The sequence below is a fragment of the Neopelma chrysocephalum genome, unplaced genomic scaffold, assembly GCF_003984885.1.
Source record: "Neopelma chrysocephalum unplaced genomic scaffold, ASM398488v2 Primary Assembly neopelma1_92, whole genome shotgun sequence".
NCBI lineage: Eukaryota > Metazoa > Chordata > Aves > Passeriformes > Pipridae > Neopelma > Neopelma chrysocephalum.
The window spans coordinates 1,226,647-1,339,488 of record NW_020897754.1 but is presented as its reverse complement, the minus strand read 5'-3'; the positions used below and the strand labels follow the sequence as shown (position 1 = coordinate 1,339,488).

The following is a 112,842-nucleotide window of genomic DNA, read 5'->3' as shown; positions in this document are numbered from 1 at the left end:
TCAGGCAAGAACTGCACTTCTGAAGTTCATGCCACTTTCTGATGCAGGTATGGAAAAATCCCTGCCCCTGTCAGACAGAGACTCAGCTTCAGCTGCATAACCTACATCATGGAGCTTCTTAACACAGAATTTATAGCCTGTTTTAAGATAGAAAGCCATAAAAAGCTACACAAAGCCATCCTAAGAGCAGATTTAGTTTTTATTTATGAGGGCCTAGTCTTTCAGACCCTCAGGTGGGTCTAAGCCCATGGATCCTCTGTTGACACCAAATGCAAACAGTACCACGTCCTGGCTGGCCTGGAGCTGTGAGTCAAGGGGTTTGTGTATCTATGCAGGCTGTGCTCGTGAAAGGCAGTGGACACGGGTAGGTGTTGTTTGCACAGCTGCAGGCTCACTGTGCATCTGGTCCAGCTCTCAGCCACCTTCTGCATCTCAGCTGCTTCTTCCTCCAGCAGACACAGAGCAGTCAGACCAGCACCTCCTCACCTATTTGCATGACAAGGGATCCTTTTCTGCCTAATTTTTTTTTTTTTTGGCTAGTTACCTGCCCTCAGAGCCTTCTGAGAGACACCCAGCAAGGATTACTGTTTTTTCCAACCACTGAAATGGCTCTCTCGTGTTTAGGTGTAACAGGACACTCACTACTGCAGCAGGAACTAGAAAAAAACACCACACCCTGTTTTTTCTAGCTAGGACTGAAAGAAGCCTCCTTAATCCTCAGGCACAGGAGTAAAACCACAGAACACTCAGGGTAATGAGGCATCTCCCCTTCACAGTTTTGCAGTGAAAATGCTACAGCTCTCAGAGCACCACAGATATGTGAGTGAGTGACTGACTGAAGTCTGAGTTCTTCTAAACCCTTGTGGTGCTGCAGGAGGTTTCCAGCTGTCCCTGGCTTCAGAAGGCCAGGCAGGCACTCCCAGAAGCACAAAACTGTGGGTTCACCTCTACTCTCCGTTTGCCTCACTTCCTATTTTTCCCTAAGCACCCGGACTACGAGCACCCCAAAACTGGAGCACCTACAAAAGAACTGAAATTATTGCTAAAAAACCAAGCAAACCACACTGCAATTCAACATTTTTTAGTATTGTTTCCCATGGTAGGATAGATATAAAATATCAGTCTGATTACTGCAGCTCTGGCTGGGTTTATTGCAAGGGCAATTACTGAAGAATTGTTTTCTTCTCCTGTGAGTTTACACTGACAGAAAAAATCCCACAATATTGCTTTACAGAGTCATTTTCTTTACATTTGTTTTGTTTCAACTTTGCTAGGATTTCTTTTTCAGAGCAGTTAAGAAGGAAGAAAAGAGTTGAACTACATAGAACTCTCTCTGGCCTATGAAAATTTAAAAAAAATACCTCTACTTTTCAATGCTGAGGAGAAAATTTTCATCTGGAGTGTAAGAATACCTGCAATATGGATTTTGTTGGATATGGTATATTCATTCAGTCTTTGATCCACTGAACCTTCATGGGGACTTCTGCAGTTGAAAGTAGAACAGGAGCCAGATGATTTATTATTACCAATAAAAATATAAGAAAGAAGTCAAACTATTGACCCCGACAGGAATTCCTGGGGCACACCACTGGTGACTGGGCACCAGGATGTTGTGGGGGACACTGTTGAATTCTTTCTTGAAGTAAAGCTAAAGAGTAGCCACTGATTTTCCCATGTCTACCAAGCTGGTCATCTCAACACATGAGGTTTCCCCTTTGTAAATCTGTGTCTGACTGTTCCTAATCACCTTCTTTTCCTTTATATGTCTGGAAATAATTTTCAGGATTAGTTGCTCCCTCACCTTCTCAGGGATTAAGGTGAGGCTGGCTGGCCTGTAGTTCCCCAGAAGGTCCTTTTTGCCCTTCCTGAAAATAGAGGTGACATTTGCTTCTTCCAGTCCTCAGGAACCTCCAGTCATTGCCACAGCTTTTAAAAAATAATTCAGGGTGGCCTCACAATGACATTGGCCAGCTCTTGTGGGAGCAACTCATCAGGATCTATGGACTTGTGTGTGTCCAATTTATTTCTTTGTTTGTTTTTATATTTACTCATTTGTTTTAATAATTTTTTGACTCATTTATGTTCTAGAAATAGTGGTACTGAACTTGTCATCTCACAGTCTGCAAATTTTTATATCCACACATCATGCCTTTAACAGAATTAGAAGTTAAGGACTTCTTCCACACTGCAATCTTCACTCTCTGCTTCATCCCTCGAGGTATTCTAGTTTATAAAACAGAAAGAACAGAACATTAAGTAATTTTAATGTTGTTCTTTGCAATGAGAGCCCAGACTTGGTCTGGTTTTGTGCATTATTTACTCTTGCTCCCCTTGAAACAACCACCAGTATTTCCAAACTAGCACTCATGTTTTGATGCAAACCTCTCTGGTTCTCACAGAGACTATCCTATGTGGAATTAGAAACACTGATTCATCCCAATCAGCCTGTGCTCAGAGCTGTTCCTCATCTTCCCATGTGAGATTCTGAGTAACCCACAAAGGGAAAAATACTATCACAATGCAACCTTTCTTTCCAAACCCTCTGCTGTCCCTGGATACCACAGGAGCCCGTTTCAACCACAGTAGGGACAAGGATATTTATGTTGATTTATGCTTTCCTATCTGCTCTCCCTCAGCCACAAGCAACTGATCTCCAAGCAGACGCATCATCTCTGCGTATCTCTGCTCCCCAACCAGACAGTGACCTATTTCAGGAGTCAAACTGAGATCAAATGTTACTCTCTGGTTCATGGGTAAAAAAAAAAAAAACAACAAAAACCAACTTTGAATCACAAGAGGAACTAGAGGAAAAAGAAGTCCATCCTGCACACTGCTATGTTCACAGTGAGTACGGTTGGTTCCTTTCCCACACATCTTTGCTGTTTATTTGTTTTTTGATTAAGCTAACATGCGTTTCAACAGCTGGATCCCTGAGAGTTTTAAAACTTATCTAGGAGCAGGCTAACCCATTAACAACAAAATAGGGCTGGGAGAAAGAAAAATCCTAACCTGGCGGCTGCTGAATCTTGTTTTTCTCGTAGCCTGGTGAGATAAATGGGTGTGCAAAGATTTCACAAAGCCCACTATGACAACACAGTGTGTGTCTGCCCAGACAAGCTGTGGTTGTCCCATCCTGGAAGTGTTCAAGGCCAGGTTGGATGGGGCTCTGAGCAACCTGGGATAGTGGAAGGTGTCCCTGCCCATGGCAGGGGGTTAGAACGAGGTGAGCTTTAAGGTCACTTCCAACCCAAACCAGTCTGAGATTCTATGATTCTATGAAGTGCTGATCTGGTTAAAAAAAATGTTACATCTAAAAGAAAAAGTAAAAGAAGAAAGCAAAGGAGACAGAAGAAGAAGGAGATAGACAAGAAGAAGGAGAAGGAAAAGGAAAAAGGAAAAGGAAACATGAAGGGAAGCAGAAAGAGAAAGGGGAGAGGAAAGGCAAGACAAAAGAGATAAAGGCCCCAGCCAACAGCCCTTATTTCAGCAAATTAAAGCTGGAGCCACTGACCATAAACAAGCCAGTTATAAGGTTGGGTCAGAGTCCCAGAGCTCATATTCATGGTAGCTCATGGTCAGACTGAGGCTTTTAAATCAAGGTACAGAAATACCACAGCAACAGAGCCTCCCTGTATTTAGGGGTATTTAGACTTGAACTCTATAACCTCAGATTCTTGCCACATCTGCCTCTCTGTTGCACCACTAAAGCTTCAAGTTTTTGATGGGTTTTGCTGTGTAAAACATCTCTGAACAAAAATGATTGTCTGCACTCCAAAGCCACTGGCTGAAGTGAATAAGCCAAAATTTGCCTTTGTTCAGTGTGCCATCGAAATATCAATGAAATAAATATTCTGATTCTTTTTATGTTCTTTATTGAAATAATGCAGAACTTTGCCTTATAGGAGCAGATTAAATGCAGCACATCTCTAGCCTGTTGTTTGGATGACTTGTCTTTCTACACCAGGTCTGCTGGTCATTTGTCTTAGATGGAAAACAGTGAGTCTTTAAAAACAGGTAATGAAGGGAAGAATCTGGCTGAGAATTAAGCAGCTTCCTAGTACCTGCCCTAAGACTGATCAACCCAAATCTGTGTTATTTTCCAGGGCTACTCATATCCCTTGTGCTGGAGGTATTAAGTCAGTTGGTAACAGCGGCTCAATCTGATTCCAACAGAAATAAAAGGAAAGGATTTTTCACGTGAGTTGTTCTAGAAGTAGCCAACAGCACGTGGAAGAATCACAGAATCATTTAGGTTGGAAAAGACCTCCAAGGTCACCAAGTTCAACCCTGTGACTGATCCCCACGTTGTCACCCAGCCCAGAGCACTGAGTGCCACGTCCAGTTTTTTCTTGGACACCTCCAGGGAATTGTGACTCCACCACCTCCCTGGGCAGCCCCTTCCAATGCTTGACAAAGGAAAGAAAGGCTCTACTTTGCTATCAAACCTGCACTGGCACAGTCATTTGGCCACAGTTTGTTTAGGGAGCAGTGGAGACAGGGAAAACATAAAAGAAATTATGGCTTTACATGTATTCAGGACGGAGGTACCACAGTTATTTCCAAAAAACAAAGAGATAATGTTGCCAAATGTAGATTCAGAGGTGACTTGGCTGTTAAACTTATCAAGGAAGGAAGGTGGGAAGAATTAAAATTTTAAAAGCAAAGATAATCACCAGCTATATTCCAACAACAATTAATGAGCCAACTGTAACTAATTCATAATGCACACACAAATAATTTCTTCCAGGATCTACCATGCCAGAGGACTCACTGTGTAAATGGGAAGCATGATGGATAGGGCTGAGGGAGGGGTCTCTCAGGAACTGTCATGGCCAGTCCTGAGGGACCAGTTCTTGTATGTCCCCTAACCCCAGGACAACAGAGATTGGAGGGGGTAAACCACTAGATCAAAATGAATGACACTTCCTGAACAGAAACTGGTGAGCAGTTTACAGCGGAACACCCCAGGGAAGGAGAGAGACTCATTAAAAAAATTATCTTTTAACCTGATACAGAGAATTTTTGTGGTATATTTCAACTGACCCATTAAACTTAAAAGGGTTAAAACTGCACAGCTTTGTCCAATTCTTTGATCTTGTAGGGGCAGATTTCCCTTATTAAAAAAAGGACCCTCAGTTTGGTCTAAACTATGCATGGGCTTGGTGGTTGACCTTCTCCTGCTTCAACTGGCAAACCATACATGCTAGTAAGAGTCTGCTCCTCTTGTCTCCTGCACCAAATAAAATCAAGTGTTCTAGGGATTTTAGGACACTTTTGCATTGCTTGAGTCCTTTGCCACAAGCAGAGGGGACTAGAAAGCCTGTTCTTCTGGCCGTGAAGCAGAAAACATTGCAGAAGTTCTAGTGAACAAATCTTCTTAATGCAGGGAGTTCAGAATAAAGTATGAAGAGCTATTTTTATATATGCAACAAATATGAATGAATGAGTAGAAAAAGACTCCTTGACATGATCAGTGATTGCAATAATAGTTCAGGCTATTGCCATTTTTGAGATACAGGCTTTTGAAGAGAAACAAGCCGTTGCCTCAGCAGCCAAAACAATGGCACATCCTTTCACAGGGATTTTATGGTTTTAGTTACTTGACTTTGGTGTCCAAGTATGTAAAATTTCCAGGTGATATTCGGTCTAATTGGGTGTTTATTTACAAAGGCAGCCTCTTGTGCAGGTTCTGTACTGACTGGAAAGATGTAGGCTTACACTGCAACTCTTTCCTCAGTAAAAACACTAATAAATTCTCTCTCTTCTACTTGGATACTTGTTTTCACGAAACCTGTAGTGCCTTAACCACCCTCAAACCCTTTACTCTTCGTGGCTGATGGCATTCAAGGATTCCAAGATTACCACAGAAAGAGAAAGAAGAAAGAGATGTGCAGGCATCATCATGGTGGTTGCATTCACCTTGTTTTCGTCTGCAAAAGCTCTGCAACACAGTTCCAGGGCATGGAAAACTATATGATTTGCTTGTTGGGTTGGTTTTTCTTTTTGTTTCATCTGGGGCAGAAAGTGAGAGGAAATAATCAGCTTCATCTTTGTGAAGATCCGGATATCTTGGACTAAGATAATACCAACAAAAATGTGAATTACAAGTAACAGAAGAAGGGGAATATGTCAGACCACAGTAAGGCTGAAGATGCAGGTGGTGCCCTCTCCTCCAGCTGAGGGAGTGTTTCCCGATGTTCAGATGGAACTTCTCTGGTTCAGTTTGGGCCCATTGCCCCATGTCCTGTCATTGGCACCACTGAAAAGATACTGGCTCGGTCCTCTTTGCATGAGTAAAAGTTTATGTTTATTTACAGTATTTATATACATAGATAAGTTTCCACCTCCACAGTCTCTCTTCTCTTGGCTGAAGGGTATCAGGTCTCTCAGCCTTTCTCACATCTGTTTGTTTGTTCTGAACTCCTCTGACAGTCTGAGGTGACACTCATTAGTTTGCATTAAAGAAACAATAAGAAGTGGGTTTTTTTACCCAGACAACACACATCACAGAGTCATAGAACCATAGAATCTGCTGAGTTGGAATGGACTCACAAGGATCATCAAAGTCCAACTCCTGGTCTTGCACAGGACACCCCAACAATCCCACCATGTACCTCAGAGTGTTGTCCAAACACTTCTTGAACTCTGGTAGGCTTGGGACCACTTCCCTGTCTTCTAAGCATCTGTCATATGCTCCTTTGGGCACCACTTTCCCAGGCTCAGGCTTCCAACCTCATTTAATCCTTCCACTTTAGTGGCAATTTTTGTTTTGTTTCTGATCCTTTCAGTTCTACCATGTCTTTTCTGAACTGAGAGAGCCATAACCCAGCGTTCAAGGTACATTACGGACTCTCACAGGGACATCATAATGCTCTCTGTTTCCTTTAGTTTTCCTTTCTTAATGATTCCCAGCATCACATGCCAGGGAGTATTTGAAGCAGAGGTCTCCAGAAAGGATGCTGCAATCTGTGTTCCTGAAATGCAAGAAACAAGGGGAGAGCATTTTGCAAGCAATAACTTACTACCCTTTTCCATCAGCAGTTTGCGTGGCATCTGTGCGAACAGATTAACAGGAAATTCAAACTCTCTCTCTTCTACCTTTGGAAACCTGAGTTCAGGTTTAGGTTCCCTTCTAAAGCACTGAGACAGACTTAGAGGTTTTCAAACCCTCACTACTTGCCTACCAACATCATTAGGTGCTCAAAAGGTTAGAGCCTGGATCTGATGGTTTTGAATAAAAACTAAGGAGACGAGGTAATTAAACTCATGATTTCCACTTCCTATGTTAGAGTTGGAGTCAGGGCAAAGAGTCACATGATGGTTTGAGCTGAATAAATTGCTTTCTACATCAGATCCTCCTTACAGTGTGGTGAGCTAAAAGAGAAAGGGCTTTCTCTATAAGGGCAGGAGAGAGGGGGATTTCTGCCCAGTTTATCAACCTGAGAAGCTCCAGGATGGGCACAACAGAGCAGGATGGGCACCAGCCTGGCTGTGCCACCCACCTTCATCCCCAGAGGAGTGCAGGGATGCTGCTAAGGGGTCCCACACTGCCCACCCACACCCAGGTGTTGTGCCCCCACAGCCTCTTATCTCCCATGGACTCACAGCATGGGGATGGCTCTCCGTGGCTATTGAACCAGCAAACTCAGCTCGTGGAGCTGCTGTTGTTGAGCAAATTTACCTGCCAAATGCAATGACAAATGATAAAGCTTCAGTGTACTCTGGCTTGTTTGTTATTAGCCATGGTGTAAATGTTCTGGGAGAACAATGTTTAATAGCCCCATCAGCTGACAAAACGCCTCTTTCAGTGCTATTTACAGGAAGGGCTCGTTTCCCTTGAGCAAGTTTGCTTTGACGTTGTTGGGAGGCCTTTTGTGGCAGATATTTACGCTCACACAAATTGCTGTGGCATCCTCCGAGCACATCTGACACAGGCTGGGGGTCCAGGCTGCCCGACTACGAAAGAGCCCTTTCCATAGCTCCTTATCAATTTGTTGTGCTGACTGAGTGCCGTGATTACTTTTCCATGGCCGGGAAGGCTGACTAACCCTCCCTGAACCATTAATCTCGGGACAGTTTGAACCAAGAGAGGTTTCTGTAAAAATAGACCACAAGGAATGCATCAGAGACGGGAGGCCTTGCGTCTTTTACAGCTTCTTGACCTCTTCTGGCTGGATTTTTTTGCTAATGGGAAGGATTAAAGGGAATATCCTGGAGCCTCAGAGCAACGCAGTGACCAATTTGCGCAGCTGTTCTCAGTCATGTCTCTAAAGAACATGGCTGCTTGGGCTTCACTGTCTGACTCATTGCTGCTTCCACTCAGTTTCTGTCCAATAGCTCAGATTTTTTGGGTCTCTCATTGATTTACGCTCAGTTTTTAGGAGCTTGGTTTCACTGGAACCAGGCTGGATAAAAAAATGGGAAGGGAACACCTGAGAAGGCAACTGTTTTCCTAGGGCATAACTTTTTGTCTAGGTGGTGATCAGTTGTGGTGGCTGCCTTGGGTCCAATAAATCACAATATTGAGAAATGATTGCACACACAGCAGTGTGAGATTCATGACAATAAACCAATTGAATGCTAATGTAACATATCCTGCTATTCCAAAAATATGGAGCACGTGGAACAATTTGCCTCAAACCCTGAAAAAGCCTCCTACTTTTCAAAACTGTATTTGCTATATAAGGTTATTTTTTTGTCGGATATTTTGTCTGATACCATTAAATAGAATTTTATATTTTATATAAAATAGCTTTTATATTGTGGGAGAAATGCACTCACTTTCCCAACTGAGTCTCAGAAACCCTCATAGGTTTATGAACTGGAGTAGTAAGGATTGCAGAATATGGAAGTGGTTCTTTAATCAGGATGAGTGCAATAATCAAGTAAATCTTCATTTCAGATTACACTGATAATGACATATCAGTGTCACTCCCTTTACTTTTAGCTACAACATCAAATTCACTGTTAAGTGGAATGAACATGTGAGTAGCTACACCAGCTAAAGTGCTTAAACCAGCAGGTATATTTTCTAATTTAGACACAGAGGGAGTTCAGATTTTATGTCCCAGTATGATTTTTTGTGTGTGTAAACCTTGGTTGTTCCTGTGCTGCCTGTGCAAGGATGTGGCTGCAAAGGTGAAGAAAACACTCGAGCAGAACATGTTTGGACATTGGTCTAATAAACACAGATTAATTTTTGTGATTTTGTGAGTTTTCTGTTTGAAAAGGCATAACTATTAGGGAATGCAAGAAGGGGGTATTAGTCAAGACACTTTTGAACATTCATTAGCTTAAATTTTGATCTACTAGAACTGAACCAGCAGCTTTATGGCCCAAAGCTGCAGATGAAGAAATACTCAAGCAACAGTAAGAAAGATCCTTACCTTATCCTCTACGTTATTTTTTTATTTAATTTAATTTTAAAAAGAAAATAAGGATTTTGGTTGGGCTTAATTTTTAAATGTTTCACCATTTAATTGTTAATTTTTAAATTTTTAGATGTTACACCAACCAAAGCTGCTGCAGGATGAATCTTGCAACACCTGGGTGCTGATGCAAAAGTGGGTGCTAGTGCAAAAGTGGGAATTGAACCACGAATCTAAATCTTCCAGCCTTTAAATACAGAAGGTATTTAAAAAACAAATTTGTAGTGAACAAGGAAAACAACCCCTTCTCTTTGCATCCAGCTGCTCTGAAATTAGCACTGTGTATCTCCAGGTTCTGTAACTGAGACCTTTGTGGCTGTTTCTGGGGGAGCCACGAAATTTCCCACTGCTGGGCTACGAAACTGTGGTTTCCTTTTCACATCTGAAGCCTCACAGGTGGCTCATTGTCATCTAACAAACTGCTCACGTGGTGTCATGAGTGCATAATATTGTCAATCCTTTCCTCAAGCGAACAAAAAAAAAAAAAGAAAAAAACCAACTAATAAATTGTGTTGTTACCACCATCTGCTGGTGGCCTCGGTAAGCTTTCAGCGAGCACTTTTACTACACAAAAACAACTTCAGAAACAGGCTTTGTGCACGTGATTTACCATGACCTCTCTTTAGAATCACAGCTCTTCGGTGTAGGTACAAAAAGCTCACTCATTTTTCCACTTGCACTGCTTTGAACTTGTTCTTAACGATTCAGGATGCTGACAAGTTCTCAGTAAATCACTTAAAGGCATCTTTTGAACAATTTCAAGCTGAAGTTGTTAAGAAGTCGACTGACAATGCACGAACTGCCACAGTCATTGCCACATCCTTTAATCCTGTGCCTTCATGGTGGCTTTTCAGTACAACCTTGACGAAAATCGATCAAGTCCCTGAGCGCCAGCTCATTTTGTAAACCCCAGCAAACAGAAACCACTTTCTCCATGTGGACAAAGCCAGCCACAGTCCATTACTCCTAGAAACTGTCCTGTTCTCACTTGTTATCAGCATCCTTCTAGCACTCCCAGTCACTTCTAGGACAGCAAGCACAGCACAGCCTGCCCACCATGATGGGATACAGTGGGATTCCAGAAAAAGAGCTAGGTTCTAGGTGTGTTCCAGCTACGCTGTCCAAATGTTCCAGGTGCTTTCCAAGTGTGTTCTAGGAATGTTCTAGGTGTGTTTCAGGTGTGTTGCAGGTGTTCTCAAAATACCTTTTGAGATCTGTTCCATTTTTGTGCTAGGTGTGTTCTAGGTGTCTTTGAACATGCCTGGAAGCACGTTCCAGGTGTGTTCTGGGCATTTGGAAGAAAATACGGCACAGCATGGATTATAATGCATTATATATATATATAATTCATAAAAACCCTCTTCCAAGCAACTTTCACTTGAAGTCAAGGCTCTATGCAGAAGAGAGGGGGAGAGCAATGTGAAGGGTGGGTGGATTGTATCAGCTTTCATCAAAGGCACTGTTGATCTTGAGGTTCTCCCTAAACTCCTGGTCCTTGCACCTTCTGAAACAATCAGGACATTGAAAAAAAAGGGAGAAGTTTTACCATTGGCTTCAGTAAGAAATACCTGTGGCTGTGATCTCTGAACAGTAAACAAAAGACTTTTCTGGGTATGAGATGATGTTATTGATGAAAATTGAGAGTCTGCCTTCATGGAAATGAAATTCTTTCTGTTGGTATTAGTAAGATCAGGGGAGCAAAGGGAAATTTTCCCCTCATGTTTGCAAAATGAAATGAAAATCAAAGCAAATATTTGGATAGATTTTTCAAGGGAATGGCGTTCTGGATATCCACCGCTTCTCCATGCAAAACTTGAAGACCTGATCCAGTCTGAGTTTTCCCCATTCCAGATCCCAGACCTGATCCAGTCTGGCTTTTCCCCCATTCCTGATTCTGGCCAGATCCAGTCCAGACCAATTGTAGGCTCTGTTCAAACATTATAATAGTCACCACTGTAATCACTATCTATTCTAACTTTCTCCATGGTCCAGGTTTCCCATGTGAAAATCTAGAAGAATCAATGGTGAAGGCAGCTTCATATTTAATATGAAAAGTAGCAAGGTTTACTCAACTCACTGGGTGAGACTCAGAAGAAATATCTTCCCTTTTAAACAAAGCTGTGTGATTAAGTGAAATTTCTGCATCAGAAAATGTTTTATATATATAGGTATGTGTGTGTGTGTGTGTAGAGAATTAAGAATTAGTGTTTAGGTTTGCTTGGCTTCTGATTAACAGAGAATATGTGATGACAAATGGATTCATTTGACATACTTAAAGTAAAATTGCACACAAGACTGTGAGAAATAGCATAATTTATTTGGGTGCTCATGCCTGAAGTAATTGGGCATTCTTGCATAAATTAATTGGGAATTTATTGTGCAGCAAAGGAGAGATATTGTCTTACTTTTGAGACAAAAGTCTGGCAGAATCAGTCACAGAAAGAGGTTTTCAGGGTCTGAAAGTTCTCAGCCTTGAAAGAAAGGCAACTTGGGTATTTCTAAGAATTGTTTTACCTTTTATAGGCACATCTTTCTTCAGAGAAATTCTGAGAGCACCTCACAGGGGTAGGGGAAGAACCTGGATGCACCTGGAGATGAAGCATTGCCCAAGGAAGGTGCCAAGGGACAAGCCGTGTGCCAAGGGACAGCGGAGGAGAGGGGGATCCCTGTTCTCCTGCAATTTTAAGCATATCAGTTGAAGGAAAATCTGCCTTTTCCATGATTTTAGGGGCATCAGTTAACAGGGAATTGTTATTTTCCAGTTTAAATGGAAGGGGGAAACCCATTTTATGGGTTTGAATTGAGGGCAAACCCACATTTTCGCCATCTTAAGGTTTAAATTGAGGAGGAATCACCATTTTTCCATCATTTGAGGTATTTAAATCGAGGGGGAAAGGGCGGAAAACGTGAGGGGGGAAAGGACGAGAAAAGGGAGAGAAAGAAGTGCGGGAAAGGTGAGGGAAAAAAGAGTGGGAAATGTGAGGGGGAGAGAGTGGGAAATGTGAGGAGGAAAGGGGGGAAACATGAGGGGAAAAGGGCAGGAAACGTGAGGGGAAGAGGGTAGGGAAAGAAGGAGGGAAAGGGCAGGAAAAGAGAGGGGAAAGAGTGGGAAATGTGATGGGAAAAGTGTGGGAAAAGGAAGGGGGGAAGGGCAGGAAAAGAGTGGGGGGAAAGGGTGGGAAAAGTGAGAGGAAAAGGGCAGGAAATATGAAGTGAAAAAGGGCAGCAAAAGGTGGAGAAAAAGGCAGGAAAGGGGAGGGGAATAGGGAAGGAAAGGTGAGGTAAAAAAGGGCAGGAAAAGGGAGAGGAGAAAGGCAGTCTGACAGTGTAGCAGGAAATATTCTTTGTCATGAATTTGTTCACTTTAAAATAACTTTACAGGCACAGAGTCTCTGTGCTATTACATGGAGAACGTCTGCCTTAATTCAGGAAACTCAGGGCCCAAGGTCCTGATATTGGACACCTGTAGGAACTTTCACAACTTCTAGAGAGGCTTTAAAAGAGAAATCTTACACATTTGTGCTTCAGAACAGGTTTGGAGTCAGAGTCAGTGATCAAGAGGAAGCTCCAAATTTTGCTCTTACCATTAAAATAATTATAGAGCTGAAGCAGTTCCCACCTGCTCTGCTAAGGCTGTGGTTTCCAGCTCGGTCAGCAGGTGTCAGTGACACACACGCAAAAACACACACGGACAAATTCGGAAACCAGAAGCTTCAAGAAAAAACGACAGCACCCCTCTTTTCTCCCTCCTGTCAAGATGCAGCGGGTGGAAAAGGGGAGAAGTGAATGTGTTTCAGAGGAAGAACGTTCCTGAGAAACATTCAAAATTCCCGTGTCCTACTTATGATGAAACAGCAAAATTGGGTAATGACAGATTCAGGGCTGACATACACAGTTTTAGTCTGAGTTCTGGAAAGCTTTCATTCATTCTTTCTGAAAACATGCATTCTCACCTTCCCTTTTCATACCAGTGCCCCCTCCACAGCTAGAGAGTTAAAAAGTATATGATATTTAAATTGATAGGCTAATCCTAGATCTTCCTCTACTGAAAACTAATTAAGGACTGACTTATTGCATTTCAGTTTATAGTACAGTTTACTAATACCATGGCTTATTTTGCAGCACTGTACATTTTCTAGTGTGGTCAATGCAAAGGAAGTTTGTGAGCTAATCACTATTTAAACTGTCTTTGACCTAAAACTCAATCTAAGTCCCACCCCAAGTTTAGTGGGGTACATGAATGCTACACCTCTAACCACAGTTTCCTCATGCAATATTCATAGCTGCAGCACAGATTAAAACCAGTTTAGATCCTGTGAATGCCCTGGTGTGACCATACAGGTTTAGCAGGGCCAGCCGAGTACAGCACCTGTAACACCTCAAATGAGGGCACTTGAAACATTTGCAGGAAGGTTAATTCTCTCTTGGCTGCAAAGCTTCATACACCTGCTCTGAATGATCCAGACCTGTGGCCAGGTTTGCACTCCTTTCACAAACATTTGGGGAATGGCTGTTTTTCAAAAACCACTGGCAATCACATATGGCTATAGCTGAATAAAGTAGGGAAACCTAGTATTCCCAGCTTTTAGGAATTGTTCACATCTTTACAATATGACTACTTGTCTACCTGTGTTTCAGGTCAGTTAATTATTTAAAGCACACAAACCCCACAAAGAGAGTTCTTAACATGTGTTTAACCCAGCAAATGTTGTTGAAGCCCTGATGTCTGAAAACTTTCCTTTTTTTCCCCAAGTAATTTAATAAAAGAGAGCAGCAGTCTCTGCAAGTCTAGCCTGCAACGTAGAAAAGTGAAGACTTTTGGGTGACCTAATTGTGGCTTTCCAGCACCTGAAGGGACCCCACAAGAAAGATGGAGAGAGATTATTCACAAGGGCCTGGAGGGACAGGACAAGGGGAAATGGCTTCAAACTGACAGAGAGTAGGTTTAGATTGGATATTGGTAAGAAACTCTTCCCTGCGAGGGTGGTGAGGCCCTGGCACAGGTTGCCCAGAGAAGCTGTGGCTGCCCCATCCCTGGAAATGTTTAAGGCCAGGTTGGATGAGGCTCTGAACAACCTGGGACAGTGGAAGATGTTCTGTCCATGGCAGGGGAGTTGGAACTGCATGATCTTTAAGGTCCCTTCCAACCCAAACTGGTCTGTGATTCTATGATATTGTTACACAGAGTAGTTCTGCTGTCAGCTTTAAAATATACACAAGGCTTTCCATGATGTGCAGGGGATCACTATTGATTCCTTTGCACAACTGTTGTGTTGAATACTTCCAAGCTCTCAACACACTAAGGAAAGGAAAAAGTCGAAGCATACTTGCTCTGTAAATGCAATACTTGATTTTTGTTTCATCTTTGTCTTTCACACATCACTCACTCTCTTCTCGGAATTCCTCAACAGCCTGAGGAAGTGTGTGTGCTCATGGATTGGCACCATGGAACAAACTGGCATCAGAGGAAAAACATGATTATGAATTGGCACAACACAGACCTCAGATGCCTGGCTGGGAACAAAAGGTACTTTAAAACCCTGGAGCTCAGCACTGGAAATCCAAAGGGCAGAACGTGAAGCCACTATGCTGGCAGTGTACATCTCCATTAGCTCTTCCTGCCCTGGCTTTATTCCTAGGGGACCATTCTGCAAATGAATTGTCTTTTCAATTATTTTTTTATAAAACCATGGCCCACCTGGGAACACTAAAGGAAGCTCAGATTGGATCAGAGCTCTTGCAACTTCCAAACTTTTTCGATATGGAAACCAGTATAAAGAGTCAGTGAAAGTATTGACCCTTTTCTGTGAATTAGCCAACAAAACAGCCTTCCTGGGCTTGCTTTGCTTAGTTGGTGATACACCCATATACCCATGTGCTCATCCACATGCAGAGCCACAGATCCCACTTTGAAAACAGGCTTTCCTGATGGCTTTCTCTGAAGGCAGCCATTGCCAAACATTTCAGAAGTGTAAAAAGAGGTGACTTTGATGACACATATCAATCGAGGAAGCTTCTTACTAATCTGAGGCAGTTAGAAAATGACTCATTCTTACAAATATGAACATATATTTCTCATATCCCTCTATCTGTTATAGTAAATGTAGATATCAGCCAGGTATACAAAATCTTTTTCAACCTCCTCCTGCATCCTGACCTCGTTTAAACATTGCAGTGTCAAAAAGCAGCACCCCCCAGGCTGACTGTGCACAAACCCAACACTAGTCCTTGCTGTGAATTTTCATTTGTCTGCTTCTTCATTTGTGCACCTGATTTGGAAAGCCCTTGGAAATGCTTTTTTTAGAAGAGAGAAAACAAACCTGTTAGGCTGTGAAAGGAATATGCAGGGATGGGGAATAAGGGCGATGGAAGTGCACTTGCAACACTCATGCTGCAAGCTCTCTGCAGAGCTCTGCTGTCGGTGTTCAAGCCTACTCTCCTGCCTATTTTTAGGAACTGCCCTCCCTAAAACCTCCTTGCTAACAATAGCACAGACCAAAAAGGTGGAGCACTAATGAGTCAAAATTTTATACCCTTGCCTTTTTCTCTAAGCAATTGTTTTATGGGAATTTTTCCTTTTTAAGAGGATTTTTTATCGTGGCACACATATTTAAGCAGCAGCCTTGCAGAACTGCAGGCAGCTGAGTCATCCTGGAGGCTGCACAGGTTTGGTATAAAAAGAAGGGTTTTTTTTAAGAAAATAGGGATACAGAGTGTTTTCAGTAGGGTTATGGAACAACCAGTATCTGAGCAGTGACGGTGCTGTAAGTCAGGCTATAACAACCAAGCAGGACTTTATATTTTTCAATATTCTCAGCAGCATGATCAGCTCCTCGTGTTTGAAGTCGTTAAGCAGTCCTTAGTTCTAGAAATAGTGCAATTTTATTAAGACTGTTCTCAGTTTTCTCCCTTAGTTTGACTCTTGATAAGATTTATCTGGGCATTTGTCAGTTTTGATACCTTTCCCTTGCAGAGGGATCATGATCACTTGAAGTATTTGGAGAGTGTTTTGTTGTTCCTGTGTTACTTACATAACTCAGGGTGAAGAAAAGAGAACAAAACAGAAAAGAAGAAAAAAGAACTAGAAATCCTTTTTTTTTAGAAACTCCTTATTATACTATGGTTTATTTTCTATCTCTCTTGATTATTTTTTGCAGATGTTCCATTTCAATTGTATACTGCTAAACAGAAGATGCATAAAGGAGCAGGATCATTGCTGTTAAGTAAAACAGACCCATCAAATTGAAAGACATAGTTTTTTTTCCCCCCTAAAACCTATTTGATTCCTGCAGTGTTTTACCTTTATGATTAATTTGCCTTATTCAGCTAATTACAGAGCAGTTTATTCAAAGCTTTTGTCATTAACTGTATAAGCTAACTAAGTTTGGAAGCATTTTCTATGCTGATATACTACCATACCAATAGTATATATATTTCAGAAGCAGTTTATAAATATTATGTTATCTTCTCTACTTCCGTGGTATTGTTTTGTTTTTTGGTATTTGGTTTTCTTTTTGTTTGGTTTTTTTTTGTTTGTTTTGTTTGTTTATTTTTTCCCACAAAAAAAAGGCAGAATGGGCACTGAGAGGAAAAAAGTAATCTGCAGCTTATCTCTTTCTTTAGTAGGCTTATCTTGCCATCTGGGAGATGGATAGATTGTGCAAGGGAGAAGAACGACCCTTTGCTGAATTCTCATCTGAATATTGTCTTGCAAAGCCTTATGCCATCTTCCAAAACTACCACCATTACCTTTCTCATCTGAGTTTCCCTTCCTCATCTGTTGCTGTCACCTGAAATCTTAACAAAAAAAATTCCTGTAAAAGAATGTAAGTTATATGAGTCTTATTGTCTTTCGACAGTCATCCTAAAAGCTTAAAAGAGGTGTTTTTTTTCTTTTCTCTTGTTTGCTGGAAATTGCCCTGGCTTTGTTGCCACAAAAATAAATTGTACCAGATGTCTCAGCACCCACATGGAGCTGTGAGAACATCCCATCCAGGCACAGTCCAGAGGCTGGGTGGAGGCTGGGAGCTGAGCAAGGGTAAAACAGGCAAAATAAGGTTACTTCAGGTAACACGACGTGAGACCCCAGATCTTACAGAAACAGCAGCTCATTTGTGGTACCTCTGTTTTGGGACACCACAGATGTGGTGAGAAGCCCCAGCCGAAATTCAGCACAGCAGTGAAAACCAGGCTTTTCCTACTCCGGGTAGGGCAGCAAACAGCACCAGCTAGGTTTTTTCCTTCCTGTTTGTGTCATTGCTTGTCTGGCAAACAGTAACACGAAATGGCTCAGGAGGCGCTGTGAGGCACAAGCAATGTCTATTTGTAAAGCACTCCAAGGCACTTGAGTGTCAGGAAAGCATCACCCCTGACTACCAGAGCTGGGATCTGCACAACAGCCTGGCTCTGGAAGTAGGAATTTCTGTATAATGACATGCCAATAGTCACTTATTACACATCAGGGCAACTCTCTCTTCAAAAAAAAAAAAAAAAAAAAGAAAAGAAAGAAGAGGGAAAAAAAGCCCATAAACAACTTTTCTGATTTCTCTTTGTCTGAGCTCAGGCATTTTTGGAAGCAGATGCAAAAATTGAGTTTGTCTAAATTTTGAGCGAAAACATGTCTTTGTGTCCTGTTCTCAAGGGACCTTTTTTAAAGTACCACAGATTGCACCAGAAATACTCATCAGAAAGAGCTCTTCAGTTTATCCCAGCACTCAGTGCCTCCTCCTTCTATATTTTTCTCCTCTACAAAGGATATCTCCAAGTGGGCACAAAGCCCACCCACATCCACATTAAGACTCTTTCAAGAAAGCAAACTCACTGCCCTGGCCTTTCTGTGAGTGCAATTTAGCATGTCTTTTTTGTAAGTAGATGGCATAGAGAAAATTAGAATTAGTCTTTGTATGATAAAATTATGATAAAGCTCAGTAGGACTGAAATGAGTTTCTGCATTTCTTCAAGTCAGGACTCTGGAAGAAAACTAAAGTGCTTTGGGAAATTCCAACTCTTGAAAGCTAAGATCAAGATCACAGTTTAAGAAAATGGAATTCACGTATTCTAATGTTTAATTTCAGTATTTCCCAAGAGTATCCGCATTAAAAATTAGACAAAAAAATTACTACAATTAAAGGAAAATAAAATAACAGCTCTTTTCATATATCTTATGCTGTTTGGCTTTTCTTTTTAAATATTAAAAAAGCCCCTGAACCTCAAATTTCTCGTACAGCAGAATCATTATAGCAGAGTTTTATTATAAGGGGATTACAATATTTTTTTTGTGAAGTTGTGGGAGTTCTCTTTTATGAAACCCTTGTCATTTATTTTAGAGGACAGAACTTTGTGTAAGTTGGACATTTAGTCCATCTGCATTGGACTAAAACACCACATCTATGAGTCAATGTGCCACATTTCTGTGCATACACAGTTTTCTATGCTCTTTAAATCTGTTGTATGTGTGTAAACACTTAATACTTTACATACACACACACATATATGTGGGTGGATGGGAAAATAAACTCTTAACATTTCACAAAATTGTCTTTTTGGGTAATTAAGCCATTCACTGTTTAGTAGGTTGGTTTCATAACACACCAGTTTGTAGTGGGTTAGAAAATGCCAATTAAAGAGACAAAGAAACATAATTCTGCCTCATAAATTGACTAATTACTATGAAAACTTTGCAACTTGGGAAGTCTGAACTGTTCTGCCACAGACAGTACGTAAGAAAAGCAATGTTCCCATTTGAATTGAAGCCTCCCATGCCCCAGGCAGGAAAATGTCTATATGAACCCCAGCTCTGCTTTGAGTTTGGGGCAAATGCCAGCTACATATTTACCAAAATACTTAAAGTAGTGAGCACACATGTTATGTTCTGAGAGTTTGAATGTAATTTGAGTCATGCTGTGTCTCCAGTATTTTAGAGGAAGAGAGGGGAGAGGGGAAAAGGTCAGTCCCCAGGACTGCTGATAAGGACACCTGCTGGATATAGGAATGAGAAATCAAGATTAGAGAGCTTGCTCCGAAACACATCCTAGTATTTTATAAGTTCAGCAAAAAAATGTTTGGCGTCTTCACATTCCACAGCTTACTGAGGAATTTGAACTCTTGCATAAAGACCAAAATTTGCATTGAGGCCGAGAGCCCTGGGTGAAAGCACAGTGTCCCCTGGGCAAGCAGGAACAGCCCCAAGGGGTAGCGAGACTTGGCACATCCCAGAGTTAGTCCCATCTACTTCCCATCCTGATTGCTGCCACTCAAGGATCCACTTAACTCTTCCTGCAAGTCTTCCAGGCAGTCCCAGAGCCGAGCTTAACGTCGGGTCCAAAACCCACAGGCCCTGTCACACTGAGCCTGCCAGCGGTCAGATGACACGCTTCTGAAAATGTCACCTGCTTGTCTTTATCCACAGGCTGATCTCTCTGCCTGTCTTTGGCTTGTCACCCTGCCCCTGCAGCTTCCTTCTCTGCTCCTGCATTTTGGAACAGGCTCTCCATGGAAGCGGTGGAGTCACCATCCCTGGAAGGGTTCAAAAAATGTGGCACTTCACAATATGGCTTAGCGGGCTGGCTGGTATTTGTTCAAAGATTGGACTTGATGATCTTGGAGGTCTTTTCCAACCTGAATGTTTCTATGATCTCCTGCCCCTTAATTCCCGCCTTATCCACAAATCCAGGCAGGCAGAGCTCGATTCACTCCACAAACTGATGACACTCAAATTTCCTGGAGGCACTGCTGAAAATCCCCTCCTATGTACACCTGAGCTCCTTGAGGACCCAGAACAAACTTCTGAAGCATTTCTTTTGTCTTAAATCCTGTCTGCACATGAGGAAGATGGAAGTGCCAGCTTGATAAGTGGGGAAGAACCACTGCAAGGTGCAAGGTGCCTCTGCCACCCTGGGGGTACCTGGGGCAATAGCAAAGAGCAACAGAAAAATCAGTCACTCTCTTACAGCAATAGCAGCTATTTCCACCACTGTGACCCAGGGTGAAAGTCTGGGTGGGTTTCTCCACTCTCACTCTGCTGAGAAAAAAAATCAGTAAGTCTTTGTCTCTTAATTTTAAATGTTGAGCCACTATTTGCCTTCCAGCTTGGCTTCTTTAGAGGACAGTGGGATCATTTGTTTTCCCTAAACTTTAAGTTAGGTTATTTTCCCATATAGTCACACAATCCCAGATTCCATGGACTTTAAGAAAAATTATATATATATATATATAAATTCCATATATATATATGTATGTATGTATATAAATTTCTATTTATATCCTGAAACTTGTGTCGGCATCACTGGCCCTTGGAATACCTGGACTCTTTCACGTGAGGACAAAGCTTTATGGACCACAACTTGGATTTCACTCCAAACACAACTCCTCCTTTGTTGAATAAACACAGCTCCATAGAATTTACCATGTCCGCTTTTTTCACTGAAGGAAGCTGAGTCTGTTCACAAATGAGATCTTGGTCCTTCCAATCATTTCACTAAAAGCTTAAATGCAATCTGTGCCATGGGGAAAATACTGGGAAAGATTGGAGACCTCTGCTCTGGTTATATCTGGACACCAGCTGTCAGACCTCATCATCCTTGGGATAGCAACATAACAGGAAGACTAAGCACACATTTTCCATCACAAATGCCATTGGGAGCATCAGAACAGAGCCTTTGATAACAAACTAAATAGCAATAGCCCCACACGAGTCACAAAACAGCTAAAGAGAAAAGACTATGAGAGAGAGATATCCAGAGAAGAACTTGATTAAGAGCTAGAAGTGGCTACTGGTCCCTTAGGAGAATCAAAAAGTTGTTATGTGAGAGGTTTAAACTCTCTGTGCATCTTCCAAATTCAGCTGATCAGCAACATCTGCTCTCCATTTTGAGAAGCACCAATGGAATTATGTGTGTCTATAAGGAAATCATTCCAGAGCAATGTATGATGTATTAGATGGTGATATAAGGAGACAAAAATCAGCATAAACTGACTGGTTAAAATAAGTGTTCCTCTTTTCAATCCTTATAATTCTTACCGCTTGCTCCATTCTGCTTTTACTGGTGTGGGTAAACCTGAGCTGATAGTTTGATAATGATTCCTGGTGCAAATCTTTTCTGGAGCTGATTTCAGAATTTCCAGCCCATGGCTGGAGCTAAAGCAGTTTATGGAGGGAATAATGCCTTGCTAAGCACTGCTAAAACTCCTGCAGACCTGAGGATGATCACATCCAAAATCTTATTGAGCCAGAAAGGCCAGGCTTGCACCTGCCCTGCTCCAACGCTCCCAGGAGGAGAGGAAGGCATCCTTACAGGAGCCAGCAGCAGCCCACAGCTCATAAATCTCCTGAATCCACTTCCAAAGCACCAATAAGGAGTCATTTTTTGCTGGGATAGAGTGAGTTTTCTTCCTAGTAGCTGGTACAGTGCCATGTTTTGGATTTAGGATGAGAATAGTGTTGCCAACACACTGATGTTCTAGTTTGTTGCCGAGCACTAAATCAAGGACTTTTCAGCTTCCCATGCTCTGTCAGAAGTCAGGTGGACAAAAAGCTGGGAGGGAGCATAGCCAGAACAGCTGCCCCGAGCTGGCCAAAGGGATATTCCACACCACAGAACATCATGCTCAGTGTATAAACTGGGGGGAGCTGGCTGGGAGCTGCTGATTGCTGCCTGGGACAGGCTGGGCATCGCTCAGTGGGTGCTGAGCGACTGTGCTGTGCATCACTTGTTTTCCTTGGGCTTTATTTCTCTCTCCCTTTGTACCACCTCCCTTTCCATCACTGTTATTGTTGTTATTGCTATTAATATTGGGATTATATTTCACTTTATTCTGATTATTAAACTGCTCTTGTCTCAACGTGCTGGTTTTACCTCTTTTTTTCCCCAATTCTCCTCCCCATCCCACTGGCAGGGAGGAGTGAATGAGCATCTGTGTGCTACTGAGTTGCTGGCTGGGGTTAAAACCACGACATAAGGAAACACACAGTGCCCTGGCAGAAAGCCCAGGCTGGGCTGGCTTCTCCAGGCCACTGGAATTACTTCCTTGGGATTTATACCATCAACACCAACACGTCACAGAGGAGGAAATGCACAGAGAAGTTTCCAAGGACAAGGTCACCCTACTTGCCAGTAGCAAAGGCAGAAATAGGAACAACACTCTTATCCCAACACCATAGTTATTTCAAATAACTTTATTTTATGAGTGTCATTAGGACACTGCTGGGGGAAAAAAATTATGACAGCTAAAAGAAAACAACTGCTGAAATATAAAGAGAAGATACGGAACAAAGTTTTCAGAAAGTTACAAATAAATGACACCTTGGGTGAAATGACTTCCTTGGGCAGGAAGTGATCACACCTCTGAGACCAGCATCAGTGTGAAAGAAATATCTGTACGAAAGGAGATTGTAGACGGACGACTCGTGTGGTGCTCATTTCAGGCAGGGGAAATGACAGGCTGCACTGAGAACCTGTCAGGCATTTTTCATGGCACGGCTGCAGCTCAGCAGGAGAGCCCAGGCCTCTGGAGAGCTGAGGGGGTTCTGAATGAAGGATTTCCTGCTTTTCCCATTCACAACAGAGCCCAAAAACCCTCATCATAACCTCTGATGTCTGTTTGAGTATTGTGAAGTGAATGTCAAGAGTGATTATTAAGCGCGGCCACGAATGCACAGTTGAAATCACCCAACCAGGGGCAGTAAATCTGCAGTAAATAAAAGAAGCAGAGCCAAGAGACAGGCAAAGGGGCACCCCTTTCCTCCCCTGACCTCAGGAGGAGGTCAAAGGCTGGTGCAATTCTCTTTGAAGTTATGAGGAACAGCTGTGTGTTGTTAGTGAGCCCTCCTGACTCCTTTATTTCTAACTCAGCCCTCAATTTCAGAATAAAGACATATTAGAAAACAGAAAAGGACTTTTCAGTGGCTTTTTGGGCTTTTTTTTTTTAGGTTATCCAGGATGCTTCAAATGCTGTTCATATGAGTGCAGGAAGTAGCAGAAAGGCAGCCACTCATGGAGAATGAAAAAGTTAACAGCAGGAGAAAATTAATTATAATGAATGCAAAGTTTTAACGAATGCAAAGCATCCACATGACTGGAAAGCCCTTAAGTGTAAAGGATTAATAATTACCAACAAATAAGTAGTAAGGGGGAAAATCTCCTCTGGAGTGATCTGGAGTGTTCAGTCCTCCCCTTCCATCCCTCCTCCACATGTTTACAGCTGAATTGACTGATTACTGTCTTCTCTGTTAAGAAACTGGGAGTAAGGGAAGAGGAAGGGTAGAGCTTAAGAGTTTGGATCAAGGACTGCTGGTCTAGACAGTCGCCCTTTCTTATCTGTAGTTTGCTTAATATTCAACCAGTGAGTAAACAAAGCCATGCGCCTGGTAGGAATCTTTATTTGGTGAGGGAATCATTATCAAGTGTCTGCCTTTCCAAGGCCTCTCTTACCTGCAAAGCCACTTTTGGATTGTGACAAGGATGCGTTTGTGTATCTTGCTTAACAAAATGCCTCCTGCACCCACCTCTTGGGTGGTCAAAGGTACTAAACAGCCCCCAGGTTGGTGATACTTTAAATATCTGTTTCTGAAGGACAGAGCAATCTGCCACAGGAGAGGTTCTGACAAACAGCCCATTGCCCTTTCTTCCAACCTTCGAAGGAGAACAGGCAGAAGGATGCTGGGATTCTATTTGGTGCATTGATTGAAGAACACAGTCTGGTTTTGTAAAGGTTTCACTGGCTGATGTGCTCTATATTGCTTTGCTAATTCACTTTTCACTTCGAAAGGCAGGAAAGGGAACTTCACTACCAGTGTTTTACAAAAGAGCTGGGGCTAACAGGCATTAGTGACCAACTATTGAACTGCTTTGTTTGTGTGGCATCAGACAGCGCATATGAGATAGAGCTGCATTTTCTTTAAAATCCACATAGTTTCACATGTGCCTAAAATACGATCTAAATTCAAGTTTATAATTAACATACAAACCCCTTCCTAAACAAGAAAAAAAACATAAAACATTGTCCCAGCGAGTAAATGACTCCTGGGGTTCTTTATCCACACAGTTCTTATTGATGTCCTTTCTTATTGCTTATACTTCCAAAATAAGTCAAGACTTTTATATGTTTTGTGGTTTCATGAGCCTTCTTCCCCACCCCAGAATCTGATTTTTGGGTTTTTTTTAGCAGCTTTGTAAATGGAAATTTCCTTTCTCCAGCTTTCTTGTCTTTGGACGTGGAAGCCAGCACCTAAACACATTATGTCTTAACTAAGGGACAAAAATTCCCTGTAACGGGATGTTTTGCAAGTTCCAAAGGCTTCCAGGAACAGTCTGTTAAATGTGAGGATGTGTTTATTGCTCTCTAATAACATATAAACTGCTTAAAGTGACATAATTCTTTACAGAAGCCAGTTCATATAGGGAGTATCAGGATGTCCCATGGATTTTCTCCCAATTCAGAGTTTCTTTTAGTTCCACCCAACAAATATCAAGCACTAAAACCACCAAGGCAACAGCTTAGTCTATATTTCATTGCCTGCATTAGAGCAAATGTTCAGTTTAGTCTATAACCAAAGCAAACTTCATCCTCTGTCCAGTAATTATCATGACAAGGAAAATCTTCAGGAGGATTTTCTAAGATGTGTTAAAGACATTTTAAATGAAGGCTATAGAAATGCAAGACTTCATTAAGGCTAAAGAAAAAAAAACAGATAAGACAAAATAGGATCTTTGCTTTTGGAACCTGAAAGTTAAAAAAGACTCCAAAAAGCTTTAAAAAAACATGGAAAAAAAATCCTAGCACTTTACATCATGCTCTAACATGCATTTTTTTTCCTGAAATAGCAAAGTAAATTGAGTGTTTTCAATCAAGAGTAAGAACCATTCATGATCTCCTTCAATTCCTTTTTGTACACCTGTGATTCCATTCTTTATAATGCACGAGTAGGAGATTGAAGTGCTAAACTAATTCTCCCCAGAGAAAAAAAGAAGCACGTTAGCCTAAACAAGGCTCTTTTCCTAGTTAACATTTACATCCCTATTATCTGCAAAATAGGACTTTCACTCTGTTAATTACATGTGCAATGACAAGTCAGGTTATTGACAGGAAAGAGCGTGTAATAATTGCACAGTAAACTCAAATAGGTGCTTTCCAACCTTCTCCCTAAAAAAGTCACAGATTTCTAAACAGATTGTGAAGATGATACACTTCCATTATAAAAACTGGAGTTTTTATCCAGTTTACACACCTTGTGTGTGTGTCTTAGTATGGAAATGTTACATTTCTTGAGGAAGTTTGCAAAACACAAGCTCCAATTTTGCCTGTTTTGTTCCCAAATAACAGTACCGCTCTTTTTTAGCTCAGATACTTGATACCAGCTGGTGAGAAAGGAAATCCTCGGACATCCTACCGAAGATTCTGATGTACTTGGATTCTGCACAGCACCAGAGCACAAAACCATGCAGTAGCTCCAGTGCTTGGGGCGAAACCTTTTTTTAAAAGCCAGGAGTACGACGTGTGGAGCTCTCACTTCAGCTCCTGCCCTACCACTGCACAGCACCACAAAGCAGAATTAAAAGGTGAGGTTCGTTTCCCAAGGTTCAGCCCAGAGTTAGGTGTGTAATTTGAAATAGGCGCGACTCACGCAGTGACAAAGCTGAAGTGGGAGCTGCCAAAGGTTAATCTTTCCTGCGGGATTTCTACCCCAGCTCTGCTTGGCCGGTAGTTGCCCTTTGGCTGAGTAGGACAATGAGACTATTAAGCAGTTTGGCTTTGTTTTGCAGGCTATGGAAACCCTAAATCCCTCCAGGGAGAGGACCTCTGTAAGAGGAGAAGCTCCTATTAGCATCTGCAATAATCAAGCAGTGTAGCCAGAAAGAGCACCCGCCTCTCCAAGGATAAGAAGCCTTGCATCCTGTGTTTCACACTGCTCTGGTAACGCTGGAGAAGCTGGAGTCCTTAAATTAAGTTTGGTTGTGTTAAAGTGAGCAAAGATTACTTCATCCGTGTGCACGGAAAATACTTCTCTTCCCCTCCCCCTGTCCTGTATTAAATCTAACAAAAGTTGTCCTGAAATACATTTTAAGTGAAAAGTGAATCAAAATGGCTAGAATATGAAATATTTCATGCCTGCCATAAAATCAAAGCACATTACTTGCAGAGTGTATAACAAATGTTTTGAAAAGAGCTAAGTCAGGCTTAGTGGCCAAATGCAAACAAGGTCTGGGCAATACATCCAGCATTGCTCCATCTGGCATTCAAATCCCAGCTGTCCCCAGCCCAGCTGTGACTGCAGGCTGAGAACCAACCCACTGCCTAGCAGGAACTAACAAAAAATATTCCTTTCCAGAATGTATACCCTCAATAATATTGGATATTAAGTGATTTCTTTTGTGATTTTTTTGTTTTTACATTTTCTACTACTGAATGCTGAACAATAGCCTGACTGGAATAACGTGATTTAGAGGATCATATCCTTCTGCAGTCTCAGAGGAGAAGGATTCCTGCACTTTTGCATGAGCGTGTGAAAGCCCACAGGGAAATAGAGGCTGTGGAGAGGGACAGCCCTGACAGATAATACACAGGCAGCTCAAACCACATCAACAGGTCACCAGTAATCACCTCCTGATTACAGGACTTTTCATTCATCACCACATATAATTGCATCTCTGGGGCTTGTGTTGTATCATCTTGTTTACAGTCCCCTTTTTTGGACAAAATCTGGCTCCCAACCCCATACTCCTGTATTGAAGGAGGGTGTCACATGGGTGATGGCAGGATGGTTCATACTGGGAGGTTTTCTGGCCCTGACTCACCAGCTGTTCTGCATGTGGGTCAGATCAGAGGTGTAGGCTGTCCCCCAGGGCAGGCTTAGTAATTTATGGGAAGGTTTGCAGAGCCAAGTGGTTGCAAGGGCTTTGCTGAGTTCATCCTCATTAGCCCCAGGCCCTGTCAGGTGCACAGCCTTTGTCATTCACCTTAGTCCACATCTGCCTCTGAAACAGGTTCTCACTCATTCCTCCTGCCACAGGCACTGGTAGTTTGTGTAAAATCCCCTCCCCTAGTGGAAGGACTACTCCTAATGGTGTTAAATGGGTCACTCAAAAGGAATCCTCTCTTGCTGCTGTGATGCAAACCGGGTTGCCACAGCACTGATCCTCCCAATTATTTTTGTACACTTGGCAGGTTTAGCCATCTACCCGGAATTGGCACAGCAGCATCAAAATCAAAAGGAATAAAGAAGTACCAATAAGCTTTTTGCAATGCCAGCAGGCGCCAGCCAGACATATTAAATCAAAAGCCCAAGTTGCTTCTGCTTCTTCCTCCCCTGTGCCACTTAGGTGTTTATCCCAGCCACAGGCAATCCTGGAGCTGATTTCACCTCACTAAACCTCACTATGCCCAAGGGCAAAGGCTGTATTTTTCTAATTTACTTCTGGAGGCCAATCCACCTTAGAGCTGAATGAGGGACAGTAAATCTGCTCATCCACTTCATGCAGACAGGGTACATCAGCGTGAAAACTTGAGTCAAGGATGTTGGTCAGAATTCACCTTGCTAAATGTGTGTTCATGCTGGAGGCCATCACATTCAGGCTTAGGTCCATCAGGCAGTCCAGATGTTCTGGCATCTTCACCTCCTAAATGGGTTTGGGAGGTTTAAATGTTAGAAAGCTCCAAGGGCTGTCTCATCCATGCAGGAAACCACAGGGCACAGGAGCACTTGTTCTCCATATCCCTCACAGGCCAGTGCCACAGCCCAGATACCACTATGTGATCACCTGTCTCCATCCATATGTACACATACACAGCCTGCATGGAAAAGAGCAGCTGTTCTTCCACAGGGAGCCACAAGCTGGGAGAAAACTGCCATTGCCGCTGGCACTGGGGCTGTGCTGCAAAGAACTTGGTCCTGGCTCCCTTAGACAACTCCAGGATTGTCACCTCAGCAGGTCCAGCACAGCCCTCACGTGCTCACAAAGATGCTTCAGAGAGCTCAGTGAAATGCAAATGCAGCTGGTTCAAAAAGAAAATGAAATTCAGAGGGTTTGCACAGGAAACAGTCTGGGGGTGGGGAAAGGAGACTGAATGCCTTTCATTGAAATGCAAAAGAGGAAATTTTCTTTCCCAGGGAGAGCAAAAACTCCCGTCGGGGGCGATAATTTTGTTAAGGTAGCAGGAGAGGAGCCGGTAGCAAAACCGATACTAACTTGGTCCTGAGAAACTGCGTGAGTTAAATCATCCCCCGTGTTTTCCACTGCGCAACACTTTCTGCTTTTGTCGTCACTGCTGGTTTTGAATACAAGGGGGAAGAAAAAGTCTATCAGTGAGAGTAGAAATGATGCAAACAGGAATCCATCCAGACTGATACCAGTGTGTCCCAAGCACCCTTTGGCTGGGGTCATTCATCTCTTCAGCTGCCTCTGCTGTGCTGCTTCTTGGTGGCTGAACCTCTTGCATACAAAACTGACAAATGCAGAGGCCCCGGCTGCAGAGCACATGGGTGGATGCTTCATAACAACCCTCTTGCCTTCCTTAGAAGCTTTTTTAGCTTTGTCAGGCTGTGCTCGAGTGGATTCATCATATCCAGCTGTATTGGGTTACGGTTAGGATGAGAATAAAGTAGGAACGGGTTTGACAGGCAGAAACAAAAGATTTGGCTTAGTCTGAAAAGGAGAGATGCTGGTTCAACCAGCAGAGTGTTTGCTGGCAGAGGGAGCAGCTCAGAGGAATGTGCCTTGGAGAGGCTCTGAATTCAGCAGGAACCAATGCTCTGCACTGGCACGTGTGCCAGCGATGGAGGCACAACCTGTCGCCGGCTCTTTCGGGGTTATTTCTCACCGAGCGCTTGTGCTTCTCTTTCAGACTCACTTGGCCTCCAACCACTGCTGCTGGAGAACTAATTGGCAACAGGGCCTAACAAATCATCCTTTCCTCCTGGTTCTCATCCCCGAGGGTTTGTTTTACCCCTGCCCCGACCACTCTTCTGTGCAGCACTGACATGGCACAATCGCCTGTCCTGATTCAGCCTGCCCCAGCTAAAGAACAAAGGCACAAGCTGTGTGGGCAATGGGTTTTTTTTACTAATTAACAAACTAGTAAATTTTTTTTTCAAGGTCTTCTTTGTTCTTCCCAGTCACTCAGTTTCTGTTTCCACCACATGCTTCTGCCTCTGGGTGTGTTTGTGCCAGCCCAAACCTTCTCTGTCCCATTCCTGTAGTGGCACCATTGCTGTCCTGTGGTGACAGGAGGGACAAAGTCTGCCCATTCCTTCATTCCAGCTTGTTCTGATGACCATGCATACTAAGCAATAGCTACAGGCTGCAGAAGGATTGAAGTCTGTTTTCCAAAATGTCTCTATTGTATGGATTCTTTAATAGCTATGAAGAAAGCAAGCTCATCAATTTTCCATGTAGGAAGGAAGCATGAAAAATTCTCTTCTCTTCTGGTGCTTATTCACTGAATGTGCAGAAAGTCAGTGGCTTTGAGAACCCAACTCCTCTCTGACGTGCTTCTGAAACTGCCTGAGAGTTACTCAGTAGTTCTCAAGAGGTAACAGAGCCACAGTCACACACAGGTAGAGCCTGTAAAAAAGATCAGATTGGGAGCTTTTAGGAGACAGGGTGGAAAATAAACCAAGTATCCTTGGAGAGGAGGATGAAAGATTTTTGTCTTCCCAGCTCCAGTCCAGAGGGCCGATGGGAGGAGGTTGGTACCCTGCTCTGTTTGAGGAGGTTTGAGGAGGCCAAACAGCTTGAGCTCTGGTTTTCTGTTGACTCCAAAAAGCATAGCAATTACAGCCATCCTATAAGGTGCTGGAGATAAAGGTTATCTCCAGTATAAAGAGTGCTGATGTTTCTGGGTAGCCCTTGTTCACAAAGCACAGAGGAATAGCTAAGCAAACTCCCTACAAGACTTTGGGGAAACACAAATGCACCTCAGATTTAGTGTGCTGAGATAAGGCTCCTGGTAAAATTTTAACCTAACCTTTCTTCAGCTGTTCGCTTTCATACAAAAATATATAAGCATCTATGTGAAAAAAATTCAAGAAGTAAATTTTATATGCTTTTTTTTTTTACCCAACTTTCACTTTCTACAGGGGAAGAAACCAATCCAACTGCAGCAGATTTAACTTATGTAAGATGCTTTGATTGGAGAAATTAAAATATGAGGACATTCCATTCTCTATCTTTTCACTGCTACTGTCTTTCATGTATATTTTAGGCTCTCATTCTGCCCTGAAAAAGATGCAGTTACAAAAGCCTGAGTCTACATATGGTTTCTGTGTGTCCATGTATGTGGAACAACCCCTCGAAAAGAAATGTCAATTGTAAGAAATTCATAATTGGGGTTACATATTTCTGGGTTACTAATACTTTTGGGTACTCTATTTTAAGAACACACTACATGAATAGACAGCGCTGTCTTCTAAACACTTGATAATTTCTATTCCTTTTTGAAATCCTTTCACTGGATTAACTGAATCCAGGCTCTGGAGAGGAAAAGCACTGCTCTCTGCAGTTAATTTTTTTCTCTTGAATTTCCTTGTTTAAATTCCTCAGAGCACACCTGTGCCTGACTGGCAGAACATCTAAATGAATGGCCCCTGGCAAAATGCAAATATCTGACATATTAGGGGACAAAGTTATTTTAACTGAAAACAAGCAAATACCTGTCTAAACAATACTGCAACTGCTTTAAAGAAGTAAATATAAGAGTGACTAGATCTGAAATCAGAATCACAGAATATTTTGAGTTGGAAGGAACACACAAGGATCATTGAATCCAACTCTTAAGTGAATGGCCCATACAGGGATCGAACCCGTGACCTTGGTGTTATTAGCACAATGTTGTAATATTTTTTATTTGTTAAAGAAATGCCTTTGTATTCAATTTTAAGGAAAAGCCATAATAAGCCTTGCCAGCATCAACATTTCCTCTCCACAGGGAAAAGTTTCAAAAAACTCTTGTTTTGGCTAGCTTGTGTAGCCCTTATCAGCTCTGATTACTTTGCAAGCCATCCCACTGAGGTAAATAGAACCAAATAAGGATAAGATGCTACTCAAGCTAAAGAAGTTTACAAGCCCCTGAGACAACAAGGTTTCAAAAATGGGACCTTTGCCCTTGTGAGCCGAGGAAGATGGATTTACCTTCCAGAGGGGTTAGGTTATGCAGGCACTGCTTGTTTGTGTTAGTGAGCAGTTCCCTTCCCTTCCCTTTTATTTGTCTGCTTTGCTATACCATGAAATGCAGTGGAAATAAATAATGACAGAGGCTGTCACTCACAATGCTAATCATGCATTAAACACTTCAGAGGTCCTGAGGTTTTGCTTCATGATTGCAATCTTGCTTTCTTTTGGCAGCAAATCCAGTCACACACAAATGATAAACCCCTGGGCCTTGGCACAACCTTTACAGCCCCCTTTATGTTGCTGCTTGGTCCTGCTGTCTCACAGATGGTTAACCCTAGCTGGGACCATTTATTTGCTGTTGGTTTACGTGTTTGCTGTAAAAAGCTCTCTTCCCTCCATAAGAGATCTCAAGTTCTAACTCTTAAGTTTGTGCTTTTGGACCACAGAGTTTACAAAATACTTTTTTTCCTGAGATTATGTTCTTCTGCACCCAGTGGATAGACACATTTAAAGACGACCCCCCAACACATATTTTCAAACAGTACCTGTATATGATATGAAAAATACTTGGAGACATGAGGAAAATGAAAGAGCAGTCAATGCTTAGGTAAGGTTTCCTGAGCAAATGGGGCAGCCAAGATAGGCAGGGTGGAGGGAGGTGCAACACATTGTGAGACACCATGATGTAATACTGCTTGTGGCTGGCTAGATAACATATTTATCCCTCCAGAACATAAAACAGAAAGTTCTCATCAAAGACAGATTCCAAGAAAGCCATCCAGCTGTATGGCTCTGATCTTCATCTTCCACCTGAAGGAAACAATAGATAAGAACAAGCTGGGCCATCTCCACTGAGGTTTTCAATCTTCAAACCAGTTGAGAAAGGGGTAAGAATGATCAGGAGGCTCTGCATGCTCTGAGTGGGAGTGGCAGCAATACAGGGCTTATATGACACTCAGTAGGAAAGCACCCTTTATTTCCTGACCCAGATACCAGGAATAGGCAAGGGCTATAGTAGGGCCAGTGAGGGCAGCACAATGCCAATGTCAGAGATACAGACATAATAAGTTAAATAATAATAATAATAATAATAATAATAATAATAATAAAACAACCTCAGTGGCTCCTGACACATGCACTTCACAACTGCTTTGTAAAGAGATGTTGTTACCTTTCTGCTTGAGAGAGAAACATCAATGACCTTTTCCAACACCAGATCCTACCTTATGACATTTTACCAGTGAAGAAGCACACTGGTCTAAATAGCATAAAATTCTCAGAAGTAGTACCTCTGAGGCCCTTAATGGCCAGGAGCATTTGGATTTTGTCTTTTTCTGTTTCTATGATAGCACTAGGGCCATTTTTCATCCTGAAGTGCCTTCGGTTCTCTAAGGACTGGCCAGCCCCGGGTGTACACAGCACTCTTTGCAGGGGGTCCACTGAGTTTTACTCATGTGGTAACCCAATCTGGTTTCATTTTTTTATGTCTGCTAATGAGACCATGACAGAATTCATCATAGCTGCAAACCAGGCTTCCAGCACATGAGCACCATAGGGAACCTGAGCTGGAGGTGGCGTTCCTAGACCTGCTCATTTCCCTTTGTTAGTCTGGGAACTCGCTGCTCTTTAATGGCACGGCCCTGCCGCTATAAATACCCAGGCAGTCACTTGACCTTGGCAGTGGCTTTGGTAAAATAATTCTCCTTTGAAGCTGCCAGGGGCTCAACAGGAGCACGTGTCCTGCCGTCCCTGCAGCCCAGAGCTCTGCTGGAATGAGTGACCTTCACCTGGCCCTGAAGGTGCAGCCTCGTGGCTGCCTTATGCTGAGCTAAGAAGGGCCAGTACCAAAACAGTGACCCCCACCTCCTCTTTTTCCCCTGCTACCTGTCCCTACTCATTTTTCTTGTGTCACTGAGCAGATTGAAAATCAACTGTTTGGGTTTTTTCCCCCTCCAAAAACTCAGCCCACTTTCAGAGTGAAGGGAAGGAATATGCACTTTTAGAATTCAATATATTTTTCTTCATGGCACACGTCTGGATTAGAACAGATGAATCAAATTAACTTCACTTTTTCCTTTTACTGCAATGTGACTAGACAACCATAAACCTATGCTTTGTAGATGAGGAAAACCCCATCATCAAAGTGTGTATCTATCTCTCCTATATTTCCCCACCAAGAGGTTTTCTAAGTCAACTGACCAGAACCCTTTAAAATCCCACCCCTACAGGCACTTCATCCTTTCATCCTGTATTTTAGGATTAGCCAAATTGCCCTCAGGAATGACATATCAGGTGCTTATATTTTGCCATTAATTTCTGTAAGTTTCTGTATTTTCTCCATTCCACAGATTAACAGTTCACTACTGAGCAAGCCCAGGATGGCCTCTGTCACATCAGTTTTCAAAATCATAGTGTCAGCCTCATGCCCAACAGATCTTTCAAGGAAGTGCTTTCCTTTGCCCATGAACCATCCATGGGAGCAGAGGTTGCCCAATCCCAGGGCTCACAGGCATTTTTTATGGCAAAAATAAGTAGAAGAGGGCTAGAATCTTTATTTTTGAATATTTTCTTTCTGAATTACTTTAATAGCTAACACCTTTAAAATGATATTTATGTAATATTACAGTTCACAAAGGGCACGTTAAAAGGCAACTGAGAAGCTGCCCAGAAGTCACAACTGTATTTTTTTGTCATTTACTACACCAAAAATAAAGCAGAGCCCTGGTCAATTTGATCCTGAGATCAGCCCAGTTTGTTGGAGCCTGGTGCTAATGAAGCCAAGGCTGTGGGTTCAACGCCTGTATGGGCCATTCACTTAAGAGTTGGATTTGAAGACCCTTGTGGGTCCCTTCCAAATCAGAATATTTTGTGATTTTTAGAAGTGCTGCTGCTACAGCTAAAATCAAATTGAAGTTTGTCAAAGTACTGCACTGTACCAGTACAACTTACTATTGGAATAACATAATTATGCTATAGTAGAACTGTTCTCTAACTACACATACCAAACACACACACACTAGATATCAAAGGTGCAAAGAGTAACAGCAATAAGCACTTGAGGAAGATAATCATCCATGCTCATACAGGTCCTTCAGCTGCTATTTGGAACTCAGGACAGCAATTACCTTGTACAAACAGAGACAGATGTCAAGCTCCTTCATTACACGAAGCAACAAAAAAGGATGAGGGGCTGCAAACATCATCTTAATGTGCTTCCTATCATAGGGCAAGGCAATTTAATTGTGTTTTGTACAATGATTAAACAAGAGCAAGTGGAATGTAATCACCTTTTTGTATTTACTTGATCTGAAAGGTAAGCACCACACCCCCAAGTAGACACAACAGCTGCAATGGTATTGAACATCACTTGTGAAATAACAGGTGCAGGCACAATGCAATTGGAAATGCATTAAGCAGCATCACGCAGCCAATAATTTCAATCAGGAATAGGTTTGCAGAAGTGAGTGACTACAAGGTGCATCAGCTGTATTGAGAAAAAGTAAACAATAAGTTTAGGACATCACGTCATTTTAAAGGGCTTTTAATTTACTTACAGATGTAGAAATAAATAGATATGACAGTCACTAGAGACAGCAATGAGTAGAGCACCAATTTGTAACTACAGGGACGATCTGGAAAAAAATGGGGGGTTGATACCTATAACATAATGTTCATTAATTTTTGTCTTCAGCTCTATGAACTTTTCAAAACAGCTCGGATAAGGGCCTCCATCTTTCAGGCATAGAACCAGCCGAGCCAGGCAGAGCAGTCATAGTTATAAAAGTGAAGTTATAAAAGGATAAGACAATCCATCATCACACAAAATATAGTTTTTAGGTGCTTTGAGGATAGCTTTCATATTTTTAAACTTTCAAAATGAACCACTTCTCATTGCACTTTTGAAGTCAAAATCCCCTGCCCTCTAACATGCACGTTTTTAAATTTATTAGTTTTAATTACTATTCCAAGTACTGATCAATAAAACTGAAATCCAGGCAGGGTAAATTTCTATCTGCTTTTCTTAAGGTGCTAGAAAGCAAATCAACAGACTTGCAGAGAGCCTCTCATATGTCTCAGCATTAGTTAGCAAGTTTATAATGACATAGAGGTTTCAGGAATACAAGCTAAATACACACAGTACATCTCTGGCATGAGGTAAAAAATTGTGGTGCTTATCTAGGCAGTGTTAGCTGATACCACTGCTGGGGCTGATTCAAGACAATTTACAACAATTTATGGGCGTGAGCTACTATTAATAAGAAGAGTTGGAATTACAACACCGGGCACAGAAAGAGGTATTCACAGAGACTAAATTTAGCTGATCCCCATTCCCAGCTTCTTCTGTAGTGTGGAAATGTAAGCTTCTCTAGAAAGCAGCTCAGAGCACGAGCTGAATTTAGGCTCGAGTTACAGGAGAGGCAGACAGCTCATTTAGTTTTCCCCAGCCACAACACAGTGTCCTTGTGCCTGCTCATGCTGCTTCCTGACCTGCCTCTGGTATTTGCTGGGCACTTCACTGAACCCAGTTGGTTGGCTGATGAACAGCAATCTACTTCAAGGAAATAAAAGTGATAGTCTTCCACTGCTTTAATGAGCTGAATTGTCTCAGGAAGAGACTGGCTCAAGGCTGACTTGCAAAACTGAGGAACAGTTCATGAGGAACAGTTTCCACGTCTTAATTTCTTTGCTTAGAAGAGAGGAGCATGAATAACAAAAGTGATGGTACTTAGATGGAGCCAGACAGTCAGAAAGCAAGATCTTCTGATCTGGTTTGACCCAGCTTTGGAACAATGAGTTTGCATTGTAATCCTCCAGGTCATACTACTGAATTTCAGCCAGGAAGCATTTCACTGGCTGTTTTTTCAGTATATAGTAATGGTGTGTGCTAAAGAAAACAACAGCTCCTAACAATAATTAAAAGGAATAAGAGAAATTATAAGTGGGCACCTGTTAGATCCAGATCAAAGTTATTTGTTACAGTCATCATGTAAAGTTCATGGCTCACTTTGCTTTGCCTACAGCATTACAAACCAAAGTGGAAGCTTGACTGGTTAAATAACTGGGAAATGTTTTATAGTCTGATGGAGAAGGCTCAAAATGTGTCCATGGATATCTCTCATCTACAAGTACCCAGTGGGTTCAGCACAAAGAGTCCTTCCTAGCCTTCACATGGGACTTGGCTGTAGCAATGGGGCCAAACATCCCTCAGTACTGAGAAACATGTTAAATAATGCTTACTGGAAGCTTGGCTGTGTCCACAGTGTTTTCCATAAAGCTTGCCCCTTGAAAGGCAGAGTGGAAAGGATCCAGAGTGCAATATGGCAAAGGTCAGCTCAGGTATCAATGGATGCTTCCCAAATAGGAGGGCAGTCAGTCAGCCTTGACCCTTAACATCAGCAATCTGCTTCAAAGGCAGTGCTGGAAGCCTGTGACTCTACCAGGGAGCACAGGCAGAGCTTTACGTAATACATGTAAAAATGTATTTGGTCTGTCTCCAGAATTACGATAATTTTTAACGAGGTAAATTGTAGGATGACTCAAGGGAATGTCTAGGTGGAAGGGAGTGGGTAGATGAATCTGCTCCTTAGCAAAATCAGTGTAAACAGTATCCAGACATGGAGATTCAAATAGCATAGTACCTTCTCCAAGTACAACACACGTAAGAGGAAACCGGGAATCAAATCCTAGAGAGGTAACGAGTCCTGCAGTTGTGGAACTACTTCAGAAGTCATTAAAGGGATTATATGTGTTCCTCCATGAAGCACTACTGAAAAACCTACTATAATACAAATATATTGTTGTATTACAGCAGGTAATTATTACCTATTACCTAACTACTACTAGAGTAATGCTACAGTACTATAGAAATTTTTGCACAAAGATTAATTGAGGTGCTACACACCACTCTTGAGGCAGATATGCTACACTATGTGATTACAGGGGGTGATTCCACTAATGTAAAAAGCCTCTTCAGCTCGAACATGGCCTTACATTTGTGTCTGGAGAGGTGTTAGGCTAACAAAGCCATTCTTCAGACATACAATGAACAAAATCCATACATAAAAGTCTTAGGACTACTAAGTTTTCTGAACAGTTAACCAGTTCAGAGAGAAGAAATCCTCCTTACTATATAGAAATTCATCTACTGATAAAAATCACTGTCTGTTATGTCATTTCAATTTTACATATTTTTGCTTGCTTTTGGAAGGCGTTGGCTGAATGTTCCTTGTGGATGATAAATTTCTATTTATCCATGGACGGTGCATAAACTAGATTCTTATGGAGTAGGAAATGCTTCAAAATATTTCTTTGATAACTTAAAGATGAATTAGAAAGAACTTCTGAGAAAAATGGTTTAGGATATTCAATTCTGTTCTCTTTTCCTTTAAGATTATATTTCAGCAAGGTGATGACAGATCCTACACGATCATTAAATGGGATCATCACATTTCACTCCTTTTGCATCATAATCCTCAAACTCGTGCTGTGTTTTTTTTTTTATTAACTGTGCTATAAAGCACTTAACTATTATGAGTGTGTTATCTATATGACACTGTCTAATCTATAAACAAAAATTAAACAGAAAGTAGGCTTGCTGCCAAAAATAAGGAACTGTTCCTTCAAACAAAACCAGGGTAAAAGAAGCAAAGCTGCCACTCCAAGATAATTTTTATTTATTGTGTGATGTATTTTCCTTCAAATGGCAACATATTTGCCTTCAGATGGCAAATCCAGATGAATAAGAAGAGAATTAAAATATAGGTGGACCAGAATTTTAATTCAGCATCTGTCAGCATTGTGTATGACAGCACCCAATGATTTCCAGCAGATTAATTCAGTTCTCTGTATTTTACAAAGCTGGACAACTAATTGTTTTCCCAACATTACAGCCATGTGAAATAATACTTTGGGCATATCCATCCTGAAGGCCAATGACCTGATCTACCAGGTCTAACACAGTGAGAGATCACCTTTTCCTTGTGTTCTCCTGCCACCAGGCTACATCTCGTGTTATTGTGGTGTAATGGGTTCCTTCCCATTCCTAGTTTATATTCTTCTTGATATTTGCTATCTCAGGAATATGGACACCATCAGACCATGGCCAACAATCCCATCAATGGAGTTTTTCAAGTGAGATCTCTGTTTTTAATCAGATTTAACTATAGTTTTGGAAAAAAGAAACAGCGGGGAAATCCTATCTGCTTTCAAGTGTTTTGGTAAGATGATGGGACAGAGGCAAGTATTGAAGTATCTCAGACTTATGTAATTACACACTTTGTATACAAACCAAAAGTTGAACGTGACTAAAATGTATACACAAAAGATATGTCGTAATTGTATGAAGGTTACCAGGCAAATTTATTTAGACTGTGTCCCTTAACACTAGGGTTTGTTTTTCTGGAAAACTGCACTTCATCAAAAAATGCCAACGTTGACAAACTACAGCTGAACTTTGAAACTGTGACCTGATGCCAGCAGACTTCCCGTGTGACCCTGGGGAGACCTTTTCACCTCTCTGTGCCTCAATCCTCCATCATCTGGAACAATAAGTAACTAAATAATTAAGAGCAGGAAGAGGGAATAATCTTTCTTCCACCCACCGTCCTGCTCCTGCCTTGTCTATTTAGATTAAAAGGACTTCACTGAGAGGAGAATAGATACCCAGTGCTTTTAACACAGCGTGTAAAATGAAGTCTGATCTAAGTGAGGGCCTAGGAGAGCTGTTGTAACACATGGCAAATGGTCCAGTCTGCCTTTAAAAAGCTTTAAGATTTTGCAAATAGGAACGTGGCATTTTCCTCCCTATTTAATTAAAAAGGCTACTATGATAATTGATTGTTGAGTGCTCATAAGAAGAGATGCTGTTCATATCCAAAGAAGACACAATGCAGCGGGGAACTTTGCAGGACAAGAACCTTTGCTCCTGGCTCAAGGATGAAAAATCCCTGCTCTGATCCTTCTCTAATGTCTCCAGAACCTTTTCATCTCCCTTCCTCCTTATTTTCTCAAAGTTCATCTGTCCATGCTCCCATTGTGATTATACAGGATAGATTTTCTTACCCTTACATTTTGCTGTGTAATTATTATTTACCTCCAGCTCCCATTTCAGCTGTAACTAAAAGTGTTGATTTGATTTTCTTATAGCAAGCTGCTACCTGAAGTGTCATGTGGATGGCTTAACTCACTTCTTTCCCTCCAGGGGACCCTTTGCAATGTCAAACAATGTAAAGAAGCAAAGTAGGTCATGGTTAGATAGCAATTTAAAGCCAGCATGGATCTGTGCTGCTGCCCAGAAAGGCAGTTTCCTCCTTTACTCACCACCATGCTCACCACCTCCCTCATCCTGGCACCAGTCTGGCTGCCTGGTGGGCCAGAGGGAATTAATCCAGTTATTACTAACCTGGCAAAATACCTGGCAAAATACAATTGATAAAACTTTAAACTAGCCACAGCAACAGAAAAAGAAAGGTAACCATGGCCGTAGGCAGGCAGGGCCAGGCTCTCTGCCTTGTCACATTTAACCCAGTGACTTATTTGGGAGGACTCTGGAATCTACTGTTCTGTTTTCCCTCTTGTGAGACAGTTGATCACGTGTGCTGAGGAATCTAAAGCTTTCTGATTTTTCCTCAGTGAAACTAAATGCGTATCATTTGGTGTTTTGCCTTTACTTTCCTCCTTTACAGTTAGAAAGAAGTAATATTACAGCATTAGAAGAAAACATTCTCGCTATTCTTCCCTACTTTGCTTGCGTTGGTCCTCCACAGATTTCAAGAAATCACTTCTCTGCTCAGCAGCAGTGGCACACCATATACCCAAAAATTTCAGTCTGTGTGTTCCATGGGTCCGAGGTAAAGAATCACAGAATTGCTAGGGTTGGAAGAGACCTCTGGAGATCATCCGGTCCAACCTCCAAAGGGTGTCATATCGTTTGATAATTGCCGCTCAGAGTGCCGCATGATGTGTTTATAATTTGTCGAGGCACAAAATTCCAGTCACGCTCCAGGGGCTCGTTCCGCAGGTCCCATACATTACCATTTTAAAGGGAAGCCCTACTGGGATAGGGTGAAATATGGGAGGGGTGCGACGTGGATGCGGCCGAAGCCAAGAGAAGGGGAGGAGGAGGAGCGGCGGCGGCTTTGCATCATCAGGTTACATTCCTTGTTGCCCTTGCCTCAGGTTACAATCCCTTATTCGTGCCAAGGCATCGCCGCGTGGCTCCAGGCGGGCTTCGTTCAACCAGCGAATACTCAACGCGGGAGCCAGGCTAAGGGCACAACATCAGAGAGGGCAGAAGAGACCACCCGCCTGAGCAACTGTGCCCCTGGAGAAGAGCAGGTGAAAAACGCTTTATTTTTGCTCAGTTTCGCCCTCGCTCGCACGTTCCTCGCGGCCGGACCTGTGACGGGCAGTTAACGAGCCCCCCCCGCCCGTTGCGGGTGCGAGCGCTGGTGGCACCGGCGAGACCCGCCCGGGGCAGCGCGGCCGCTCCTTCACCGGCAGCGCGGGGCACGACCGGCACTGCCAGCCCTGCACGGCTGCCGGGGCGGAGCGGAGGCACCCCTGGGGCTCCGTCCTTGGCGGGTATTGAGCGCGGCCACTGCCGCCGCCTCCCCCCGGCACCGCCGCGCCCGCCCCTTCCGCCGCAGAGCGCTCCTTGCCCGAGCCCCGCACGGTCCCGCAGCCCGCGCCGCTCCCGCGCCCCGGCCGACCGGTGGGTAACGGGAGGCCCCCGCAACACCATGGGGGCGCTGGCGTGTCGCCCAGCCTGCCCTCCCTGCCCTCCCTCCCTCCTCTCCCGGCGGCTCAGTTCCGCCTGGAGCGGGAGCCCGCGCCCCAGTCTACTATCCGTGCGTGGCGGCCGGGCAGGGGGGGACTGGGGTGGCCGGAGCCGGGCGGTGGATCCCGGGGATTTGGGGATGGCCGGGGTCGAGCTGTGGCTCCCGGGGATTTGAGGATGGCCGGGGTCGGGCTGTGGCTCTCGGGGATTTGGGGATGGCCGGGGTCAGGTTGTGCATCCCAGGGGTATGGGAATGGCCGGAGCCAGGCCGTGGATGCCAGGGGGTTGGAGGTGGCGGGAGTCGGGCTGTGGCTCCCGGGAATTTGGGGATGGCCGGGGTCGGGTTGTGGATCCCAGAGGTTTTGGGTTGGGATGGTCACGGTCAGGCTGCGGACCCCGTGGGTTCTCGGGTTTGGGGATGGCCGAGGTCGGGCTGTGGCTCCCGGGGGTTCTGGGGGGTAGGATGGCCGGGGTCAGGCTGTGGATCGCAGGGGTTCGGGGGGTTGGGAATGGCCGGGGTCAGGCTGTGGCTCCCCGCTCAGAGCCCCCCCGTGTGCCGCCCCGGCCCCTCGCTGCCCTGCGGCCCGGGAAGCTCGGAAGCTCGTGGTTTGAGCGCAGGGAACCTCGGGGACGCACGGAAACGGGTCGGGGCGATCCCAGCAGGATCCCAGGTCCCCGGCTGGTCCGCGGTGTCGGGGCCGGCCCCGGTGGGGGTTTTGCGGGGCCGTTGCTGCCCGGGGCCGGTAACGGCGCTGGAATTGGAGCCCCCGCGGGCGGCTCTCGGGGCCCCGCGGGGCCGGTCGGTTGTGCGCCCTGCAGCCCCTCGCTGGGCAGGGGGCACGGCCGGGATGTGCGGGTGGGTGTGTGGCTTGGAAGGAGCCCTGCGAGCCAAGGGCATCGTGCCCGAGGGCCACCTTGTATGAAAAGCGCCGTCAGCAGCCGCTCGCAACACCTCGGTCGGCGGGTTTAGGTGACGCCTGCGGTTCGGAACATGGCTTTCAGCACCCTCTGGCTTGCTTTGAGCCAGCTGTTCCCGTTATCCTTTCAGAACACCATGGCCACTCTCAAGGAGAAGCTGATGACCCCCATTGCCTCGGGAGACACGGCCCCCAGCAACAAGGTCTCAATTGTGGGCACTGGACAGGTCGGGATGGCCGCTGCCATCAGCATCCTTGGAAAGGTACGGCTCAAGGACAACGTGCCGCTCAAGCTCCCCCTGCCGCAGTGTTCTGTGCTGCCTGTTTGCCTTAGCCAATGGTGGGGAATTCGGTAGGTTGGTATAGGAATGAATCATGTGCAGTTCGGGTAAGCAATCAGTGACCTACAAGGCTGACTTCCCCATTCAGCTTCTCCTTGTTCTCTCACCTTTCCGTCCGTGCTTGGCAATAAATCTCTCATGAGGCAGAGTTATTTTGCAGGCTGCTGGGAAAATATAGTGAGCAATGGCTCTTAAGCCCCTGCCAAACTTTTCATTCTCTTCTTAATTTTCTTATTCTTCCACAACAAAGCTGGAGTTTGCTCAGTAAGGGAGCTCTGGTGGGAAAAGAATGCGGGCAGAGGAGAAATGGATGTGAAATATGGGGTAGCAATCAGAACAATAAATGTTTGCTTTTTACTGTTTTAAGGCATTTGTGCCATAATAGCTGAAAATAGTGCTGTCCCCTTAAGCAGACTTCTTGATTTCTCTTAAGCTTTTTTTTGCTTGATTACATGATTATTTTTTCCAGAGAGGTTTTAGCTAGTTTTTCAAAAACTAAAAATAGAGGTCTGGATTTAGAGGTTATCCTGACTTTTCCTATTCCTGGTTTATAGGATTTTTTTAATTTTTTTTTTCAAATCTTGTGTTACTCTCTTTGAGCAAAGGAAAGGCTCATTATGCAACAAGGATCTCTTGTTTTTAGAGAATATTGTGAATGAGTTAAATTTGATTCCTATTTGATTCCTGTTTTTAGAAAGACGATGGGAGCTGCAGATTTTTTTTTTAACAAAGGCATAAACAGATATGCCCTGCCCACTTGCAGAGGCTACCTTAAATCACAGGTAGCTCACAGTCAGATGAAAAATCTTGCATGTGCTACTAAACCAGCTGTGTTTTGTGTAGATGATCCTTCAACATATTACCCTGAGAATGTTTGCTTTAATATACTGGGGTTTTAAATATTAAAAAAAAATAAAAAAATTAAGGGCTTTTGCTTGCTGAAATTCATGAGCCCTGTGACTGAGGAAAAACCGACATTAAGAAAAGGCCACAGTGGAACTTGAGTACTGATGTGAAAGTAGCAAATAGTTTTTAAAAAAACTTATATAAAGGAGAAATTTAAGGGGAAAACAGTGATAGTTCATTGTGGTTTTCTATATTTTCTTAAGCAAATGTTTGCCTCTCATGGGCTGAACTAGTTTGTTTTTGAAGTCCTGTAACCTTGTACAGTGAGGGAGCCAGGTGATGTCACCACAAACTGCACTACAATCCATCATTCACCTGTGTTTAATACACTGCTTCAGGCAGGATTAAATTTTTGCTTTCAGATATCTAAGCACAAAGTTTTACTATTAATGAGCTGTATGCACCAAACCCAGAGTAAAAACTGGTTTAAAATTTTTCAAGCATGGATGATGACATGGATTTTATGTCAACCAGACTTCTGCTCTTATTCTCATACGTGTATAAGCTGCAGTATAAAATATTTTTATAACAAAACCATCTGGTTCTTGTAACTAAATTAGTCATTTAGGTTGGAAAATACCTCTGAGATCATTAAGGCCAACCATTAACCCAGCACTACCAAGTCCACCATGTCCCCTAGTGCCACATCTGCAGCTCTTTTAAACACTTCCAGGGATGTGACCCAACCACCTTCATGTTCCAGTGCCTGACCACCCTTTCAGTGAGAAATTTTTTCCTCCTATCTAATCTAAGCCTCCCTTGGCACAGCTTGAGGTTGTTTCCTCTTGTCCTGTCCCTTGTTTCCTGGGAGCAGAGCCTGACCCCCATGTGGCTACATCCTCCTGTCAGGGAGTTGTTGGAAGTGATAAGGTCCCCCCTGAGTCTCCTTTTCTCCAGGCTGAGCCCCCAGAGCTCCCCCAGCTGTTCCTCATAGGACTTGTGCTCCAGACCCTTCCCCAGCTCCATTCCTTTCTCTGGACATGCTCCAGCCCCTCAGTGCCTTTCTTGTAGTGAGGGGCCCAGAACTGGACACAGGATTTGAGGTGTGGCCTCACCAGTGCCCAGCACAGGGGAACAATTCAGGCCAGGATGCCCTTGGCCTTCTTGCCCACCTGGGCACACACTGGCTCACGTTCAGCCTCTGTCAACCAATTTATGGCTTTACTTGTGCGCAGTTTGGCTCTAATACTAATTTCAGTTTACTGGTGTAGTATTAAATTTGCATGACACCAAAACTTCCATGCTGGTTATTTTTAGCTCCCTCTCTGTTAGAGACAAGTCACTGATGTTGCCACACTGATTTAGAAATGGGAACATGTCCATAGTCACAAATCAGCTGCTTTAAATGAGAGTGTTTTGAGCTGCATTTGGTGATTGTGTAGGCTTCATTCCAGTGTGTGCTGATAATGAGCTGAGTTCTTCTCTAGACAAGTGATGCAAATTCATGAAATTAGTCATTGGAGCTATTCCAACTGCTCTTCTCTTTAAGTGAGAACCTGCTCTGGAACCTGCAGAATCTGAGGAATATTGGTTGCAAGTTCTAGACTGCAAGTCCCATCAGACTGTGTGTATAAATCTGTCCATAATTGCACATGTGCACACATTATTTTTTCAAACTCTGTTTGCACTAACTCCTTAGTTTAACACCAGTGACTTCAGCTAAGCATACTTTTTCATAGTGTTTAAACAACTGAGACATTCATTTTACCCTGCAGGCTATTTTGGGAACAGAGCAAGTACAGATACAGATTCTTATGATTTTTCTTCAACAGTTTTATCAAATCAGCTGCTTAGGGAAGCAATGCAGAAAAGCAATAAACTAACACTATTTCAGAGTATGAAATGAAAACTTTAAATATGCCTGCAGTTAAATATATTTTTCCACAGGAAAAACAGTATTTTAGTTGCTAAAAATGGCTTAACTGCTCTCAAATGGAGTGTAGATATCTAGGAAAATAGAGAAGTAGTAATTTGAATTTCAGTATAATTTACTGCCAGATCCGCCTTTAAGGATAATGGAATTTACAAGGATAATAAAAATTTCTGTCAAAAGGCAGGAAGGCTTTGCATAGAGCAAAATGCCTTTTCCCTCCTCTCCCATACTTCATTGTTTTCCTGTTCTGAGACTCCATGAGGTTATCTCCCAGCTTAACCTGGCTGGACAACAAGCATACGTGGCTAAATCTATTCTGCAAAGTAAATATAACATAGTAGCTCTAGTAGAGAAAAACAACTAAAGAATCTGTTTTCTCTTGATTTTTAGGATTGAGGAAAATGTCTGTTCCCGTTGTATAGTTTGGTGAAATTAATTGATTGAAGGCATGTTAAAAGAGAATACTTGTTTGATAATTATGTGGAGTGTTCTTTTAGGCATTTCAATATTTACAACAGGCCTATTTGCTGGATAGATTTAGAAGTTTTGTTACAACTCTGAAAGATATAACTTTTTCCCAAATATAATTACTAAATTATGAAGTGCTTTTCTAGCAAAGGGTTGACTGTGAACTCAAACTCCCCACAAATAATATATTTTTTGGAAAGTCTGAATGAGTTTTATGAACCTGTGCTGTAGCAGCCTCCGACTTTGTTCCTGTGAGGTACATCAGAACACCAAGATAGTGCTGTCCCACAGGTTTAACTTTGGAGAAGAGATGCTTTCAGATGGCTGTCGCATGTTACTTTGAAACAAAATACACCTCAGCTCAGGGTTAACTATGAAATGCAAGTGAACTGCTTCACTGACTCCAAATTTTGTTGTTTTCAGTCTCTTTGTGATGAACTTGCTCTGGTTGATGTTGTGGAAGACAGACTAAAAGGAGAAATGATGGACCTACAGCATGGGAGCTTGTTCCTTCACACTCACAAGATTGTGGCAGACAAAGGTGAACCTCAGTTTTTTATTTAATACTGACATTCTATGACTTTGCTTGATAGTGGAGAATTAGTTGTGTAATCCTAAAGAATTCAAAGGATTTGGCATTGAAAAAGTGTATGAATTGGGGTGAGAGTTTGGATGAACACCACAGCACTGGGAGTAGTTCTTAATCTGGGCTTTCTCTTACATCTCTAATGGCCACTTTACAGTTTGGGGCTTGTTTAGTAAAACTGATTTTAATGAAGCTATAGTACCTCTTTGTAGAAGAAATAATGTTGTTATTTGGAAGGTGGAAGTGAGATTTGGGTGGTTGAAGGTGCTCTCCAGACCCATATATGTTGTTACTAAATTGGACAATGTTAAAGAGGTGGTGCTGGCTTTAATACTGATGTTTCCTGGTTTTGGGTTTGAATGGAATGCACAGTGGAGAAGCTGCCTGTAACACTGTATGAACACAGTGCTGTTGAAATGAGTGACAAGTGTATTTAACACATTCTGTATCTTCCCCCCCGTGCTCTGGTGTAGATTATAAGGTGACAGCCAACTCCAAGATCGTCATCCTGACTGCGGGTGTTCGTCAGCAAGAGGGGGAGAGTCGCCTCAACCTGGTCCAGAGAAATGTGAATGTCTTCAAATTCATCGTTCCTCAGGTTGTGAAGTACAGCCCCAACTGCATCATCATCGTGGTTTCCAATCCAGGCAAGGCAGTCTTTCCTGAAACCCTTAAAAATTTGCTTTGATAAAACACAACATTCATTCTCTGACAGTCTTTTCAAATACAAATTGAAGGTTAATAGCTTTTTGTGGACATCTGCCAGGTAGTGGCCAACAGCAGAATACAAACAAATATCCTGTACATTCTGATGCTCTCTTTATTCAGAACTTTTCATGGTGTCCTTATCTTAAAAGAATGCTTTATGGTAAATACTTCAGTTCTTTACATACTTCGGCTTAAGCAGTTGGTAGTTTAAAACTTTTATTTCTAAAGGATAACTTTTGTGTCTGGATGTGATACAGCCATTTTTCAGGATGAAGAACTTACCTTCTATTCTATATTTTCAGGGAAAAGAATTTGATGCTGAAGCCTATGGTGGAACAAGGGCTAACTGTAGTACACAATTCAGTTGGATTAGAAAAGAGTTTGTTATAACTGATTACACATATTTGTGTGCTCACTTGCAAGTACCTCATTGCACTGAGGCTGTTTGGATATTTGGATGTCTAAAGCTGACTGTAAGCATTCTGATGTGCTTTGTGGGGTGTCCCCGTAGGGTTGTCTTTGCTTGACTCAACATCTGGACCAGTGCTAAAGGACCCTGGCGGTGAAGTAACGCTGCTTTTAGAGAGAACTTTGCAGAGTGGAAACAGTGCATGCAAAGCTGGCAGCTCAACTGGGGGTTGAGTAATTAGCTGGTGTACAATTACTCCTACTGAATACCAGTGTTCTGAGCAAGTGGCTGCTGTGCAAGTACACTAACTTAGGGCAGTTTTAAACACTTATCAAAAAATCAAACTGCGACAAAGGTCAACTTGTTCTTGTTTTAGCAGGGCCGGATTCAATCTATAGACTTCTCTCCAGTAGAGCAGCTGCAGGAGGAGAATTGCATGTTGCTTTTGCAGAATTATTTTTATAATTTGTTTTCTCAATGTATGGAGTTTTGTCCACTAGTCTTATATAGTGGAAGTTATTGTGAGCTCATTAGAAAGGACTTTAGTGACTTGGAAAGCCAGACTGCCTGGAGCTGATGGACAGGGAGATGCTCTGTAGTCTGTACAGGTTACTGTGATCCTGGCAGGAACAGCCCCAGCTGAAGCTATGGGAAGAAAGCTGTGCCTGATGAACATGTCAAGGAGGTGTGAACTGTGCTGAGATGATGTGCTTTTTGTGCCTGAGCAGAGCAAATGATGTATTTCAGATCTGTATACACAAATGTGTTCCTTCCTGAGAACTGGCTGGCTCCTGAGAGTTGGAGTCATAATTACTGCAGCCCGTTTATTATTGTTGCTTTGACCTGTTGATTAGAAGTGTTTTCTCTGCTCACATCCTTCTGTCTGCCCCACCTAGCTTTGTGTTTTTTCTAAAGCCTTGTTTTTGGAGACACATGCAGCTAAAGCATATTGGTAGTAAATGCAGAAACTGCTTAGTGCACAAATCAAGAAGTTGAACTGAAGTAGTTGCCAACTACAAAGCGTATGCAAATCTCAAACTTTTCACTGTAAATTTTTTTACCTGTTGTTGTGATGATGAACTAGAAGGTAATATTACTTCAGGAAATTACTTGAGTCTTTTAGCCACATGAGATCAGTCCTAGTTCTGAATGCCCTGGGGGTTTAACTGTGACAAAAAAATGTGTCCCAACTTTAGCTGGTAGGAATCTAATCTCCAAAGATCTTCCTCAAATTTTTTTAGGACCCATCAAGCTACTGTTCAAAAATCTCAAGCAGTGCATTAATTTTAAATCCCCCAAATAGTCAGACCCAAAATACTTCGACCAATGAGCACAGCTGTGTTTTGAGTCCTCCTGACTGCCCTGCTACTTGCAGTAAAGTAATTGCTGGAGCATTCTTGGTGTGAGTGGTTTAATTTACTGTGCATGTTTTTCCTTGCAGTGGATATCTTGACCTATGTCACATGGAAGCTGAGTGGCCTGCCAAAAAACCGTGTGATTGGAAGTGGCTGCAATCTCGACACGGCCAGATTTCGTTATCTGATGTCCGAGAGGCTTGGGATTCATCCAAGCAGCTGCCATGGCTGGATCTTGGGAGAGCACGGTGATTCCAGTGGTAAGGAGCAATTCTGACCTCTTTGGAAATAAGCAATACGGTGTTAGAGGTGTTGAGGTCTAAGGGGTGTTACAAAACTGAAGGAACAGATGCAGCTCCGCTCGAGTTACTGGCACTTAGCTGTAGTTTTATGAAGATTTGAGTTGAGACAAGTCCTGGAAATGAGAGAATTGGGATTGTTCAGCCTGGAGAAGAGAAAGCTTCAGGATCACCTGACTGTGGCCTTCCAGTACCTGAAGGGAGCCTACAGGATAGGTGGAGAGAGGCTACTTACGAGGGCCTGGATTGACAGGACAAGGGGGAATGGCTTCAAACTGACAGAGAGTAGGGTTAGATTGGATATTAGGGAGAAATTCTTCCCTGTGGAGGTGGGGAGACCCTGGCACAGGTTGCTCAGAGAAGCTGTGGCTGCCTCATGGCAGGGGGTTGGAGTGAGATGATCTTTAAGGTCCTTTCCAACCCAAACCATCCTGTGATCCTGTGAAATGTAGCTGCACATATTTAATAATTAAACCCTGAACTGAAAAGGCTCAAGTTGTGTCCTAAAGGCTACAGCTTAGTACTTTTCTTTATCCTCAGTTTTTGGAGTACCATAACAGCCTGTAGCACAGTTCTCTGAAAGCAGCATCAGGTCCTTTTAAGTCAAGGGCAGAGCTTTTTAGGGGTAACAGAAAACCCTGGCAATCCAGGCTCAGGCTAACAAAATTATCCCTTACCTTATTTCATAACTTTTCTCTGTGGTATTTAAAAGATGGTTTTAAAGCCATGTAAAATCAAAGAAGACCATCTGTCTTAATTCAGCTCATGTATTTAAAGTCTGAAATGATGCAGCAGAGTATCTGTGTGCATCGGTACTGCTTCATATTTTTGTGCTGTGTATTTCTAGGGGACATCTTCAATGTCCCATTGCATTTGATTACCCTAATGAAAGCAGAGTTTGGCTGAGCATACACAGAGCTCATCCTGCATCAGTTTTTGCTTTGAAGTAACTCAGAATTCCTAGTTACTTCACAGGAACAGAGAATGAGCCTGCCTGTAAACTTTCAGTATGAAGAGAGGTGCAAATTCCTCTCTTGATGTTTTAAGTTTGTATATTGCTACCCTCTTACTCATGTAAATAAGAACAGGTTTCTTGAAGGCTGAACCTAACACTGATTGGTGAAACAGCAAATACATCCTTGCTGCAGTTTTGAGCAGAATTAGTTTTAAAAGGCTGAACACCTAAGATGTGCCTTTTTGCTAGAATTTGAGGTTTCTGACTTCAGAAAGGGCTGTCTACACCTTCCAAGGTCTCAAAGTTCTGCTGTCATGTGTTAACAATCAACTTGTTAAAGTGCCAGTACTAAAATAGTCTCACAATTGACACCCAGAGTTGTCAGAATTAACTGCAGTTAAATGAAAACTGAAAATCTGCCTCAGACATTATTGTGGTTCTGGCTACTGCTACTTATGGTTCCAATTGTTTTAGATAGGAAAAAGTGGAGGGGGAGTTGCAAAGTGCTATTGAAACTCATGTCCTCCCTCTGTTCCAGTGGCTGTTTGGAGCGGAATTAACGTGGCAGGAGTTTGTCTCCAGCAGCTGAATCCTGCCATGGGAACTGACAAAGACCCTGAGAACTGGAAGGAGGTCCACAAGAAAGTGGTTGACAGGTACAATGACTTGAGGAATAACATGGATAAATGTGATGCTTGTCTGCACACTGTCTCTCCATTGTGCTGCAGCTTTCATGCCCTTTTATTTAGAGGGCTGCATGAATAAGTGGGACTGGTGATTTAAACACAAAAATGCAGGATTTCAGCTGGTTATTTCATTATCCTGCAGCCAGACAAGCTGTTGCATAACATGCCCACTTAAGTACTGCAGAGCTTAGAGCTGTGTGTACTTGTTTTCTCTCATGGAGCTTCTTGAGTGGTTCACTTTGTTCAAAGGGCACAAGACTAGGGAAGGGCAGTGTGTTTCTGTGAGCAGTGTTGGAACTGGGGGAAATTTTGTTCATTGATGCAGGAAGATTTGTTCACACGTTGCTAAATCACTTGTCTGACTTGTGATATGAGTGTACTCTCCTGCACTCTCTCCAGATGTTGGCTAAAAACACCAGGGGGTGTGTGTAGGTAGTGCATGGCTTCGACTCTAAATGTTTATCTGTTCCAAATTCACTCAGAATGATTGTGTCACTGACTGAAATTGAGAATTTATTAGGTGTAGGTGTGCTTTTCTACCTAACACTAAGAACTCTTCCTAGATGGAAGCTAATTTTCTTTCAGCTAATCCTGTGAGAACAACAGGGATTCTTTATTATACATATGGGAATATGTATACTTTATGCTTTATCTTCTAATGCTGAAACACATCACTCTCCTACTTTGATATTTTAATTCCAAAACTTAGGAAGTGTTGCAGGAGTTTAATTTTTTTTTTAAATGGGAAACTTTCACTCCTCTTAAGACTTGTAATTCACACAGTGTCTTGAAGACATCTTAGTGCAATTGTCTTTCCATGTTTCCTTAGTGCCTATGAGGTGATCAAACTGAAGGGATACACAAACTGGGCTATTGGCCTTAGTGTTGCCGACCTCTGTGAGACCATGCTGAAGAACTTGCACAGGATTCATTCCATCTCAACACTGGTAAAGGTAAGAAGTGGTGGCTGATTGGATGCTCTAGTTCATTTTGTTGTTATGACAAGGTAAGTAGTCTCGGTTAGCAAGGGGCTGAACAAAGGAAGCTTTGTAAAACACTACTTTGAATTTAAAATGGGAGCTTACTCTTGCCATTCCTTCTAGGCTGACCTCTTAGCCTACTCCTCTCACAACTATGGAGCTGAAAATAAGTTCTCTGTACTACCCTTGTGTAAAGTTTGCCATTTGTGGCAATGCAGATTCATTGGAAGGAGGTTTTGGTGTAAAACTGGAAAACTTCATGGAGGCCCAGCTGCAATTCCACAAACCACTGCCTAGCAAAAGTCCTGGAAGGAAAACTGTGTCCTTTTATAGCTGGTGTAAATGGCTGCATCTAGTCTGGACTAGCTCTGTAACCCCTGGTGCAGCAAGGACTCTGAGGAGGTTGAGCTGACTGCTGCCTCTGTAGCAGGAAGGATGAGCTGCCCTAATCCTGCATCTGAATCTTGTCAGCTACTTGCTATATATGAATAAAAGTGAGGTTTGAAGAGCTTTGAAGGTGGGGTTTCTGCAATCAGCCATCTTGGCATTGCCAGACATTTGGTCCAAAACAGCTCTATGCTGTTTATTTTCTCAAATACACTGTGACTGAAATTCTTCTGCAGGCTGTAAAATGATAGTTTTTAGCTCTTCTCTCAGGAGGCTTCCTGTTCTATAAACTAAATGCACATCTGGGGTGATGGGCTCATATCTGATCTCTTTTTTTCTGTGGCAGGGCATGTATGGCATTGAGAATGACGTCTTCTTGAGCCTGCCTTCTGTCCTAAGTGCCTCTGGATTGACAAGTGTCATCAACCAAAAGCTGAAGGACGATGAGGTGACTCAGCTGAGGAAGAGCGCGGATACCCTGTGGAACATCCAGAAGGATATCAAAGATCTGTAACTCATGAATGCCAGATTCCAGCCATAGAAAACCAGCATGTTATGTGCAGATATGGGCTCTACTCACTCTACATCTCTAAAGTTAACATTAAATGCTCTTCCAGACGGTTCATGGTAGCTAAACTTACGCTTGCTGTAACGCACAAACCTGACGAACAAATAAAGTAATTTTCAGGCGTGTTTTGTTGTCCTGGTGACTTATTTTTAGTATATAATTATCTAGCTTACTCTGGCATCCTCCTTTAATGTTTGCCACAGACTTACATGGAGGTATAAAACTTGGCATGTCCTTTCAGAGGGTTAGAAATAATGTAGTATTAGCTTGTGGTGGGATTTCACTAACACCACCTTACTGGAAGCCTTTTCTCAGTCCAAGTGCTGGCTAAGTGTAGTTCTTGTTTCTGATGGAATAATTCCTATTTTTTTTACTGATGGGCAGAAGAAGTGGAATGGGGATTTGCCTCTGAGCCACCTGCCAAAAATATGCCAACAATAAGATTATGCCACTGGCCTAGAAGAGTCTTGTAGATACTTCTCTCTCCTGGATTAAATTCTTTGCCTATTAATGATGCCTAGTTTCTATAATGTGGAAGAAACAGGATTATTTTGTATTTGATAACAAAAATTCAAGGAGGTTTTTTAGCATTAGGCTGGAGTCCATGGTGATAGTCTTGTTTATTAAACAATTCAAGTTGGGTCTTCAATCTCTAAATTTCAGCATGATTTTTAAAGTGCTCATATACATGGAGAGAGACCCCTGGTGGCCTAGTGGTTAGCATGCAGGACTTTCACTTCTGCGACCACAGGTTCAAATCCCGGTCTCCTGGCCTGATGGAGGTCGTTAGCCCTGTGTGGCCATCCATCTATGAGAAGGACACTCTAAACAAACCTACGTCCTGAGGACCTCACTGCCATTGTCCAAGCTTGCTTGGCCCCGGCAGATGAACCTTAGGATTAAAGGGTGGGCTCAGTTCAGCGCAGGCTGTGTCTCACCTAAAAAATCCATTGCGCAGGCTGGAAAGGTAAAAGACCTTTCCCAAAATCTTCGTTCGCGAAGATGGGCCAATTATTTTATTATACATGGAGAATAGTTGTAAAAGAAAATAAAGCCCAAAGATTATTTCATAATCACAGTTATGGACATTACCCATACAATAGCCTGTAGTTTCTTGGCATGCCTAGAACTGATCACTCTAGATGTCCAGGGGACAAACAGTATTAAATCTATGTTAAATCATAATTTAAGGGCCTGTAAGATTTTTTTTCATAACAAATGGTCTGAGACTAAGATGGAGCAATTTAAAGGACTTTTCTATCTCTATTAAAATGCTTTGCATAGTGGACTAAAACCGCTTTATAAGCAAGTAGCTTAATTTTTGTCATTCCTTTGAAATGGAGAGGTCACACAAGTTTTGTTCTATTGCAAGATAACTTCTGTGATTTAGTATCATATAGCTACTGAAATATCATGCACAGGATGTTACTGACAGCATTACTTACAAAGGGTATCCCTCCAAAGGGAGGCCTTAGGAGGTGTTTTATTCTCAGTTACAGGCCAAATAGCAGAATTCTTTGCCAATAGGAGATTGAAAATTGTAGTCTCTCCTCTCATAACTTGGTGTGGAGATCCAGGCTTTCCACCCCTGGATAGATTATCTTCTAGTTCCTGCTGAGAACTGTTCATGATCAGCTGTTATGAGGTAAATGGCATAAAATGCTGCTCTTTGCAGGACACACCCATTAGGAACATTCACCTGAGCACATTTAGTACAGGAACCTTGTACAGTTCCTTCCTGGCTTTGTTCTTACGCTGTTCTCAGTTCATGAGGGAATTCAGAGCTATATTGTGGGACACTCTTGCAGGATTCTGGAGAGCGATGTGCATGAAGAGGCATTGGTTGCCTTGGAGGACAGGGAGTGGGGCCTTTCCCCTTCTGGAGGTGAATCTTGATTTCTGAAGATCACTGGGCTGCAGTGAGACAGGTTTCTCACTGGTTGCACCCTCACCCATTAAAGTGTAGGGTCATACCTCGTTCTGTGGTCAGCAAACAGCCCCCAGGTAGGTTGGTGCATCTTGAAAGGCACGTGGGCAGCAGTGTGTGAGCTGGGAAGCTGCTGTCACCTACTGTTTGTCAGCTACTCCTTATTTTGTTAGTGATCACAGACTGAACAATACAAGATCTTTTGTGCCTGGACTTTAAGCAACCAGAGAGCTAAAGGTCTGTTAAAAGAGGGAGTGGATACAGATGAAGGAATAAGAGAAGAACAGTGGTTTGCCCGGTGAGAACTTTTCTTAGCACATCAGCAACCTCACTGTGCTGCTACTTCTTTTCTCTTTCTACTCTTCCATCGTGAAGGAAAATTCTAAAAAACTTCATCAGCAATGAAGTGGCCTTGTGGATGTTATGGGGGGTTAGTTTGAAGTTGTTAAATAGGAATAAGTATCTCAGGTAGGGGATTTTGAGATTTTATAAGTAGGCTCTTCAGGCTGTTTATTTGCATTCACTGATGTTTGTAAGCCCTTTGCAAGTACATGAATTGTATTGCAATTATTTTTTTTTTTGCTGGGAATCTTCTCACACAATCTTATATCTTCATTGCAGTTGCATGGCTGTAGAACAAACAGCTTCCCTGTCTATGCTGATACAACACCAGCCTATTCCTTGGAGTCAATCAATAATATCCATAATATAGTCTTAATTCCTTAATAACTATATTGTCATAGTACTTAAAAAGATACTTGTGGGTTTTCATTGGAACATAATAGACTCATGTTTTGCTTTGTCCAGGCCACTGATACATGAACTTTGTTCTTGTTATCCTATGAAAGGCAATACAGGTTTTTAGCCACATTCCTGTGTGTCAAGAGGAACCTTTGTCACTCCTTGGTCTGCCAGAAAACATTGTGATGCTGTTGGACAGAGCAGTAAGAAGCAGCACTTCAGAAAGCAGAGGACAACTTGCTCCACTCACACAAGGTAAGATCAGTAATGTTATTTTAATTGCTGTAAGGACCTCGACCCCCTTGCATTTCCAGGTAATTAGATACAGAACAGAAGGTCAGTCTGACTACCCTGCAAATATCAGACAAGTAGGTACTGACAGACAAGAGACACACAAGGGATTTTACTGACTTTTAGTGTTAAATCAGCTGCTTTTTTAGTAGTCAAAGAATAAAATTGGGTCAGGGAATTGAAGGCAGGTTTAAACAGTGAAATAGCATTAAAAAGAGCACATAGCTGGAGAGCAACGAAAATGCCAGTCTAGCATCATTTTCCAAGGCCAAGTCCGACAGGATTAACATTAAACTTGCCCGTGGTGAGCTGGTGTCTTCAGGGTTGGTAGCTCTTATTCTTGCTCTGAGGATGAAGCAGCAGAGGCCCCAGCACTCTGCAGAGCTGGGAACACCAGCCTCAGACCAGCTGAGATGGATGGCTTTAGGGTGGTGTATCCCACCTATTTATTTTGGACAAAACATACCAGGTGCCTCTGAGGAAAGTCCATTGTGTCACATCACTCCCCAAAATTTCAGATGGTTCTGAGCCCCCTCTCTCTCCTGGCCACTTGCCATGGTCACTGTACAACTGTCTTCTAAATGAAAGGAACAATTCTGCACTCGTGTGAGATTTGGAGCATTTTTTGGCCTTGCACAAAGCAGGAGCAAAGGCCACCACTTCACAGCTGGGCTGATCTGAACTTGCTGAGGTCAGGCAGGCAATTAGGGCTGTCCCTAGAGCATTTTTGAACACCTCCCTGATTTTCCCTAAACTCTGCAATGACAAAACAACGCGGGCATTGGAGGACTCATGTTAATGCCACCAGTGCCACCTACTGCTCAATATCTAAAGCACAGTCCGTGCATCAGTAACTGCTACAAACCATTGTCTTTTCCTCCTTTAAAATTTGCCTCGATGCCTATGAGCATTTCTAACATCTGTGTCTTATATTTTCCCCTACAGTTAATGTAGGGAACCCTTGAAACCCCAGTTCTGTTCAGAGCAAGCCAGTCCTGGACGGTTACCTCCTCATAAACTCCCACACTTGGAGTGTTTCTTCCCCTACACACTTGCAGCCATGGAGACTGAAGCTGATTTTCCACCAAAAAAGCTTGTCTGAAGTGGTTCTTGTGGAGGGACTGTGGTGTGAAGACAATATCCACGGCTCACTTCCTGGGGTGATGTACTGAGTCAGTTTTTACAAAGAGCTTTGATGGTTGGATCAAAGTGTGCAGAGCAGATGGCATCCCAGGAGGTAACAGTTCCAAAAGGAGTTTCAGGTAGGGCAGAATGCACAGCATTGTCCTTGCATTGCTATCTCCAGACAACTACAGGAAATTTGGGGAAAACAATACACATTTTATATGTTTCTTTTCAAACTCAGCCTTGTTATTGTCCAGTATCCTTGCAAGCGAAATTGTTTCACTTCTGTGAGCTGAAAAAGAATTTAGTGAGGTAACAGCTGATGTCTGGCAGAGTTGCCACACAGTGAATAATGTATTACCAAAGGGCATCTCTGTAGTTAGTGATAAAAACAATATGAGAACCTGGATAGGCCAGACTCAAAACCAGCTTCACTGGTTTCCAGACTTCTAGAAAAGATTTGAATCAATGTTACATTTTAAAAACTACTCTTTTTGGTACATTTCCACCTTCCCACTTCAGCATGAGCTCTGTTCTTGCAAAAATGGAGCAAACCGTGCAATCACAGTCACAACCTTTCCCTGTCTCAGTGACAAAAATGACACATCATTGTAGTGTCAGCAGAGTGTCCTTTGCACCTCACTGCACTTGACAAAAAGGACAGCTAATGGTTGTCCTTCTCAATATCAGAATACAGCTTTTCTCCTGGAGAGTTTTGATTTTATTTTGCTGTTGGTGGACAGCTTCATGATCTCCTTTATGGCCATAAAGCTGGATAACTCCAGGTGCACCAGATATCCCACAGATATCCTTGCAGGCCATAAATATAATGAATAGGGCCCTTTGCCCTTTAGCAATTAAGAGCATTTGCAGGGATGAAAGTTTCTGGACAGTCTGTTGGAGACAGCCTTTCCTAGGCACTTCCTATGCTTTTCCCTCACTGATAACAAAAAGCAGGAATTTGGGATCGCTGTGTGTGAAAAAAAACCCTCCAAGGCGGTCAGATTGGATAAAGTGAAATATACTTGAAATACAAATGAATACTAATGTTCATAGTGCTATTGAGCACTTTATATCAGTTAAAAAACCCCATGAGTTATCTCCAACCTGTGAAAGGCGAGTTATGTTCACTCAGTGATGGCCTTGCCAGTGCTTGTGAAATTATCTTGTGGTGTCTGATGACTCTTTCAAACTCCTTCTCCAAGGTTTAAGGACTTAAACCATCTTCTGTCAAAGTCAAAAAGTAAAAGAAATATCCTCTTACTACAAACAGAATCTGGAAAAACATGACACTCGAGAACCTGAAAACCACAGACTATATAAGGAGCTTACAAATTTTGTTATTACAACTTCATTGCTGTAAAATTATTTGCATGTTTTCCAGGCTTCGGAATGCTTAGGGACAGTGAAGTCCTCACCTGAGATGGCCTTCGTGAGCCTCACCCTCAGGCTGGGTGTCCAGGGAAAAGTATGGAACAGATTTGATGTTCAGAAACGAAGGGAGCCTTAAAAAATTATTGGTTTTTCTTTTAAGTAACACGATTTTTAAACTATAGGATGACGTGGTTTTCCTACCTACTCCAGGTAGTAAAAGCCACACCTGCTCCAAAAATAACAATTCTCAGGCCAGGCTTCTTTTTTTTTTTTTTTTTTTTTTGTAAACTGGTAAATAAGGCAAAAAAACTTAAATAAGTTTTTTGGTAAACTGTTAAACTCCTTCTGTTTCCAGCTGTGCTTCTCCATCCCCTCTTGCCAGGCTCTTTTCTGAGACACCTCTAGTTCCTCACTTGGCAAAACAGTTTTCTACATCCTTAGGTTAGTTGAGTGAGCTGTATCCATCAGCCCAGGGATAGGTCTGAGTACCATAAATGCAGGGAAGGCATGGGAAGTGGAAGTGGAAGAGCCAGTCTTTTGGGGGATAGTTAGTCATTAAGGTAGGCTCAGCTGTATCATGCATTATGTATGATGTCTAAGAGACTTTTATGCAGATGGGCTGCCTGTCTCCCAGACCAGTTGTCTTGCACTTGTTTTGTCTTAAGTGAGCTCAGAGCCATCCCCTCTATGCCTGCTGGTGCAGTGTTATTCTCCACAGTGCCAGAGATGTCCTGGACCTCTCCTGGAGATTTGCTCCCTGCTGAACTATGGATTTTGGGCAGGTTGTGCTCTGAGCTCAGCATTGGATTTAACTTACACAGCTGCCCCAGAAGCATTGGCTCCTCCACCAGACATGTAAGCACATAAGAATCTTCCAAGCAGGGGAGCTTGGAGGATCTCAGGTTGTGAGTGAGGGACCAACATCTCTGCAGATGTGTGTGCACTGCTTGCAGCATCCCAGCTCTGTGCTGGAGCACGGCAGGGGCACACTGTGCTCACTGAATTCTCTGGGTGGAGCACAAGGGCCCAGAGGCCAGAAAAGATCTATGGCATAGAAAAGAGAAACCAGGTGGAAAATCAAGGATCAGGACTTCAAGGAGGGGCAAAGTGAATGACAAAGTAGGGACAGAGCCTTTGTAGCTCTGTTTGTAAAAGCTGACAGGGCTGCAGGGCTGCTGGAGAGCAGAATGCAGCCAACAGCTCTTGCAGAGCCCTGGAAACACAGCTGGAAAATAATTGTGGAGGAAGGATATGAGGTAAACTAAGGCTTTTACAGACTATGAACTGAAGAGGAACAGGTAACAGCCTCTAACCTGGCCAGTATCCTGAGAGCCACCGTGTAGAATGAGTCTACTACACCCCGGCTGGTGAGCAGGCAGCAGGTAGGGAAGCTCCATGGCTGGTAACGGGAGGGTGTTTCTCGAGGGGAGGACTCAGGGGCTGGACTGAAATCAGGTGATGAACTCACAGGGTCCTCCCTGTTGGAGTTTGCTCAGGGCGGTGCTGAGTTTACAACCCTCTTGATTCCATTGTCCTTGAGGTGGTGGGAGATCCTGAGTGCTGTGGCTGAGGAGCCCCAAAGCGTTTTTTTTAGCCCCCTCTAAAAGAAGAAAAAGAAAGAGCTGTGCCCCCAAAACAGTCAAGACCTTTCTCAGGTCAGTCTTAAATTCTTACCTCTACCAGCAGCTGCTTCTCAAGCCCTGAGGATTTCCCTGAGCCAATTTAATGCTTGTGGTCAGACAGTTTAAACCCATTAGCTCCCAGCTATCTGAATAATTTCCTTCTCGGATCCCAGCACACCTGCAGACTGCTCCGACCAGAACTGCAGAGAGCTGCCACAGTAACTGGACCTTGGCTAACTGCTGTGGCCTGTGTGGAGAGCACTCAAGGGCTGAAGAAGATGCCACTGGCTAGATCACTGTCCATAACATCTCTGAACGGGCTTCCTCAGTGGGAGGATGATGACCTGCCAGTGGAGGACTTGTTGCTCTTTGAAATTTCCTGGGAGGTTACCCACAAAGGTTTGTACAACACTTGGCAGTTAGTGTTGCTGTTTCCAAGGCAGTGGAGAGAGGCATGAAGGGCTTGGACAAGCAAGGCACTAAAGGCGAGATTGGGGAAGGACAAGTGGGCTGCAGAGGCACTGCATGGGGAGGAGGGCGTGTGGCATCCGTGTGTAACTGCACGTTGTGTGTGGGCTGCATCTTCCTCTACTTGTGTGGGACGAGCATAGTCAGGTTGTCTGTGTGTCTTTATGTGTTTCACCACCAGGGAGAGGTTGTTCAAACATCCAAGTGATAAATCTGGGTGTACAGGTGTATGGATGTATAGATGTTGCTTTGTACATGTTTGTGTTTTACCTTCCATGCAAATTCACTTGGGAATGTCATGCATGAAAACGAGGTGTAAAACAAGATATCAGATTCAGAAAAGTTTAGAACATTCTGTGATTCTCCCTCAGCCTTCTAAAGCAGTGGGGAGAAAAGGCCAGACTTGGAAGAGGTATAAACAAACTGAACAAACATCAGTGACCAGCTGAAACTCTTTTGGACTGCTCTTTGCAAACACAGGTCGTGCTTCATTTGTTCACTGCGTGCAGCTGGTCAGGCAAAGGGCACCTGCTTGTTAGGCAAAGATCTTCCTGCCTCCGTTTCTAACTCACTCATTGAATCATCCCCTTTCAGGTATGTGTAGTTCACTAAGGGGGAACAAGCTCTGTTTCCACCACAAAAGTGAGTTATTTGAGTAAATGATCGACCCCCTGTGTATTATTGTCCTGGCAGATAAATAGAGATTAATCAGGAAGGGGGATCTATAGTCTATTAAGAATTTAACTTTAAAGGGGAAATATGTGGGAGAGGAGCAGGCAGTGCTGGTGTTTATCCCCATGAAGTGGGAATTACTATTCTGTGATAGCTTCTGGTATTTAATCTGCACTGCAGGGCAATTTTGCATTGCTCTTTTTAAAATGCTGAGCTGCATCAATACCGAAAGGTGCTACAGAGTAACTTTTGCACTTTGAATCCCTGTGGGCTTCTTTTTCAGTAGCTTAAGTCAGATTTTTGAGTTCATTTACTAATGCCAGAACCTGGAGCATGCAGCATTCCCTTTTGCAGTGTGCATGATAAGTGAGCCTCTGGCAAGCAGATGGCAGCAGAAATCTAGGAAATTCAGGTGTTCTCACTACCATCTCTGAACTCCGTAGTATGTATATAAATATTCTGAGTCATCTGGACCCAGTGGTTGTGGCTGTCATGCAGCGTGTTTAAGAAAAAATAAAACAATTAGAGTTATCTGTTCTTCCTGTGTGTGTACAAAGTGCAGTGAATCATTGAATCATTCACAGAGCTCTCGTTGAAGCCAAATCTACTGACACAGCTAAAATTTACTATTCTCACAATTTATGGGAGAATAAATATTCATGAGAGGATATTTACTCAGTTTAAAAATAAGGTGCCTTTAATTGTACCACTTACCAAATTCATATATTTGAATGGGGCTGACAGAACTAGTCATAGAAAGCAATTTCTGTGTTAGAATTGGATCTCTGTGCAGAATTTCCTTTAACCAACCAACCTTGACTGGAAACATCTGTGCAAAAACTCTTTATAAAGAGAGTTTCAACCTGTTTTTCTGGTAAATTCTTGATACTGAGAGGGTTTTTTCTACAACTTCCAGGTAATTGAATGTCTAAGTCACGTGGTAAAATAATGTTCCGTGGTGACTTAACTTTTATAAACAGTTCTTGGAAAATGTTAGGGCACTGTGAGAGAGTAGCCAGCAAAGTACAGGGAGAGTCACCACAGAAGATATATAGGCTTAGGAAATACTAGCTTATACTGTATATTTTCCACCTCCTTAAGCAGAAGGAGGAATTGTTTGTTTGACAAAGTAGGGTAAGCCCACATAGATCTAATACTGCTGCATGTTTTAGAGTTCATTGTATATATAGAGAGTTGCTGTATATGTTCCTAATACAGAGGGCAAGATAAGAATTAGCTGGATTTATTGCCTGGCAAGCTAATTTTGAGCATTTAACATGAGGGTCTTGTTCTTCCTTTCTGGCAATGTAAAGGTGTGTCAGAGTAGTAGTAGAGACCTACAAGTATCCATTATTTCCAGAGTCTCATCACTTCTTTATCAGCAGCTGGAACAGTGAAGTTGTCCCTCTTTATTTTTTAATAATTTTTAAAGTCTAGATCATTTAACACACACTGTAATAAGGGAGAGCTTTCTACTTCTCCTTGTTCTCTTTTTATATTTTCTGTCTTGGCTGCAGCCTGTGCTAAGTTACAACCTCTGACAGAAGTGTTGGAAAGCACTGGCCTCTCAGTTCCTCCTCTCTCTCCTCTCCTCTCTCTGGAGCAAGCAGAGATAAGGTAGCTGAAGGAGGGAATGAGAAATGAAAAAGGCTCATTTTCCAGTGCCACTCTCCCTCTCGTTTCCCCCAAGTCATGTGAAAAGGAACTTGCCACCTAAACCAAGCACAACACTGAAATCCTCTTGCACTGAAGGTCCTCTGCCAAGGAAATGAGAAAAGTCTAGTTTGTTTTGCAAGGTTTTCCTCACTTTTTTTGGCTTTTCACTGATGGGCAAGACCCATACTGGGAAGTGGATCTGCTCTGTTTCTGTGGCAGAAGGGCAAAAATGCAGGGCCCCAGTGCAGTGCCACATATCTGGTGGTAATCATGGGGAAGCTCAGCATTTTTCACCCTTCCCCTTCTCTCCTGACCATCATGCCCCAGCAAAGCCAGGTCTGGTCATATATCTGTGGAGAAAAGAACCGGTTTTCTTTCCCCCATAACCTGATCAATAAAAACTTTACGGACAGGAGCAGAAAATGAAATGGCTACAAACAATGTAGATCTTGTGTCTGCGTTGGGTTTGTCTGTTGTGGGTTTTCTGCCACGTTAATGAGAAGGGCTGAGAATGTTCAAGAACTGGTCTGTTCTCTGTAAAGATGTCTTTAAAGTAATTCCAGTGATATTTAGATTAGTATCCCCTGCTGCACCACTAGCAGCTTTTAGATAGAAAATAGAAGAATACTTAAAAATGCTGGGCAAACAGCCAGGTTGTATCATCATTCAGCTGTGAACAGATTAGCTCAAGAGTCACTGGTAGATGAATCTTAAATATTTTTTTCCATCCCCATTGGAATGAAGACTGTGCTAAAAAGAAAACTTGGTTCAGAGATCTCTGTACAGTTTCTCTGGTGAAAATCTGGACTCTTAGAAATCAAATTAAGTCAATGGGACCAGGATTTTACCTCCTCTGTGTTAAATGTCTTTCCATGGGAGAAGGTGAATACTGTAATTTATGACACAGCTGAAGTAACACCCTTTGAGGAGTGGAGATGTGCTGGCATAAACTTGGCATGAGCACAGCATCAGAGCTTTGTGCATCTCTAGAGTGGGGTGGTGTGTCAATGTCAAACCAATTTCTGAAGAAATCTTATACGTTGGGGATGATGCACACAGAAATAGCTTCTCAATTGTGGACATCTGTTACAGATTTCAGCGTTTCAGCATTATTTCAAAATATGCTTGGAATGCTAGAATTTCACAGAATTTAGAGAACTTCTATCTTCTGATAAGTCCTGGCCACAAACATAGCCCAAAATAATACATGAAAAAACATCTGCCATCTGAACATTCTGGGTTTTTTTCCACCTGACACATCTTAGAACCTTATTCTATAAATGGTCCCCAGATGTTTCGACAGGCAATCAATCAATCAATAAAATTTCAATCAGATATTAGAAAAAAAGAAGTTCAATCCCAATTTTTATCACAGCTGTGTAGACCAGAGGCACGTTCTGAGGAGAAGGGCAAAAGGGTAATTGATGTAATTATTGACTGTGGCAGTGAAGTCAGTCTGAATCCTGAGCCTGGGGTCAAACTGCTCTCGTGGATCCCATGGCAGATGTGGGTCTCAGGAAAGCTTTGGTGCCTTCAGAGTGGCCCGGTCAGGCCATGGCAAAGAAGCTGAAGAGCCCTGGAATTATTCTGGTCCTCTGTTGTGTAGGAAAAGGTCAAACTTCTCTTAAATTAAAAAAAAACCTTCTTTCCCAAACATTTTAGTTCCCCTTTCCATGCCAGTTTATTTTTTCCCTTAAAATAAAAAAGGAAGAATGGTAAGGAAATGAATGTGGGAAAATATTTATTGATTTACTTTTTAACTTGATTTAATTTATTCTGGTAGAAAAGTTAAAAACATATTTTAAAAAGAAATAATAGAAATGTTATTCTTTCAAGGGCATTTTAAAACCACTAAAACTTTAAATATTTGAATAAAGCATTTTGGTGAAGACCAGAAAATTAAACTATCTTCGTATTCATGTTTTACAGCTCATTCCCTATGTTTGTGATGTTCCAAACCAGTCCTCTGCATCCTGATTCTACATCCATATCTCATTTTTTCTTTTATTGTTTGTTTTAAAACCAGTTTCAAAATACAAAACTTCAGAGGTGGGATGCAGAAACTTGTAACATTTTGGTGCATCCCTGTTGTTTGGGAAGGTTTTCTGGTTATAATATGGCCTTAAAACATCTCATTGGAGAAGAATAGGGAGGTTAACCAAATTGTTGCAAGTAATTTGAGAATTCTCCAAGGCTCCAAGTGAATATAACAACCCTGTTACTCAGTAGGATATTGCTTACTGGCACAGGTATTTCCAGGGAATTCAGAGTAACTGAGCATATATAGGCTATCTCTTAATGATATACAGTGTGCTCCTTGAATTTGCTGTGGAAAAGTGTGATTTCAAAAGTCAATGCATTATTCTAGACATTGCTCTGTTCTTCTCAAGATGTCTTTTTTTAAGTTATACCCAACACTTCCCACATCCATAGTTTCACTTGCACAGTTTCCCTCCCCTGTCAATTAAAGCTTATGCACAGACATGCTTTGTGAGTCATATTTGCACAGTAACTGGGAAGACAAAAGCCAGTTTTGGGACCAGGTAACAGGGCTTTTTATCACAGCTATTTTCTGAAGAGTGTTTACAGTCCCTAATATGTACTGGTTTTATAATTTATAGTGTTATTTTTATATATATATAAATACATATATATATATATATATTTACAAAACATTGTAAAAAAATAGCATTTTATCCTAAGTACTTCTCATTGCATTTCAGGCAAATCAATGCCCTGAAACGTTTTTTACCTAGCTATAAATATATAATATTTACAAAAGGTTGTAAAATATTAGCATTTTATCCCAAGTACTTTTCATTGCATTTCAGACAAATCAATGCCCTGAAATGGCTTTTTACCTTGCAGTGCAACAGATTACAATGGCACAGCACAGCACACTTTCCACCTTTTCCCTCATAAGAGGCTTTCCCTACATCTTTGGTGCTTTAGGACATATAAAACCTTATGGAAAGAAACACTCAGCTGCTGGCTGTGCAAAGCAAAGGTCCAGGCTCCACTCAGCCCATGAGCTGCAGCTTCCTTATTACTCTTAAAATCAATATATGTGAAAATTCATCTCCTCAACTCAGTGTTGAACCCCTTGCAGTGTGAAGGAGGCAGATTTGCATTCCAGTGATGGGGGAAGTGCCTTTGCACCACTCTAGTCATAGAGCTTTATCATGTTTTTGTCTCTCATCTTGCTAGTCATATTTTCTCTTTTTTTTTCTTTTTTCCTGGATCCCCAGGCTGCTTTGCACTCAACTCTTCCCTCATTCTGAGCTCTGTCCTCCTGCCAATTCAAACCATGACTAAGATTTCTACCAAGCCTCCTGTTTATCCGTGTTGGATTGAAGCCCCTTATGCCCATGTGATGTATTTACTGCTCTGTAAGAACAGACTATCATCCTAACTATCACTTTCTAGGTTGAATTTTCTGACTTGCCTCATATAATTAAAATTTTATGTTTATCTGAATCCAGGCTATTTGAGTAGAATCTCTCAGCTTGTGAGCAGAGGGAAAATACAGTGTCACTTACCTAGGATTTCTATAAATCCCTGTGCAAAGCAGCCATGGAAGTATATGATGACTATAAATTAGTTTTTTAAGCTTTCTGGTCCCAATGAAGTGAAAAATAATAGTGTTATGCATAAATTTCCTTCTGCAGTTTCATGTCTATATGACATGAAACTCTAAAATTGTGAGCATGATTTAGGAACACAGATCTGCAAGATTCTTGTCTTCTTAGGGCTTCAATTACTAAGGGTATTAATAGGGCTTGAATTACTAAGGGAAATAATTTATTGTGCTAATTCTATTTAGTAAGCTGGTAGATTGGAACTGCATCTGTTTTTCTTCTGTAAAATACCTAGAATCCTGACATGAAAATATTAGAGCTAGGGATCCTTCCAGCACTCAAAACAAATGGGATATTTGTAGCAAAATGGAAATTAAGTGCACAATTTCTTTTCTAGGAGCATAATTAAATATGTATCTGTCATTGGGTTCCTCAGAGCTGCAAGGCTTTGCAGAAAGCTTCCTGTAGTTGTCAGGGGATACAGTTTAATTAACCTAGGAACTAATCTCCCAAAAAACTTCAGCCTGCTGTATTGTAAATAGTGGTTGGTTGTGGCAGATTTTTAAGGAGAAGTGGGTAACTTCTCAAGATTCTTGACAAATGAAATTGGGTGAGGTGGATATCTTAATACCTTGAAAAAAGTGAGCCTGGAGCGCCAGCTATGAATCACTGGCAACTTTCTGTGCTGATTCCATATGTAATTTTGATGTCACTGCTGAAAGGTGTAACACAGTCTTCTTGCCTGGAATATTGCCAAGGACAATGCAGACATTTATATTGTCAGTGTAGGCTACATTCATTCCAGCTTCAATAATTCTTTAGAATGATGATGGAATGAGACAGCTTCTGCTTTGAGGATATTAGTTTATATCCATTTTTATTTTCTGTAGCCATGGAATCCATCAGTCCCTCAGCTTCTCTCAGTGGTTTGTGTCAAACAAGCTGTAAGTGCTGGCTCGGATCTTACCCCATAATGAAAAATATGTTTGAAAATTAGAACTGCAGCAATAAAAAAACCAGAAGGCTATGCTTGGGATGCAGCAGAATCAATGAGAGAGTGGAAGCATGAGCCCAGGATTTGAATCCCTCAACTGAACAGTGGAGCTCTGATATCATTTAGAGACTGAACTTCTATTTACTTGATAGAGTCTAAGTTTCACTTAGAACCTACATATGTGAAGTGGTTTAATTTGAGGTGGGTTGGAGCTTATTACAAAGATCTGTGGCCTGTTCCCCTTTCTATATTTTGTTCTTTGTGATCTTCTTTTGCAGTGGGAGGCATTTACACTGTGATCCAGAGCAAAGCCAAAACGACAGCGGACGAATGGGGCGAGAACTATTTTCTGATCGGCCCCTATTTTGAGCAGAATGTGAAGACTCAGGTGGAAATCTGTGAGCCTCCCAACGCTGCAGTTAAGAAGGCAATGGACACCATGAAAAGCCAGGGGTGTCAGGTAAATCAGATGTGCTGCTGCTTCCCAGGGCAACAAAGCTGACTGTGAGGAGATTACGGTTCAGGTTAATGCTCTTGCCGTTCCACTTGACACAGCAGTCCTGCTCAATGTCACCATGGGAGAGGCTCAGAACCCACTGTTAGAATGGCAGAGTCAATTCATTAAAGGTTATTTTTGAGGAAGAACCAGTTTATCCAATTACAGGTTTTAACTGCTCGATTGGATTAATGACTTATTTATCTAGTCTCAAGGTACGGTGAGATTTCAGTGGATATAGTATGACCTTACTTTGACTGAGCCCTTAGATTCCACATTCTTGGGCTGGAGTGAGGAGAGGGCTCCACCAGTTCGTGGTTTTTCTTATGTAGCATTATATTGAGTTGAAAGCCAGGAAGGGACTTAGGAAAAGCACCCAGCTGACAAAGAATTGCTCATTGCAACTAGTCCTAGGGAGCTGTCAGTTAAACCACAACGCCAGGAGTGAATTCATCCCAGTTTTTAACACGATTCAACACCGTTTTTAACCAGTGTTTTCTGTGATACCTCAGTCAAACCTCATGGCCTTTCTGTGACTTAGTTTCTCCAACAGTATCCTAGGAATAAATTTCTTCCAATTTCAATGAAAGGGATGGAATCTGCCGTGCTGATGGGCAGCTACTGAGCTGCAAGCACCTGCAGCCTTGGGGACAGCTGATGACCTGAAAATCAGTGGAAGATAACACATGCTAAGTTTGACCTCCTTTCTTGACAGCCTTCAGCAGAGATCTAGAACCTGCCTTCACTCTGATTCAACCCTGAGGCCCTCAGGGATGTTAGTCTGCAGGAGGAAAAGCTGTCTGCTTATAATGTGTGCTGAACAGATGTGAGACAGCAGCAAGGAAGCATTTTTACAAGTGTCTGTGGCCAAGGGGCATGGCACACTTTAATGTAAAAATTCATGAAGCTCTTGGACTGCCACCAGCTGTGGCTCTGGCAATGTATTATCTCTCTTTCTAAGAGCAGTCCTACTGTTATTAGGATTTAATGCCCTGTTGCATGTCATGCAGATGTGTGTTGTTGGATGAATATGTGCCACAGCTTGGGAAAGTGTCTGCTGGGGACACTGAGGTGATGCTTCCATTGTTCAGGCTCAAACTAAAAGGTCTAATCTAACTTATTTCTATCAGATTTTCATAGGTGATTGGTCAAATTATCCATGTTGCCTCTGTTGCTTATAAAGAGGTGTCTCTGCAAACGGTGTAACACTCCTTTGTTTGGAAAACAGCTCTAGATTAATTGCAGTGCTGTACATACACTTCATGCTGTTCCAGCAATAGGTTCCGTTTAATCAGCCAACTCTGCCAGACTCACATGTGCACTGTGCTGCTGGAATATTCATATACAGCAGCAAATCTGTCCCAGGGAGGTCAAATATAGCTTTGATCTCTAATAATGACGCTGCAGTTTCCAGGAGCTGCACTTATCCTATTAACATTTATGTCTGGATTTTGCTTATGCATCACAATGGATCGTTTTAAACCAAGGGTTCCAAACTTCTCAGGTCAGGTGTGTCCCTTGCCACAACCTGACTACACATTTGGGTGAATAATCTGAATTTGTCTGGGTTCACACAAAGTCCCTGCTTTTTAACCTAATTTTCCTGAATAACAAATCTGGATGGCCTGTAATAAATACATAAGTAGCAAAAAGCAGCAAACCTCTCTTTGTTACACCCTGTGTTTTTTGTGCAAACAGGCCTGAGAGCCTTCAACTCATTTTTTCAAGACCTGACCTCTATTCAGCCTGTTGTAGCATCAGGGCTGGGTTCAGCCTCTGAGGTCCCAGCCATTTTGATGGTGGAATTAATGTCGGATAATTTGACTGTGCAGACTGGTACAATCTGGGTACAGCTGGGTCACTGAAGGCAGTGAAGTTCTACACTCTTAGAGATGTTTAAAGATAAAGCAGGAAAGCTGTATTTTTAGCCTGATGTGGGTTTAGGTATTAGTACACCTTTGGATTGATCCTTCCACTCTGCCAAATGGGAAGAATGAGGAAATATCATGGTAAATACAGATATCCCTAGTGATCTGGCATAAATGGCAAAGATTGGATACAAATGTGACTGACAGAAAATAATAATTTTTAAATAAGAACAGAATCTAATGTTCTTCAATAAGAACATAAAGCTTCATTATTCAACCAAGTGCAGTCCTCCTAAGCTTTTTTTTTTCTCCCCATCAAAAAAAGGTTAATATTGCAATGAAAATCTAAAATGAAAGTCTTAAAAATAAAATGTTTCTAAAGATTGTAGTTTCCTTTGTTCCAATATTACTCCACCTATTTTGCAAGGAAAACTGCAAGTCCTGGGTGTATGGGACTGTGATCACATATTCCCTGGGTAAAATACTTTAGATTTGATGGATGAACATTGTTGTTCTAACTTGCCTTTACATTCACTTTAACATTTTCTTTATTTTATTTTTATTTACTTTTTAATATTTATTTATATTTTATATTTTGTTTACTTATTGTCTTTGACATAACCTCGCCTCTTTTCTGTAGGTCTTTTTTGGAAGATGGCTGATAGAGGGCAGCCCATATGTCATACTGTTTGACATAGGATCAGCAGCTTGGAATCTGGACAAGTGGAAGGGTGAATTTTGGGACGCCAGCAACATAGGGATCCCCTATCATGACCAAGAAGCCAATGATGCTGTGATTTTTGGATCATTAACAGCCTGGTTTTTAAAAGAGGTACAGTTTTTAAACCTAGGGATTTTTAAACTTCAGCCTTGCCTGCAGACCAAAAATGCTTTAGGATGTGGTTCCTATTCTCCACTTCAGAAACTATAATTTTAAGGAATGGGATACCTGATGTAGGTCAAATTTGTATTTAAGTTTTAAATGTTAGGTGGTCTTTTCCAGGAGAAAGGTGAGGGGCTGCCCCGTGTGATTTCTGCTGTGTCTTTATGTCACTTTCCACTGTTTCTTCTCAATTCCCTTATTTGTCACAGGATGCTCTTACAAGTAGAATCTCAAACTGCCTTTTTCTCTCCTGTGGAAGTGAAGTTGTCACACTCCCAAACTGTCCTGGAAGCCAGTCAAGCCATGTCTCAGCAATCAGATACTGCCTTGAACAGGGCGTATGGACAGACAGACAGAATTAATGGTGGCACTGTGACTTCAGATGTCACTCTGAAGAGAGAAAGCTTAGTTAACCTGCAGCATCATCTATCTGTCATAGATGCTCATGATTTTCTTATCCAAACAAGAGCTTCAACAGCAGAAGAGCAAGTAAAAGGAAATAAGAGTGACTGTCCTTGCCAGAGCACCCTGACAATTGAGCAAGGAGACTGTTCTAAGGCACATCCTTGGGCTAAGGGTTAGGGCCTGTGGGAAACAAGACACGTGACCACTTCAAATGTTGTACTGTTTTGTCACAAGAAAGAAAGCAAGCGCTTAAAAGGCATCGTGTTAAAAAAAACAAAACAAAACAAAAAAAAAGAGGTTTCTGGGGCTGGGATGATGGGCAGGATAATGCATGTTTCATGTATGTTATTTCTATTTTCAGCTTTCCTGTCAGATTGATGACAAGCCCAATATAATTGCCCACTTCCACGAGTGGCAGGCAGGAGTGGGTTTGATACTGGCTCGCTCTCAGAAACTTCCCGTCGCCACAATTTTTACCACCCATGCCACTCTGCTTGGGAGATACCTGTGTGCAGCCAGTATTGATTTCTACAACAATCTTGACCACGTAAGAGACATTTTTCCTCATTCTTTCCTTTTCTTTTAGCTAATCAGCTCCTGGCTCCTTTTCTGTTTACTGTGCTACACTATATATTGTATTTTCTGTCTCGTGTGATCACTTGTGATTGACCCATGTCTGAGTGATGAGTTGTCGGTTCCAGAGCACAAGAAATGGTATTTGTAAGACCATGAGGTGTCTAGGCATGAGTGTCTTTTTGTCTGTGTCATCTGACAGGTCATCTTAAAGCTCAGTGGAGGCTAGAGCAGCATGAGTAACCAGGGAATGTAAAACCCATTCAGCTGTAGTCAGCACTTGACCCTTCAGGTGCAGCCTCACGATGCTCCTTCTTAATGAAAAGCAGCAGAAAAAATAACCAGTACCCCCCCTCTTGCTCAAAATACCCTGGAATTTTATTAAATTGTGTTTTTTTCTTTCCCCGGCCTATTTCTTAATTCTTGCAATTCATAGTAAGTCTTTCTAATTTCAAGCATTTCAGGTTAGGCCTTATTTGTAACTGGCAAATGTGGGAAGTACTTTCTGAGTTCAAAGGAGCCACACCTGTTTCTTGGAATTTTTGTTAACTGTCTAGTGGTTTTTGGTTTTCACTGTTTTCTTTCCACTCAAAGCATTACAGAAACCAACCTTTCAAGGCCCCAAATGTCTTTAGCACTGCCTTCAGCAGGGGTGCATTGCATAAGCTGGGATTTCTCATATGGTCACAGACAAAACTGAATTAAAGAGATTTTTGCATTCCAGCACTTAGTGAGGGTAGAGGTAGTTAAGAGAAGTGCCTTGTTCATTGTGCATGTATTTTCTTGGCTGAAAGCAGTGAAGAAAATGACTCAGATGTTTGAAGCTTGACACAGTGTAGAACAGTGTCTTCCAAAGACAAGGCCTAAGCAGTTTGTACTGCTGGTCTTATTCAGAAACACAGAATCGTAGAATCCCAGAATGGTCTGGGTTGGAAGGGACCTTAAAAATCATCTCATTCCACCCCCTGCCATGGGCAGGGACACCTTCCACTAGCCCAGGTTGCTCAGAGCCCCATCCAACCTGGCCTGGAACACTTCCAGGGATGGGGCAGCCACAGCTTCTCTGGGCAACCTGTGCCAGGGCCTCCCCACCCTCCCAGGGAAGAATTTCTTCCTAACATCCAATCTAAACCTGCTCTCTGTCAGTTTGAAGCCATTCCCCTTTGTCCTGTCACTTCTGTCTGTCAGATCTCTCTCCATCTATCCCCCACTAAAACCAGTCTCCTAAGTTAGATATGTTTTTAGGTGCATTAATGAGGCAGCAAGAATAACCCAGTCGAGGAGTCTAGACATTCCTGCTCCCTCGTACTCTCTTTAGGTGTATATATGCAAAATCTAGCTTTAAAGGTACATGAAATTATTTTTTACTGGACAGAGCTGGATTGAAAGAACTAAACACATGTGGTTTCAGGTTTAACTCTTGAGGAAGTGGGGATTTTTCATTTATTCACCCTTGCATTCTTACACATAATTTATTAGTAAGGAAACAATAGTAAAGAAAAAATGGGGGGGCATTCAAAATGAGAAATCAGTGTTAAAAAAAGAGAATGTTGATTGTTTTACTTAAAATTTACTTAAAATACTGTGTCAGAGCCTTACCTTTCTTTTGAAAGGAAATTCTAAAAAAAAATTTAGATTTCTTTTCCTTCTGGTTAATTTGGTGAGCCGCAAGAAGTCCAGAAAATAGTCTGTTTTTCTCAAAAGCAACTTTTTTTCCCCTTGCATGGTAACTTTGGGTACCTCACCCTTTTCTGTGCACTCAAAAGAAAAAGTAACGATCTCACATCAGAGTGGACTTGCAGATTTTAATATATTTATGATCTAGCCACAGTAATAATATATTTTTTTCTGTTCACACATGGCATGGAAAACTTTGTGTGTGAAGGTGCTGTCCACCCTTCTGCAAAGCTTCACAAATTTCATTGGTAACCATCAGCTACTTCATAAATACAGAAATGTCCATTCAGATTTTATTCTGAGAATATATGGAATGAAACATAATTATCAGTTTAGAGTATTACTGTAAACTGCTGTAAATAATATTTAAGGGAAGAAACTTGTGAATATGATAATAATGCTTTATACCCTCTGTGGATTGACATTTAAAGGTACCAATAGAAAAAATTATGCCAAGCTGTTACACGTACTTAGAGGGTGATAAAGCTGTTCCTGACAAAATTAACTATCTTAGTGAGGGCTCCTTTGCCTGTTAAAAGGTCAGCTTGGCCCAAAAGTCAGTTGAGAAATAAGAGGTTGATCTACTGTAATTAAATGATACAGAGAGATAGATCTTCAGACTTTCTTGTTGCTGCCTTCTAGCAGTAAACTATTAAGGTCAAACAAACAATTTGTCAGTGAAGAACATTCTTTGGGGCTTTGTCATATTTAATCTGTGGAGGAAACAATATATTTTTAGGGCATATCCTTCCCTCTCACCCTGAAGTAAAATATCTGGTTTTCCTATTTCAGTGTTATGGCATAAATTTCTTCCTTTGAAACATAATCATAATTGAGTTCTCACGTTTGACCCATGTTTCATGGTTAAAGCACAATTTCCACCAGCTTTAAGTGCAGCAGCTGAGATAGGTGGGAAGGATGCAGCTGTAGGATGGACTGTGCCTAATATCACAGAAAAGTGGTTGCAGCACAGAAGGAAAGTGTGTGGCCCAGTTGTGCCTAGAGACAGTCAGGCATATACAGCTCCTGTGGAGAAAAGAGGGAACCTTGTGTTCCCTTTCCTAGTCCCCAACACAGTCCACAAAGATTTGTCTGGTAGGGAGAGTTTTATACTTCCCACACAGTGCAGGACTCTTCCACTGCAGTGTAAAACCACCCCTGTAGATAAGCAGGACCAGAAGATACAAGATCAGCAGAGTCCTGAACTGCAGGCTGCCAGAACTCTGTGTTTCATGAGCTGAGGGCACTTGTCAGCCTGCAATCTGTAAGAGGACATTTTCTGGGGGACTGAAAACCTGGCAGAGGCAAGCTGTGGAGTTTTGGAAGATAGGAGGGTGCACAGTGGGTGTAAGACTGTAATGCTGTGTGACTCCTGGCCTCTTCCTGAGCCATCTGCACCTTGCCTCTGTCAGAGACAGGATCCTGGTTCTAACACAGCATTCCAACCTAACAACTGGATGACATTAACAACTGGATGTGGCACTTAGTGGTTTATTTGACAAGGTGATGTTCAGTCACCGGCTGGACTCGATGGTCTTGGAGAACTTTTTCAACCTTAGTTCTATGACTCTAGGATTCTGTGACTACTGTATGAAATGATACAATTCTTGTATTCTCACAGTACTGACTGGGGGACTGGGGGAAATTTAGCTGCCTCTGCTGCAGTGCAAACCTGGGTGTTAAACCCTTAGCACGTGCCCAGGAGCAGAGTGAACACCAGAAGTAACGCTGTCATGTCCAAGCCAGAGTGTAACAAAGGGACTGGCCATGTCTCAGCTAAAGAACCCTGAGGCAGTAACCACCTAACAGGCTATTCAGTGAACTTTTTACTTCCTGTATCCACATTTAAATCACTCTGATCCTGGAGGAAGGAATGGAGGGAAAACAAAAAGAACAAAATTGAAGGTGACTTGCCCAGTAACTGGCAGTGTGTGATATTTTTATCTACCTTTAAGCATATCAAGATCTCCAGGTAGATGACTGGGTCAGGGACTGCCAACCCTTCCTATGGGTTACTGGCTTGAACTCTTCCACAGGCAACACTTTATAATTTCACTAACAAATAGAGTGTGTTATGAGCTTAATTCCCCACAGAAGTTTAAGAGGTTTTGTGGGTCTAAATAGTCCAGCAAGCAATGCATTTCTCCCATTATCCCCATGTCCAGTGTAGGGTTATGCTTGTTGCCAAGATAAACTGAACCAAAATAGCTAATCCAGAAGTTAGGAAGTTCTGTGAAAAAAAAGTTCTGAGTCTGTAGAGCCTTTTCCTCTTCAAGAGGAACTGACCTCTCAGCTGAAGATCAAGAATGTTAATCTTTTATTGCTTTCCCCATTGTTTAAGGGGACTGGCTTATTTAGAATTCTTTTGGTCTCATTTCATCCCTTTAGGATTTTAAATAGGCCAACACTTTTCATGAATTGACTGAGAGGCAGTCCAGGCAAGCTGATAGGTGAATAGACAGCTTGTTTTGGCAAATGATTTAACCTGGAATTTCATCTTAAGAGATGACCATCTGAATGGTTTTGGGAACCACTGGCCTGGCATAATGGAGAAGTTTGTAGGCTTCAGCCTGTGATACTTCTTACTAAAAAATCCATTTGAGTTATAACAGAAAAAGTGCTCCAGTGAGAAGAAGGAAAGCTTAGTCTTATTCTTCATTGCTTTTTTCCTTAGATATATAATGTATATGCCATGTATAATATAACTCTTCTATTTAGAACTTGCAACATTTTCATTGGGCTCATGCAGGTGCAGCTGAGTCTAGTTTGCAAGGTGGTGGAAAATCCTGTCCTAAGAGGTATGAAAGGAAGAGTACTAAAAATCCCAATGAAAATGAATAGTCAAGAGCTTTCATGCCGCCAATATCAGAGCACAGGCTCTCATTCCAACTAGTGCTGCTGCCAATATCAGAGCACAGGCTCTCATTCCAACTAGTGCTGCTGCCAATATCAGAGCACAGGCTCTCATTCCAACTAGTGCTGCACTGTCCAGGCTGTCCCTGAGCTCTCTGTGATACAAAGCTGATCCTCTTTGTCAGCAGAGCAGCTCATGGAAATCTGATTTAAGCCAGGAAGTGTAGATTTCATTCTCTTTTGGCATTGCAGAGCTATACCAGAATGAAAGTTCTATTTGCACAAGATAACAGTCAATGGGGGGTAAATTTGATGTAAGCTGGATTTTAAAAGTCATTCTTACATAAATCAGGCACTGGCAGCCAGAGAGATTATGCTGGAAACAGAAGTCTTTTCATTCTTCTTTTGGTAGGTGAGGAATTTGAACTTCAGACCTCCCTCTGACTGTTCCTGATTCCACTGCAGCATCACTTCAAACTTGAGTGTACTGCTGATTTAAAAGGCCAGAAGAGATTATTTCCTTCTCTGACTAAAATCCTCAGTTAAATATTCATGCATCAACCATGTACTTTTTTTTTTTTTGAGATACAAAATATTTACAAAAATGTTATGTGGTCTCAAGGTAGGGCTTAAGTGGTGAGGGTAGTCTGTGTTATTTTTGCAAAGGTGTCATAATGTTTTATTCAGGAAAATTACATATTTTAATTCCAGTTTGAATTTGTACTGGTTTAACTTCCATTAGTTTTCATCATACTTTTTTTTTCTTTAGGAAAGCATTGTCTAGTATCAGAATCTAGAGATTCTATGCGGACTGTGCCAAATTATCTGTCTTTCACAAAAGTATTTACGTAGCCAGTGTAGTCCTTCCTCCTTTTTGACTCTCAAATCACTCTTCTTGTGCTTTGGGAATATTTTGCACTTTGTCTTTATCATTTTGAAGTAGGAATGTCAAATTTGGATTTGCTACTTCAGTGACTGTTCACTGTTTCCAGAAGAAACATAACACCTGTATCCATAACTACTTGATATTTGTTTTTTTTCATTCAGTGATTATCTTAGCTGTCTTAAACAGAATGTCATGCTGGAAGGTTCAGTGATTAACTACTGTACCTCCTAACACATTAAATTTTGAGGCATGAATGAAATGTTATGCTCATTATGTGGATCCATAGAAAAGACAAAAATGAGCTGAAATTTTTCCTCAGGATTGCACTGCAGCAAATGCAAGTTTTACCCCAAAAGCATTGAGCCTGTGGAACATCTTCTTGTGTTGCTTTGCAATTATATAGGCCTTATAAAGGAGTAATTTCCTCCTGTAGTTCATTCCATCTTGTAAATTCTAATAATCTGCTTGGCTTCTAACAGTCAGGGCAGGAGGGGATCCTCACCTGGAGAAGCAGTAAAATATTTACAGGGAATTGGATATTGAAGGAGTCTTTAACAATCACTGAGGGATGAAACAGTTGGGCTCGGTGATATTAGGGGTCTTTTCCACCCCTTAATGGGTCTGCAGAGAGTTAATGTGCTTAGGTCTGTTTTCCTCTGGATGCAGCTTTTTTCCTTGGTGGCTTCACTCGTGTTCCCCTTTGCTGGTAAGAGCAAACAAACAGTGGTCAGCATGACGCACTTCATGGCTGTTTTGCTTTGCTCCAGCTGGACATGAGGGATATGGAACATAGTTCACAGGTGCCTGAGCTGGGGTGGACATGCACCCAGAGGGCAGAGCCCATTGCTGGGCAGGAACATTGGTCTGGGGATGAAGAGCAAAGCCGCTGCTTCATTTGGGCAGATTGGCTCCACACAGCCCTGTGTTGCTTCTAATTCTGGAGCTAATATTGGCACAGCAAGCTCAGCTGTCTTTGCACAGGGCTGTGTGGACTAAATTTGTCACCTGTCTCATCAATTAATTTTCATTTAACCTGCCCTTCAACTTGTCTGAGGCTATTTTCACTTGTCCAGCCTGCTCAGGAGTGCACAGTTCTTGCTCCACATTGTAAGTGAGGTCAAAAGTCAGGGGCTTGCTTTACTGATTGGTGGTAGAAGCTGCTGGAGAGTGAGAGCAAATGAAATGTGAGAACTCCCTGTCCTCTGTTTATACTTCCTAATAGCCCTGGAATTGTGTACCTTTGCAGAAGAATGCCAAAAGTCATGCAAGGATACGCAAAATAAAATATTTCCCATTTCCAGAAGATGAGACAACGAATAGCAATGAAGAAATAAGCATTGATATGTGTTAAATGTGTAAAGTGCTTTCATACAATCAAAGAAATAAAAGCTAGCTAGAAATAAGCCATAGTGCTTAACAATTTTTTTATGAACCTTTCTCTTAGTAGCATTGGAGGGAGTGTTTTTCCACAGTTAGTGAACATGCCCCAAATTTAGCTTTTAATTACATTTTGTAATTGAAACCCATTCTTGCTGAGAAAGAGAAAAGAGAACAAAAACCCTTGAAAGTTTGAGCAGCTATTTGTTTGCTAGCAATTTACAAATTATTTTTAGTACAAAGAAGTATTTGAAAAGGCTTCCACAGTTCTGATTGCAGTGGTGCCCCATCCCATTTGTGTGTTTGTCCAGCATATGAAAGAACTGTCCCGTTTTGGTGGGGTTTTTTTTAGCACAGAATGTTTGAACAATCAAATACTCAGTTAAAAGCTATGTGTGAATTGGTTTAGGGTAAGTGATGCACAATGCTAGAGGTCTGTGGCACTGTAACAAGTCAAATTAATTCACCTTTATTTTTTCTTTCTCTGCCCACCTACTCAGTGCTCCTTCTACCATTCAACTTCTGTGACAAATGAGATATATGTCCTAGAGAAAAGATCATTTAAGATTCCCATGGGGAATGCTGAAAATATGATATATGATGATACAACTGAGAAATGGTAGCATATTGTAAAGTGTATTTCCTACCTTTTCTAAAAATCTCTTTGGCAAACTTAGAAACTCTTGATATAGAGGACCATCAATACTAAAATAAAGCATCTAGAAAAACTTCTCTAGAAGTTTTCAGCTGAGATTTTTCAAGAGTTCTTTTTTTTTTGGTCACATTAGGGTGGCTTTTTCAAGTAATAGAGTGGAAGCCACTTTCTCATAAATAGTGTAGCACCACTGCAGAATTAGTGCTCAGTGGATAAAAGCACTTTCTTAGCAAAGCAGTTGTAAGACATCTATAGCTACATCTGTATCTATACATGTCCAAGTAAAAATTAAAAGCTGTTTGCTTAAATCTAGTCCCCTGAAATGGTTCACATTTGATCAAATTTCTTAAAATATGTTCTGTACCAACATTAAGCACCTACTTTGCAGGAAAGGTCACGGTCTGAATAGGTTTATTCTGGCTGAGTTCTAAAGTGCTGGAAGCAGAGGTCACACAGTCCTAACTATAGAAAGTGCTGTCTGCCCTGCCTGTAATAATGGTTAAATCTCTTACAGGCAATGAAGTTCCACAGTCAAATGCAATCAAAGTCAGACCAGGCAGCATTAGGCAGTGATAACGACAGAGCTCATTGAGAGTCACTGTCACTCTCCATGGAACTCACACAGTCCATTTGGTGCCCCTTCTGTCAACCTTAGGAGGTCAAGACTTCTGTTCCCATAAGTGAAACATCATCTGAGACTAAGAGGATTGTAATTTAGTTGAAATCATTGACACCTTTTTTAGACTCATTGCAGCGGTTTTGCAGTGAACATTTGAACCTTTAAGCTCGGTAGGTGTTGTGCTTTTTCTTTGCATCAGGATGATGTAAGCTCAGTAAAAAAAAAAAAGGAGTAGCTGAAAGGTGATTCAGAAATGCTTGGGTATTTGAGGTGGTCTCGTCTAGTGGTTTTAACTTAGAAATTAATGGAGTTAAATTGAAATACAAGAAACACCAAATAACAGTGATGAAGTTGGAGAAAGAACATCTCTGAGTATCAGAAAATATCTCATTTTCTATGTTCTTTGTTCCCTCAGGAGCTGTGTCTGAGTCTTTATATCCTACCTCTCCACCACAAGTCAGAATCATCTCTCTATGATTCCCACCATTCCACCCAGTCCCCAGGTTCTGTCCTCATCCTCATTCCCTTTTCCTTCTCTCCCCTATACCTTCAGTTACCAGCAACTTCCCTGCTCTCCCAAGTTTTCCTACAAGCCCTTGCAAGATGCAGTATGATACATTGTCAGCCAGCAGGCCAAATATCACAGATCCTTACCTTTCATGGGATCATTTATCTAGTTGTCCTTCCATTGTAGAGCTGCCATTTTTTCAGAAACGTGCAGGAACCGAGACCTCTCTTGCTCCTTCAAACCCTTTAAAGTTGACAAAATAGTTCAAAAACCAAAAATGACAAAACAGCAGAATTATCCCACGATTCTCATTCCCTGGGGAAACCGAGCTTGGCACAAGAAACCTTCTTTGAGGTAATAAGTCTGAGGAGCACATCACACAGGTGTCTTTGTTTGTTTGTTTGTTTTATTATTTACCAGTTTGACATCGACAAGGAGGCTGGAGAGAGGCAGATTTACCACCGGTACTGTATGGAACGGGCATCTGTGCACTGTGCCCATGTGTTCACCACAGTCTCACAGATCACAGCCACAGAAGCAGAACATATGCTTAAAAGAACTCCTGGTAAGACCCAAATTGGTTTTTTTTGCTATATTTCCTCCTACCATCTACATTTCCTTAGATTGAATGAACATAATAGAGACAGAGAATAACCAACTTTCAAAATTCAAGTGCAGATGATATCACTTGAAACACATTCTAGCAGCATGTAGTGTAGTCTGGAAGAAATCAAGTTCGGCATCATTTAATGACTGCTTCCAGTACCATTTTAGGAGAGCATTAATGTAACTCTTTGCAAGGACGTCTAGCTTCAGGAGCTTTGTCTGTGGCAGGGTTGCCATGCTCTTAGGGCCAAACCATGAAAAGCTTCATACATATAATATTTTCTAAAATAGTTGAGTTATGTGCCCAACAGTTTGTCTGGTTTTCCCTGTTGCATTGGCCTGATAAAATATGAAATTTCAAAACCTTTTTGTGTTCCATGCATGGAGTTTGAGCAAGGTCATGATCCCAGTCTGATGTGTCATTAAAGGTCTCTTTAAGTCAGTCCAACACTCCATGTGCAGGTAAGCGTCATGAGGGGAAAACTGTGCAACGATTTTGGAGACTATTTAAGCAGGTGTGTTCACACTTTGGTTATTTTAAGCTAAGCAATACTCAGAAGACTTTATTTTCTTGCCTTTTTTTTTTTTGGTAGATTTTTTAGGTGATTTGCAGTGCTAATTATAGTATGGGATTGTTATCTTTGTTAACTTCAATGGTTCAAGCCACATCGTGGTTCATGAATCAGAACCAAAGAGATGTTCATTGAATCCTTTGCCTCATTCCTGACTAACTGTCAACAGGATGATGAACTTAGATTATTTTAACTTTCATTTTAAACATGACAGCCATATCTTCTTAAAAGTCACTTAAGTGTTCAGTCATTTAAACTGGGATATCTCTGAAAGGTCTTGATTTTTACGAAGTGCAGAGCACTCAACCTCTGAAAATCAGACTTTCGAAGCTGTTTTATATTAGGATGAGGCTTCTCCTCACAACAGCTGCCCTTGAAAATCATAGTTTATGTTTTGGGATTTTAGGAGACTGAAATGAGTCTGAATCCAGTTTAATTTGGGAGAGAAAATCTGCAGACTGCTCACAGATAAAACATCAGCTGAAGCTGAAGAGAATTCCATGCACAGAGATTCACAGGCCTGAGCTTTTTGTGATTATTCTTGCAACTTTGAAGAAACCAAGTAAATATGTTTAATATTGGGGTTAAAAAATTACTGATACGTATCATGCTTCATGTTGACAGAGCTAGATAGAAATTCAATAGGAATTGCCATCCCAAATCCTAGGAGACAACTATAAGTGGAAAGTATGTTTTGATGGGAATAAGTACTTTACTAGTTTCTTTGAATCCTGGACCACAAATAAACTGTGTAGGAGTCTATTCTCATACTATTTATTCTCTCTGAAGTTTTGAAATCCACATTGGCTGTTTGGAAAGTTCAGCAATCCTTCATTGAGCTTGAATTCTGAAGAGGAACTTGAAAGCTGAAAGTATGTGTATGTTTCTCAACCCACTTTAAAAATTAACTTTTAAAAGGGCGATGAAGAATTGGCACATTAACTTTTATTTGCATTTATTGAGAGATAAACTTTGTAACCACATTGTTAGCTAAAAATAATCGAGAAATGCACCAAGTAGAGCTGTCTCTGCTACTTCTCTTTAACATTAAACTTGGATTATAATTTAAATTGTAAATCTTATCACTTGGAAAAGTCCCTTTAAAATTTAGTGAACCTGATTGCATAGGGAAAGTTTGCACCAGGACGAAGGCCCATTTGCCAGCCTAAACCTGGCAGAATGACTGCTTGTTATTATTTGATCAATATTTTATCAGATCATATTTGACAAAAGTTTGAGTCTCTGATGTTGAACCTGTTTTCTTTGAAGTATCAAGCAAGGTTCTGTCAGTGATCATAAGTTACATTCCTGTGATTTGAAAACTGATATTACAGGATTTCTAATGTTTTCATTCAGGTATGAAACATTTTTCTCACTGGCAGTAGAGAAGACTTTGAATCAAAATTCCAAGAGACTTAGGTATCAGTTGAGATCTAGAGCTAGGCTTCCTACCTGTATATATTTGATCAAAATCATAGAAGAAGATTCTGAAAACATATGAGTCAACCCTGAATGTTAGTGACTTATCAGCAGAAAACATCCTACTGTGCCAATATTACTTAAATTAATGCCAGTTTCTTTCCTGTAAATACAGAAGTCAAAATATTCTGATTTGACCTTCTTGGCACAATTTTTTTAACAGGTTGAATTTTTATCTACTGCTGTTTAACCTTGAATGTTTCAGAACCCTTTACAAGATAAGGTTTAGTCAGAGATCACTTACCTGTCAGGAAAACACATATATTGCTGAAGTAGACTTTAAATTTCAAAGAAGTAATTAAAAATGGCCTGTGGCATTTGCAGGAAAAATGTCAGGCAAGTATATTGGATAGCATATGGAGAATTGATTGTACTTACTTTAAGATGATCTTGCTAGGGGATTAACGAGAAGAGCCATAGGTGTTTTAAAGAAGTCTCCATAAGTCTCCAGAAGTAGGAGACTGTTTTATATCAGGCCAGATGTTTAATGCTAGATATGTAAACTTCTCTTAATGGGGGAAAGGATGGGAAACCCTGAATGTCAGGCATCTGTGACTGAAAAATCACAGCAAAAGTGGTGTTCAGGACCTGTATCAGTGGCAAGGAAGAGACTGTGCTCCCATCAGTAACCCTGATTATGGGAGGAGTTAACCATGAGCACTGGGATCAAAGAGGTGCTGTTTGGTTTGCATAAACTATGTGTTGTAGGGAATAATAGTATCTTACTGAAGGTCCTTTGGATGCTGCACAGAACCTTTAAAATTATTCCAGTTAGTGGCTGTGATGACCAGACACCCGATGACCCCTTCAGGAGAACAAGGTTGGAATTGGCACCACTGTGCCCTCTAATAATCAGTGCTTCTTGCTTCTTTGAAGATTCTTTGTATTTGAAGGATCTCTGGTATCATAAATTAGTGTAGGTCTGTTTAAGGCAGTTGTGTTACTTTGAAATAAGGAACTGGCCTCCCCTTTCATTTCCATACATGGCTTTCATAAAACAACTCAAAGAAAAGAAAGTGGCATTCTTTCCATTTATTTCAACTAGAAGTAGGGCAAGCCTTTAAATAGCTGCTGTGATCTACCAGGAAGGTGAAGAGGGACTGAACTTCAGTGTTGTTTGAAGCAAGCTATGTCTGTCCTCTGTGGATATCCTATAACTCTATCTTAAAAATGCTGGAAATGGACAAATTTTAATTGTAAGATGCTATAGAGTCTTGGAGGAGAGCAGCTATAAATGTGTGAAGCATATTATTCTGTGGCTATTTTTAGGAGAAATCCAACAGATTACTCAAGGAAGGTCTTTTTTAAAAAGGTTTCCTATATTCTCCCTTTTCTGATAAACCCTCAGAAGTCTTGATAGAATGGATATCTCTTGTGCCATGCAGTAAACAAGGGCATAGTCCTGTGCAGTTTCTGCTTTCAAGAGCTTCCAATCTCTAGTGATAGAGCAGGCAACAGTGATAGCAAGAATGAAGAGATAAAGGGCATATTGCACAACAAACACAGCTAAATGGAGACATTACTGGAGTCTTGACAGGACAAAAGGGCAGGGTCTGTCTAGTGTTGAGCAAAGGTGAAAGCCACTTTAATGCCAACATGCCACATGCAGGAGCTTTGTGGAATGAGCTGGTGGAGACTGTTGTGTCAGGCAGTGCTGTTCCCTCTCTAGAAATAGCATAATCCATAACCTGTTCACGTGCTGACAGCTGTGAGACACGTTGGTTCTTTCCTGAAAGATTTCTCTGACTCTGAAGATGTCTACCTCTGCCTTTTCTCTGCTTTTCCAGATGTTGTCACCCCAAATGGCTTGAACGTTAAGAAATTTTCAGCAATGCATGAGTTTCAGAATTTGCATTCCATGTACAAGGCTAGGATCCAAGAGTTCATTCGAGGTCATTTCTATGGGTATGCTTTTACTTTTCAAAAATTAGCAACCGTTGTCCAACGCTATTTAAAGCAAGAACCAAAGCAGGAAGACTAATGAGTACTTCATAGAGGAGCTAAAATGTTACAAGCTTATTCAAATATCTGTCTGGGATTTCTCAGTCAGAAACTAAAGGAATTTTAGACACCAGTTCTAACTCTGCTTAACAGACTGTGATATCAGAGAGCAGATCCTGATTTGTTCATTATTTACCCAAGATGCACTTTGCCAGATTAAGTCTGTCAATTTAAAGAACAGCAGAAAAGCCTCACTTTCTTCATGTTTTTGGGATAGTAAATTCCTCCAGAATAGAAAGCTGTTGTGTGCTTTGCTTGATTATATCTAGGGAAATACTTTGTTCTTGTCTGTTTGTTTGCTTGCCTTCAGCCACCTTGACTTCGATCTTGAGAAGACCTTATTTTTCTTCATTGCTGGGAGATATGAGTTTTCCAACAAAGGAGCTGATATGTTTCTAGAAGCCTTATCAAGATTAAACTTTTTGCTGAGGGTAAGAAAACTTGTGCAGCTGTTGATAACATAGAGCTTATACTCAAATTACCATACTGTGGAAGTCACCTGCAAGAATTCCTATAAACTCTGGTTTACGGGAAAGTAATTATGGGATGCTCACAGTTTCCACAAAGCTCTTTCTCTGAATCCTCAGAGTATATAATGATCTCAGACAGATTAAAAATAATTGGTTACATAGTTCTAGAAGTTAATCCATGGTCACCTCCCTCGTTTTTAGAGAGAAATAATGAAAATGCTATTCAAGAATTTGTCCTGAAGGTTCACATATTAGAAGGAAAACAAAAGTAATCCTTTAATGATGTCTTTTAAAAATATCTTTTTAAGCAAATTGCTTAATTCACTGGGACCTGATAATGATCTTTTAAATCTACTGTTACCACACTGGATGGGAATCTTGCATATAAATTCCCGCTGTGGTAGTGGGCTGGTGAACAAGCCTGGGGAAGTGGAACTCAGTTCTCCATGCTTCTGTTTCCTCAGGTATAAAATGAGTGCAATGTTTCTAAATGCTTTTATGGAGTACTTTTAATTTTTTAAAATAATTTCAAAATTTATTTTTATTTTTAAATTTATTTTTATTTTTAAATTTTAAGTTAATTAAAATAAAAATATTTTTAATGTAATAAAATTAATTTACTTTTAATTTAAGGAAGAGAAGAGCTAGGCCTTGTTCTGATCAAAGATCAGAGCACTTACCACCCACAATGAGGTTGTTGAAAATGTCTCCATATCTATCCTAAAGATTGATATATTTAAAATTATAGACAGAAAAAGTAGGACTAATCAGTTTTCAGTCATCTAGCCAGGATCAATTGGCTGTTGTGCCAGACTCTCTCTTTTGTACTCTTATCATTTAAATGATGTGGAAAATCTGGATAAAAATAACGACACTGTGTTATCAGCAGGGCTGAAAAAAATATTGATTTTCAAAGCCCTAAGAACGCTTGTTCTACCACCACCTTCTGTTAATACACCATTAGAGCCTGTGGAGTTTCTGCAAATCCTTCATCCATTCGCTCACACAGCCTCACATAACTCAAGTATTTCTTCCACAACAAAAGTCGGTTGTTTGGCATTGCAGGGCAACATCAGCTACCTGTTAATGGCATTTAAACAGCTCTGAAAGCTGATAATGTGCAAAGTCTCATGTGATAAGAGGGAAAGAATTACTCGAGCAACCACTGCAGCAATCTCTTATTGTAGCTAATTATTTATATCATAGAATCATTAAACTCTTGCGTTGTTGCTTCTCCCATAAGCTGAGCCTGACTTTACTGCATTACAGGTCCAGTTTGGATGCCAGCATCTGATTAGCTGTTCAAAGAACAGCTCTGTAATTCTTTCAAGTGTTCATCATTTTCAAGTGTAATTATTGCCCTGTGGTTGTTTCAAGGAGTAATTCCATTGGGAATAGCAGAATACCTGTACTACTCCTGAGGCTGGAAGTGCTGCTGCTTCTGAAGCAAATTGTAGTGGTGTGCCTGGCCTTAAAAATACATAGAATTGGGTGCAATTATTTTATTTTATTTTATTTTATTTTGCTCCTTGAGAACCTTACTGACATTATGGAGGTAATATATTAATGTTGGCACAGAGTGTTAATACACGCTCAGATCACATGATGGACTCTGAACCTACCTTGAGGAGAGGGAAGGGAAGAACCTTACCATGACAGGTGACTCCTATAGGTTATTTTCCACTCTGCATTTCCCTGTACCTCAGTCTGATAGAAGGCCTGCTAACAGCAAGTTTGTGTGTCTAAAATTTAAACCAGAGGCAACCCAAAATAATTTAATATTTACTGCTCTGAACAGGGTTCACCCTTAGCTTTTCTTTGAACAGTTGCTGACAGGAGTAAGACCTCATTCATGCAAAAAATCCTTTGCTCACTCCTTTTAGACAAAATAGTTTGTGTCAGGTGAGAAAATGTGTGTAGGATTTTTTTTTTTATTTTATTTCTCAGCCATGGCCTCTAAACCATGAGAGATCAGGAAGGTGTGTATTGCCCAAATTGAAACTGTGTGACACATGTTTTACCTGAATTATCCTCAGCTGTATCTCTGACATGACAAAAAGGGAGAGTTAAGAGGTCGGAGCCTTCCTGGGCAGCCCAAGTGCATTGGATTTTCCTGTGACTAATTCCTAAAGTTGGCTGTGACACTTTGTAGTGAGATTTTTATTTTTCCTTTTAATTTATTCCTCTCCGTCTTTTTTTGTCATGTAGGTCCATAAGACTGACGTTACAGTTGTTGTGTTCTTCATCATGCCAGCAAAGACAAACAATTTCAACGTGGAAACCCTGAAAGGACAAGCAGTCAGAAAGCAGCTCTGGTAATTCCCATTCTCTCCAAGGGCTTGATACAGTGAATTCAGGACACATGCAAAAGTTTCAGCTGAAGAATTATGCCCTTTCTTTTTACTCTGCTAAAACTGAGGGTTGTGGGTAACTAGAATGTATTTCAGGGATGAAAGAGATGAGAAAGAGAAATAAGGGTAATTATTTCTCCTTTTTTTTTTGGTTTTTTTTTTTAGTGTCCGTGGTTCTTTTTAGTAAACTTCCCTTGCCATTATTTGTAACACGTTAGCAAGTAGTATTTGCTTTGCAACAACAAAGTCAAATGTTCCAGAAAATCCACTTCTCTGGATGTATTCTGACTGTTCCTGGTATTCCCTTTGGATGTGCCGTAGAGCTCCCACAAAATAAGGACTCGCTGCTAATCTATCACAGAAAGCTTCTCTGTAGGAAAAAGAAATTAATTACACGTCCTCTTCTATGTAGAAGTATGGAAATCGTGCTGTCTGATGCAGCAGAATAACAGTTGATAATAATTGTCTGTAATTTTGTGTACAGCCTACAATGAGCAGTGAGGCTTATAACTATAAAGGGAAAATTGACACAGGCCTTCTCAGTTTAAAAGTTTTAATTTTACAGCTTTCCAAAAGCAAAAAAAAAGAAAAGAAAAATCAAAGCAGGAGCAGACTTCTTCACCTCACTTTAGCTGCTGTGTGATTTTATGTAGGGAAAGGCAAATATTGTGAGGTACTTCTGAACTAAGCGATGTGCGAAAAACTGAAGCTTCGAATTCATGAACAAAATCAGTGGTGGGTTGTCAGGGATAAATTTTGTTTAAAAAACAAAGGTGAAAAATGCCATTGCACTCAACATATTTACAGATTAATTCTCTGAGCAGGGGAATGGAAGCAGGCACCTTATCAGGGGGCTACAGCAGTTAAACTCTGCTGCAGAAGTAAGGAAGCTGGTCTTAAAACTGAGGGACTAAACCCCACAAGGCCTGCTTTTATGCCTGTGTCTCACTGTGTTTAAAGTCTTTGTGATGCCAGTTCTGTATTTATAAAATGATAGAAGTCTGGTTTAGAGATCTGTAGACGAAAGGCACTGTGTAAGAGAAAGATACTGATTTTCTTGTTATCTCGTTAACTGCCTCCAGCAGATGATCTCTGTCTCAGTTCCTGGGTATCTGTAACGAAGTTGAATTCGATGGCTAACAGATACTAAACATCCACAAAAACAGTGATAGAAATAGTTTAACAGGGGTCATTGAAGTAATTTGGCTTTTGCCATATCTGGGAAAGGAGGCAGATATGAGAAATGTCTCTGCTCTCTAGATTATCTCTGGAGTCATCACACAGCAACTTCTTGGGACTTACAGGGAATATTCTGCCTGGTTACCACTCTGGAAACAGGTACCACAAATGTAGAGGTTGGAAATAATTGTCCAGCTCTGGCTTCCCAAAAATAATGTGTCTGAGCTTGAGCTGCCTTCACTGCCAGTGGAGAGTGATGGTTCAGTCTAAAGGATGTTTCATCCTGTATCACTTCTGGAAGGGCCTAAGATGGGTGAAAGGAATGATGCTCTGAAATGGACTGTTACCCTGTGAGGACATGGGGAGGATCTTTGCAACCAGCTTAAAATCTAGATAGTTGAATGGGATAACATAAGTTACCAGAGTTTCTAGTGAGAACTACACAGGAATTGAAGGAATATAATGTGAGTGCAGTGAGAAACAGCCGTGCTTGCAACAAGTGCTTTTGGCCTCTGCTTTGTCTTTGATATACAGTATGTGAAGTTTGAATATAATACAACAGATACACATTAAATAAATAATGTATGGGTGTTAGAAAAGTTTAAATTACATGAAATATGCAGAGTGTTGTATCTCTACTACATGGTTATTTCTCTGGTACTCAGCAGTGCAAGGCACAATGGTAACAGTAAAGGTAAAACTACAATGTAAAATCATGCAAAAATCTGCTGCTTCCAGCTATCCTTCCCACTGTGCTCCATGAAAAGCAAAAGACCCTCTGCATCATCATATGCAGCATTATCATGGTCATAATCTGGAGCTCCAGGATAAAATCACCTGGCTACAGTATTACATAATAGCATTAGAAGATTTTTAAGGATGCCACAGAAATGAAATACCAGAAGAGGCTGGCACTTATAAAGGAGTAGATGATGGCTGATCTGGGATATAAAATTCCTCTACTTCTGCAAAAGCAATCTATCCCATCTGGGTTAAGTTTTGGATATTGTGCATGGCACGAGTCTAAGAAAATATGGTCATGGGGGGGAGGAGTTTGGTAGGATTTGGATCAGTGTGGTTTGACATTTAGCTGCTTTACAACTCACCCAAAATTAACTCATCAACTATTGTGCCATGTGATTTGGGAGAGAGCAACTAAAAGCAGGTATGTGGATTCTCAGCTTGGTAAAGCTCAAGATTTCACTTAACAAGGTTTGTCTTAGCCCAAAGTATACATAGAAATCAGAAAGGCAGAAAAAGTTCCAGGAAGTGGGTGTTTTACTCAAATTCAGAGTGCTTTTGCTGTTTTGACAACAGAACTTCCAGTTATATTTTCAAGTTATGTATTTTCAAGTTATATTTTCAAGTTATATACTAGGGGCAGAATAATATAACTTACTCTTTGCACTTAGAACAGTGGTTCACTGGAGTTCTTTCTTAGTTAAAAATAAAACATTTGTCTGGCACAGGCTTTATTATTAGCTTAAAACTTGGCCTGAGCTTTTTAGGGAGTTTTTTTGTTTTGCAAACTAATTATGACCAACTGCCTTTCAGTCTAACACTTGTTTTCAAAAGCCTTTGAGATGGGAAATAAGGCAGAGAGAGGAAACTTCTTTAAAAATTCCTTGTATCCTTTTATTAGTTAAATTGGAAATCTCTCAGTCTTGATTAATGTCCAATATTAATGATTGTGTTTCAATATGTAGGGTCATATATATGGTCTCTTTTTCATAGCTGACATGGAAATGTGGCCCACTGATCAGAGCACAGTTTAATTTCTCACAGCAGGAATCTCTTTTATGCTTTGTCCTGGATTCCCCTGTTTTATGCATGTATTTATTTATCTTCCTAGGGACACTGCCCAGTTCGTGAAAGAAAAATTTGGAAAGAAGCTCTACAATGCCCTGCTAAAGTGAGTGTATGGGTTACTTTGCTCTGCCTTGCAGAGCCACGTATTCAGGTGGTTTACCTGTGGTGTTTCTGTGCTTCTACTCTTTGTGGAGGAAATTTTGACATCCATAGGAAGGATGTGGGACCACATACAGCAAATCGCAAATCACAGAGGAAAAAAATAAACATATTAGCATCTTGTGGTGTAAAGAGTCTTAAGAGACATTTGGGATGTCTAGGTAATATAAAGGCTTATCCACTGTCAAAAATGAGCTACCTCAGCTTAAAAAAGCATAAAGTAATATTTATTAGTGGTTTAGTCATATTGTTTCAAAAGGCAGTTGGAAGTGAATGACCCAAAGCACAAGTGAGATGACTGGAACTTCAGCAAAAACAAGCTGTGTCTGAAAAACAGAGGAAAAAAAAAAGAATTGCTTAGCTTTTTTGGAAGCTAATTGACAGGTCAGCAAGTGTATGGAAGAACAAAATATAGGAGATAGAGAAGGGCCATGAAGAAAAAGGAAAAGTAAAGATTCATGTTGATATCAGACCTTGTTTGCTGTTTCTTTGTTTTCTTTATCCTGTTAACAAATCATTTGGTAAAACAGGCTTTGTGTTGATTTCACAGAGGAGAAATTCCAGACTTGAACAAGATTCTTGACCGAGATGATATAACAATTATGAAAAGAGCCATCTATTCAACTGAGGTCAGAAAATATATTAATTACAGAAATATCTAGTACAGATGATAAATGTGGTGATATACAGGGGTTGTGTGTGATGTATAGTGATATGAGTGCATTGGGAAGATGTTTTCAGCAAATATACCTCTCATTGGTAACATTTAAAGATCAACTCTGGCTGTTTTTAATGCCAGTATGACCTAAACTAATTATTTTGGGAAATTAATGGATCACATGCAGGACACCAAAATTCCTAATTCTTTTCTTCTGCAGTAAACGTAAATATTTTGTTGTTCTTGAAGCCTGGATCTAGTAAATAGGTAAAATCAAACTCTTAAGGAGATACAATACATTGACTAAAAACCTTCAAAATTAAACAGTAGGCCTTTCTAAAAGTTAGTACAAATACGTGTATTTGGAGGTAAATGAAGCAAATCCAGATTTTATGGTCTCATTTGTGGCTTTAATTATATGGAAGACGACATTATGTGATCATTCTTTCTTACCTTAAAATGCAAATGTCACATCAATGACAAAATCTCCCACTGTCTTCCACTAACCTTAGAAAACGGGAACACAACTGTAACAGAAAATTGTGACAGAACTGTTTGCCAAGAGTTTTTTCTGGCTTATGGATTTCTTCTTCTGTCTTTAGAGACACTGTCTGCCTCCAGTGACCACCCACAACATGATTGATGACGGCAACGACCCAATCCTCAACACCATCCGGCGCATCGGCCTCTTCAACAACCGCACAGACAGAGTGAAGGTACAGCCTGTCCTTTTCATTTTAGATGTAAAATGGAATTTCTTTGAACAGTCCCAATCTGGATCAGTCTGCTTCCTGTACTGAGTGAAGAGTTTCTACTCCTGAAATCAAGAAAGTGCCACAGGTTGTTTGCATCTGGATGTAAAACTCTGTCACGGATTAATTTGCTTAAAACTAGAGGTCCAAAGTTTGAGCACAGACGTTTCTGGAGTATTGATTCATCTCTTAGGAACAGCCCCCTGATACTTAGCATTTGCTGTAGAAAATAACCAGGGCTTCAATCCTGAGAAGAAATAATTCTTGTTTTGGTTGAAACTAAAGGTATGTAAATAAATTCTTTCCTTATTTCCATGTTTACCTTGTCAAACCACAGAAATGATCAGCTCCTGCTCTCACAAGTTCTCCCAAAGTTTTTTTTGGTCTGGCAATCTTTTTGTTAACTATCTCAACGTCTGTCTAGTCCAAGTAGAACCTAAAATTGCCAATTATTCTTCTTCCAAACCTTCTTTTTAAAGTCATATCCCAAGTATCTCTGACAATGACATATCACCTGTTCTCAGTGTTTTGCCTTTTTAAACCCATGACAATAACTGAGTAAGTATTTTCTCCAACTTCCTAGTTGCTTCTCCTTGGCTTAGCATATTCTCTGCTAAGTGTGTGTCTCCAATGAATTCTGGGATCATAACATGGTAATAATGTACTACATCTAACGAAAGCAGGGTGGAAAGATGCACTGTATATAAATGTTGTAAAAAAATCCCCAGAACTAGAACTAGACAACTGCTTGAAAATTAGAAAGCAGATAGTACATAACACTGCAGACACCTCTTCCTGATTCTCAGCAGACTTGGTTCTCTTGCATATGTCAAGTTTGTAGAAAACTGTTGTTACCACTGGAAAATTACCTGCTGCATGAACAGGCTTAATTCTTAATGAGCTGAATGTCATGGACAAAAAAAGCTTCAAACAGAAAGTAATTTTGGGAGGTGTATGACATATCCACCCAGACACAGCTGGCATGTGAAAAATACCCTCAGCAATGCCAGTGGAATCATTGGGTTCAACTAAACTTGCAAAATGAGCCTACAGCCTGTTTACTGGCTGAGTACCTTCATTATTTAGTCAAGTGAGTAGCATGACTATATTATTAAGAAGGGATAAAAGCATAGCCTTGGCATGGAGGGGTGGCTGCAGTATGTTCATGCAGGGAAATAAGCCCAGGGAAGTTTAAACCATTCCTGCACACTTTTTCCTCCCAAAGCTGACTGGACAGATCATACAAGGCAGTTCTCTGCGTACCAGTGGAAATGGGACAGTGACCCCAAAGCCCTGCAGAGTCATGCAGACAAATTAGCTTTAGTCCTGAGAGTGGGCCATCAGCCTAGGTTAATTAGCTTTGTCTTTCAGCAAGATTAGTTGACCTAGGCACAGGAGTGTGGTGATGAAGCTATAATATGTCTGGTTCCAAAATTCTCTCTGTTCTTGGGAGACATCTGTTGACTGTGGGAATCATTCCTTTATTTCAGTGCGTTCTGTGGAGCTCACAAATGCTTTATCTGCCTGAGGCCTCTTCTTAGCAAGACATCCCAAATCACAGAATCACTGAATGGTTTGGGTTGGAAGGGACCTTAAAGATCATCTCATTCCAACCCTGCTGCCATGGGCAGGGACACCTTCCACTAGCCCAGGTTGCTCAGAGCCCCATCCAACCTGGCCTTGGACACTTCCAGGGATGGGGCAGCCACAGCTTCTCTGAGCAACCTGTGCCAGGGCCTCACCACTCTCACAGGGAAGAATTTCTTCTTAATATTTAATCTACACCTACTCTCTGTCAGTTTGAAGCCATTCTCCCTTGTCCTGTCACTCCAGGCCCTTGTAAATACTCTCCCTTGGTACACCAGACCAAGACAACCTATATGGTCTTGCTAAATGCCACAGCTTTAGGCATAATTCTGTATGCACATGGTCTCTCTTGATGAAGAATAATAAAGCTGAAATGTTAAGTGTTTGAATAAAGCTGAAATGTTAAGTATTCTCCTGTTCAGAAAAAAAGGATTCATTATCCATACTATTTCCAGGACAAGAATGCACACAGGCAGGATACATTTCAGTGTGGGAAGTGGATTAGATAACAGATGAATGGTCAGAGGAGGTGTTGTCCAGACACTTAGGAAAAGAACAGAGTGAATAAATTGCTTAAGCTTATTGATAATTAACATGTACCCACAATGGTTTTCTTTTACCTCTAATGCAAGTTTTGAATATCCAGGTGATCCTACATCCAGAGTTTCTTTCTTCAACAAGCCCGTTGCTGCCCCTGGACTATGAGGAGTTTGTCAGAGGCTGCAACCTTGGTGTATTCCCATCTTACTACGAGCCCTGGGGTTACACTCCAGGTAGGCAACCTGTACCCTTAACTAGTACAGAAAGATGAACACCCATTCTGTTGATGTAGAATAGCTTTGCAGCCAGTTTCCTCTGGAGGGCTGCAAAAACTCTTGAGGCTCTGTTTTCTCTGCAGTGCAAAGGTCTTACTGCTGGAAAAATTTGGGGGCTGGGTGGTATAAAGTGTCATCCACTGACTGACAACTACTCGCATTTGTCCTTTGTTTTCTGTGAATTTAGAACAAGAAATAATTTCTATAACTTAATTCTTAACTTGATTCCAGGATTTTAAAAGAAGATTTACGGGAATGTAACTGTTGAAAAAAGCAGGGCAAGAAATCTGATGCTACGAGCTGACCCAGTTCAGTGGGTTTAATTCAAGATAAGAGTTAAGTTTGAGAGAATTGTGTAACACCATAGCTAAGTTATTTACCACAAACACACGCAGTGGTATTGAATCTCATGGAATTAAGTGGAAATTTCTAAAAATACAGAGAGCATATAGATTCTGACTTGAAATTTGGCCCCCATTCAAAAAAAGGCACTGAACACCTAATGAAATCAGTGCAAACTATGAACTTGAGTACCTGTGAAGATCAAAGCCTGCATGTCCATGTTTTTCATGTCCTCCAAAATACTTTCTGTAGTCTTGGTACACATCTGAAGTTGGGGTACCCCTCTTAAGAGCATTTGTTTTAAGCCAATGAATCAGAATAGAAATTCTGCAAGTTTTGTTGTTCTCCAGAGCTCTCTCTCTCCGAATGACAGAGCTATTCAGTTCCAAGATAGCCCTCTTGCATGCCAGCAATTTCTCATCCTGTTCTAATCTCAGCTAAGGTATAAAGTAAATGTGACAGCCAGGGATGATTTCTGACCTGGATAAAAGTTCAACTGCTCCTTGGCAGTTTTGAGGAAAACTGTGGTTTACACTAGTCAAAAGAGTTGTTCTCTTTCCTTTACTAATGCAAAAGCAATTATCTTTGCTGATACCCATTTAAATCTCCCAGAAACAAAGAGTGATTTTTTTTTTAAGGTAGGTTTATAAGTATTTTATAGACATGTTTTATTGTCATATCAATGAAGGCCCCATAGATGGCTTTCTGCATTTCAAAGACTGGAGTGTTTACTTGATCTGTGTGCTGGCTTAGGTTAGGCTTAACTTCTTCTGCAAAAACTCTTTAAGTCTGAGGGAACAGTTATCCTTACTCATGACTGTGACAGAAATAGCTACAAAATATGCATATATTTTCTGATCTTACAAAATTAACTCCACATCTACTGTGAATGCAGTCCTGAGTTAGTGGTGGGGTTTGTTGGTTGGGGTTTTTTTCTTGCTACAGGGACCAGTTTACAAACAGTGAGTATCAAAACCAAAGTTTGATATGATCCTGGTCCTAAGAGAATCAGCTTTGTAAAGATTAGTGAACAACTAATGAACATAGGTGTACATCAGGCTTCAATTGAAAAGTCAAACAGTCCAGGCCATGTACTGGGGTTCTCTGTTTCAACACTGCATGCCCAGAAAGTTTTCAGTTTAGCTGTCTGGGAAACTCAGAGATATATTTGCAAACACAGTGTGAAATGTTGTGTTTAAATTTCTTTTTCTCTCTTTTTTTTTTTACTTTTTCTCCAAATCCACAACACAGCGTTATAGTTTTCACTTGACATTTTCAGAGCAGCTCTAGTGCTTTGGGATCTTCTTTCTGCCTGTTTATTTTTCCTTTTATTTTCTCTCTCAAGGTGAAACCTCTCCAAGTTTTTAGCTCTGAAACACTTTTTGTCTGTTTCTTTTGGCAGCTGAATGTACTGTGATGGGCATTCCCAGCGTGACCACAAACCTCTCTGGATTTGGCTGTTTCATGCAGGAACATGTTTCTGACCCAACAGCTTACGGTAAAATTTTTGTAACATCATATCAAATCATCCCCTCTGAGTTAGGGAAACAAAAAGCACAACAACCATGTTTTCACTCCTCAATTTGGTGCTTTCACTAATGCAATGGAGTTCATATTTACAGCTTTCAATATCTTGTTATGTTGAACGAGCCTTTCCAGCTTTTGTATTTATCCAAACCCTTTCCAGGTTTTTTCTCTCTTGTCTCCCTTTAACCTTTTGTCTTTATCCTTCCAAACTCCCCACTGCTCATACTGGTGTAGGGTCTCCCAGCATTTCCCTTTAATGCCTCTGGTTGCTCTATAACACTCTGAGCCCTTCAAAAGGAGCAGTGAAAGGTAGCTGAGGTCTAGTACCATCTTCTTCCTAACACCCTGGTGTAAGGAAGGTGCTAAAAATAAAGTATTAATCTTAACAAACTATATAGAGGCAAAGCTTACCTCTGCCCTCTCTGCCAGAATTGTCTCTTGACTGATGTATGTGAGTTCAGTGTCTCTATGGAAACACTTGTATTTCTACAGAAAACACAGTGTCTCTCCTACAGGCTGATTCTGACCATCCACACTTCAAAATTCTACAGCAAACTAGGAAAACACTGGATTATGTGGGGTTTTTTTTTTGATCAGTCATTATTTTAAAAATCATGGGAGATAAAAAATGGTGTGTCTTTATCCAGAAACTCGAATCCTTTTGGACATACTAACACAGCAACAACAAAGCCTCTGAGATTCGAAGCATTTGCTGAATTTCAGGTAAAGAAAATGAAAATTAAAAAAAAATAGTTCTCTTCAGCTTTCCATTCCATCAGAATAGTAACAAATGTTATACAGTTGTAGCTGTGTTTTAACATTAAAAGGAGTGTATAATACATGTGATGCTTGTAAGACTACGTGGAAGAAGGTAGGTTGGAAATGTGAGAGGTCAGATCCCATTTTTAATTCCACTCATGCCCACCTTTTCTGTGTCCCTCAGGTATCTACATAGTGGACAGGAGGTTCCGCTCCCCGGACGAGTCGTGCAACCAGCTGACCCAGTTCCTGTATGGATTTTGTCAGCAGTCCCTTCGCCAGAGGATCATCCAGAGGAACCGAACCGAGAGGCTCTCGGACCTCCTGGACTGGAGATACCTCGGCAGGGTGTGTGAAACTGTGTAACACAAGTGTTAAAAACTCCAGACTCATGGTCTGTTCAACAATCTTCCATGGTCCTGAAGTGCACGGACTTCCTGGGGAGGGGCAGAGGAAGGGCAGGGACTGAGCTCTGCTCTGGGGGACCAGGGACAGGACCCAGGGAATGGCTGGAGCTGTGTCAGGGCAGGGTCAGGTTGGATCTCAGGAAAAGATTCTTCCCCCAGAGGGTGGTTGGGCACTGACCAGGCTCCCCAGGGAAGTGAGCACAGCACCAAGGCTGCCAGAGCTCCAGGAGGGTTTGGATGATCCTCTGGGGCTCAGAGTGTGACTCTGGGGATGGTCCTGTACAGGGCCAGGAGTTGGACTCAATGATCCTTGTGGGTGCCTTCCAACTCAGCACATCCTTTGATTCTGTGAGACAGCCCTGCCCTGAAAAGCACCTCCCAAAGGTGCTAAAGGCAAAGCCTGCCCTGACATTCCAGTGTAGTGCTTCCATGCTCTGGTGGCAAGGAGAGACATGACTTTACTGAATAGGTTAGAACAGCAGCCAGTCACACCAAGCTCTTCCTGGTGCTAAAGACAATGTAAAAATCTGGTGACACTGGCAGCACGTACACTGAGTAGTCATGTGGACACTTCCAAAAATCCTACCGGTTCTTCTTAAGATGCTTCTGGACCCTGTGACTCCTCAACACTCCTAAACTACCTCTGTGCCTTAAAAGACAAAGTAGCGGTTTTAATTTGGCACAGAAAGCACTGCAGGACCACCTGCTAAGAAGACAGCAGCAAGGCAGTATTCTCAAGGCCACAGGAGTAAAGAAGTGGATGGACATATGTCAGTTTTGTAACTCTTTTGGACCTTTTCCTGCTCTGATACGTGTGTGTGAGAACCTTAGTGTTTATGTGGTTCCACACAGCATGAGGCCCTGATACAATGAGCTATTTGTTCTGTGCATGTGCTGCAAACTCAGGAGTATAGTGGATCTATAAATATTTTTGCCAAATTCTTGAAAGCCAGGCATAAGTACACTCATAAATATTATTTTTCTGTAACTGTTACACGTGCTTCCTGTGCAAGGATGAGTCCAAAGTTTATGTGTATACATGTGCACACTGAAAGATGTCAATTTTCCTGGTTAAAAGAGAGCCAGTTCTATCTTGAGGGATAAAGAATACCTGTCCCTCAGTAAGAACTACACGGACCGAGACAAGTCCTAGTTTCCATCTTCATGCATCTTAATCTTACAGGAACCTTATTCACCTTCTGTTCCAGACTTTTTTGCTGTGAATCTAACATGGATGGCTCACTCTTTCACAACAATGTGTTCATTACAGGCAGCAGTATCAGCTGGACTCTGCTTAGCTGAACAGATGTTTAGACTTTGTTCAGCATCATCTTCTAGAAGATACTCATTTTATGATCCTTTTCCCCCCTGCTTAAATCTACCCAAGACTTCCTTGACTTGTGAAGGCTTCTCTTTTGTGTTGCAGTATTACATGCATGCCCGACACCTGGCCCTCAGCAGAACATTCCCAGATAAATTTGAGATGGAACCAAGTGCTCCACCAAAGGTAAGATCTGCTTTTGAGTTCATTTTAGCTGCCTCACAAGGAGGGAGAGAAAGAGTGTGTGTGTGTGTGTTTGGCAGAAAGAGGGAGAAGAGAATCAGCCAGTTTTGGGTTAACTGAAGGGAAATAGGAACTCGTAGTTAATTACAGACCCAGTCTCCAGTCAGGAGTGATAAAGGAACAGCTCTTCAGATGATTTAGAGTGACCTGGATGGGATTATGACACTTTGGACCAACTGAGGGACTGGCCCTTGAAATTCCTCTTTTAAGAGTGGCAGCTTCTAATGTTGCTTCTGATAAATGTCATGGGGACGTTCTGCACAAACCAAAGAGAAAAGGCAAGGATATTCTAGGGAATGTGAGGCAAAGCATTGCCTTCATCTAAACATGGTATGTTGTCTGGAACTGCAAGGGGTCAGTTTAAAGGCAGACCTTCAAGCAGTTCTTGCCTAGTATGTGGTAGCACCAATTTGAGAAGGGAGGCTGCTCAGAACCACTGTAAGAACAATGTTATTTGAAACCAAACCTCTAGAGAGCAACTCTTTTTTTTTTAATAAGAAGGAGAAAGGAGACTCAGACCTAAACCCCTTGGTTGGTTCTGGTTTTGCAGATGCTGATATTACAACTAGAAAACTGTTTGGAAATTTCAGACTGAGTCCTGACTGAATTTCAGTGACCGTATTCTGACTATAGAGTACAGAAGGATTTTGAGTTGTGCCGATGGTTTTAAGGCTCAATTAAGTTTGTCATATCTTGCAAAAAGCAGTGCTGGAAGAGCAGCATATTATTTATGGCATAAGCTAAAGATCTGTGCCATACAAGCCTGTACTCACTGACAGAGGAGGACTGAGGGGATTTGGGTTTAAGGGAGCTTAATCTTAGAGTGCAGAGCATCCCTGTTCCCTTTGAAGCGTTGATAGCCTTAAATTTCTGTGCACAACCAATTGGGGAACACTGTGTTAACACGTCCAACTTGTCTCTCTCTCTGCCAGACGGAAGGTTTCAGGTACCCCAGGCCTTCCTCAGTGCCACCATCACCTTCTGTCTCTCAGCATTCCAGCCCCCAGCACAGCGAAGCCGAAGATGAAGATGAGGATGAAAGATACGATGAGGATGAGGAGGCCGAGAGGGACAGGCAAAACATCAAGTCTCCCTTTTCCCTTGGAGCGTTGCCACAAGGAAAAAAGAAGCAGCACGGGGAATACAGGAACTGAATTCATTGCTCCCACTCTGGCAGGGTGTCTCTCCATCCATTCAACAGTTCCTCCTGTAGGCTTGGCAAGCTTTGCGTTAAGGACAGTATGATATAATTAGGAGAATCTTAAATGTTAATTAAGCTACACTGTTGGAAAGCCTAATATTATTTCACCTTGAAAGTAGTTTAAATTACAATTTTCCTGTGCCCCCTTGAGGTAGAAGAGATTTCTCAAGCTTAATAAATCTAGAGAATGCAACAGTCCCCTCAGGAGCTTTTACAAACTGCAGATCATACCTTTGTCTACATAATCACTGCATTAATCATAGTCTACACAGGTAGCTCCATTTTGGGTATCCCAAATGAATGAATTCCTGCTTCATTTATGTTTCCTCTTTTCCCCTCCTAAACTAAAATGAACTTTAAACCAGAGCTCAAAAAATTAGAGGGAAAAAAGTGTTACACTGGAGAAATATTGAAAGTGTTAAAAAAGAAACACTGAAAAGAAAATGGTCTTTCTTTTTCCTTATGCTGTTTATTGCAAGCTTACATAATTTAAAAGATTTTTTTACAGCACACAGAAGTGTCTTGATCCAGTGGTAAAAGTCTTATGCAGTGGGCATTTTGAATTTTAGAGAAGTCATCTTTCTGCAGCAATTTAGACCCACAATAAACAGCAGACCATTTATTTTCTGATTCCTCTGGTATGTCTCTTTTGTTGTTTTCATCTTGTTTTAGATTCTAAGTTTGTTAACAAACTGGTTTGGGAGGAAATTAATGTGGCTTGGCTAAAGTGAATGGCAAAACTTCCTTAAGTAACACCTTCCCCTGCAGACAAACCTCCAGGCCACAGGGTGATGTGGCAACATTCAAAGATAAGTAACAATTGCCCCGTTAGTCCACGATTTATTTCACTTCTAGAAGAGATCTAAACTAAAAAATAATGCTAAAAGAACCCACAGACGGATTTTGAAATGCACCTGAAATTTGTGGGAATAATTTAACCTCAAAACAAGAACTGGACATTTCGTTTGCCTTACAGAAAGCTTTTCAGTTCCTAGAGATGCAGTTCCTGAAAATGCTCTTCAGAAGCAGATCTTGACATGAAGATGTTAGGAAGGAGATTCCTCTTTTGTTTTAGAAGGTGCCATCAAGAATTTCTCATGCTGTTCAAGAAAAGACATTTCCAGGAGTTGATTCAGCCTGTTCTTCAGCAGGTAGGAGGATGTAACCTTTAGAGGTACCTTCACTGCTGATTCCAGAGGGAGCCTAGATGTCCAACTTTGACTAGACACCTCCCTTTCAAACACTTAACCGTCATTTGATGACATGTTTCTTATTTTAGGCCATATAGAATAAAAGTGACAATGTGCCTATTTGTATTTTTGGCCACCTAAAATCAGTTTAAAAATTGGGCTTTCATTCTTAAGCTGGTTTGGATACTCAAAAGAATAACTATTCTCAGAAGTAGGCTCAGGCTTTCATGGCGAAATTATTTCAATTTAAAAGGAGTCACTATTTTTTAGCCATTTAAAAATAATTAAAACTATGAGTACGTTTTCATATGAAAGTGGTGAAAGCAAAGATGTTGCCAATATTTTTCTTCATAAAGTTTACTAGATGGAGAACTGCAGTTTGTGAGCTTCTTCCACAAAGTGCTTTTAATCAGGGTTCCCTTGCAGAGTCAAAGAAGGTGATGGCTGAGAGTCCCAACGAAAGAACATTTAAAGGGCATATTGATTGAAAGTTAATGTTCTCTTAAAAAAATAAGTCCAGAAATCTGGCATTATTGCTTGTGTTTCAGAGCACTGCTGTACAGCAGAAAAGCTGTGAGTATTTCAACACACTCACATGCCTTGAGCACCCACCTGGTGTCAGAAAGGGCAATAGAAGGGTTTTTGAGATATGATTAATATGAATGCTTTGCCCATTCCTCTCAGAAATGGCCCTGCAGTGGCCAAAGTGACTCCAGCGCCTCAAGCTTGATGCTTATGTTAGTTCTACCTTGAATGCCAGGACTAAGCCATTAGTAGCAAGGCAATTTATCCACAGCAGAACATCTCTGCCTCTTGAATTTATAGTGTTGGAGGGAGTGACTTTTCATTCAGTCATGGTGACAGATTGCCTGAATTAAATGCCACACATTTCTAGCAGTTACTGACATCTGACAAGCTTGGTAGCAGCTCTCTCTTACATAAGTGATTTTCTTCCAGAAGGAAAGTACTGGGGGTTTCACAAACAGCTCACCAACAAGGCAGAATGTTTATTCTGATTCTTGATAGCTGTAAAGAATTGTTTAAGCTACAGAGCTTAGATCAGGAGCACACCCAAAAATCAGTCAGCTGGGAATGTGGTGAGTACAGTTTCTGTATTGCTGGGGCATTTAGAGGCATGTGAGTTTCGAGATACTAAAAAAAACAAAGGATGGATAAACCTTCACTTTTCACCTTTCTAGTGGAAGGGGCCCCTGCCCACAGCAGGGCATTTGGAACTAGATGACCTTTAAGGTCCCTTCCAACCCAGGGCATTCTGTGATTCTATTTTGTGATTCTATAATACTTTTTATCTGAGCACTGTCTGATGAGACTTTAAAATATGCTGCAAAATAACTTAGATGCACCTGAGATGGTGCAACTATGCTTGAAACAAAGTGCAGTTACATTATTGAAAGGATTTTGGTGGATACCATTGACCTTCAGGTGAAGTTCATCATGAATGTATTCTGTCACACAACATACACTGCTATTGAGAGATATATTGGTGCTTAAAAATGAACAAACTTGGGCATTTTGATTCCTCCAGTTATGTTTCCCCATAAAATGATACAGATTATAAACAATTAATGAAAGTGCCTCTAACCCCATGATAGAAATGAATTCCTCTGTTCCTTCAGCTGCCTTTTTTTGTGTTGAGGAGAAGCAGAATTATAGTTAGTGTGAGTTAACCAAGTTAATTATCAGTGTCCTGAGAAAGACTGGAGGGAAGCAGTGTTCAAAGATGAAGAGCATGACTGGGGTTAGAGGTTGAACAAATGAAACATAGTTGCTTGGACACAAAAATCATGTGGCTACTTTTTAATTACCATGAGAACTACAGAGGGCTTTCCAGTAAGAGCACAAAATGACATGAATAATGTGAGATACATCCTTATCAGCATGGAATGATAATTAACAGAGTTATGTACAATTCCAGTTCTGCAACTCAAAAAGCAAGAACAAAAAAGCACAATAACTATGCAGTCACTAATGAGGCCCTGATAATGTAAATCCCCATAGTGTCTTCGTGTGGTGGGACTTGCTCAATAGAATTATTCACATTTCTGCGTGTGTGTAACTGGGGCAGTAGGTGCTGCTGCCTATTCCCTGTGGTGACTGATACCTGCAGCAAAAAATAGTTGGATTCTTTTAATGTCTCACTGAATTTATTGACCACCAGCAGCTCACAGGGCCAGCAGTGAAATGGTAAAAGAATCTGTCCTTATGAAAGTTAAAAAAGCTTCAATATACAGCTGGGTGGAAGGTGACAAAAAGTTTCCTAATAACAACTGAAAACCCGTTTTTAATGAAGTAGTTGTCCAAAAAGACAGTTTCAACCATCTCTCCATGTATTTTCGTGCATTTTAAATTTTTGGTGTGACATAGAAAAAGATCTAAGGAAAGCAGAACTTTACAAATGCTTTCCCTTATCTCAACTTGTACCTTTTAATCCCTTTGCATTCAGAATTTTGCAATGCAAATATATGTCACCCTTTGTGAACTTAAGTGAGAATGAATGAAACACTCTGCTTACACAAGTTATGCTTTCAGGGTCGATGCAATACAAATGCTAAAGAAATTTGAAATATTTCACCAGTTTGATAGATTGTCTGTCAAGTAGCCAGGATGATCACTATTTTCTTCTTCAACTGTAAAGAAAAAACACAGTGGGGGAAACATAAGTTGTGGATAAAGGTAAGTTCAGTCAGGCAAAGTTTTCAGGAGATAGATGTGCCTCAAGCGCAGACCCAGTGTAATGTGACTTCTTAGCTAAGAGGGGCAGACATCTCTAGAAATGATGATGTCTTCTCTCATTTTAAATGTAGGAATTTTTCTGTTTGCTGAAGAGCAAAGATACAAACCCTGTCCAGAGGGGTATCTTAGTATAAGGCAAAAATTTTTCATGCAGAAGAAAATAACGTATTTGTTCTTTATTTACACGTTGCCCTCAGTCAAGAGGATTCTAAAATCAACTGAAAATTATCCTCTGAAAGTGCATGGCTTGCCCAGGTTTGAATTATCTTATTATTCCCTACTCAATGATGGTAATGTTATTGTACATAGTATTTTTTTCAAACAGGCTGCCAGTTCTGCTGAGCTCTCTCAGATATGTCACCTTTTTCCTCAGGAGGTTGTTGCTGTCTACCCTCTCTTTGGAACAACAGCAGCATTCAGGAAAATACCACTAAAATTTATAAAAACCCACCTGCAGAGGATTTTCTCTTTTTGCTGGCATACAAATGACACTTTCACTGTTTTATCTTTAGAGCTGCTCATATATTTTGTCCAAAGCACAATGCTAATTTTTAAGTTTGCCTCTCTCTCTTTGCAAAATGCCACTGATTTTTTTTTTTTTTTGTTAGTATAGTTAGGCCAGGACAGGGGAAAAGAGCTGAACATGGACGCTCAGCACTGTATGAGATACAGTGGGAGATTTTAGGATGTGGCAAAGACAGGAGTGGTTCCAACACATCTGTCCATACACCAGGTAAGTTCTGGGAGGTGTTTCTCACACCCTCTTTGCATTTCAGGAAAGGTGTCAAAGGTACAAAGTCACCTCATATTTTACTAGGGGTTTACTTCACATTTCCTAATTCAAGTAAAGCCTTTTTTTCCCCTGTCAGCATGTCAGCAATTGATAGTCTGAATAAGGAACTCTGAGCCAGGTGGCTTTTAGCCACCTTGTGTTCCTCCCTGTCCTGAACCAAAGAGGGGAAGAGCATAATTTGGGAAAACTCCTGGGCTTGTATGTGTTACTACAACCTTCCCAGCACCTGGGGCCAGAGCACAGCACAAACTCTCCACAGTCTCTATGGTGTATCCTCCTCTCTGTCCTCCCAAAAAAGTCTGTGTCCCTGGCAAGGTGAAAGGTATAAAGAGAGAGGACATGGACTTTGAGTCTCAGCCTGGTGAGCTGTATCTATTCATCAGACAACGAGGGGATAATGGCCTTGCAGGAAAGCTGATCTAGAGAGGAAAGGTGTTTTATACGGGGTGAGGGAGCTGGGGAACACAGGATAGGGGTCCTCATCCAAGGCAGTGCAATATGTATGAAGGAGATGAGGGAAGACAAGTTATTCAAGTCTGACTCAGCAGCTGGGTTTTGCTGAGGGGTGTTGTGGAAGGAGGATGTGTGTTCTGAGGTTAAGAAGTGAGAAGTAGAAGCACGTGGCTGGTGGTGAGGCTTCAGGGTCTGGAGAGTTAGACAATATTTCTGGGAGGCTGGGAACACGTGAATTATGGGATTTTTCAGGATGTTCCAGAGCTCTAAGTGTCACTGGGACCCCTTGTCAGCTGTGCCAGCAGCTGGGTTTTCAGGAGCCAGGTGTGAATCCCACACTTCCTTTGCTGGGGCTTTTGTGGATTCTTTAAAGCCTTTACACCAGGACACAAGATCCAATGGAGGAATGAAAATTTTAAAAGCAAACAACACTCTGCAGAAAAAGGAGCCCCAGAAAGGATTTGGCTTGGAAAATTCAATTCAAATTAGCCATTCCCAAATTATCCAAATTAGCCATTTAAACCAGCAAAAAATCTGAAAAGTAAATTAAAGGTAGAATATACAAAAATTTACCTGTTGTCATTTATGTGACTCTTATTCTAATCTGGGCAAATGTAACACAATGCACTCTGTAGAACACCATCTCAATCCAAACTAGATCAATTTACTAAGTTGTTAGTAAATGAAATGCTGAAAAACTCCTTTTTAAAAAGGTCAGAGTAAGACCAAACATGCATTTACCTTCTTTTGCTTTCTGTAAGGAACTAAGGAACAGTGCAGCAGCTTCAGAAAGAGATAAAGGATTTGTGTTTTGGCTTCGTGTTTCTAGAATGATAAAATCACAGATGCATGGTTTGTTAGCGTCTGAGGGCATTTCTTTCCTTTGTTCTTTGTTTTATTATTATTTATGTAACTAGAGACACAAGGACAAGAAAATACTGTTATCTCCTTCACTCTGTAACATTCTCTGCTGAGCCTGATAGATAACACAGAAGATATTAGCAATCTTTTTAGGAGGGAGGTTACTTCAAAGTCTCTTTTCTTTTTTTGTATGTTCCTTACCTTGCTACAAAAATCTGTTTCCTCCAAAAACATTGTCTAGCACAGGTTAATGTTGTCTAATTTTGTAATTTTTCAGTTCAGCACAATTAATAACTTGACTTGATTTTTTCCCAGTGGAAAAAGCAAGTCAAAAGTACTGATGAGAATCTCACTTAACAGCCAGGTCAGCCTGGAAATTATGTAAATAAAGTCACACAGGTGCACAAGAATGGAAAGCCGCTTTGTCATGGGCTTTTTGGAGAGAAGGAACTAACAAAAGGGGGTTTAATTGCTTCCTTGTATATGATTTCAGGAAAACAAATCCCACAGATTTCTCCCATAACCTGTGGAAAGGTCGATGTGTTACCTGCCCCTGTGCACGTGCACTTACCAAGCTGCAGCCTGTCATACAGATCCTTTCTCTGGCTCTCCTCTGGGATGAACCGACGTCCCTCTACAAAAGCAGTGGGAGAAGGGTTAAAAACAACCTCCCCAGCGTGTTGGAATTCCTGCTTTACAGTCCCTAAAGTGCTCATTTCAAAATACAGAATTACAGCACTACTTCTACAAGCATAAGGTGGGAGGTGTAAGTCCATCTCAGGGTCTTTCCAAATCAGGGTTAGCCCATCCTGGACCAGAACACTCAGAGACATCCTTTATTCCATAGAACTGGTGTTTCAGCACTTTTCTTTCTTGTACTAACCTGCTGTAGGAACTGTACATAGGGAGGAATTTACTATATTTTCCTCCCTCTTCCCCTCTCTATGGTCAAGAGCCTTCAATCTCTTTGCTGGACTACAAAGTATTGCCTTTTAAAGTGATATTTCTATTTAAAAAAGTGTAAAAAAACCACCCCAAACTAACAAAACAAAGTCACATTTCTTCCAATGCAGCAGTAAGAATAATGCAAAGCTTGGCATAGAAGTAACACAGTTCAGTTGAAATAATTAAAAAATAAAAACAAACAAAAAAGGGACAAATTCTTTCTTTTATGAATAGAAATTAACATCACAAGAACTTCTTTCAGTTATGTTTATGTTTGGAGCCTATATTTATTTTGTGTTGCCATTATTTGTGTTGTCTCCCTTTTGCATTTCTCTCAGGATTATGACCTTCATTTTTTTTCTAATTTCAAGGAAGCTATTTTTCTTGCTCTCTTAATACCTACCCTACCTAGTAGCTTTTAATTTTGAAACAACAATTCAGAGTATAATTTATTAAAAATATTAATATTTCCATAGAATTTTGTGGGTTTGAATCGAAGGAAAAAACTCTCTTTGGCTCTGAATTTTATCTTTATATTTTAATTGTATTTTAACTCTGGACTAACAGCAGAAGCTCAAAATGTCATTTACACCACCTTAACATCACAATATTGATCTAAGTTTCTCTTAGAAGAGGTTGTTTGTGGTCTTAATACCAACTCTGATGCAGAGATGCTTGAAACAAGAATGTATATTCTCCTACTGCTTAAGAAGCTGTTTTAATAAAGCCTGAATAGGAATAAAGGAATAATAATTATATCCAGTACATTTTAAGCCCCCTTTAAAATTATTTCAGGTAAGTAAACTGCTTTTCTAATAGGTTTTACAATGAAGTTTCAAACTCTGCATGTTTTCAGCACTTTCTTTCGCTTTTCTTTGTCCAACACTTGCTTTCTTCAGTTTGATTTCTTTATAAAATAATAATAATAATATTGCCAATGCCACTGTATCAGAGACAAGAAGAAATAACTCATTAGCACATCCCTGCAGCCCTGAGACCTTCTACCCCCACAGCATCCTCAGGATTTACTGCTTGTGTGGAGCCAACATCTCCTCGGAACGAAAAGAGCTCGGGACTTACGTGCACCCTTCAAATAGAGCATGGCCTGAGGAGTCCAGTTTCTCCTTTGGAAATGAGCCTTCACACAAAACAAAAAGAGAAAAGAGACATGTCAACATTGCATGGCATTGCTCATTAGAACAACTACTTAGTGGCACCAACCTCTGAGCTCCATGGATGAGGCAGGACCAGCCTGAGCAGCTCACCTGAGGGGCACTCCAGGAGAACACAACAAAGGATGCTGCCAGGAACAGTGCCAGCCCCGATGCTGTCAGTTTATGCAGCCCCTGTGCACAACAAAGAGCAAATGAGGCACAGGAAAAGACTTTCAGACCTGTAGATCCTCTCAGCTTCACATCTAAATGTGAGGGTGTTTCCCTTTGTTGCTGCCTTGCTACCAAACCCCCTCTTGCTCAGTGGGTATTTCAATGCACACTGGTCTGATCAGAGGATGGATGGTAAAACAAACATGCTTTATTCTCTTCAGTCAAACTCATTGTAAAGGTGAGAACTGCCATCAAGGCAAGTACCTTTTGTGCTCCTATTTGCAAAGACGTCAGATCCTCCAAAAATGAGAATAATGTACAAACTGAGGGGAAAGGTGATATAAAATCTACCTTGTTTTTACCAAACCTTAGACAACAAGCAAATGTGTCATTCCAAACAAACAAGCCAACCAACCAGCAGAACAAATCACTACTTCATCAAGTTCAAAAAGGAGTTTTTAATCTTATCATCCTATTAATATCAACCATGATTACACACATCATGAGACAGGTTTTTTTTGATTCTTGGAGCCTGTCCACTGGTGCAGCACATGCAAATGAAAGCACCGAGTGTGAACCCTCTGTGAATAAGTTTTATCTCTGCTTGTGCTCACAGACCATGTTGTTATTCATGTCTTGAGTACAGTGATGGGCAACAGAGAGCATCTAACACCATTTCATTCACAGTGGTTTATTTCATCCTGGTTATGTTCTTTTCTTAATGCAATTGTTTCAAGAACACTAAATAGATCTATGTATATGTTTGCCTCAGGTTATTTTTAAGGTAAAATCATTAAGCCCCTCTGCAGTTCCTAAATATTGCATTCACATGAAAAAACCATAAATTGCAAGCTGAATGTTTCCTACACACCAAAAAAAGTCTCTCTTACCTTCATACTTATCTCAGCAGCAAACCTTCAGTCTTCTTTTCTTGGGATAACGTGTCACAAGATCTCCTACGTGTTCAGGGGTCCCTTTTTAAACCTTTAGAGTGCAGGTGCCCTCCCCTTTCGTGGCAGGGCGGAGGAGTCTGAAGGGATCTCTTGTCAGCCCTGTAAATGGAGAAGTAGAAGGTCTGATGACTCCTGAGGGAAACCTGTAGTCTTGCAGGAAGTCATGACTGAAATGATTGAAAGATGGATGCACTTGGAGATGCACCCCATTAACCAGGTGAATACCTTCTGAATACATCAGCCTTGTGCATCTGCAATTCGTCACCTTCTCGCTGGATGATCAATAATCACAGACAGAGCAGATATTAATATGGATGATGAGTGTTTACTCAGGATAATCTAACTTATATCAGATTACCATCCATTGTGGGAGCTGGAAAAGTTGGTAAGTTACTCGCCAGTCATAACGTGCCAGCATCCAGAAAAGAAATGACTTATCCAGTGTGACTAGCTTGAGGTTATTCCTGGCGTACATTTCGAGGAAGCAGTCTTGTTTGATTCTCTAACCATCTCTTGCATCTATTTTTCTTACACACAAGCAAAAATACAAAGCTGAACTAAAAAAAAAAAGGACCAAACCCTGAATTCTTAATAGTCAGAAACACTTTTCTGTCTCATGTATTGGTTGGAGTAAAAGCCCAGACCATGGGATTGAATAGGTCAAACAGCGGAGCAGTAAACAGAAAAAAGGCAGGAAGCAGGAATCAGAGAAGCCACTTCCATAAGCTACTTCTGAGTGATGGTTGGACTCTCTGCTGTCATGGACAGTGGGTTTGGTCCTCGGGCAAAGAGCTTATCATGCTTGATGCCTGGCCTTGCTTGCTCCATCTGTCCTCCTGCCTTTTTTTCTCTGCAAAATAGGAGATGGAAGCAGAAGGGGAAGCAAAGCAAAGCAAAGAGGGAGCTAGAAACTGGCTGCTTAGAATTTTCCTGCAGCAGCCTCACAAACAGGGCCAGCCTGTGGCGTAACAAAAATTCAGGTGGGCCCATACATGTGACAAACACTTGCTCTGGATTCTGTGGAGCCTGAGGGAGGAGTGTGCACACAGGCACTGCCACAGCCTGCTCTGAGCTTTTCCCTGGCATGATGTGTCCTTGGACACTGCTCTGAAGAGCACTGTTAGTGGAGGTGCCATTGCTGTCCAGGTTTTGGGGGGATATCACTCTGTTCTCTGCTCATGGTTCATTGAATACACAGAATTAGCATTAGCTGCAGCTCACTTTGGTATAGACACAAGAAACAAGAAGGAAGTTCAGGTTTTGGTCTCAAGCAGCTCTTGTGATGGCTGGGAACTGCTGTTTTACCTCTATCCTTTTTAAAAGGCCATGCCATGATGCATCCTAGCCAGCAGTGAGGATTCTACTTGCATCTACTTCAGTGGAAAGTATACATTTTCCCTGCTCTTTTCCTCTTGCCCTGACAGATCAGAGACATTTCTTGATGGTGTTTAACCCTTAGCCTTAGAAGGGGACTGTGCATTGCATCCAGGAGACATTTAGCATGCAGGGACTTGGAAAAGGTAAAGCTACTCACCTATTCCCTTCTGGAGTGACTTTAGATCTTCTCTTTATGCACAGACCACAGGACCAGAATCAAAACATTCAGCTGAGCCTGTGAAAATTAACCCCCTGCCTTCGGTATCAGTCACTGTGGAGCATATTCTCTTCATGAGGTTTCTCCTTGTGATAGAAAAACCAGAATGTGTTTGTCACTGAAAACAAACACTGCTTTTCCTGCCACTGGAATGAGACAAGGCAATGCAAAACAAACTGTAAAGACAACCAGCTCAGCCCCTCCTGTTGGAACTGGGGAGAAGAGGAAGGGAATGGGAGACATGGAGAAAGTTTTATGTTGCTACCACACTGCAGAAAGCAACTTCAGCTTTTCTTATTTCTGACCACTTTATGAAATCTGAGGTGCCCTGAGTCAGTGTTGCCAGAGCTCTCTCTCTCTTCCAAACCTGGCTGTATTCCCATAATCCCACTGGCCTCCTTGTAGAGACTAGGGTTTGTTTGAGGCTTCCTGGAGGGATCCGGGAGCTGAACTGGACAAGTCCAAACCTGAACTGGGTTATGGTGGGGTCAGGTGACTGTCAGCTCAAGACCAAATGCAGGATCTTGACAGCATCATCTTAAATTAAATGGTTTTAGTGCTGTACCATCAGATGTTTCAGTGGCACCTCTGGAGGTGTCTGTGTGTCTTCATTGCCTTCAAACAGCATTTTGCACAGACAACATCAGGTGAAATGAACCCAACCCCAAGTTTCATTTCCATATTTTTTTTCAAAAGGTTTTTATTTTTACCTTAAATTCTCTGTGCCTTTTTGACTTAGGGCTCTATATTAATTTACTTTTACTTTGACCAGTGATTCCAAGTTGCTTTAGTGTTTCAAAAAGGAGAGTGCATTCACAAGACAAACGTGGATGTGTATGGGCATATGTGAGCTGGTACTCCTGGAAAATGAAGTGGCCTATAATTGGGTTATGGATCATAACACACTAAAAAGCTGCAGCACTTCAGGATGATGAGCTGTACATGAAACACTCATTGTCAGTGCTGCCATTTCTCAGCTGATTCACGTAGAGGAGGAAGTGGCTTTGGCATGTAATCAATACCCTGAGTGAGAGAAGTAGAGTGAAGCTTGTTATAGCCAGCACAACCCCTTATTAGAAAGAAAATAAACTATTCTTATTCCTAAAGACAATCTAAAGGGCAGGGAATGCATATCCTGACACTGCAAATGATAAAAAGCCGATTTCTGGTGTTGAAGTTCAGTGCTGAGGTGAGTGAAAAAGTTCCCATGTGGTGGAGTTTTGACTACTGGGGTCAAACCTGCATCACTGACTTGTGTCGTGACTGTGTTCTTTCCCAAATATTTCCCTAAAAATATAGGCTGCAGTCACTGGGCCTGTATATTTTTAACTGCTGGTAAGGGCACCAGTGATCCGTGGCTTGCCCTTGAGTAAGAGGTGTAGCTGTTGTGTGTGGGTGGCCAGGAGGTACGTCAGCAAATACAATATTCTGACGCTGCCAAGGTACAAATCTCCTGAAACTTATGACCTTTGTTTTGTGTTTATTCTCATTTCCTTTGTTCTTTCCTGCTAGTTTGTTAACTCTCTGGAAAGTAAGTCTTACTTCTGTCTGGCACCTGAGCAGCACCTAGAACAGGGGCTGTTGTGGCTTCTGCAAACAAACCACAGCATCTCAAAAGGCTGTGAAATATCATGGCAGAGTCTGCAAGGCAGGGAATTGCAAACAGAATTTTGCATTTAATTTGCAGTAAGGGGATTTAAGTTGCATAGGGGGGTGAGCTTTCTACCAATAGCACAGT

General features: G+C 41.5%; 3 protein-coding genes across 7 annotated transcripts; 2 read left to right on the top strand and 1 right to left on the bottom strand.

The window, feature by feature from the left end:
* Positions 1 to 40,638: 40,638 nt before the first annotated feature.
* Positions 40,639 to 52,872, top strand: LDHB (lactate dehydrogenase B). Of its 3 annotated transcripts, none has more exons than XM_027693489.1 (8): positions 40,639 to 40,870; positions 42,361 to 42,492; positions 46,241 to 46,358; positions 46,877 to 47,050; positions 48,962 to 49,135; positions 50,668 to 50,785; positions 51,645 to 51,768; positions 52,529 to 52,872. In XM_027693489.1, the coding sequence occupies exons 2-8, from the start codon at positions 42,367 to 42,369 to the stop codon at positions 52,694 to 52,696; spliced, it is 1,002 nt and encodes a 333-aa protein (XP_027549290.1). In that variant the 5' UTR covers positions 40,639 to 40,870; positions 42,361 to 42,366; the 3' UTR covers positions 52,697 to 52,872. The 3 variants fall into 3 exon arrangements, with proteins under 3 accessions (XP_027549290.1, XP_027549292.1, XP_027549291.1); XM_027693491.1 differs by lacking the exon at positions 40,639 to 40,870 and adding an exon at positions 41,144 to 41,246; XM_027693490.1 differs by lacking the exon at positions 40,639 to 40,870 and adding an exon at positions 41,259 to 41,382.
* A 6,825-nt stretch (positions 52,873 to 59,697) lies between these two features.
* GYS2 (glycogen synthase 2) lies at positions 59,698 to 100,568 on the top strand. 2 transcript variants are annotated; one of them, XM_027693528.1, is made up of 17 exons: positions 59,698 to 59,863; positions 60,004 to 60,229; positions 67,477 to 67,658; positions 70,203 to 70,394; positions 71,212 to 71,397; positions 80,419 to 80,563; positions 84,443 to 84,560; positions 84,967 to 85,087; positions 87,335 to 87,441; positions 90,509 to 90,568; positions 91,175 to 91,253; positions 91,885 to 91,998; positions 94,268 to 94,394; positions 96,181 to 96,276; positions 97,249 to 97,412; positions 98,898 to 98,978; positions 99,968 to 100,568. In XM_027693528.1, the coding sequence occupies exons 2-17, from the start codon at positions 60,109 to 60,111 to the stop codon at positions 100,187 to 100,189; spliced, it is 2,115 nt and encodes a 704-aa protein (XP_027549329.1). In that variant the 5' UTR covers positions 59,698 to 59,863; positions 60,004 to 60,108; the 3' UTR covers positions 100,190 to 100,568. The 2 variants fall into 2 exon arrangements, with proteins under 2 accessions (XP_027549329.1, XP_027549330.1); XM_027693529.1 differs by lacking the exon at positions 60,004 to 60,229.
* A 2,678-nt stretch (positions 100,569 to 103,246) lies between these two features.
* On the bottom strand, positions 103,247 to 109,501 carry SPX (spexin hormone). 2 transcript variants are annotated; one of them, XM_027693532.1, is made up of 6 exons: positions 109,448 to 109,501; positions 108,498 to 108,578; positions 108,313 to 108,370; positions 106,859 to 106,921; positions 106,168 to 106,251; positions 103,247 to 104,074 (listed from the first exon to the last, which is right to left on the bottom strand). In XM_027693532.1, exons 1-6 carry the CDS (start codon positions 109,451 to 109,453, stop codon positions 104,016 to 104,018), a joined length of 351 nt encoding a protein of 116 aa, XP_027549333.1. In that variant the 5' UTR covers positions 109,454 to 109,501; the 3' UTR covers positions 103,247 to 104,015. The 2 variants fall into 2 exon arrangements, with proteins under 2 accessions (XP_027549333.1, XP_027549332.1); XM_027693531.1 differs by lacking the exon at positions 103,247 to 104,074 and having other exon boundaries at positions 105,842 to 106,251.
* Between the last annotated feature and the right edge of the window lie 3,341 nt (positions 109,502 to 112,842).

Bases quoted from the DNA above. Each gene is read 5' to 3' on its own strand.
- LDHB (XM_027693490.1), top strand. From the start codon at position 41,275: ATGGGGGCGCTGGCGTGTCGCCCAGCCTGCCCTCCCTGCCCTCCCTCC. The intron at 41,383-42,360 runs GTGCGTGGCGGC...TTATCCTTTCAG, and splicing joins CGCGCCCCAGTCTACTATCC to AACACCATGGCCACTCTCAA. The intron at 49,136-50,667 runs GTAAGGAGCAAT...CCTCTGTTCCAG, and splicing joins AGAGCACGGTGATTCCAGTG to TGGCTGTTTGGAGCGGAATT.
- GYS2 (XM_027693528.1), top strand. From the start codon at position 60,109: ATGCCACTGGCTAGATCACTGTCCATAACATCTCTGAACGGGCTTCCT. The intron at 70,395-71,211 runs GTACAGTTTTTA...TTCTATTTTCAG, and splicing joins CAGCCTGGTTTTTAAAAGAG to CTTTCCTGTCAGATTGATGA. The intron at 96,277-97,248 runs GTAAAATTTTTG...TGTGTCCCTCAG, and splicing joins TTCTGACCCAACAGCTTACG to GTATCTACATAGTGGACAGG.
- SPX (XM_027693531.1), bottom strand. The intron at 106,922-108,312 runs GTAAGTCCCGAG...CTGCTTTTGTAG, and splicing joins GCTCTATTTGAAGGGTGCAC to AGGGACGTCGGTTCATCCCA. The intron at 106,252-106,858 runs GTAAGTGCACGT...TTATCATTCTAG, and splicing joins GTATGACAGGCTGCAGCTTG to AAACACGAAGCCAAAACACA.